This window comes from Muntiacus reevesi, chromosome 20 (genome assembly GCF_963930625.1).
Source record: "Muntiacus reevesi chromosome 20, mMunRee1.1, whole genome shotgun sequence".
Lineage (NCBI taxonomy): Eukaryota > Metazoa > Chordata > Mammalia > Artiodactyla > Cervidae > Muntiacus > Muntiacus reevesi.
The window spans coordinates 38,394,032-38,538,210 of NC_089268.1; the positions used below are offsets into that span (position 1 = coordinate 38,394,032).

Below are 144,179 nucleotides of genomic sequence, written 5' to 3' on the forward strand. Positions count from 1 at the left end.
CAACCCACTCCAGCATTCTTTGCCAGGAGAATCCCATGGACAGAGGAGCCTGGTGGGCTACAGTCCATAGGGTCAGACACGACTGAAGCGACTTAGCACGCATACACGCTGCCTCATTGTTCCTCAAGCATATGGCTGTGTGTGTGAGTGTGTGAGTAAAGGAGAGTGGTGATAGGCCTCCTATAAAATCTTCATGGGGACCAGGAGTGGTGGTTGGGGCATTTTTTTTTGCTCCTCAATAGAGGACAAGAGTTGAGAAACTCTGGCCTGACCATCTAAAATTCTGTGCAGCTTTTTGGTGATGAAACTCTTCCAGAAGGCCAGGGTGAGGCTGAGCCTTGGAGGGAAAGGTGTTAGGAGTGTCTGACAGGCCTTCAGTTGGATCTGAAGCTGAAGGTCACGTTGAGGACAGTTAGTTCTGCTCTAGAGGGACTGCCCCCCTGTTTGGTTGGTTTCTCCACCAACTAATCCTTGGCTGGGTGGCTCAGGGCCCGTTCCCAGGTAAACTGCTGATGCAAAGTACTGAGCTTGGGTACCTGGTGAAGCCTGGGGATTGACACCAACTCACTTTTTTTTTCCCCACCCATTTGATTTCAACACTGCTTTCCTGAAAGTCTTCTTCATCAGCAAGCATTACACCAGTTCCTGGAAAGAGCAAGACTTCTATGATTCTCAAAACCTCTGTATCAACTGAAAAAGTTTCCCAAGGACCAGTGATACACTTTTGAGGACAAAGAAGTGAAGGGGCCAGGTACCCCCTTTTAGAACCGGTGCTGGCAAAAAAAAGTGATCAGAAAGCACACAGTATCATAGTAGCATCGTTCCTCGTTTCTTACAGGAGTGAAAAGAATTTACAGTTCACGGGGGCGAGGGGACGGACATCCAAGGTCAGAAGCTAGCAGTCCTAGTGTCTGAGCTTCTGCGACACAAACCCAGGGTGTAGGAAACTACCCGTGCCCACAGGAATGTAAGGAGAGAGGGAGAGAAGGGGTGGGTGATGGGGCGCTGGCTGGGAGCATCGGGGTGTCCGGGGGTCCTCGGGTTTCCGGCCCCGGGCAGATGAACTCTTGGCCGCAGGGAAAGCGCAGGAAACCTTCACCCGAGCGGGAACCGGGAGGGCGGTGGTGCTGAGACTGCGGCGGAACCAAAACAGGGTGTGGCCAGGGTGCTCCCGAGAGCTCGGCGCCCGCCTGGGTGACCCGGGAGGAGGTCGTTTGGGGTGGCGGGGAGAGAGGACGCGGAGCTCGGGAGAAGGAAGAGCACTGGCTCCTCCCCGCCCCGGGGGCTGCGCGACGCCGGGCGCGGGGCAAGGCGGCGGCGCCCGTGGCGGCGCTCTCCCGCCCCGCGCGGCCCGGGCAGGGCGGGCCGGGCTCCGGTCCCCACTCAACCCTCCCTCCCTCCGCCTCCCGGGCCGTGGGGCGGCCGGGCCAATGAGCGGCGAGAGGAGGGGAGCGGGAAGCCGAGCGCGCTGGGCCGCGGCCCTCCTCCCGCGCCCGCAGCCGCAGCGCCAAACACCAAGTTTTGCGCCCCGAGACTTTGCGCCGCGTCTCGTCCTCCGGCTCGCAGCTCGCTCCCCGGGAGCCCGGCGGCCGCGCGCGGCCCTCGGGACGGCCGCCCGCGCGCACTCGGGCGGGAGGACGCCGAGCCGGGGGCCGGGGTTGGGGGCGGCTCCTCCCGAAGATGCAGGATGGCAGCGGAGCCGCGGTCCAGCCTGTCCTACCGCACGACGGGCTCCACCTGTCTGCACCCGCTCAGCGAGCTCCTGGGCATCCCGCTGGACCAGGTAACTGCGGGCGGGCCGCCAGGCCGCGGCTGGGGCGTAGCGCAGGCACCCTCCCCGGGCCGGAGCGGGAGGGACGCGGGGAGGGGATGTTATCTACCTCCGTCCCCACCCCCATGCAGATTTCCCTGCTTCAGACTAGACAGGTGGAGTTTTGTTTTGTTTGTTTGAGGTGATGTTTTTCTCCTGTAAGTATGGGGGTGGAGGGCAGCAGGTTCGAATAAACTTTTGTGTGTGTGTGTGTCTTGTTTGAAGTTTGGGGTTGCCTCCTTTCCGGTAAGTCTTCTGATAAATGAAATCGTGTTCCTTCCGTCGATGCACTCAAGTCTTCATTATTTTTAAGTTAGTTGAGCCTACTTAGAAAGTAAGCCTGAGTGATGTCTAAGCAGCAGCCTACCCTTTGGGGATGAGGGACCCGGATTTTTCGGGCAGCGAGGCTTGGAAAATCGGCTTGACAGTTTTTGTACCATGTGTGATCTCCATCCGCAAGGGAGGAGGGACTTTCCGAGGGCCCTGGTTTATTCAGTCCGTCCGTCCTCGAGGGTTCAGGCTCCCTAGTAGGACAGGTTATTGGGAGGAGAGAGAGGCTGCTGCAGGTGTTTGGACTGAGACTGAAAATGGCAACAGTCAGTCATTCCAGGTAAGAAATCTCCCTAAACGTTGAGGTTCTTAACCCATTTTTTTTTTTTTTTTTTTGGTCTCTCTAGATGCTACAGGCTAGATCTGCCCTGTGTTTAGTAGAGTCAGTGAATACACAGTTGACCCTTGAATAACACAAGTTTGAATTGCATGGATTCACTTATATGTGGATATTTTTCAATAGTAAGGACTACAGCGCTGTACCAGTACCGAAGCTGCTTAAATCTGCAGAGTCTAGGAACAGCGGATACAAGGGGCTGTCTGTAAATTACAGGCAGATGAACACCTGTGTGGCTGAAGGGTCAGCTGTATGTTATTTAAATGGAATTGGGTGAGGCGTCCTGGAAGAGGGCCCGCATACTCCTGTTTCACCCTGTTTTCTTCCTCTGCCTGTTCGCTAGTGAACTTTAAAAAAAAATTCTTTCCTTCACACAAGAGCGTACCTGCTGCACTTTCCACTCCTATTCCTTCAGCAATGAGGAAGTGAGAGCTGGATGTTTGCCTTACTCAGACACTTTTCTGAGCCACCCTTCCCTGGCCCCCTTTGAGGCTCTGATTCAGAACTCCACCTGGTCGGACAGTTGCCTTCTCATCAGTTGTGAAATCCCGAAGATCAAGAGAGGTTTTTTTCGGCTGCCAGTTCCTGTTCTTGTAGTGAGGATGCCAGGGGCCTGCAAAGGCAGCAATAATAGCAAATTCTCTAGCCCTGAAATGAAATCTTAACTCAGAGCCGAATTTCCTTTCCTGGGAGTTTGTTTGATACTTAACCCCTCTACCCTTCATCACAATTTATTTTAATTGCACTTTCCATTTGCAGTGATGCAGCACAACTAGAGAGAGGAGGAATCCAGGGAGAGTTTGTTTGGTTTTTTCTTTTTATAGAAAGAGATTGTTAATAGATCCTGGAGACTGATGGCTAAGAGGTACCTAGGATGGATGTTATTAAGTGCCCTATAACTACCTCCACCCTCATCCCCAGTGTCCTGGATTTCTGGCAAAGGAATCCTGGTTTTATTTTTTATTTTTTTGGAATCCTGGTTTTAATTTATAAGAAAGAACAAAAGACTGACAGGGGAGGGATTTGGGGGTACACTGAAGGAAATATGTGGGCTATAGACAAGGAAGGCGCACCTGTGATCTCTTAGATCTTAGGGAGCCCTACTGCCCTTCAGCTGGGTCCAATCACAGTGACTCTTGGTGGAAGATACACGTAAAGGGCAATACCCCAGCTGGCTTATTTAGGCCGAGGGGGAATCCCAAACCATCAACAATGTGGCTTGAGGCGAAACTGTGGCTTGAGGGTTTGGAAGCTTGATGTGTTTTTCTCCCTTACACTTTCAAGGGCCTTTTAGATGTTAGACTGACTTGTGGGTAGTTCCTGGTCTGCCAGAAAACTTCCTTTGTGACCGTCAGCTGGTATTCTACCAACCTGGAGCCTCAGGGTCCTCACATGTAACGTGGGAGATGGCAAAGGACCTTTGGGAGTCGAGACATTTTATGTAGATGTAAAATGCCGTATGGTCCTTGTATCAGACTGGGGCCTGGCAGGATACAATTCAACTCAATGACTTGTAAGGAAGAAACTTCCCTGAATTGCTTAAGAGTTGTGGGTGGCACTATAGGAACCAATAAAGGATATTCAGGTACCAAGACTGGGCGCTGAAGGGGAGAGGGGAGAAAGTCCTGTTGCCTGGATGCAGGGGCGAAGGAGAGAGAGAACTTGGCCCCTTTCGCTCCCCATTCCCTGACCTCTGCATCTCTTGCCGTGGCCCCTGGTGGGTGGCTGGCCTAGAGCGCCTGGGTGAAGTGGCCTGAGGGGCTTCTCCTGGGCCACAGAAGGGGGACGAGAAACGTGGAGCCAGCTCTGGAGGACAGTCCTAGGCTCAGAGCCCAGCCCTTGATATACATTTGCTCCTGGCCCATTAAAGAGTGCCTTCTTATTGGCCTGCAATTTGCCAAAAATGATAAAACATATCTCAAGTTGCCCAAGTAGTACCTCACATACCACTTAAAGACAATATCACTATTGTCTTTAATATCCTCTCCTTAATGTTTTGGATTTCACATGTGTGTTTGTAATTTCTGAATTGATTGCACTTGTGAGAATGTCTTTGGCTTCTAGGTCTCCCTGGGTCAAGTCGTTTATTATTTGCGAAACCTGAAATATCTGCTGAGCATTCTGCTATGTGAGTGAAGAACTCTGGTTTTCATCCAGTTCTTCCATTTATCTGTTCTGTTAGCCCCTCAGGGGAGCCTGTATGCACTGTGACTATACTCAGGAAAAGTCTCTGGTTTTAGTTTCCGGGGACTTTGACTAGCCTGGATTCCTCTGAAAGAGGTTAAATGCAAAGTCATCTTATTTAATTAGAGACTTGGAGCTCAGCAGTTCAGATCCAGAGTATAGGAAATGGAGGAAGTAGGGGCCTTCACAGGTGCCGCCCAGATGAGTTTGTTGAAAACTGTGTTTCTTGAATGAGTTCCTTTCTGTTGAGCAGATGTGGAGCTTGGGCAGGGAGTGGAGGATGACTGATTTGCTTTTCTGTTTAAATCATCTGTTCATGCCCTCTCCACTCTGTTTAGGTTGTGGGCTGTGGCATGATCCGTCTTTAAACTGTCCCAGGCTTCCTATGGACTAGGACTCAACTAGTCCTAAACGGACTCGGCTACCAGAATGCTGACATTCCTAACGTGTGTGTCACTTGATCATATCCGAGGAGCAGCGCAAGAGGAGGAATTCCTGGCTTTAAGAACTTTGCAGTTTGATGGTGGGGAACTCTTGAGTGCCAAGACTGTTTTTACCAACTGAAATCCCCCTAAATTTGTCTGTATTTGCATAAAGTATCAATTCAGTATTAAATTAGGATTCTTTGTCTGGATTTCAGTTTTTCCCCCTCATGTGGCATCAGCAGAAGAAAGGGGCAAAGGAAAAATAGATCAGGGGATAAGAAACTAGGAAGTGATTTCCGAGATTAAAGCAGTCAAGGCTTAGGCCTCTTCCTGTAGGCTTGTATTATAGTTTAAAAGGCTGGAGGAGTGAAGACCAGCTCTCAAGACCTGGCCTTCTCAACTCATGGTGATACTAGCCCTGGAGTTTGATGATCCCACCCATGCCTCTGGTGGTTCAGATGGAAAAGAATCTGCCTGCAGGGCCGGAGATCCGGGTTTGATCCCTGGGTTGGGAAGATCCCCTGGAGAAGGGAATGACTACCCACTCAGTTTTCTTGCCTGGGAATACCACGGACGGAGGAGCCTGGCGGGTTACAATCCATGGGGTCTCAAAGAGTCTGACATGACTGAAGCGACGAACACACAGCGGGGCCTCTGACTATCAAGTTTCTCTACCTACCGGGAGTTTTCAGTCACCTGGTTCCCTTGCCTGTTTATGGAAAGCCCAACCCTCAATTCTCATCTTATCTAAGCCTTGCCCTTGGTTAAAAGCTTAACTCACATTCCACAGTTATTATTAAATCAGTTAAATATTTATTTCACACTTGTAATGCCAGGGACTTGGTCAGGTCATAGAAATATAAGGATTAAAAAAAGAAATCAAGGTTTCTGTCCTAGAAGAGCTTATACACCTATAAAGGAGACAAAAGACCCACATAAATATTGATATACAAGTACTATGTCCTCATGAACCTGTGTTGGTGCCAATAGAGGTTTGCTGTTGTGCAACTGCTCAATCATGTCCAACTCTTTGCGGCCTCGTGAATTGCAGCACATCAGGCTTCTCTGTCCTTCACTATCTCCTGGAGTTTGCTCACATTCATCTCCATTGAGTCGGTATGCTATCTAACCATCTCATCCTCTGTCACCCCCTTCTCCTGCCTTCAATCTTTCCCAGCATCAGGGTCTTTTCCAGAGTCAGCTCTTTGCATTGGGTGGCCAGTTGGAGCTTCAGCTTCAGCATCAGTCCTTCCAATGAATATTCAGGGTTGATTTCCTTTAGGATTGAGGTTTACACGTAGTACCTTAGTGGAATGGAGATGGGAAAGCCACAGGACACCTTGGACTCCTGTAGAATTTACTGTTTACCTTTGCCACCATTTGTATTTGACACTTAGTAAATGTTACCTTATTTTGTTAGCTGTCCTACATTTATATGTTGAGTTTCAAACTAAAGTTTTCTTGAGGCAGGTTTTATCTTCCCTTGTATTCTAAGCAGGTGGTAAGTGTTCAACAAATGTTTTATCATTAGTAACAGTATCGGTTCAATCGGTTCAGTCGCTCAGTTGTGTCCGACTCTTTGCGACCCCATGAATTGCAGCACGCCAGGCCTCCCTGTCCATCATGCCAAGAGTAACAGTATAGGCCCATGCTAATGATGTACGTGATCAGATGTTGATATAGAGAATCTTGTTTTTTCAAGTGACAGTGGATGGGCCTCTGTGGGGAAGGGACCCGCCACTGAACATCCCTCCTGTTGGTGCTGCCTCCAGGCTGTACTCTTGGGTTTCTGACTTAAACTATCTGCTCTCCACTCTAGGGCTTTCCAGTTGATCCCAGCTCAGGATGCATTTGGCAGGCCAGAAAATGTTGGTCCTGCAGAGAGCCACTTCCATTTATTTCTTTGGCCTCGCTGATTCCTGCAAGGCCAGGTCACCTCTCCCCACTTAATTTCCCTTTCATTGTCCAAGAGTGACAGTCATTGACTTCCAGGAGGAAGCTCATTTGGTTAGACCACAGATAGCAAATCCTGAGTTTCTGCCCTATTCCAGGAATTCCTGGAACCAAGTGAGGCTGGGATGAATCAACCATGAATAAAATTGGGCCCTTCCTCAAAAAATTCACTGGTGATTGGGGCGGGGGACACAGAAGTCAACCGGTGTTGCTTCTCTGCAGTGCCTGGGCCAGCAGCATCGGCCTTGAAACTTGTTAGACATGTCCAGTCTCTCTGGCACCCCGTCCACCGCTCTGGGGGGCGGACCCAGCCAGAGGGTGATCTCATGAGCCCTCCTGGTGGTGCTGGGAGCAAGAAGTTTGAGAATCACTGCCGTATATAGATAATTGGGATACAGATGAGTTTAGTGCAGTGGGGGGTCAGGTGAGGTTTGGTTGTCAGAGGGCATCTCACGGGTGGGGAGGAACATGAACTGGGTCTTGGAAGGGCGAAGGAGTGTTTGCGTGGTGAGGTGGGTGGAAAGAACAGCGCATACAGAAGCGGGGAAGTGTGAAACTGTGCGCTTCACTTAAGGCAGTGACCCGCTGAAGTGGCCTCTGGGGCTGCGCTTGTGGCCTGTGGGACTGTAGGTTGGGGAGGCAGGCGGGGGTTACATCACAGAGAAGCTAGAAGGCTCTGGTGAGCTGTCTGCACGTCATCCTGCGGACCAGGGGGCGGCAAGCTTTTTCTGCAAAGGACAGGACAGCAAATATTTTCAGCTTTGCGGGCAGTCTTTGTTGCATCCACATCACTGTACCTTTGTGACTTCAGAGCAACTGTAGACAGTATGTAAATCATTGGGCCTGGCTTTATTTATGGACACTGGAATTTGAATTTTATGTCATTTACATGGGTTGTGGCATTCCCTTCTTTTTTTTTTTTTTTTTTTTTTTTTTTATTATTTTTGGCCGTGCTGGGTCTTCGTTCCTTCCTGTAGGCTTTTCTCTAGTTGGGGGGTACTCTTCGTCGTGGTGTGGGGTCTTCTCACTGCCGTGACTTCTCTTGTGGAGCCGGGCCCGAGGGCATTTGGGCTTCAGTAGTTGCAGCCCACAGGCTCAGTGGCTGTGGTTCTGGACTCCTGAGCACAGGTTCAGTAGTTGAATTGCACAGGCGTAGTTGTTCCCGCGTGATGTGGAATCTTCCCGGACCAGGGAATCAAACCTGTGTCCCCTGCATCGACAGGAGGATTCTTACCTACTGTGCCACAAGGGAAAGTCCAAAATTCTCTTCTTTTGATTTTTTTTTCCAACCCTTAAAAAAATATAGAAACACACAGTTAACATGCAGGCCACACAAAAACAGGCAGGGGTTGGATTTGGCCCGAGGGCTGGAGTTTGAGATCCATGTCCTAGGCTGATTTTCTCCAATCTGATGGATGGACACCAGAATCTACTGACATGTATGCTTCTGGGATTCGATTCAGGCCTAGTGAGTCCAAATACCTGTCTGAGTGAAGGGGCTGCCCAGGCGACTCTCCTGACAACAGAAGTTTAGAGGCACTGCTCACATCAAAGGGAAAATGTTGAAGGGTTTAATGTGAACGGATTTTCATCTTGTGAAGTGGGGTGGGAGGTCATGGCTAAAGGATGAAGGGATGGAAGTGAAGCCGGGGTTTTGAGGATGAGCAGATGTTTCGAGTGGTCTTTATGGGGGAGCAGAGAAGGAGCTGCCTGGGGTCAGTTGAATGGGTTGCCGGGTATAATCAACCCGCTGAAAGTAAAAAATGTCAGGATTTGTGCCAGTCTGTGATTTTTCTCTTTCTTCAGCGCCTTCTCAGAACAAAAGTGAAATAGACGGTTGGAAGGAAAAGTTGTTGAGATGTTAAGAAGTAAGGGTGTTGAGAGATGCTGACAAGTAGCTAGAGGTGGTGACAGTGAAAAGGGAAACAGGAGATTGAAGAGACTTTGAGGAGCAGGTGCTAGGGAAGTGAGAGAGCCAGGCGCTGGGTATTAAAATTGAAGATCCCTAGCAAAGCTTCCCCGGGTGAGGATGCAAGTGAGGGCGTGGACCTGGGAGAAGGGATGGAAGTCGATTCAGTTTAGCAAGCCCAGGAACTAGAGGGGTTTGAGGGATTGTCCTCTTAACACTGAAGCTACCCAGGTGACTGGGGATGTGAGATGTGGTGCCTAAGCTCTCCGGGAATGTGGAGGTTGGTGAATGCTGACAACTAGGAGGAACCAGAGAGGGCATGACCGGCTCTGCTATCAGGCTCTTGGCCAGCTGCTCTGCAGGGTGCATCCTATCCAATGTTAGGAGGAGCCAGACTTGGGTCTGCCGGGGAGGTACTTTCTGGCTGGAAGGATGGTGCCTCTCTTGAAGGGTGTTAGGAGGTCTCCTAACCCCTTTATAGAAGGAGGCAGCAGCTGAACCTGATGAGGGGAGCAGAACATGCCTGCTGTGTTCTTTTGGTGCCTGCCACCCCCGTTCCCTCCAACAGCCCCATCCTAGGGGCCTGGTTCATAATTGGTGCTAATTAAATACTTTAAAAATTGATGCTTTCAAATTGTGGTGCTGGAAAACACTCTTGAGAGTCCCTTGGAAAGCCAGGAGATCAAACCAGTCAATCCTAAGAAAAATCAACCCTGAATACTCATTGCATGGACTGATGCTGTAGCTCTAATACTTTGGCCACCTGATGCGAAGAGTCGACTCATCAGAAAAGACCCTGATGCTGAGAAAGATTGAAGGCAAAAGGAGAAGAGGGTGGCAGAGGATGAGATGCATGGATGGCATCACTGATTCAATGGACATGAACTTGGGCAAATCCAGGAGATAGTGAGGGACAGGGACAGGAAAGTCTGGTGTGTTGCAGTCCATGGGGTCATGAAGAGTCAGACATGACTTAGCGACCGAACAACAACAAAATGCTTCATTGAATACAAGACCAAACAAAATGCATTCAAATGCTTTCTAAAAAAAGTCCATTTTAGAGGTCTCTCTATTCAGGCTAATAAATAAAGACAGAGATGCTTCTTTCACATGATTGGCTGATTTTATACAGCACTTAGAGCTTTTAGTCCACAAGTGTATTACTAAATGACAGAGGATGGTGGGAAAAAAATGGTCCAGAGCAGCACTGGGGGAGTCTGGACAAGCTGTGACTTTCTTCTGTCTCTTCAGCCATATGGTGGTAAAATGGGAAAGCAGACACTGGGGGCAGACAGCTCTCCCACCAGGCTGAGAGCTGAGGGAGGGAGCTGGGAAGACTCTGAGGTTTCCGGAGCAGAGCAGAGGTCAAAAGTGGGAGGGAGGTCAGTGGTGGGAATGTGAATCATGGAAGCAGAGGAAGAAGTCCGTGGCTGCAAGCCTGCATGCCCGACAGGAGGCTGGGGATGAGAGGCAGGGGGCTCTGCAGGGCTGGGAGAGGTGCCCCTTGGGGGCCCAGGGGCCTGGTAAGGCCATGGCCAGCAACTGACCCTGAGCCTTGGGGTCTTTCCTAGAGCTGCTCACAAAGAGAGTGGAAAGATCCTTTGTGCTTCTGAAGAGACTGCTTTTGGGAGATGGAAGGCAGCTTTTAAAATAGCCAGAGGCTCAGCGGCAAAGAATCTGCCTGCAATGCGGGAACCGCAGGAGATGCAGGTTCAATCCCGGGGTGGAGAAGATCCCCTGGAGGAGGGCATGGCAACCCACTCCAGTGCTGTTGCCTGGAGAATCCCATGGTCGGAGGAGCCTACCGGGATACAGTCCATGGGGTTGCAAAGAGTTGGACATGACTGAGTCGACTTAGCATGGGCATAATGAAACAGATGTATGAGACTATATTATAAACCCCAAATTCCATATAATAAAGAGGACAGGGTGGGTGGCATTGGGCAGTGTCCCTTAGTCTAGCCCTGTGTGGGGGAAGGATGACAACTCCATCCTAAGGGACTCGGGTGGGTCCAGGGGGTGCTGGCTGGAATGGTCAGTGCTGGCTGGTGTCACAGTCTGGTGGCCGGATTTGACCACAGTTGAAGGGGGGTGTGGCTGTATGCTTTCTGGCATTTCAGGCAGAGGCCTGGTGGGTCCTGGAGCTTTTGCCTGCCTGTCATGCAACAAGACGTGTTTCTTCTCGACTTGGCCTCAGTTTACCTGTCTGCCCTAAAGACACCAGCAACTCCATATGCTGGATGCTTAAACAGGCTTACAGGTCTTCAGTGGGATTTCCCAGTGGCTCAGTGGAAAAGAATCCTCCTGCAATGCAGGAGACTCAGTTTCGATCCCGGGATCAGGAAGATCCCCTGGAGAGAGAAATGGCACCCCACTCCAGTATTCTTGCCTGGAGAATCCCATGGACAGAGGAGCCTGGCGGGCTACAGCCCATAGCATCTTAAAGAGACATGACTGAAGTGACTAAACACACATAGGACTTCAGTAACTTGCCTGCAGCCCTAGGGCTGGGTGAGGCCAGAGGCAGGACTTGAACCTGGGACTCTGCAGTCTTTGCTGTAGTCACTGCCTTGCATCCCAGCACGCTTCCTGGGTTCTGTATAGTCAGCGCAGCAGACAGTTCTTTCCTGTGGCTCAGATCCTCTGTGTCTTTTACAGCTTCCAGCTTCTGTTCACACTTTCCCCTCTCCCAGGCATCAGCCCTCATCCTGATCCTCATTTCCTGTTTCACCCCCTGCTGTGTGCTCTCTGTGACCCTGGCCTTGCTCTCCCCTCTTCCCTTATAGACTCCCCCTCCCCCAGGGCCAAATGGACCTCCTTTTATTTTCTTTGTTTCTTCACAGCACTCTCTTCATATCACATGTACCTCTTTTTTGGGGGAGAAGGATTGTGACAGTAATCCAAAGGGTTATGTTTATTGACTTTGTATATGCATATCTAAAGGAAACCAACCCTGGATGTTCATTTGGAGGACTGATGCTAAACTGAAACTCCAGTACTTTGGCCACCTGATGCTCAGAGCCAATTCATTGGAAAAGACCCTGATGCTGGTAAAGATTGAGGGCAGGAGAAGAAGGAGGCAACAGAGGATGAAATGGTTAGATGGCATCATCAACTCAATGGACATGAGTTTGAGCAAACTCTGGGAGATAGTGAAGAACAGAGAAGCCTGGAGTGCTGCAGTCCATGGGGTTGCAAAGAGTGGGACGTGACTGAACAACTGAACAACAATATATGTATCTACTTGTCTGCATGTTGGTTCTGTGTGTCTGTTTCTGTCTTTTTTAAATTGAAGATACATAGTTGATTTACAATATTGTATTAGTTTCAGCTGTACAACAAAGTGACTCAGTTATATATATTTTTCAGATTCTATTCCATTATAGGTTATTACAAGATACTAAATATGTTCCCTGTATTGTATAGTACATCTTTATTTCTTATCTATTTTATGTATAGTTGTTTGTATCTGTTAATCTCATACTCATAATTTATCCCTCCCCACCCTTTCCCCTTTGGTAACCATAAATGTTTTCTATGTCTGTGAGTCTGTTTCTATTTTTCGTACGTAAATTCATTGGTATTATTTTTTAGATTCCACATATAAATGATATTATGTAATATTTGTCTTTGACTTCGCTTAGTAGGATATACTGTAGGTCCATCCAAGTGGTTGCAAATAGCAATATTTCATTCTTTCTTTACCACATTTCTTTACCTCTTACCTTGTGTCTCAGATATTTATTGGTCTTTCTGCCCTGCCTCATTCTGAGAGGCTTCTTTCTATAGTTGCTTATTGAACACCGGGTACCAAATATTGGGCTGGAAGGGGGATACAGAGATGAACTAGGGTCTGTGCCTTCTAGCAGACAAACCTATAAGCAAGTGTAAACTCTAATAATGCAGTATGCTTAATGCTCCAGAAAATGTGTGCACCCAGGCCTCAGCACCCTGGGCCTCTTCTGGGGAACTGTGTGTGTGGGGAGTGTTCTTCCTGGGAGTTCCTGCTTTAGAAGGAGGAGAGAAAGCGCAGGGATGGGGCCTGGGGGGACAGGCAGGATATGCCAGGAAGAGGAAACTGAGCAAAGGTTCTGAGAAAAGATGAACTTTCTCTGTGGGCAGTGACTAAGGCTGAATTCACGTGGTTATCTTGGTATGCTTAGTAGTATGAACTAAAAACTAAATAAACTTGGTTCCATTGTAGTGGAATGGGTGGCTAAGTGATGAGAAACTTAGGGGCCAGTTCTTTTTACCACTGGGTTAGGCCCACCTATTTCTTATTTGGACCCTGCATTTCCGATTGAATAGGCCTAATTTCTGATCAAAAGTTATTTAACAGCCCAGTTGCTGATAGTGAAATGTGAATCTTGGATTGTTTAAGTATAAAATTCTCCAGTCCTCTTTTCATTGTGTGAAGTTGGAAGATCTGTTACTCGACATCATAAATGCAGATATTATCATCATCTTTTAGGAGGTCAGAATGTCTCATGTTTGTGTGGACAGTATGTAGAAATGCCTTTCCCAGTCTGAAGTCAAGTCACTTATACGAAAAGTACAGTATACCCCAGTACTCTGAGTATTTTTGAAGCATGGCCTCTGAATTACATTCATAAAGAAAAATTTCATGAAAAGATTATATCTAAGGAGATACAATCTGGAAATATCTTTTTGTGGCAGCAACTTATAAAAAAATTAAGAATTCAGTCTGTGTAATTTAATCGCAGTATTTGGTTGTGTGCATTTCAGAAGCTTTCAATTTTAAGTAAGTCAACCCTTTCGGTAAATAAGACAAAGGAAAAACTTGCTGCAGACTTATTAGTGACAATTTTTAGTAGTTTTGCCAGAAGCGCAGAAGGAGAGAGAATAGTCAGTGGGAAAAGTACCCTCACATAGTTTATACTGGTTAAAAATGGGCTTTATTAAAAGACCACTGTCCCTTAGGGCTCAGTTACGTGACCATGTGCCACAAGATGAACTCATTAACCCACTTGTAATGGGTTTTTAGTTGGCCAAAAAATATGTACTTGGTGAATCATTTACCAACTTCCTTATAATAGAAGGGCTCTGCTTAAAAATGTTGTCAGTGGTTAATCTTCTTTGAAGTGTGTTTTTGAAAGTCCACATGGCGTTAAAGCATCTCTAAGTGTTGAACTGGGATTTCTGGGGGGTGGGAAAGGGGGTTGATGCTGAGGGTTTCCCAACCATCCTATTATTAAAAATATTCCGTACTCCAGCTTACTTACCAAAACAACAACGCCAAGCTTGGGTTCTTGTCTCATTTGAAAAAAAAGAGCAGAGTTATACTGGAAAAGTTTTCTTCAGTTCTAAATTTGTATTTCAAACAAGCAATTAAAAAACCCTGTGGTTTGTCCCCCCTCGCTTTTGTCTCATTCCTCATTCTGTGCTTCTTATCTGAAACAGAGTCAGCAGAGGTATAGACAACATATAGTTGCTAAGGCCTAGAGGAAGTTGCTAAATTCAAAAGTCATCTTGTGAAATGTCACGAAGTGGTTTAAGTGTGTGTGTCATTGGGTTGAGATGTCTTTCCTCCAAAGACCTCCCCCACCCACCCCCACCCCTGCATTATTTGTTGCTCTGTCTTTGTGAAAATTTAATTTCACTTATTTTAAATATGTATCTGTTTTAATTAAACATGACTTGTGTTTGAATAGTTCATTTTTTGCGCTTTTACTTTGTGTAAACACAGATTTTAAGAAATGAGTTTTCTGACTAGGTAGCTTGTGTATTTAGTGTCAAAATCACAAGGCAGAAAATGGGGGTAGGATATAAGGTCAGTCCCAGTGGTGTCCCCCCCTTATCTCCCATCCCCCTAGTTTGAAACTGCTCAGATTCCCTCCCCACTGGCAGCCAGTGGCATCCTTTGAGAGATAGGCGAGACATCCATGTATGTACATGGAATCTTTTTTCTTTTCTGATAACAAATGAGAGTGTACGGTTCCTCCACTCTTCTCCTTTAAAAAAAAAACAAAACCAAAAACAGTGTCTCCCAGGAATTGATTCATATCTGTGTCTACAGAGCTCTTGCAATGCTGACTTCCTTTCTGCCTTTTCTGAGAGTTCTGTTTCTGTGCTTCCAGGAGTGACCTCATCCTTTAGCCAAAGCTGAAAAACGCTGCTGGGGGTGGTTGATGGAATTGGGGCGGGGTCCTCCACACGGGCACAATCCCCAGGAATATGGAGAGTGTGAGGACCACCTACAGTGGGACAGGCTGGGGGGCTGAGCACTCAGCTCCAGAGAGGGGTCAGAAGTTGGGATTTGCCTCCAGTTTCCGCTGGGAGGGAGCGAGATCCGCACTGGACTCAGGCTTGAGGACACTGAAGATCCTCTGCCCCTCGTGGTCCAGGGATTCAAGTGGCTCTGCCTCTCACAGACCTGGTGTCCATGGCCCGTCTCCAGAATTTCTGATCTGTCTGCCTGCCAGAAATGATACCCTTGAAGTCCAGTGCAGCTCTAAAATTCTGTGATTCTGAGATCTTCAATAGGGAAGGCTTGGTTTCAGATTGTAAAGAAAGTCGTCTTGAGGGTGAAGACCCCCCTTTCCTTTTCCTTTTCCGTGGATGTAACTCAAAGGATTGCACCTGTATATGTTCCTTTCTTATTTCTCTCAATGAGATGTGCACATTTCCACACGTGTTGGCTGAAGCGAATAGAACGTCAGGGCTCTGGAAGTGCTTTGCTTCCACCTCCTTGTTAGAGTCTGGTCAGAATGCCTTAGAAATTTGTGTGCTTTGCTCTGGAAATAAGAGTAATTTATTTGAAAAGAGCTTCTATTTCTTGTTCACATGTTTGAGGAGAGAAATGTTTATCTTACTAAACAATTAATTGTTCATGAAAATCACCTGATGAGGAGCCTGAGGATTCAAGATGAACCAAAAGTCCTTTGTATCTTTACTGAAAGTGACTTAGATGCATGCAATGATTTTAATAAATCTGACTTTAAAGTAAAAGTGAATCTAAACCACAAACACAGACTGGTGTAATTGTGTGTGAAAAAGCTTCTATTTCTTGTTTACTAGGGATGTTGAGCTGGTTTTCCTCCCTTCTCTATCCCAAAAGAAAATTGCCCATTCATCTCCAAACACTAAGTGTTAACTTGCCTGCAGATTACTGAGCCAAAAGGAAGCAAATCAAATTGGATTTGAAATTGTATTCAGAGGTCCACTTTCTCTACCCTTTGGAGAGAAGAAAAAAAATTTTTTATGTTTTTTTCCCTTAATGACTGGGGTCTGGGTGTGGAGTTTACAAAAAGGGTATAATGAAAGGCTGTTTTGTAATCTCAGCCTTACTGAATTATCATTTACCTCAGTATCATAGTGATCTTGACCTAGTTGCAAATCTTGAGTTACGTGTTTTATATTTCCATAGAGGTGTTTAGAGTGTCTTTATAGGTAGCTTTTCCAATACTTTGGCCACTCCATGCGAAGAGTTGACTCATTGGAAAAGACCCTGATGCTGGGAGCGACTGGGGGCAGGAGGAGAAGGGGACGACAGAGGATGAGATGGCTGGATGGCATCCCCAACTCGATGGGCATGAGTTTGAGTAAACTCCGGAGTTGGTGATGGACAGGGAGGCCTGGCGTGCTGCGATTCATGGGATCGCAAAGAGTTGGACACAACTGAGCAACTGAACTGAACTGAATTGATAGATACCTTTATCTGATGGCTAGTTTTGTTATCTTAATTTAAAAGAAGGCTGAAAGGAGGCTATAACCTAAAAGTAATCTTTTCATCAGAGTACAAGGTGGGGCCCAAGTTCACTGTCTTGAGCAATAGTGAATTATGACTGTGCACCTTAGCTATTTGAAAGTTTGAGAAACTCTGAAGGACGATAGTAAGCTGTCAAAGTGATTTAGAAATTGGCCACTTTTTTTTTTTTTTTTTTTTTTTCCCAATGTCTTTTTTTTTTATTTATTTTATTTATTTTTTTTTTTAAATATTATTTTATTAGTTGGAGGCCAATCACTTTACAACATTTCAGTGGGTTTTTTTTTTTTTTTTTAATGAGAACCGGAACACCGTCTGTGTATGCTTGGCACCCCCCAAGTGTTTATTAGAGTTACATGTATCAAGATTGGTCCTCTGTTGCAAAGTTTCTGGAGGATATGGTGCAGTTAGAAAGGAGCAGGAAAAACTGTTATGAGGACCACTGAATTGAAGGTTCCTAAATGAAAGAAAGTGAACTTGAGTAGAGTTGACTAAAGGCCAAAGCCGCAGACTGTGGAATGGTGATCAAGGAGGACTTAAAATGCTGGTTTGGTAACCTTAGGCGGGGTGTGCCACTGATGCACATTATTTCCTGAAGAAGACCTTGAACTTGATGGCCTCAGAGAACTCCTTTGTCGTGTCATTTTCTAGGTATCCTCTCTTTAGCTTGAGTGAAAATACTAAGGGTCTCACCAGTATTTCAAGAAGCAACTGGCATACCATCTAAGATTTGCTGTTTGCTTCATGAGAATAGATCACGTTCTATGGTAGTTAAAATCCCAAGTTTATTTTGGAATAATTAAAAATGTACAGAAAATTTGTAATGATAGTACAAAGAGTTTTTGTATATGCCTTCCCCAATTTTCCTCGTTTAGGTACCCTTGTCAGAAGTAAAACATCAACACTGATAACTGTTAAATGCATTCCAGACTTTTTGAATTCCACCAGGTTTTCAACTAATGCCCTCTTTCTAATCTGGGATTCTGTACCTTACAATTCACGCATTTCAGGTGTATTTTTTAGTATCTTCACAAGGCTGTGTGAGCATTTTACTAACCAGGATGAGTCTCAGGAGACAGAACAACTAATGTATGTTGTGTCCTGGGGCAGACAAAGAGCATTAGGCAAGTCTAAGGAAATCTGAATAAAGAACAGGCTTCAGTTAATACTAATGTATGGATATTGGTTCATTACCTGTGACCCATGAAACCTTTATATGTGAGATGCTAATAATAAAGGAAATAGGGTTAGGCCATATGAGAAATCTCTGTACTATCTTTGTGATTTTTCTTTAAATCTAAAGCTGTTCTGAAAAATAATTTTTACTTAAAACATAATGCTATTTAATTAAAAAATTTTTTTAATTAAAAAGTCTTTATTTTCGGTTATGCCAGGTCTTAGTGGGATCTTTAGTTTCAGCGTGTAGACTTCTTAGTTGGGGCATGCACGTGGGATTTAGTTCTGTGACCAGGGGTAGAACTCACACCTCCTGCATGAGGATAGTGGCGTCTTACCCACTCCACCACCAGGGAAGTCCCTGCCTTTTTGTTTTTAATCAAGGATCATTACTTGTGCCGTGTCTGTGGACACTGGAACCAGTGTGGTTTTAGAGTATTTTCTAGCCAGAAGAATGAAAAGGAAACACATGGTTACCCTGGTAAGTGTGTATTCTTTACATTCACTTTTGCTTTAAAGTCAGATTTATTAAAATCATCTCATGCATCTAAGTCACTTTCAGTAAAGACACAAAGAAATGTGGTTCATCCTGATCCTCCAGCTTCTCATCAGGTGATTTTCATGAACAAACAATTGTTTAGTAAGATAAGTATTTCTCTTCTTGTAACATAAAACAGCAGAACCCCCTTCCCCCCACCCCCCACCTCCACCTCCGAAGGAAACTCTCCAGGCATTAGCCTTTGCTCACAGGGGCTATTTCCTCATTAAGTTTTGACCTTGGAAGTTCTTTTCTGCATATCAGTTGTCCTTTCAGCAGGATCATTCTAAGTGTCTATTGCTTAAGCCAAAAGAATTCATGCAAAAAACTGTTCTCAAGTAATTATGGAGGGCAAACTGTAAAAAGCCAACCACATTTTAGCCCCAGGCTGTGTAATTGATGTTTGTGTTTCCTTTTTACTTCTGTCTTGTGAACTCACCTTGCTCAATTGTAGTAGACTTCTGGGTTTTAGGCTTAGAGCGTCTTTTGTAGATGTGTAACCTTTTGGGGCTTCCCAGGGGGCGCTAGTGGTAAAGAATCCACCTGCCACAGTAAGAGATGCGGCTTTGATCCCCTGGAGAAGAGACTGGCAAACCACTTAAGTACTCTTGCCTGGAAAATTCCATGGAGAGAGGAGCCTGGCAGTTGCAAAGAGTCGGACTTGACGGAGCACGGGACCTTGGCCAACCTATTTAAGCTTTCTGAGCTTGATCCCTTATTTGTAAAATGAGCTGTTATCGGCACATTAAGAGTGGTTTGAATTTCAAATGAGGCAGGTGATCCATGGGGAAGATTTTAGTAAACTGTTCATCAATTATGCCCATGTTGTTTGCTGTCACTTCCCCATCACCACTTCCATCACATTTTTGAAGCTCAGAGGGAACAATACACGCTCAGTGCTCATGTCACAGCACTGAGCTTAAGTGAGGTGGGTGTAGGTGGTGTTTGGAGGGGAAATTGAGTTTTCAGTTAGTATCTGGTGATGAGTAAGAAAAGATTCAATTTTGAGGATTCTAGGGGATGAAGAAATTTAGTACTTCAAGACAGAAAAGATGGGGCAGAAGAAGGCAGTGAGTAAAGATAAGGATGACAACTGGGGGGGAAAAAAGCAAACTTTTTTTTTTTTTGGACTGTAGTGAAATGGGAAGGGTGGATCCAAGCTGAAATACAAGTAAATTTAGTGTACCCAGGAAGTGAGAAAGAGCCTCTTATAGGAACCATTCTTTATCAGATAAACATTACCTCTTATCAATGAAAAGGCAGAGTTAGTTATGCGGGTATGTTCACAGCCAGCTGTGTGGCTGTACCTGTGGGATATTAGGAAAAATCACCTGTCTTTGAAACAGACACTGAAGCTCAGGTATTTACTTATTTATTAGCCACTTGGATATATGAGACAAGACTTCTGTCTCTTCCAAAGAAGAGGAAAATACAGCTTAATTCCTCAGGAGTTATGGGCCACATGTATGTTTATTCTGTCATATGGCAATAATTCTACTTTCAACTTCTGGTCTCTGTGCTAGTCTAGCTATGCATGCATGCTAAGTTGCTTCAGTCATGTCCGACTCTCTGTGACCCTATGGACTGCAGCCCGCCAGGCTTCTCTGTCCATGGAATTCTTAAGCTTTTTGCAATGATTGCTTCCTACTTACTGTGCTAAACATTCCGTATGAATTATCTAAGTCACACAACCACCCTATGTGGACTTGTTTTAGGTCCCATGGCTGGCCTACAGTAGAGCCAGGATTGGGACTCAGCAACTTTGGAGTCCAACCCTGGGTTCTTATCCACTCTTGTGTTTTATGCCTAAGGACATCAAATGCAGCCTCAAAGCAGGGCTGATTAGAGAATATTCAGGATAGAGTATTTGGTAAATCTGGGAATGAGTTAGAATACACAGCAAGTTTTGCAGCTGTCCTGTTTGACTTTGGCCACTTGATGCGAAGAACCGACTCATTGGAAAAGACCCTGGTGGCTGGGAAAGATTGAAGGTGGGAGGAGAAGGGGACAATAGAGAATGAGATGGTTGGATGGCATCACCAACGCGATGGACATGAGTTTGAGTAAGCTCCAGGAGTTGGTGATGGATAGGGAAGCTGGAGTGCTGTGGTCCATGGGTTGCAGAGTCGGACACGACTGAGCGACTGAACTGAACTGAACTCTTTGGCTTGTGGCCTGTGGTAAAATGACCCAGGGGATGTGTTACATTCTCCTGTCCATAGCAGGTGATGCTGTGGAGGGATGGATGGTCACAGCAGTTCACTCTGTGCTGGTTGAGTCACAAGCCCCTCAGGTGTTTAGTGCCATGTTAGCTTCTGATAGCAACATTGGAGGGACTTCCCTGGTGGTCCAGTGGTTAAGACTTTGCCTTCCAGTGCAGGGGATGAAGATTTGATCCTTGGTAGGAGGATGAGATGGCTGGATGGCATCACTGACTCGATGGACATGGGTTTGAGTAAACTCTGAGAGTTGGTGATGGACAGGGAGGCCTGGCGTGCTGCGATTCATGGGGTCGCAAAGAGTCGGACACGACTGAGTGACTGAGCTGAGCTGAACTGAACTGGGGAGCCAAGATCCCATGTGCCTTGTGGTCAAAAAGCAAAACATTAAACAGATGTACCAAATGCAATAGAGACTCATAAAAAAGAGACCTCGGAAAACAGGAAGAGCTGAAGGAAGGTGAGAGGCAAGGTAGGAGCCCCGGAACCTAGTTCCTGGGAAGAGGATTATTGAAGGAAGAGGAGGTGTTTAATTTAGAGAAGAAAAGCCTTAGATAGGACCCCATAGTCGTGTTCAGATATTTGATGAATGTAATTATGCTGTGTCCTCAGCAGAGTTGAACTCAAGGGATGGAAACTTTTGGGAAGCAGACTTCAATTTGTCACAGCGTTTCCTATTGATGAGATTTGTGTCGATAAAAGAATTGGTCATCATTGAAGCTCATGAGTCCCCCATCCCTGGCAGTTTTTAAGTATTCAAGCAGAGGCTGTGTGGTGATGATTCGCCTACCGTCAGGATCTACTCCCTCCCTTCCTGAAAGCCCTCCCTGCTTGCCCTGAGTTCTTTGTTTATCCAGCTGTCAGTTCACAGTGGTTCTAGTTTTAGTATCAGCTAAAAAATAAGCCAGTGGTTTAAGGCGCATCTTTTCTCAATGGACATTTAAAGATAGAAAGATCCCTAAATGATAAGTAATAGTGGAATAGTTAGATTGAATTATATAGTATACTCAAGCTATGAAATTAGATACACGTATTAAAGAAAATGAGGTCAGGTTGAAAGATAGTCGTCTATTGAGTGAAAAGAGCAAATTGCAGAAGGGTATGTGTATTATGATCTCATGTCCTAATTGAAAAATAAAAATGCCATCTCTTCCATCTATTCATCTGTCTGGTTTTGGAATGATAGTCACCAACATGTCGCTAGCCATCGCAGTGACCTCTGAAGATGTTCATGTCCCTGTGTGGGTGCCAAAGAAGAGGAGCAGGCGATCTGCATAGTCAGTGTCCCAAAGAAGACATACAGATGGCCAACAGATACACGACAAGATGTTCAACATCACTAATCACCGGGGAAATGCAAATCAAAACCACAATGAGATTCCACCTCACACCTGCCAGAATGGCTATTTCAAAAGGATAACAAGTACTGACAAGGATGTAGAGAAAAGGGAACCCTTAACGTGCTGTTGACGGGAATATAAACAGGTACAGCCACTGTGGGAAACAGTATGGAGATTCCTCAAAAAATTGAAAAAATACAACTGTCATGTAATTCAGCAACCCCTCTCCTGGATATTTACTCAAGAAAACAAAAACACTGATTAGAAAAAAAGATATATGTACCTTGATGTTCTTTGAAGCATTGTTTACAGTAGCCAACATAGAGAAGCAGTCTAAGGTGCCCACCAATAGATGAATGGATAAAGAAGATATGGTATATAAATCCAATAGAATATTTTTCAGCCATAAAAAGAATGAAATCTTGCTATTTCTGATGACATGGGTGGACCCAGAGGGTATTATGCTAAGTGAAATAAATCAGAGAAAGACAAATACTATTTGATGTCACTTATATGTGCAATCTAAAACAGAAGACAGAACAAGAGTTATAGATACAGAGAACAAACAGGTGGTTGCCAGTGGGGAGCGGGGAAAGTAATAGGTGAGGGAAATTAAGAAATACAAACTTCCAGTTCTAAAATGAGTGAGTACAGGTATAAAATGTACAGAGTGGGGAATATAGTCAATAGCTATGTCATATTGATGTATGGTGATGTATTGTAACTAGACTCATTGTGATCTTTTTGAAATGTATAGAAATATGGGATTATTATGGTGTAAATGAAACTTACATAGTGTTGTAGGTCAATTATGCTTCAAAAGCAAGCCACCAGTCTCATAGAAAAAGAGATCGGAATTGTTACCAGAGGGGGGGAGTGGGTGAAGCTAGTCAAAGGGAACACACTTGCAGTTGTAAGATAAATAAATACTAGGGATGAAATGTACACCATGCTAAATATAATCAACACTGCTGTATGTTATATATGGAAGTTGTTTACTGAGTAAATCCTAAGGGTTTAGGATTCATCACAAGGAAAAGAAATTTTTTTTCTGTTTATTTCATTATGTATCTCTAAGAGGTGATGGATAGTCACCAAACGTACTGTGATAACTGTTTCTTGATGTATGTCAGTCATATCATTATGCCGTACACCTGAAACTTACACAGTGCTATATGGCAATAACATCTCAGTAGACCTGGCAGGAGAAAAAATAAGGACTTAACATACCCCTCAGGAGCTGCCTGGGGTGCTGGGGGTCCTAAAGAGGAAGAATGCCTTTCTGGAGGAGAAAAATACTCTGTGTATTGTCTGTAGGTTTGTCTGAGCATTTACTCCTTTGGGGACTTGTTCTAAATTTTGCTCACTTGGGGATGTCGGGTCTCCCATGGTGATCAGACACCTTGCTATTTCTAAGGCTGAGCGTTTGTAGATGTGAATATCTGTGGTGGTGTTTCCTGTTCTTGGTCTGCCATATCTGTTTTCACAGAGACTCTGAGGCCTCTCTGAGCACCCTGGCGTCATTTTCTCTAGATACTCTTCCAGTTCACAGGGTTGCCTCTTACGCCTCACATGGGCAGATCTTGGAGATATTGGGGCTCCAATTCCAGACCACTGCAATAAAGCAAGTATTGCATTTTGATTTCCCAATGCATACAAAAGTTATGTTTACACTATATTGTAGTCCGTTAAATGTGCAATCGCATTGTGTCTAAAAAACCAATATGCACACCTTAATTAAAGAATGCCTTATTGCTAAAAATTGCCAACCATCATCTGACTACACAGGGTTGTCACAAACCTTCAATTCATAAAAAACATTACCTGTGAAGCACAGAGATGTGAGTTGTAACCAAGAGGTATGCCTGTATAGTGCTTCCATTTCACTCTTAAACTTAGGTAGAAATCCAGCGTGCCAAGTTTCTTCGTTTCTTCACCTGACTTACGGAAATTCTTTTTTATTTCTCTTCTGTTCTTTCGTATTAATTAATCCAGGAGCCTAACTCTCAGTGTCATGACTCTTTTTTATTCCTTCTCTCCTTTGCTGAAGATAGAGATTGTTGACCCCTTCTGGCTTTGCAAATTGTTTTGAATTTGTAAAATAAGAAGTTGGAACTGTTTTTGTAGGGGAAGTAGGAAGAAGAAAGTGAGCTTTGTAGAACCACAGTAAAAGTTTGCCCTGGAGAACACTCCCCATAAGTTGTGGGAGAGCCCTTTAGATGCTTGTACTAGATGTATCCATATATTTTGTTTTGGAAATTTCAGAATTACCCTAACAGTTATCTTTCCTGCTTCCTCATTTTACAGACAGGAAGGGCTAGGTTCCTCGAGATTACAGCAGTGTCCAAGGACACCCTAGGTAACTCATTGCAGAACTGGCTGTCAGACTCCAAACTCCATGCTCTTTCCTATATGACATGTTTACTGTTTTGCTCGTATCTTCAGAATTAGTAAAACATGACCGTGATGGAAAGACTAGATCCCTGGATTACATGGTTATTGCACATAGAGTTGCCATTGTGGCGCTTAGTGACTATATGTGTCTGACTCTTAACGACCCCACGGACTGTAGCCTCCAGGCTCCTCTGTCCATGGGATTCTCCAGGCACGAATACTGGAGTGGGTTGCCACTCCCTTCTCCACGGGATCTTCCTGATCCAGGGATGGAAGCCAGGTCTCCTACATTGCAGATGGATTCTTTACCACTTGAGCTACCGGGGAAGCCCAGAGTTGCCGTTGGTCGGTGTTTAAATATTCCAGGAATCTTGAGAAGCCTCTCGTATGTTCTGGGAAGGACTTTATATTCACATCTGAATGAGCAAGTTGTGATGTTCAAAGATGTCTTAGCAGAATAAACATAGGAAGTTATTTTTATCCTGAAGATGTTTAAGTTTGAAATAAATGTTTCCTACCAACTTGGTAAATAGTTTTATAACCATATTTACAGGCTGCAGGTTTTGCTTAAAACTGAATGGCTTATGCTCTGCTTTCCATTTGTTGGAGTGTGGAGCTTGTTTAATTACCTGGAACGTAGTTAATTGGGAATTACTCAAGGCACTATGGTTTTTCTCCCGACTTTCTGGTTAGTTTATTTACTTTTGTAAATAGATGCTTGCTTTCTCTTGTGGCTTTCTTAAGTCCCCTACTCAGAGTTTAAACTCCTTTACATTGTTTAAGGTGTACTTTGATAGAATATTCTAATTTGTGCTACTTCTTCAAAGATTTCACCAGGGCTCTACTTTAAAGTGATGATGTTTCAGGCTGACCTCACTGACCCTCCAGATTCAGATTCAGGAAACAACCAGGGAAGAACTTGCCCGGTAAACTTGCTTCCAAGAAGCAGGTGCTTATCCATTCCCCACAGGGTCACAGTATTCCTTCTCCTGTTTCTCCTTCTCTTACTCTGGACTGCAGGAAGGGTGGTGACACTCAGGACACATGGATTTGTATTTGCTTGGACCTGGAGAATGCAGGCAGCAGGAAGAGGTATGTTGGAAGCATCATTGGAGATGGAAGACTTACTGGTACAGCCACCATGGAAAACAGTGTGGCGATTCCTCAGAAAACTAAAAATAGAATTACTGTATAATTGACCAACCCCACTTCTCAGTATATTTACAAAGGAAATGGGATCACTGTTAAAGAAATATCTGCATCCACATCCTCCTGTTCAGCCCCTCCCCCCAACCCCCTCCACTAAGAAAAAGGAAGTCTTGCCATTTGTCATGAGTGGATGAACCTTGAGGTCATTATGCGAAGTGGGATGAGTCAGTCAAACAACTGTATGATCAGACAGACAAACACTGTATGATCTCACTTACGTGTGGAATCTAGAAGAGCTGGCTTCATGCTGAAATACCCCTGATCATATTGAAAAGTCTTGTTCTTATTGAAGACTGTTGTTCCCTCGGGCAGTGAGCCTGATGGGAGAGAGGAGATAGATTACCTACAGATGAAGACAGAGCTGAAGCTTTCAGCAAACTCCAGGCCTCACACCTTCCCACCCCACCGTTCTCCTTCCTCCCAATCATTTATGGATGTGAAACAGTACAAAGACAGGGAGTCAGAACTGGTGTTAACTCTCTGTGAGGACAAGTAGCCAACCCTCCCTGTTTTTTTCAGTTTTTATAAGTGAAAGTGAAAAAGTGAAAATTGCCCAGTCATGTCCGACTCTTTGCGACCCCGCGGACTATACAGCCCAAGGAATTCTCCAGGCCAGAATACGTGGGTAGCCTTTCCCTTCTCCAGTGGATCTTCCCAGCCCAGGAATCGAACCTGGGTCTCCAGCATTGCAGGCGAATTCTTTACCAACTGAGCCCAGTTTTTATATTGGCGCATAGTTGATTAACAGTGTTGTGTTAGTTTCAGGTATACAACAAACTGACTCAGTTATCCATGTATCTATTATTTTTAAATTCCTTTCCCATTTAGGTTATTACAGAATACTGGGTAGAGTTCCTTGTGCTATACAGTAGGTCCTTGTCCTTGTTGGTTATCTGTTTTAAATATAGCAGTGTGTACATGTTAATCCCAAACTCCCAGCCTATGCCTCCACCCTCTCCATCCCACCTCTTGGTAACCATAAGTTTATTCTCTAAGTCTGGAGTCTATTTCTGTTTTGTAAAAAAGTTCATTTGTATCATTTTTTTTTAAAGATTCTGCATATAAGTGACACCATATGATATTTGCCTTTTTTGCTGACTTCATTTAGTAGGATAATCCTTAGGTCCATCCATGTTGCAGCAAATGGCATTATTTCATTCTTTTTAAGGGCTGAGTAATAGTCCATTGTGTATATATATATATATACCACATCTTTATCCATTCATTTGTCGATGTACATTTAGGCTGCTTCCATATCTTGACTATTGTAAACAGCACTGCGATGAAATTGGGGTGCATGTATCCTTTTTGAACCCGATAGTCCGTTGTATATATATACCACATCTTTATCCATTCATTTGTCAGTGTACGTTTAGGCTGCTTCCCTATCTTGGCTATTGTAAATAGCACTATGGTGAAAATGGGGTGCATGTATGCTTTTTGAACTGTGTTTTTCTCTGGATATATGCCCAGGAGTGGAATTGTGGGCTCATTTGGCAGCTCCACTTTTAGTTTTTAAAGGAACCCCCGTATTCTTTTCTGTTATGTCTGTGCCGATTCATATTCCCATCAACAGTATAGAGGTGTTCCCTTTTCTCCACACCCTCTCCCGCATTTATTGTTTGTAGGTTTTTTAATGATGGCCATTCTGACTGGTGCAAGGTGATATCTTATTGTAGTTTTGTATTCTAGTATTCCTCTAATAATTAGCCATGTTGAGCATCTTTTCATGTGCCTCCTGGCCATCTGTCCTTCCTGCCTTTTAAGACTTTTCATCTGTTGAAATGATAATGGACCTGCCTCATAGTTTTGTTAAGGGAATGAAATGAAAAAATAGGGAAAATGCTAAGACTATGGAGAGTATAATTTTGATTATCCTGTGTTGGGCTCTGACCTAGGTGCTGGGCTTACAGAGATGAGTAAAACTTGTTCCTTGCCTACAGAGAACTCAAACATAACTAGAATATAGATTCACACACAAAGTGCCATTATGTTAAATATTAGATACCTATAGTGGTACAGGGGCTTTCTTAGTGTCTCAGACAGTAAAGAATCTGCCTGCAATATGGGAAACACAGGTTCGACCCCTGGGTTGAGAAGATCCCCTGGAAAAGGGAATGGCTACCCACGCCAGTGTTCTTGCCTGGAGAATTCCTTGGACAGAGGAGCCTGGCGGGCTACAGTCCATGGGGTCACAGAGTCAGACATGACTGAGCATACACACACAATATAACTGGTAAGCAGAACAGAAATACTGATATTGGGTAGTCATTCTCTTTATCTCCTTCATAGGAGACTTTCTCTGCAAATTCAGAATTGAATCAGAAATAAATGGATAAAAAAAAAAAAGGAGTCCATTGATGGACATCATGGTCATGGTGATTGAGCCAGACTGACCAGATAGGCCCAGTTGCATCATTTGTCTGTACCTGGATGGGCTGGTTCTAGTACCTCTTTACCTATCTGGTGCTCATGTAGTCAACTCTTTGTCTTTTTTCCTTTGTTTAATAAAATCCTGGCAGACTTCTCCTTACTGTAAACACATTGTCTAGATCACAATACCGTGGACTATAATGTAAGCTGCTCAGTCGTGTCCGACTCTTGGTGACCCCATGGACTATACAGTCCATGGAATTCTCCAGGTCAGGATACTTGAGTGGGTAGCCTTTTTCTTTCTCTAGGGAATCTTCCTAATCCAGGGATCGAACCCAGGTCTCCCGCATTGCAGACAGATTTTTTACCAGCTGAACCACAAGGGAAGCCAAGCTGTGGACTAGATTACGGTTTATTTTAGTTACATTCCATCCTGGAGGACAGGACCGCCTGGCAGGCCCCTTGAGTGAGAGAGTGACAGAGGGGTCCAGAGGAAGGGATTTCTCTCTGGCTGCAGTCATACCCTCGGCTCTTTGCAGAGGGATGGGAGATAAGGCCAGGGGGGTTTTCAGTGTCTGGAGAGTTCTGTGTGTCAACTTGATCTTTTTTGTAAATATAATACCAACTGTTTCCATTGTGTTATCTGAGTTTTTCTCCACCAGTGAAAAATTCTCCATCATTTCCCATAATAAATACTGAGGTGTGAGCGTTCCATTTTCACCCCCCTCCAGTGGGTGGTGAATCAGTTCAGACATGTGCATAGGTATCAGCTAGATAATGTCTTTGATAGTGAGAGAGCTCAAACAGAGCTGGGGACCATAAATGTGAGAGCTCTTGCAACCTGAACCGAGCTGATTTATCCTGATGATAGCTGTGTGTGTTGTTAATCCCGTCCTTACATTTGTGTAGGTGTGACAGTCTCTCATGGTCTGAGGCACTGTAAATGTATACACCTGTGCCCTTGAGTCATGCACTGTGTTGGAAGCACGCTCTTCACTTTGGATGGCCCCTCCTTCATCACCTGGTCCCCATGGAGACGTGAGCTCTCTCCTCTGGATGCCCGTGGGCTTCCTGTCTCCTGTGTGTGAGGACCGATGATGGCCATGTGCTTTAGGGGCTTCCTGGGTGGTGCTGGTGGTAAAGAATCCACCTACCAATGCAGGAGACATAAGAGACATGGATTCAATCCCTGGGTCATGAAGATTCCTCTGGAGAAGGAAATGGCAACCCACTCCAGTATTCTTGTCTGGGAAATCCCATGGACTGAGGAGCCTGGTGGGTTACAGTCCAGGGGGTCTCAGAGAGTCAGACCCGACTGAAGCAACTTAGCATGCTTGCACGCATATGTGCTTTTTGGTCTGATGTATTGATACTCGCTTTACCCCTTTCTCTAGAAGACGGGAACCAGAGCGCCTGTCCTATTTCTACCATGGCATCATGTGGCACAATGCCTGAACTCTGGGACTAGTTATTTAACTGAATACATTTAAGTGACGACTTTTCATCCAGTTTAGAGTTCAAGAGAGAAGAAAGTAAGATGGAGAGAAAAGGCCAGCAGCTGAAAATAGAGTAAAATGGGAGCAGGGATTTCCCTGGTGGTCCAGTGGGTTAAGACTCCATGTGCTTCCAGTGCAGGGGTTACGGGTTCCATCCCTGGTCAGGGAACTAGGGTCCCTGACCCACATGCCATGCAGTGTGGCCCCCCGCTAAAGAATGAAGTCGGAGCAGGAAGAAGGAAGACAGAGGGAACCTGATAATAAAGAGGTGAAAGGAAAGAAATGTTTAACAAAGAACGAGGTGACACAGGGCTGGGAACTTGTGCTTCCTCCTGCACTGAGCTGGTCCTGCCCCCTTTCAGTGGCTCTGACCACTCCTGAGTTGGGGCGGCGGGGTGCTTACCGCGGAGGGTCACCACAGCAGTGGCCAGAGTGTTACCCCCAATTCAAACCTCTCTGCTACAGCCACCAAATGGGAAACAGCCTCAACGGGTCAGTCCTTTGGCAGCTGTGAAGCAGACAAGATTAAATTATCTGGTTTCTATTTTCAGCCTGCTGTTAACACTGCCTAAAACTGATCACTTCAAGGCAATCATTTGCTACTATTTTTGTTTTCATTATATGTCTCCTTAGGCTCACTGCTTCTCAGTTGGTGCTAGTGGTATGCAGGAGACATAAGAGACGAGGGTTCGATCCCTGGGTTGGGAAGATTCCCTGAAGGAGGCCACAGCAACTCACTCTGGTATTCTTGCCTGGAGAATCCCACGACCAGTGGAGCCTGGTGGGCTGCAGTCCATGGGGTTGCCAAGAGTCGGACATGACTGAATCGACTTAGCAGGCACAAGCCCAGGCTCAGTTTGGGTGACATCAGACTGGTTTCTGATCATTTCAGTTTCTTTCATTCTTATATTTTAAGTTCTGTTGAAGTCTTCCTAAACATCCAGTTGGAAAACACAAGTTTACATAAGCCATGCCATTTGTTAAATAGAAGTTTCCATTAAACTCACTTGTCTGTGGATACATTGTATGTTTTTAAATTAGAAGATGAACAGTAACAAGTAATTCATATTTGTTGGATGGTAGAAAGAAGAGTCAGAGAAGGCAATGGCGCCCCACTCCAGTACTCTTGCCTGGAAAATCCCATGGACGGAGGAGCCTGGTAGGCTGCCGTCCATGGGGTCGCTAAGAGTCGGACACGACTGAGCGACTTCACTTTCACTTTTCACTTTCATGCATTGGAGAAGGAAATGGCAACCCACTCCAGTGTTCTTGCCTGGAGAATCCCAGGGACGGAGGAGCCTGGTGGGCTGCCATCTATGGGGTCGCACAGAGTCAGATACGACTGAAGCGACGCAGCAGCAGCAGCAGAAAGAAGAGTTGGTGTCCTATTTAAAGGCTAGAAATTTAAATAACATTTAGCATAGCTCAGGGTGGAACTTTGTGGGCAGATTCATCAAGTGCAGATGATTTTTGAGTTTAGTTAGCAAAATATCAGAGCAGCTGATTTTGTGTTGGGGGGAGCAGAATGTGGGGTGTAGGAGATCCAGGGCCACCGGTGGTTATTGGAACAAGCAAGGGGTTAGTTAGCTGCCCATGAGGCCTGAGAGTCCACACTGGGAGGCCCTGGAGAGGTGACCGGAAGGGGAAAAAGGTGGAAAACAGCAGGACATTTTCATGGGGAAAGACAGGAGAGTCAAGGAACATATGAAGATGGCCAGTAGTGAGAGCATGGAGGGATTGGAAGTGATTGGAAAAAGGAGTGAGGGGGAAATTAAAGCAGGTTCAGTGACTTTAAACTACATCAGAGTTTTATTGAAAGGAGTCTGAGAAGTGTCTTCTTTTTGAGCAGTGCCATGACTATCCAGATAAGGATCCACTCTTCAAGGAAGAACCAGTCTAGTAGTGGAGGTGGCATGAACACAGACTCAGGGGACCAGACAGGATGTGATGGGTGCAGTGTGCTGGCGTGAGGCAACTGCGGAGGCTCCAAAGGGAGGGAGAGAGATACAGTGCTTGGCTTCTCTGATTTGTTGAAGGAAGCTGTTGGTTTTCTCTCTCTTTTTTTTTTTTAATCCAACTCTTGGGGCTTTGCTGGCAGTCCAGTGGTTAGGAAGCTGTGCCCCAGGGGCCATGGGTTCAGCCCCTGGTTGGGGAGCTAGGATCCCACATGCTGTGCAGTGTGGCCAAGAAAAAAAAAAAAAGTAAAATCTAACTCTTAGCAAATCCCTGATAGAAACCAGGCACCCACTGTAGGTGTGAGCTACACTTTTAAGAAGACTGGCCGTTCGGTGGGATGACCTTGCTTCACTCATTGTCTTGCTGTCAGTACAATGAATTTATTTCCTGTGCTGTGGGTGTAGTCTGTACATGAAGTGGATCGGTTTACATGAAGTGGATCAGTTCATCATCACCTGTCAGATGTCAGTCAGCCTTAGGCTGAGTCAGTCACCTTATCCAACCAAAGCACAGAAAGCATTTATAAGTATTTTCAAGTTAGAAAGGATACTATGGATCATAAATACGATCTCCTGATTTTTCCAGTTGGAAAGCTTAGGACCTCAGGGGCTAAGGATTAATGTTCGTACATAGTCGTTGTCAGCCCACGATGAGCCTGTCTCAGACCTAGTCTGTGCCTGGTCCGAGATGAGGCAATGAGGATCTGCACTCTGACACCAGGTGTATTTGGCAGGGACATCACGTCTAGAACAGCAGCTACTACTTTTTAAACATTTCCCAGAATCCTGTGGTCCTTTTCTAACGTGTCCTTTTCCTGGCATGTTTTTGTGACCTAGTATTGCAACCATAGAATCTTCATAGTGTTAACAGTAGGTGGCCATGGCCGGCTCAGCTTTTGCGCTAAAGAAAAATGGTGTCCTGTGGGGGTGGCCTTAGAAGTCCATTCATTGAATACCCAATAATGACTGTGTGTACATTACCTACACGCTGGAGGGACTTTCCTGGTCATTCTGTGCCGGTGCCTCTTGCCTGCCTCCTCCTCTTCCCCTTAGAATTTGCATCCCTGGAAAACTGGTAACAGGAGGCAGGAGCTTCTGCCTTGTACCCTGGAATGGTCCGACTTCAATGTGTAACAAATAGAAAAACCACAATAGGAGACAGGAAGTTGCATCTTGGCTTAATAGGCTTTTGAGGTGAGTAACTTTTTTATGTTTACACCACTGAAAAATTATAGACTCTAGAGCAGCGGTCCCCAACTTTTTGGCACCAGGGACCAGCTTCATGGAAGATGATTTTTCCACAGACCGGAAGTAGGGGGTGGGTGGGAATGGTTTCTAGATGGTTCAAGCACTTTACATTTATTGTGCATAGAAAAAGCAAGAGAGTTCCAGAAAAGCATCTACTTCTTCTTCATTGACTATGCTAAAGCCTTTGACTTTGTGGATCACAATAAATTGTGGAAAATTCTGAAAGAGATGGGAATACCAGACTACCTTACTTGCCACCTAAGAAATCTGTATGCAGGTCAAAAAGCAACAATTAGAACCGTACATGGAACAACAGACTGGTTCCAAATTGAGAAAGGAGTATGTCAAGGCTGTATATTATCACCCTGTGTATTAACTTGTATGCAGAGTACATCATGTGAAATGCTGGGCTGTATGAAGCACAAGCTGGAATCAAGATTGCCAGGAGAAATATCAATAACCTGAAGTGACGGCATACAGAAACTTCAGAAAAGGAACTGAAGAGTCTCTTGATGAAGGTGAAAGAGGAGAGTGAAAAGGTTGGCTTAAAACTCAGCATTCAAAAAACTAAGATCATGGCATCTGATCCTGTCACTTCGCTTCATCGCAAATAAATGGGGAAACAATAGAAACAGTGAGGGCTTTTATTTTTGGGGGCTCCAAAATCACTGCAGATGGTGACTGCAGCCATGAAATTAAAAGATGCTCCTTGGAAGAAAAGCTATGACCAACTTAGACAGCATATTAAAATGCAGAGATATCACTTTGCTGACAAAGGTCTGTCTAGTCAAAGCTTTGGTTTTTCCAATAGTCATGTACGGATATAAGAGTTAGACCATAAAAAAAGCTGAGCAACGAAGAATTGATGCTTTTGAACTGTGGTGCTGGAGAGGACTCTTGAGAGTCCCTTGGACTGCAAGGAGATCCAACCAGTCCATCCTAAAGGAGATCAGTCCTGGGTGTTCATTGGAAGGACTGATGCTGAAGCTGAAACTCTAGTACTTTGGCCACCGATGTGAAGAACTGACTCATTGCAAAAGACCCTGATGCTGGGAAAGATTGAAGGCAGGAGGAGAAGGGGACGACAGAGGATGAGCTGCTTGGATGGCATCACTGCCTGGATGGACGTGAGTTTGAGCAAGCTCCGGGAGTTGGTGAAGCCTGGCGTGCTGCCGTCCATGGGGTCGCAGAGTCGGACAGGATTGAATTGAACTGACTGATACTTACTGTGCACTTTGTTTCTATTACATCAGCTCCACCTCAGATCTTCCGGCATTGGATCCAGGAGACTGGGAACCCCTCCCCTAGAGGATGAATGGATTACATGCGAAACCCAAAGGACTTTCCCCTCCACGCTGAGAGAAAGTAGCTTTAATGCTCAGCAGCACCTTTAGAATCTTTTAGACAACTGCACGATGTGAGTCTTGTGAGTGACACCTGATGCCCGCTAATCTGCCCTGTTGCCTTTGAACCTGCTGCCAGGGACTTAAGAAGCTGGCATCAGAGTGACGGGAAGGAGGGAAGCAAGGCGGTAGAGGTGGCGACAGGTAGGCTGGAGCTTTGGGCAGAGGGGAACAAAGTGAGAAGATAAGCAGAAAGTTTTAGAGAAAGCTGACATTTTAGGATGATGTCTCAGAAACATTTGCCAAGTTTCATGAGAAATTCCAATGTTGTGCTTTGCTGTATTGCCCATATCAACATATCTTGGGTTTTTTAATAGACATTCTTGTCATTATAATGTCCCCAAGGCAGGTCTGAACCCTTCTGTTTGCTGCTTAATAAGCTCATGGAGCAAGAGAAAAGGTAACTGCCTGAAGATCACAGGCCAACTCACTGGCAAAAGGTGACTAAGCACCAGCCTATTGTTAGCTGTCGAAATACCAACAGCTGGGGTCTTTATTAGTATTTTCATCCGGGTAGTGACTAAGGACAGGTCATTCCTGATGACAGGCTAGACTGTCAAAATTTTCAGTGTTTCTAATATGTATGAAAACTGAAAGTTCGTCACACAGTCATGTCCGACTCTGTGTAATCCCGTGGGCTGTATAGCCTGCCAGGTTCCTCTGTCCGTGGAAGTCTCCAGGCAAGAGTACTGGAGCGGGCTGCCATTTCCTTCTGCAGGGGGTTTTCCCAACCCAGGGGTCAAACGTGGGTCTCCTGCGTTGCAGGCAGATTCTTTACCAACTGAGCTACTAGCAGATAGCTTTATGAACTATCCGATTCTATGCATTTTTTATAGTTAATAATTACGAGGTTATAGAACTTCAGTGTCCAGTGGTAAAGGCTTTGCCTTCCAGGGCAGAGGGTGCAGGTTCCATCCCTGGTTGGGGTGCTAAGACCCCACATGCTTGGGGCTCAAAACCAAAATGTAAAACAGAGACAATATTATAACAAATTCCATAAAGACTAAAAACGGTCCACATCCCCCCAAAAAAATCTTAAAAAAATTTATAACACTAGACCTTTTATCATATTTGAAATGGAATAAATATTGATGGTAAATGCCAGTATCTCTTCTGCATCTTACTTTGGGACTGCTTAAAGCTTAAACTTATATAAAAAAAAAGCTTTTAACCACACCACTGCATTGTATTAATCCTAAAACAAACAAAATATAAAATGCACACACCCCCATAGTCAAGCTTCAAATAGCTCTTTGCCAGCAGCACTTATGAGGCTGTTGTTGCAATTACAGGGATCATTTTCAACAGGTAACTTTTTTTTTAATTGAATTTCAAGAAAAGATTAATTTATCTTAAGAACCTAAACTTAAAATTCTCTGTTTAAGAGAAAGCAGTATCTCTGCTACAGATAATTTCTCTCCTACGGCCTTTCTGGCTGTGTTATTTTTGTTAATTAAAAGCCTGTTTTTGTGGACTCTTAAAGGGGACCAGCTTTTAGGGGAGGGACAGGTTTTTGGATACGTCTCTATTTCCACTCCTGGCCTGCAGACATCTTTACCCTGCATCCTGAACTTACCAAGGTGTGGCTTTGCTGGGAACTCTCTTTCTTGACTGTCTTATTAAATGATACATCCAGGATGAATTAAGTTGCCGCTTGTGGATGTCACTGCCCTTCTTCTGGCATATCCCCGTCATGTCAGACATGAAATAGAAATCAAAGGAATTTAAAAGGAGTAACTAACTTTTTGCTTTGAAAATTCCTCTTCATCACTGGCTTGTTGTTGTTGTCCAGTTGCTAAGTTGGGTCCAGCTCTTTTGTGACCCCGTGGACTGTCGTCCACCAGGCTCCTCTGCCTATGAGATCCTCCAGGCAAGAGTACTGGAGTGGGTTGCCATTTCCTCCTCCAGGGGACCGTCCCAGACCAGGGCTGGAACCCACTTCTCCTGCATTGTCAGGCACGTTCTTTGCCACCGAACTACCTGGAAAGCCCTCCATCATTGGCTGCTTGGTATTATTTTTATTCAGCATGGATCCTATGACTGGAACGGTTTTCAAGTACTCTTGATTTCCTCAAGATACTCGCAAGAAGCATCTCTTTCTTCTTGAGCCCGAGTCACCCCCAGTGTTGCATACAGCAGGGCGCTGGTGCTGTGAGTGGCGCCAGGAGCGGCCACCTGGAGGTGACGGGTGAGGCCGTGCGGCACACCCTTTATAGATGGGTGGCTTGGGTTCCTGGACTCCTGATGCTTTTTTCCCCATTTCTCTCTCAGATGTCTTAATTCTCCTCTTTCAAGCGTACTAAAGAGCACGAACCATATTCTGAGGCTCAGCTTTAATCTTAAGAACAAGTGTGTCCTTACCGCCTGGAAGAGGTGGTCCACTGACATCTGTGTACAGTGTGTGTGCGCACGTGCTCTGCTGCTGGTGCTCACTCGTGTCCGCTCTTTGTGACCCCACGGACTGTAGCCCACCGGGCTCCTCTGTCCATGGGATTTCCCACGTGAGAAGACTGGAGTGGGTTGCCATTTCCTGCTCCAGAGGATCGTCCCTACCCAGGGACCAAACCCAGGTCTGTTAAGTCTGCCGCATTGGCAGGTGGATTCTTCACCACTGTGCCACCTGGAAGTGTGTGTGTATGTGTGTATACATCTATAGAAATGACGTATATAAGAAATACATATGTGTGTGTATATATGTGTGTGTGTATATGCGTATATATATATGTATTTAAATATATGTAGATATGTGTGCATATATATCTGTATCTTTCTTGGACCATGATGGGTCTGGAGGGCACCATACGTATTTCAACTTGTATCATCACAGATTTGTTTAGTTAGCGTGCTATCATTTCTAAGATTCCTTCAAACCCTTTTGCTTTTTGTAAAACATGCAAATCTCTGCAGAAGTCCTGACAGATATTATTAATCCCATTTTTCATTTGAGTAAGAGAGTGGCCCCAGGTTATTGGGACCAACCAGGTAGCCTGTGGAGCTTGGCCCACAGGATGGAGAGAAAGCTGCTCCCCACTCCCCCCAACTCAGTTCAGTTCAGTCGCTCAGTCGTGTTTGACTCTTTGCATCCCCATGGACTGCAGCATGCCAGGCCTCCCTGTCCATCACCAACTCCTGGAGCTTGCTCAAACTCACGTCCATTGAGTCTGTGATGCCATCCAACCATCTCATCCTCTGTCACCCCCTTCACTTCCTGCCTTCAGTCTTTCCCAGCATCAGGGTCTTTTCCAGTGAGTCAGTTCTTCACATCAGGTGGCCAAAGTATTGGAGTTTCAGCTTCAGCATGCCCACTTTCTCCCCACTTGGTCTGGTGTATATCAATGTGTAGGACAGGTTCCTTGGGCATTGAGAAGAGGTGGGTGGAATGTGATAATATCAGGGTAGATTGGCCTTTGATTTTCAACTCGAGAGAAAAAACAAATCAAGCAGTCTTCTAATTAGCAAAGCCTGGATTTAATTTTCCTTTTACTCACATAGCTGTGGTCTACTGTAAAGCCAAGAAGAGACACTAGAGTCGTTGTTTAGAACCACCAGTTGTGGGCGCCACTGACTGATACCCTTTGCGGCCATCTTAGTGTTCCTTTTCTTTTATGGGCCTTTTCTCATTTATTCATTTGTTCTACAGAGATTAAATACTTACCACGTGCTAGGGACTGTGCTAGGTACCAGGGATCCAAAGAGTAATAAGTCATTAAGTTTCTGCCCATGAAACCCTCACATTCTACTGGGAAAGTAGACTTTATCTAGCATTTGAATTGTTTATTCTGCTAAATCTAGGACCTCATCTGAGTTTTAGAACCGTTTTGTAAGACAGCGGTCCCCAACCTTTTTTGGCACCAGGAACCCATTTCATGGAAGACAAGTTTTCCATGGATGGGGATGGTGGTTTCGAGATGATTCAAGTTCATTACATTTATTGTGCACTTTATTTCTGTTGTATTTCTTACTGCATCAGCTACACCTCAGGTCATCAGGCATTAGATCCCAGAGGCTGGGGGCCCGTGTTGTAAGAAGCAGCAGTTAAACCATGTTCTTTCTGTCGTTTATTTATTTCCCTACCCCAACATTCTTGTCTTTTCCTTTCTCTGTGTTTTAAATCCTCTGTCCCTAAATATTTACTGGCATTGCCTAGTTCTTCATCTAATACTCAGATTTAAAGATTTGCCCAGTTTCTGACCTGTCTCTTCCTAAGTCAAACACAATTTTTAGTCTCCTTTGTGTCCTCCTACTTAGAAACAGCCAAATGTATTTTGACTCTATTTCAGGTATTTTCCAAAATGAGTCATTAATCATTTTTGATTAAATGTTTCCACTCAATTGTGTCTTTTAAAAACCAGTTTTACTCTCTATGATTATTTTATGGAATTTAAAGATTCAGATCCTCGATTAACTTTCAGAAGACATTTTTCTTGTATGGGAACAGAGATCTAGAAAAGACCAGCCTCTACTACTCAGAGACCACAAAATTCCAATTTTGGGTGACATGGAGAACTTACTTTTTCTTCATAGAGTCCATCTTGGAAACCAAAGCATATTTATGCGTTTCTACACTTTTAGCCTTTTTTTTCCATATGTTTTTGTGCATCCTATCATATTGAAATGTTTATTAAGTGTATTATTATAGATGTGCATCACGATTTTATACATATACACACACATATTTTTCATTTATGTGTTTGCAGGACTTTGCACTATAGTTCTCCTGGGAACTTACTTTTCTTGGAACAAGGAATCGAGGCATTTGCTAACTACAGATTTGGAAAGGCAAAAGAGCCAATTTCACCTCCTTTTTGGTTTTAAGAGCACGAGTTGAGAAAGCAAGGCAGCAGATCCTCCTTTGATTCTGCAGGTATAGTGTCAGGAAATTGAGGCATCCCTAGGAATCAATTTTTCATAGCAGTTTATACCACAGCATCTTATATTACCTTCTTTTTTGTTTTCCTTCTGTAAGAATGTAAAAGAATTCCCTGCTGTCAGCAGTGCTCCTGGGGATTGTGTTGATGGAGTTAGTTGTTGTTCAGTCACTGAGTCATGTCCAACTCTTAACAACCCCATGGACTGCAGCATGCCAGGCTTCCCTGTCCTTTACTTTCTCCCGGAGTGTGCTCAAACTTATGTCCGTTGAATTGGTGATGCCATCCAACCATCTCACCCTCTGTCATCCCCTTCTCCTGCCTTCAATCTTTCCCAGCATCAGGGCTTTTCCAGTGAGTCAGCTCTTCCCATCAGGTGGCCAAAGTATTGGAGTTTCAGCTTCAACATCAGTCCTTCCAATGAATATTCAGAGTTGATTTCCTTTAGGATTGACTGGTTTAATCTCCTTGCTGTCCAAGGGTCTCTCAAGAGTCTTCTCCAGCACCACAGTTTTAAAGTATCAGTTCTTCGATGCTCAGCCTTCTTTATGGTCCAGCTCTCACATCTGTACATGACTATTGGAAAAACCATCGCTTTGACTAGATGGGCCTTTGTCAGCAAAGTAATGTTTCTGCTTTTTAATATGCTGTTTAGGTTGATCATAGCTTTTCTTCCAAGGAGCAAGCATCTTTTAATTTCATGGTTGCAGTCACCATCTGCAGTGATTTTGGAGCCCAAGAAAATAAAGTCTATTACTGTTTCCATTGTTTCCCCATCCATTTGTCATGAAGTGATGGGATTGGATGCCTTGAACTTTGTGGGGTTTTTTTTTTTTTTTTTTGAGTTTTAAGCCAACTTTTTCACTCTCCTCTTTCACTTTCATTAAGAGGCCCTTTAGTTCCTCTTCACTTTCTGCCATAAGGGTGGTGTCATCTGCATATCTGAGGTTTTTGATATTTCTTCCAGCAATCTTGATTCCAGTTTGAGCTTTGTCCAGCCCAGCATTTAGCATGATGCACTCTGCATGTAAGTTAAACAAGCAAGGTGACAACATACAGCCTTGACGTACTCCTTTCCCAATTTGGAACCATTCCTTTGTTCCATGTCTGGTTCTAACTGTTGTTTCTTGACCTGCATACAGGTTTCTCAAGAGGCAGGTAAGATGGTCTGATATTCCCGTCTCTTTAAGAATTTTCCACAGTTGGTTATTGATGGGGTTAACTGTAATGTTTTCTGTTGAAGTTGAGAGGAAGGATTAGATTGGACAGAGATGATCAGGTTTGTTTTGTATTAACTACATATAAATAGCTGAATAAGAAATAACATTGGTCATTTAAAAGTGACACCTGTTACTCAAAAGATACTTCTGGCAAAGTCACCCATGGCCCCAAAACAGTTGATTCTTGTATATCAGCCTTTTAGCAAACTGTTTCTGAATACCTGGTAGAAGCCTGGAACTGTGTTCTTTACAGAATAAAGAGGGAGCATGATCTCCAGATTCTTTTATTACTTGTTTTCTGCTTTCCTTTTCCTTTATCTGTCTTTTCTTATCCCCTTAACATGCTGGCTAACCTCCTGAGCCTACCATTCGTTCATTCATTCATTCATTCCAATATTGTGAACCCAATATAGAGCAGGCACCGTGGATGCATTGAATATTCATTGGAAGGACTGATGCTGAAGCTAAAGCTGCAATACTTTGGTCACCTGATGCGAAGAGCTGACTCATTGGAAAAGATCCTGATGCTGGGAAAGATTGAAGGCAGGAGGAGAAGGGGACGGCAGAGGTTGAGATGGTTGGATTGCATCAGTGACTCAATGGACATAAGTTTGAGCAAGCTGGGAGACAGTGAAGGTCAGGGAAGCCTGGCATGCTGCAGTCTGTGGGGTCACAAAGAGTTGGACATGACTGAACGACTGAATAACAACAAAATGGATCCTTTGATCAAAAGTAAAGACACGAAACTTTGCCTTCTTGAAGCTGTTTACCCAGGTAATAAGGTCAACACAGTTCAAGAAGTGCCGTGACTACAGAAGCTTAGGATACTATGGGAATGTCAAAAGAGAAGCCCTCCTGGAGGAAGTGACTTCTAAGCCATGATTAAAAGGTTGGAGGAAGAGGGGGGAAGGAAGTGGGCATGGTCCGAGGCAGTAGATGAGTTCAGTGGCTGTTGAAATTGTCCAGGTGAAATGAAGGGTGACCTAAATTAAGGTAGAAGTAGTGAGGGAAGCAGATGGCTTTAAGAGACTGAGGTAGAATGAACAGAGTCAGGAGGTTGATTCAATTTATGGGATTTAAGGGCGAAGGACACGTTCTCTGGTTTCTGGCCTAACCAGCTGGGTGGTTGACGGGCCCACCCTAAGAGAGGAGGCTGAGGTGAAGGGGAAAGTGATAAGCTCTTATGGACCTCATGAAATTGAGGTGTCTGTGGTTTATCCAAGTGAGGATTCCAGTAGGCACCAGGGTGTATGCCTGGGGATTCAGGAGGGACATCTGGGCTGAAGAAAAGAGATCTGGAAGTTGTCCGCTGGTCATCAGAGGCATGGGAGTACAAGAGATCCTGTGATGTATATCTCGGCCTGGGAAGCGAAGCTGGCCTGGGATGGCCCCCCAGAGGGCACCGTCTCAGGCGGAGCGGCAGGAGAGCAGCTCTCCAGGGTGAAGACCACCACGGAATGTCAGGGAGTCAAGCAGAAAGAGAAGAGAATAATGCTCTGCGTCAAATGTTGCTGACCGCTCATGGCAGCTCCTGGGTCCCATTTGCCGGCTTTGGCCGACGAGATGGTTGGTGACTTGGTCACATCAGTTATTTTAGAGAAGGTGATTTACCTAATAGAAATTGTAGATAGCTGAGGACTTCGTGGCCAGGCAGAGTCACAGGTATTCCCATTTCCGTGTTCCCTGGTTGTATAGTGACCACTAGGGCTTGGATCTCTCCACTCTTGGAATTGTGACATTTATATTATATCCCACCTGTCCCCACAAGAGCTCTATTTTATGAAAGCTAAATGGTGCTATGTTTTATTTTCAACTGGAAGTGAAAATTAATTCTGTTTTGAGACATTTGAGAATTTCATAACTGTGTGAGATAATTGGTCACACCCTAGGGAAGTTGCATAAGAAAATATAGCTCCGAGTTCTGCATTTTCATTTTCTCTAAAGATCTTACTCACAGTAATGTCTTAAATAGTAAATAGTATTATGGGTGATGGGAAAGCGGATCTACCTGTAGAGGGCACTTTCTTTGGCATGGTGAAGGGTTTACAGCCCACCACAAAAGAAATTGTTTAAGTCAGGCTTTTTGTTCAGGGGGCAGCAATAGGTTATTTGGGATAGAGGTGACTTGGGAGTCTGTTTTCCTCTCTCTCGTTAAATACACCTTATTTAACCTCTCCATTTTACCCACTGGGAAACCACTGACGATATTTGTACTTACTGCCTCCCTAGTGACATGAAGCAGCCAAACACAGTGTGTGGATGTGTGTGTGTGTGTGGGTAGTTACTTTTTTTTTTTTAAAATAAAATGACAGTGTAGGGTCACAGTATAATTGATTCATGCTCCATGCTGATTGGATTCATATTTCTTGATTGATTGTACTATTTTAAATGTGTAATGTCTCAGAATTTTAAATAATGAGATGTTTTAAAAATGTTAGGATAGTGAATGTGGCCTCTTTAAAGCACCATCGTCAACCCAATTGAATCTCATTCGGGTGAAGATGGGCTAATTTCATTTTACATCTAGGACAGGTGCCAAATGTGCCTACAGGCTTCCCTGGTAGCTCCGTGGGTAAAGAATCTGCCTGCAGTGCCGGAGACCTATGTTTGATTGCTGGATCCAGAAGATCTTCTGGAGAAGGAAATGGCAACGCACTCCAGTATTCTTGCCTGGAAAATCCCATGGATGGAGGACCCTGGCGTTTTGCAGTCCATGGGGTCGCAAAGTCGGGCACAACTGAACGACTAACACACTTGCCAACTGTGTAGGAACTTATTATGCATTTGGTAGGCCATCAGCGTGCTAAGTCACTTCAGTCGTGTCTGCCTCTGCGATCCTATCGACCATAGCCCGCCAGGCTCCTCTGTCCATGGGATTCTCCAGGCAAGAATATGGGAGTGGGTTACCATGCCCTTTTTCAGGGGATCTTCCCAACCCAGGGATCCAACCTGCCTCTTACATCTCCTGCACTGGCAGGAGGATTCTTTACCACTAGCACCACCTGGGAAGTCCTCAGAGGTGGAGTGGGGAGTGGTCATCATTTATATGTTTTTTTACTGAAGGATGTGCAGAGAAATTGATCAACTCTAATGAATATATTTGTGCTTTTCCCCTTGTTGCTGTATTGCGTAGACAGCCTGATGGAAAATAAAAGAGGTGCCATTTAGCACACACTCAGTATTTCATGCCGGAAAGACACCATGCTAATCACTTTACAAGTGTTAAGTCATTAAATCTATGACTCAATTAATATTAATATTAAGTATTAATTCTCTGAGGGTAGCTCTATTATTATCCCCATTTTACAGAAGAATTGGGGGTAGAGGTTAGATCACTAGCCAAAGTTGTACAGCTATGGGGTGAGTTAGGGTGGGATTCAAGTCTCAGCAGTCTGGCTCCAGAGCCTGTGGTCTTAACTCTTTACACCACTAGCTTTCATTACAGTCTGCTGCATTGTCTACAGATCTGCAGTTTGTTGAATCCACGGACAGAAACTGAGAATAAGGAGGACTGGCAGTACTTGGCTATTTTCTATAAGAGACTTGAGCATCCACAGATTTTGGTATCTGTTTGGGTCCTAGAACCAATCCCCACAGATTCCAAGGGACACTGTCTTATTGATCAAATCTGAATGCTTTAACTCATCTGCATGACGCTCTTTTTACAGTAATGAAAATGAGTCTTGTGGCTAATAAATTCATTGGCCAAAGGCCAATAATAAATGAAAAGATGCTCAACCAGTAGTCAGGAAAATGCAAATTGAAATGAATATACCACTAGTTCTTTACCTGATTGGAAAAACTGAACAGATTCATAGCATCCAAGTGTGAGGGATAAGGACATATACTCATATGTAACTGGTGGGGAGGGTGGAAGTAAAAAATTGCTTCGAATTTTTATTTAAAATTTTAAATAAATATTTCTTTTGACTGAACTCCTAGGGATTTATCTTGTAGACATAAAATCACCAGTACATAAGGATGCATGAACAAGGATTTTTTTTTTTTTATCATGCTATCTGTAATGACCCTAAACTGGAAACCACTTGGCAGCTGGAAAATGCTGGCAAAAATTATGCTGCATACCTAATATTGGAGTTTGGGGAAACTAAGCAACAGTTCCTCCCCTAGCTAGCATGCATGCATGCGCATGCTCAGTTGTTCAGTCATGTCTGATTCTTTGCGACTCTGTGCACCATAGCCCTCCAGGCTCCTCTGTCTATGGGGTTCTTCAGGCATGAATACTGGAGTGGATTGTGTTTCCTCCTCCAGAGGATCTTCCCAACCAGAGATCCAACCTGAATCTCTTGCATTGCCTGCATTGCAGGCAGATTTTTTTTTTTTTAAACTACTGAGCCACCTGGGAAGCCCTCTCCTTCTAGTTATGGAACCAGTTAGGAAATAAGACCCAAGGGACAGAGGGAGATCAAAATATTGTCTTTATTAGCGATAAAGCTGACTGTGTTTCTTATTTGAATTCTTATCTTGAATGAGATGGACTTATGCCCTCAACTACTGGTAGTGAAGGACTGATGCTGAAGTTGAAACTCCAATACTTTGGCCACCTCATACAAAGAGCTGACTCATTGGAAAAGACTGATGCTGGGAGGGATTGGGGGCAGGAGGAGAAGGGGACGATAGAGGATGAGATGGCTGGATGGCATCACCGACTCGATGGACATGAGTTTAAGTAAACTCCGGGAGTTGGTGATGGACAGGGAGGCCTGGTGTGCTGCAATTCATGGGGTGGCAAAGAGTTGGACATGACTGAGCGACTGAACTGAACTGGTAGTGATGCGGGAAGGACAGCAGGGGAGGGAGCACAGATCAGAGAATGTCCTTGTCTAAGTGCAGACTGGCCATCAAAGACCGCAGTCCCCAAGTGAGTCCGGCATGCCCAGTGTCTCCTCTCAGATTCACCAGTTGGGCTAGTCGTTTCCTTCCTCCCTGGAGAGGAGGAAGTGCGGACTCACAGTGGAGAGAAGGTGGAAATGCTCCTTTTATATTTTCCCTCCTAGGGAAGGGAGTGGAGATTATTCTTCCTTATGGAAATCTACGAAGTGGGGAGTGTTCCCTCTCCTCCAACACAATGTTTTGGAATATCATGCAGTGTTAAACAGTATGACTTAGCTCAGTGTGAGCAGACCTGGGAAGATGTCTGTCATATTTTAGGTGAAAAATTGAGCTATAGGTGATTTTTATACCATGATTATATTAAAAGGAGAAACCACGTATATGGGTATGTTTTTGTAAATATAGAAAAAAGTATTTAAACATGTATTGTAGTTGCTAAGAAGAATGGTGTGTGGAAGGTTTTGGCGATGGGGAAACTGCTTTTTCCTTGCATTTCTCGGTATTGTTCAGTTGTTCAAATGAGCGTGTATTAATTTTATAAGAAAATGTCTAGTTGAGAGTTGCTATGAGATACATATGGGTTTCCCTGGTAGCTCAGATGGTAAAGAATCTGCCTGCAGTGCAGGAGACCCTGGTTAGATCCCTGGGTCAGGGAGGTCCTCTGGAGAAGGGAATGACTACCCACTCCAGTATTCTTGCCTGGAGAATTCCATGTACAGAGGAGCCTGGCAGGGATCAGTCCATGGGGTCACAAAGGAGTCAGACATGACTGAGCGACTAACACTTCATACTTCACTTCATGATATATATATATATATATACATATTTTCAGATTGTTTTTCCATTATAGATTATTACAGGATATTGAATATTGTTCCCTGTGTTATACAATAACTACAGGATAGACCTTGAAATTTTTCATTACAAGAAAAAAGAAGTTGTAACTGTATGGTGATGGATATCAACTAGACTTACTCTGTTGATCATTTTACAATATATGCAAATACTGAGTCATTATGTTGTACACCTGTAAGGGAGTCTTAGTGGCTTAGCTGATAAAGAGCCCGCCTGCCAATGCAGGAGACGCAAGAGATGCAGGTTCGATCCCTGGGTCAGGAAGATCCCCTGCAGAAGGAAATGGCAGTCTGCTTCAGTATTCTTGCCTAGAGAAGCCCATGGACAGAGGAGCCTGGTGGGCTGAAGCCCATGGGGTCACAAAGAGTTGGACACGACTGAGCTACTGACATACATTGTACACCTGAAACTAATAAAATGTTATATGTTAATTGTATCTCAATTAAAAATATCATAAAGTTGTCTGCAAAGATTGCGTTGTGTGTTCAGTGGTGTTGCCTTCAGCAGCTGGTGTCCCTTCTTCCCTTTGGCAGTTCAGGGGTCTTCAGTGAGACCTTATTTCTAGATGGGCCTAGCGGATCCCCTGCACCTTGCTTTATTTCCCCCCCACACCCAAGTGTGCATGTGCGTGATCAGTCTCTTCATTCGTGTCCGACTCTTTGTGATCCTGTGGACTGTAGCCCCCCAGGCTCCTCTGTCCATGGGATTCTCCAGGCAGGAATACTGGAGTGGGTTGCCATGCCCTCCTCCAGGGCATATTCCTGACCCAGAGATCAAGCCTGCGTCTCCTGCATCTTTTGTGTTGCAAGCGGATTCTGTACCACCAAGCCACCAGGGAAGCCCCGGCACCCAAGGCTGGTGGGGAATTTCAGGAGGGTGCGCTGGACTGGAGTCAGGGCGGTCTGTTGCTTGGTGACGGTGAACCTGGCTGAGTGATTGGCCATCTCTGGGCTCTGCTTTTCTTATCTGAAAAATGAGATGTTGGAATTACATGAGAAAATTGAACTAAATGAATCATTCTGGGGGGCTGAGCAAATGGACTCTGAACCCTGTATCCCCAAGTTTAAATTCCCATATTGCCACTTACTAGGTGTGTGATACTTAGGAGACTTTTGTAACCTCTCTGTGACTTACAGGCAGAAGGATTAGAGCAGTGCTAGAATATATGGGGTTGGTCAAAAGTTCATCTGGGTTTTTCTGTAAGATGTGATGGAAAAAACCGAATGAAGCTTTTGGCCATCCCAATAGTTAGCACTCTAAATACTGATAGTGTTAGTCACTCAGTCAGGTCCAACTCTTTGTGATCCCATGGACTTCTCTGGAATTCTCCAGGCCAGAATACCAGAGTGGGTTGCCTTTCCCTTCTCTAGGGGATCTTCCCGACCCTGAGATTGAACCCAGGTCTCCTGCACTGCAGGTGGATTCTCTACCGTCTGAGCCACCAGCAAAAACTACTCTAAATACTAGCTATTATTAACAGACTAACAATGAAATTAATTCTAATGGGGAAATGGTATCTCCAGGGAGGTGGGTGCCAGCATGCTTACGGACAAGGTTTTCCAGGATTCCTCAAATATTCCTCCTGAATTCTATCCAGTCTTCCCTGTCTACTTGACCAGTGATTATAAGGATATGGTTTATGGGGTGGGAGGCAAGCTAGAGGGATATCCTTAAAAGATACTACCCACCTATATTAAGGTTTTTCTTTGCCATGGCCGAAGAGACGGCTTAAGTATTTTCCCCCTTTTGTATACACTGGAGTCAGTTTCTAAAGGGTTTTCATTGTAAATTATAATAAATACCTGGTATCATATTTACAGAACAAGGTCAGCCATGAGTCTTCCTGTATCATTTAAACTCTAAACAAGTATATAGGATTCTGTTCTGAAAAGGTGTTTAGTTGCTGAGTTGTGTCCGACTCTTCTGCGACCCTATGGACTGTATCCTGTTCAGCTCATCTGTCGATGGGATTTCCCGGGCAACTATACTGGAGTGGGTGGCCATTTCTTTCTCCAGAGGATCTTCCTGGATCAGGGATCGAACCTGCATCTCCTGCATTGCAGGTGGATTCTTTACTGCTGAACCATCAGGGAGGATTATGTCGTTCCAGAAGGACTGGATGACTTACTCTGAACTAGTGGAAAGAGGCTTGTTAAGTGAGTATAAAAAGTCAGAGAAGGGGACTTCCCTGATGGTCCAGTGGTTAAGACTTTGCCTTCCGATCCAGAGGGTGTGGGTTTAATCCCTGGTTGGAGAGCTGAGATCCCACATGCCTTAGGGCCAAAAAACCAAAACATAAAACAGAAGCAATATTGTAACAAATTCAATAAAAAACGTTAAAAATAGTCCATATTAAAAAAAAGAAAAAAAAGAAAATTAAAAAAAATTTTTTTTAAAGCTCAGAGAGAAAGTTTGCACAATTTGAAGAGTTGGAAATGACTTCGAGCAGCTTAATTAAAGCCTCCCCCTGGACAAGCCTGAGGCCTTGGGAGACAACCACAGGCGATCACTAAGCATCTCGCTTTAATTCCTGGAGCTGCCCTGCAGCTGAGTGTTTGGGGGCCATTTACTTTACATCTTAGTTTCCTCAATAGTCTTTGAGGGTTGTTGGGAAGATTCAATGAGAAGATAGATGTGAAGTGGTAAAGAATCTCCTTGCCGATGCAGGAGATGAGGGTTCAAACCCAAATCAGGAAGATCCCCTGGAGGAGGAACTGGTAACCTGCTCCAGTGGTCTTGCCTGGGAAATTCCAGGGACAGAGGAGCCTGGCAGGCTACAGTCCTTGGGGTTGCAAAAGAGTCAGAGGCCACTGAGTGACTGAGCACAATCATTTAGAAAAGCAGCCAGTGTTTGTGTTGCTCAGTCCACATGCACGCTCACTCAGTGCTGACTGTTTTACTTACACGTGTGTGTTTGAAACAAAAGGCTGAGGGATCGTGAACTTTCTTGACAAGTGTAAACCCTTTGTAGGCTAATGAGCTTTTGACCTAGGTAGGAGCAGGGAGGCCAGGGCCCTGCTGGGAAGCCTCTCAGTAGCTGTTTGCAGTGGGCTGAGAGGCACCTCCAGGCAAGCAAGGGGCCCCAGCTTATGCTGAGCCTCACGGCATCCCTCACAGATTGGTTTGGGTGTTGCCAGCTTCCCACCTGCAGGCTCCAGGAAAATGAGGTCTGTTTCATCCCTTGTCTTTGAGTCGAGGCTTCTTTACTGGGAAGTGTTACAGGCCAAATTATGTTCCTGCAAAACCCAGTTCTGAAGTCCTAACTCTTAGATGGTTGGATGGCATCACTGACTCAATGGAGGTGAGTTTGAGCAAACTCCGGGAGGTGGTGAAGGACAGGGAAGTCTGGCGTGTTGCAGTCTGTGGGGTTGCAAAGATTCAGACACGACTGAGTGACTGAACAACAAAAAACCTCCTCCGGTATCTTAGAACGTGACTGTATTTGGAGATAGTATCTTTCAAGAGGTCACTGAGTGAAATATGAGGTCTTTCTTTTGGGTCCTAATCCAACAACGATGTCCTTATAAAAAGGAGGAAATTTGGGGAGACCCTCTGGGAGGGAGATGTTGGCCGTCTGCAAGCCAAGGAGAGAGGCCTCAGGAGAAACCAACCCTGCTGCCATCTTGAACTCGGGGCCTCCAGAATTGTGAGGCAACAAAGTTCTGTTGTTGAAGCCCTCCTGTTTGTGATACTTTGACATGGCAGCCCGACCAAACTAATACAGGCAGCTACTAAATTCTCCCCTGAGTGATAGTGTTTCTGGGCAGACTATTTGAAGGTGAAGGAAGTGATACAATATCTTCAGTGGGGACTCAGGCCAGGTTTTAAACTCTGGCTCTGTTGCTCACTGCCTTTGTGAATTCAGCCTTTGTTTTTTCTTTTCTTCCTGTGTAAAGTGGGAGTAAGCTACTTCATAAAGTTGTGAAGCTGAAAGGACTTCATCTATATAAAGTTTATCACTGTGCCTGACACTTGGTAAGCACTCAAAAAAATAAGTGTTGATTGTTACAATGAGATGGAATATCAGTTAGGAGTTTGGTTATAAATTTGCACGTTGATTATCACTTTTAAGTACTGTTTGCTTACCTACAAGCTTGAAAAATGGCTTATCACAAATTTGAAGGCATTTCTTGCTGACCTCCCAAGGAGCTTGGAATTAAAGTATGACAAGGATGTCTTTGAAAGTGCAAAGTAGCTAAAGAGTATGGTACAGCCACTTTTTGTTTTGTGGTACAGAAAGGAATTGCATTTTTTTGTTCTCTTCCCCAGCCACATTCATTTGTAGGAGGCAATGCAAAAGAGCACTGTTTGTGAAAGAGGGACGGCTTGCCTTTAAATAAGGAATTGTTTAATTAGGTTGGTTTGTCTTGGGGCATATAAGGCAGCGCTGCTGAGAAAAACATTCCAGGCCTGAACAGCTGCCTTTGTCTCATTGGTGAGCCGCCGGTAAATCACTGTGGTAGGGAAATAATTTTGGATTGTTAATATTTGCTGTTTGTTAAAAATAGCCAGCTTGCATCTCTTCATTAGGAGGCAGGCAATGTTTTGCGCTCCTGGCAAAGTTTGGATTTTTTTTTTTTTGGAACGTAAATCCCCAAGAAATGCCTTTCAAGCAGCACGTGAGAACAGAAAGATCGAAAACTTCCATTGGAAGATTGCAGCTCACTGTGACTGGGCTTCCCTGTGGCTCAGATGGTAAAGAATCCACCTGCAATGCAGGAGACCCTGGTTCCATCCCTGGGGTGGGAAGATCCCCTGGAGGAAGACATGCAACTCACTCCAGTATTCTTGCCTGGAGAATCCCCATGGACAGAGGAGCCTGGTGGGCTACAGTCCATGGAGTTGCAAAGAGTCAGACATGACTGAGCGACTAAGCACTGAGTGATGGGCCTTTGGTGAAATAAGTCAGACCCTTGGGCATGTATTTTTGGTTTGTTTTTTTGTTTGTTTTTCTTTTTAATGGGAGGATAATTGCTTTACAATATTGTGTTAGTTTCTGCCATACATGAATCAGCCATAGATGTACATATGTCCCCTCCTTGTTGGAACTCCCTCCCACCTCCCTGGGCACATGTTTTATTTCCTTGCCGTGACTTTGAAATCTTGCGAAAGTGGTGGAAATTGAGCTCTTGCTGAATCCGAGTTGTGTTTGATCAAAACAGCTGTGTTATACCGTTTCCTTCTGCAGAAGGGCCTGGGCAATCCTTTCATTGTGAAGGGCGTGTTGTTGGACACAATGAATGGAAATGCAGCTTGCTTTCCTGCTCTAGAGGGAGGGCATCAGTAGAAAAATAAAAACTTGGCACATCTTCCTTTTAAATATGAAAGTGTGAAAGTGTTAGTTGCTTGGTCGTGTCTGACTGTTTGCTACCCCATGGACTGTAGCCCGCCAGGCTCCTCTGTCCATGGGATTTCCCAGGCAAGAATACTGGAGTGGGTTGCCATCCCCTTCTCCAGGGGATCTTCCTGACCCAGGGATCAAACCTGTGTCTCCTGCATTGCAGGCAGATTCTTTTGTGTCTGAAACCACCAGGGAAGAGTTTATTAAAAGTAAAACTACCTATTTTCATCTTCTTTGCCCATCTACATGGTTAACTCCTGACATTTTGCTGCCTGTAAAAAGTACATTTTTCTTTAACATGAAGCTTTTTTCAAGTTAACACCTGTTTATGCCTAATTCCTCCCTAAACTTGATTTATATAGTAAATGTTAATAAATGTAGCCCTGAGGATAGAGTAAGTAGAATTAAATAAGAATTGTTAGGAGTTTCTTAAATGCCCTGATTGTGTGTGGTGCGTATGTATGAGAAATTCCATATGGAAACTGCAATTATAAATAGGAAAAAAATTTACAAAGAATTTGCCAAGATTCCTGCCATCCTGATAAAAGAGCCATATTCAATTTTACATGTCTTTGCCTTTTCACATGCTACTATTTCTTAAAATATAGTTGTACATATCTATATAGTTTTATCTTCTGCTTTTTATTAGTTATACAAATGTTTTTCATTTTATTATAGGTGCTTTGTAAGGCCCATTTTTAATAGTTATACTGAACAGGTTTACCATTAATTACTGTCCCTCTATTATCCTGTATGTAGGTAGATTTTGCTTCACTTTATCTTGTAAGTAATATCTTGACTTTTGTTCGGCATTAAGCTTTTTATCATTCCAATGAATAAATTTCCAGGAATTGGTCAAAAGTGTTACTCGTAGTCAATACTATCTACCATATTCCTTTTGAAAGGATTATAGTGCCAGGTGCATCCTTTTTTTCACGTGTTAACCAATGTCTTTACTAATTGTTGAACTTTTAATTTGCTTCTTTTTGCCTTTAGAAATAATATTGAGGGTTTTTTTTGTGTATGTGTATTAAAAATTTGGTGCATATTTCTAATAGGAAATGTGGTTTTAAAATTTACAGTCAGACAGACTGGCTAGGAGGGGAGTTTGGGGGAGAATGGATACATGTTTATGATGTATAGTTGAGTCCCTTTGCTATTTACCTGAAATTATCAAAACATTGTTAATCATCTATATTCCATTATAAAGCAAAATATATATAAAAAAGATTTACAGCCACAGGCAGATAATGCAAAAAAAAAGAACTTTAAACATTTTTCCCTATTAAACTTAATTTAGTTTTCAAGCTGAATTGCCAGTTTTAGGCAGCTCACCTCCTGTTTAAGGCTGTGAAGGTTTGCCTCCCTCTGCACCTGGGAATCGGAGAAGGCAATGACACCCCACTCCAGTACTCCTGCTTGGAAAATCCCATGGACGGAGGAACCTGGTAGGCTCCAGTCCATGGAGTCGCTAGAAGTCAGACACGACTGAGCGACTTCACTTTCACTTTTCACTTTCATGCATTGGAGAAGGAAATGGCAACCCACTCCAGTGTTCTTGCCTGGAGAATCCCAGGGATGGCGGAGTCTGGTGGGCTGCTGTCTATGGGGTCACACAGAGTCGGACACGACTGAAGCGACTTAGCAGCAGCACCAGCACCTGGGAATGAGTTGCAGACTTTTGTGTTCTTGGCAGGCATCGGGTCCCTGTGCCATAGGGACTTTGCTGGCCTCTCCATCTTTGGGTTCCTCTAGAGTGCTTCTCTATACAGTTGGCCATCTCCCCCAGCTGCATTCTGAGAAGCCAGGCAACCATCTCATCTACTGTGATACCTGCATCCTTCCTCTAGACTTTTCTAGGCATCCCATCCACTTAATGGTCTGAGCATCTTTCCTTTTACCCTTTTGTCCCGGTGGCTAAGTGCTGGTCCTGTGCTAAGTCACTTCAGTCTTGTCCAGCTCTTTGGGACCCTGTGGACTGTAGCCCACCAGGCTCCTCTGCCCATGGGATTCTTCAGGCGAGAATACTGGAGTGGGTTGACATGCCCTCCTCCATGGGATCTTCTTGACCCAGGGATTGAACCCGCAGCTCCTGCATTACAGGCAGATTCTTTACTGCTGAGCCACTGGGGAAGCCCCAAGTGCTAGCTCTACCCCATGGAATCTCTCCTTCAGTCTGCTGGCCAAACACTTTTATCAACTTTTGTGCCGAAAAATAGCTCTCATATCATTAAAAGCTTTTCTCTCCTCTGGGATTATGGTGAAACTCCATGCTTTAAATTCTTCACTTTTGCTCTTGAGCTATAAAGATAAGCTTTCAGAATTAAAAAGGAAAAAGAAAAACTTTCCTATGTTTCTGGAGACTGCTTTGACTTTCAGATTTATCTCTGCTTTAGGTTTAGAAAACTCTACTCAGGAACTGGAAAACCCAGGGATTGCCTCTCTCACCCTAGGCTGCATGGCCTGTCCCTGGGGAAGAAAGGAATGTGGAGGACTTGGGCAGCTGCTTGAATGATGGGTGGGAAAGGAAATCAGTCCAAGGGCAACAGTGAGGAGACTGGGGAAGCCAGTTCTTAACAACACAGCAGTTAAGTGCTGTGACTTAACTGGTGACTGCGTGTTAAATTTATCGAACGCACAGTTTGTGTGTTGTCGTTGTTGTTCAGTAGCTAAGGTGTGTCCAACTCTTTGTGATGCCATGGACTGCAGGGCGCCAGGCTTCCCTGTCCTTCACTGTCTCCTGGAGTTTGCTCAAACTCATGTCTATTGAGTCAGTAATGCCATCCAACCATCTCATTCTCTGTTGCCTCATTCTGCTCCTGTGTTAATTTAGTGGATATAGAATAATATTAAGAGCAAGTACTTGTCAGTGCCAAGATCATTTGAGTGATCTTCTAAATTAACTTCTTTAGTCCATAAAGGAACTTGAGAAGGACTACTACTATTTTTTTTTTTTTTTTTGTCCATACCACATGGCATGAGGGTTCTTAGTTCCCTGACCAGGGATTGAACCCTGCATTAGGAGGTTGGAGTTTTAACCACTGGACCAATGGGGAAGTCCCTAGTGCTGCTGTTATTACCTCCACCACATGCACTAGGAGCCAAGGTGAAATGAGCTTTGTAACTCTTCAACCTGTAAGTGGTGAAGCCAGGTCTTGCAGCCCAGGAGACTGTTGTTGAGTCTCTTAAGTCATGTTTGACACTTGTGACCCCATGGACTGTAGCCCACAAGCCCACCAGGCTCCTTTGTCCGTGGAATTCTCCAGGCAAGAATACTGGAGTGGGTTGCCATCTCCTACTCTAGGAGATCTTCCCAACCCAAGGATCAAACTCGTGTCTCCATTGGCAGGCGGATTCTTTACCACTGAGCCATCGGGGAAGGAAGCCCTGGTTCTATTTCTGGTCAGGGACCGGGAGGTGACAAGTACTTAATTTGATTATAATTGAAGGGGAATCCTTTTCTCTTGTATTTGTGACAATTTTGGCTTTCTTCTTTCAGGAGTTTGATCATTTCATAAAAGGTGGTTCTTTTCCTATTTAGGAAGGCATCATCCCTTTACTGTTTTGGATTGTTCCTATATTAATATGTATTTCACCACTAACTTAGCTGTTTCTCTGATGAGGATAAAGAAACCTTCATTTCAACTACTTGGAATCACTAGGGTTTAAAATTTGTATTATCTCAGGTCAGTGACTTGTCTTCCAGAGTTGTGTTATTTTTTAAAATATTTTTTAATTTATTTGGCTGTGACGGATCTTGGTTGCGACACACGGGGTCTTCATTGTGGGATGTGGGGTCTAGCTCCCTGACCAGGGGTTGAACCCAGACCCTTTGTACTGGGAGCACAGCGTTTTAGCCACTGGATCACCAGGGAAGTCCCAAAACTGTATCATTTTAAAAACATATTTATTATGAAAAAGGTTAAACATAAAGGTGAATGTGGAGATAACAGTAGAGCAAACTTTTCATGTGCCTAACACGCCGCCTCAATGGTTTTAAACTCATGGCCAGCCTTGTTTCATCGATACCAGGGGTTCTTCACCTTGGCGCTATTGACATTTTAGACTGGAAGAGTCTTTGGATGGGAGGCTGTCCTGTGCCTTGTAGGATATTTAGCAGGATTCCTGGCCTCCACCTACTATGCCAGTAGCACTGCACCCCTCCCCGCTTTCTGGTTATGACAACAGGAAGTGTCCCCTGGGGACACACCATCCTGAGTCGGGGCCACTGACTTATACTCACTCCACTCTCCCTCCCTTTGAGATTATTTGGGAGTAGATCCCATAGATTAAGTCAAACCCCTTTGTGGATTTATTTCTAAAATGTAACATACATATATGTAAAATATAATGTCCAGTTTTGTTAACCCTTCAGAGAGGAGAGGAGCAAAGATCCAATAATGTTTGTATATGAGTTGTTGTCAGGTAGCTACTCTTGGCTGCAGAGATGGTCATAGTTCCTACAAGCTATCAGTATTGATATAAACTCGGAAACGCAAAGAAATGGGCATCATGCTCCAGCCTGTGTATATTTTTAAAGCTGTAGTAAAGTATACATGATACAAGGTTTCCCGTTTTAAAGCATGTAGTACGATTTAGCGGCAGTAAGTACACTCACTCTGTCATGCAACTATTACCAAATCATCCATCTCCAGAACTCTCTTCATCTTGTAAAACTGAAACTCCATACCCATTCGGTAATAATCCTCTTCTCTCCACCCCTCAGTCCCTGGCAAGCACCACTCTGCTTTCAGTCTTGATAAATTTTATTTTTCTAAGTACTTCATATGAAGTGAACTGAAAGTCGCTCAGTCATGTCCAACTCTTTGTGACCCCATGGACTACACAGTCCATGGCATTCTCCATGCCAGAATACTGGAGTGGGTAGCCTTTCCCTTCTCCAGGGCATCTTCCCAACCCAGGGATCAAATCCAGGTCTCACGCATTGCGGGTGGATTCTTTACCCGCTGATCTATGAGGGAAGCCTGGTACCTTATATAAGTGGAATCAGATATTTGTCCTTCTGTGTCAGGATTATTTCACTTGGGATAATATCTTTAGGGTTCATCTGTGTTGTAGCATGTGTCAGAATTTCCCCCATTTTAAGGTTGAACAATATTCCATTGTATGTATCTATACCACTTTTTGCTTATCCATTCATCTGTTGATAAACATTTGGGTTGTTTCTGTCTTTTGACTGTTGTGAATAATGCTGCTCTAAACCTAGTGGGCAGGTATCTCTTCAGGACCCTGCTTTCAGTTCTTTTGGGTATACACCCAAAAGTGGAATTGCTGTATTATAATTTTTTGAAGAACCACCGTACTGTTTTCCTTAGCAGCTGTACCATTTTCGATTCCCACCAGCAGTGTACAAGGGTTCTAATTTCTCGAAATCCTTGCCAATGCTCATTATTTTGTTTTTAAAATAATCACCATCCTAATGGGTGTGAAGTGGTATCTAATTGTGGTTCAGCATGTACCTTTTAGGATGTTAGATTACTAGATTACCTAGTAATTAGTACTAGATTACCTAGTAACTAGATTACTAGATTACCTCCAGTAATTGAAAAGCAATTCTGCTAGAACCTTCCTGCTAGAACTAAGTGCTGCCGTTGTGTGTTTTCAATTTCGCCTTAGAATAGTTTGCTCTGGAACCCTCAGCTCGCCATCTGAGGGTTGGCTAAGACTCACCGCTGGGAAGAAGGTGGAGGGGTGGGTTGTGTTTGTGTCCAGGGGGGAAACTTTTAATCCATAGTGAAGTGTTGCATTTGGGCACCGACAGTTCAGGGAAAAGATTCTGGTTAGATGTGGAATCAGAATCCATTAGGGATGGAAGACCACTTCAAAAGGAACTGAAACCCAGAGCATGAAAGTTTCCTCTTCTTTACTTGGGGGTAGTGACAATGTGTTGCTCACTGTCCCCAGTATCCTATGTATGGAGTCAGTCAGTAAATGTTTGTGAAATTAACCCATGAATTACCTAAGTCCAGCCAGTTGATCTTTCAGTGGCAGAACGAGGGCCTTCTGTTGGTTACACATGATATTATGGTGACTATTATAAAAAATAGCAGATTGCTCCCATGGCCAAGTGAGTCGTCTTTTTCTCTTTTTCAATCCCTAGGGTAACAAAGTCAGATGTGATTTTCCCAAAGTGAGGCCCGCTGTTCCTTGACGATAGGTTTAGAGGGGTCTTGAAGACAACCAGCCCAGCTCAGGAGACTTGGGGTTGGCTGACTGATGGATGCAGGCTTTGATCACTCTTAAATCTCTTTCACTTCCTCCTTGCCCATAACTTGCACAGTCCAACCTCCCTCTCCTGTGTTTTTCATTCTGGAAAAGTCCAGCTCGTAATGGGTGCCTCTGTAGGACTCTATTCTAAACCAAGTTGTATCCATCCTGCCTGCATAGAAGAATCACCTGAATGCTTTGAAAAGTCCTGTTGCCAGGCCAGTTACATCAGAATGCTTGAGGGTAGGGCCTAGGCAATGGTATTTTTAAATGTTCCTAACATTCCTCAATTTTCATTTATTTCCTGATTGTCCATCTGAATCGCATCCCTCCTTAACCGTGAACTTCTCATTTACTTTGCGTGTAAAGGGCACACAGTGTTAATGTCATTTTACTTATGGATTATCTGTGTTCTGTTGCCAGGTAGACTATAAGCTCCTGCAGGCAGAGATCTTGCCTTCTTTCTCCTCGAGCCCAGTGGCTCTCCAGCTTGAGTGTGCAGCACAGGCTCTCGGGGGTTGTGATAGATGCAGATTGCTGGGCCCACCCTGGACATAGCTAATAGGCCAGGGGTGGGGCCCGAGAGTGTGTGCTTCTAACACAGGTGAGGCTGCTGGGCTGAAGCCATACTTGTGAGAGCTGCTGTTCTAGCCTCTGAGTGTGAGTGAAAGTCACTCAGTTGTGTCCAACTCTCTGTGACCCCATGGACTATACGGTCCGTGGAATTCTCTGGGCCAGAATACTGGAGTGGGTAGCCTTTCTGAGTCACTCCTCATGGCCAGGGATGCTCAGGATTACTGGCCAGCCAGAAAGAATGGAGCAGATTTCTCCTTGTTTGCGCTTCTGAGTCACTACGTTCCACTGTGGGCTGGTCCCTGGACTGAGAGAGGGAAGGAACGTGTGATTGATCACCTACAGATGATTGTAACTTTGACTTTCTAGTTGCTAGTTCCTTTACATTCAGAACCTTGCTGAGACAGTTATTTTTCTATTTGTGTGTGCATGAGATTTTTATCTTTAAAGATTTTTTTTTATGTGGACCGTTTTTTAAAGTCTTTATTGAATTTGTTATAATATTGCTTCTGTTTTATGTTTTGGGTTTTTGGCCCTGAGGCATGTGGGATCTTCGCTCTCTGACCAGGGAGCAAACCCGCACCCCCTGCATTGGAAGGTGAAATCTTAACACTGGGCTGCCCGGAAGTCCCTATATGTGAGATGCTGGCTGTACATTTAGTCTGTAGAGAGATACGACCAGATCACACAAGAGAGGATCAAACTTCACCTCATCTCTGCCTTTCAAGGTAGAGAGTGAGGGTGGGACGGTAGTGGGAACGTGTTTTTGGAAAGACTTGCGGAAAGCGATCTCCAAATAGAGGGGAAAATCAGCACAGTCAATTCTTCAAAATAAAATTTCCTATGAATTATAAGGAGCATTCTTGTTTTCTTTTATTACCAAAATAGTTAAGCTGGAGTAGAGCTGATGTCGCTTACCTCCAGCCCTGCCATGGAGCAAAGTAACGCTGATGAATTTCACTAACAGTCACAGCTTTTTTGTACCATGAAAAACTGTCAAGGCTGAAGTTGAGGATTTATTCAGATACTATATCCTTGATCCCTTCTAAAAGCAAACTGATACTACAGTTTTCATTCTGAATACTCTGAAAAGGCTAAATTACTTTTCTAGGGTTAACTTAATGGTTAAACCTTTCAATATATTTTGTGTTAAGTCCCTTGCTCTTTCCTAAGGGTATCAGTTCAGTTTAGTTTAGTTGCTCAGTTGTGTCCTACTCTTTGCGACCCCATGGACCACAGCACGCCAGGCCTCCCTGTCCATCACCAACTCCCGGAGTTTACTCAAACTCCTGTCCATTGAGTCGGTGATGCCATCCAACCATCTCATCCTCTGTCATCCCCTTCTCCTCCTGCCTTCAGTCTTTCCCAGCATCAGGGTCTTTTCCAATGAATCATTTCTTCGCATCAGGTGGCCAAAGTATTGGAGTTTCAGCATCAGTCCTTCCAATGAATATTCAGAACTGATCTCCTTTAGGATGGACTGGTTGGATCTCCTTGCAGTCCAAGGGATTCTTAAGAGTCTTCTTCAGTACCACAGTTCAAAAGCATCAATTCTTCAACACTCAGCTTTCTTCCTAGTCCAACTCTCACATCCATACATGACTATTGGAAAAACCATAGCTTTGACTGGACGGACCTTTGTTGGCGAAGTAATGTCTCTGCTTTTTAATATGCTGTCTAGGTTGGTCATAACTTTCCTCCAAGGAGTAAGCGTCTTTTAATTTCATGGCTGCAGTCATCATCTGCAGTGATTTTGGAGTCCCCAAAAATAAAGTCTGTCACTGTTTCCACTGTTTCCCCATCTATTTGCCATGAAGTGATGGGACTGGGTGCCACGATCTTAGTTTTCTGAATGTTGAGCTTTAAGCCAACTTTTTCACTCTCCTCTTTCATTTTCATCAAGAGGCTCTTTAGTTCTTCTTCACTTTCTGCCATAAGGGTGGTGTCATCTGCATATCTGAGGTTATTGATATTTTTCCTGGCAATCTTGATTGCAGCTTGTGCTTCATCCAGCCCAGCGTTTCTCATGATGTACTCTGCATACCTAAGGATATCAGGAAATTATAAATATTTTATAGTTTCTTTCAGGTAAAATATTTTTGAGAGATCATTGAGATTTTTCTAAGGAAATATAGTACCTATTTTGCATAACTAGATAGTTTTGATATTAAAAGTTTAATGCAGGGCTGTCTGTTTTTCTGAGGGTCTTTGGGGTACCCCCCTTGGATTTGGGCAATGCTCTTATTTGTTGTTAATTTAAAATGAGAAAAATTAGAGTCAAAAAACAGCTGATGAGGGACTTCTCTGGTTAAGACTTCACTCCCTGCAGCGGGTTGCAGGTTCGATCCCTGGTTGGGGAGCTAAGATCCCACATACCTCAGGGCCAAAAAACCAAAACTTAAAGCAGAAGCAATATTATCATAAGTTCAATAAAGACTTTTAAAAAATGGCCCACATTAAAAAAATCTTTAAAAAAGCCCCCCCCGCAAACCAGCTGATGATTATTTTGGAGAAGCATTTGATTTCTTACGTATCAGTGAGGGAAAGGGCTTCCCTTGATAGTTCAATTGGTAAAGAATCTGCCTGCAATGCAGGAGACCCTGGTTCAATTCCTGGGTCAGGAAGATCAGCTGAAGAAAGGATAGGCTCCCCACTCCAGTATTCTTGGGCTTCCCTTATGGCTCAACTGGTAAAGAATCTGCCTGCAATGTGGGAGACCTGGGTTCGATCCCTGGGTTGGGAAGATCCCCTGGGGAAGGGAAAGGCTACCCACTCCAATATTCTGGCCTGGAGAATTCCATGGCCTGTGTAGTCCACGGGGTTGCAAAGAGTTGCACGCAACTGAGCGACTTTCACTTCACTTCACAGTGAGGGAAGCCTCAAGGATTTGATTCATCTGCCTCTCAAAAAGAATATGTTCTTTATCTTAGGATAATGCTAAGGGCTGGGGGTAAGGGAAGACGCTCAGCAAAGTGACCTCACAGTCAACTAAGGCTCTTTCCGGTAAAAAAAAATCTCCAATTTGTCGGTGGGAAGGCAACTTTGCCTCATCTCAAAGATTGGAGAAGAAACTTTATCACTTCTTCTACCAGATGAGGGTATGGTTATCTTTTAACCTCCTCCAAATGAATGCTCTACTGATCAGAACATCCATGTTTGAGAAGTATCTTGATGTAGAATCTGAAAGAAGGAGGGAAAGAAGATTCACACACAGGCCAGACAGTAAAGGTTCTGATTCTCATTCCCCCTTATAGGTGAATTTTGTGGCCTGCCAGCTCTTTGCGTTGTTTGCTGCTTTCTGGTTCCGCCTCTACTTGAGTCCTGGTAAAACCAGTCCTGATGTCCGGCATGCGTTTGCCACCATTTTTGGCATCTATTTTGTCATCTTTTGTTTTGGCTGGTGAGTATGAACCTCCTACATTCTAAATGTTTATCATTTGAGTGTTTTTGTGGAGATACTCTTGGCATTTTCCAGACACTAAGGAAGAAAAAAATATGACATTTACTCTTATTGTAAAATAATGGGGATATTGCAGGAATCTCCAGAAACTGAAACCAATAGATTGACTCTAATAGAAGTTAATTCAGTGAGTTTTTCTTAAAATTGGACTTCTGCTGATCTCACCCAGGGTCATGTAAATGGAATGCTCTAAAGTTAAATTTTCCCAGCAAGGAACTTTTCCTAAGTGTTATTGCTATTGGTGTTTTTCTTGTGTCACTGCTAGAGATGCTGGCATTAATCCTGCACTTAGAGTAGAAGAATAGTTTTAGGGCCCGTCTACGGGAATGTGTCTTTCTTTAGCAGGGAAAGCATTTTCTCTACTAGGTAAGCTGGGCAGTTTCCCTGGGAGGGACGCTTCTTAGGAAAGAAGTTCTAGGAATGAACATTTCTAGAAGTCCAGCTTGAGGGAATTTGTTCAGAGTAGTAGCTTATGGCTCCCCTTCCTCCAATGAAAATTTGAGAAAGGATGATGAGTATTTTGAATCACCCCCTGGTCAAAGTGATGGTGTCTGGGGCAGCTCAGTTTTGGTCTTGATACTTTAAAGTTAGAAAGAACTCTCTTCTCTGCAGTTGGAGGTCTTTGTCATGACTTCCTAGTGTCTTATCAAGGTATCTTACTTGCATAGAATGAAAATACTTGATTTATTTTCTCTTAAATAAACATGAGTTGACTGATCACTTGCTTTTTGGTGGGAGTGGAGGTGGAGACTGCCAAGAGATATGATAATATGAAATACATTCGGTGTCCTCCCTTTCTCCCCACGATATCCTGCAGGTATTCTGTGCATCTTTTTGTGCTGGTGTTAATGTGTTATGGAATCATGGTCACTGCGAGCGTATCCAATATTCACAGGTAAGACCCTGAGGATGAACAACCCAAGGTGAGGTTTTTCATGATCTTTAAAATCTGTTTCCAGGATGAAGGGATGCCTTCTCCATTAGCCACATGTGGTATATCCTAAGTTCTCTGGGGTATCGGAAGGGAGGGATGGAAAACCTTAAATGCTGGGGGTCTTCGGAGATGATGCAAACTGTGATGCAAACTGGGACTCAGGGGAAAGAGAGTTTATCAGAATTAGGCAGCCTCATTTGTCATGGCACCAACCTGGAAAGTGGTCACAGTATGGAATACTACTCAGCCATGAAAAGGAATGAATGATTGCTACACACAATGCCATGGATGAATCTCAACATCAATATTCTGGATGAAGGAGATCTCATGAATTCTGTTCTCAAAAAAGCAAACTAATTTGTAGTGACAGAAATCAGATTGGGGTAACTGGCAGTGAGATGGCTCAGGGAGGAGATGTGAAAGGGATCACAAAAGGTGTGAAGCAGCCTGGGGAGGGGGGTGATGAATATGTCTGTTATCTTGAACTTGGCTCTGATTTTCTGAGTGTGACATGTGCCAAAACTTTGGATACTTTAAATATGCCCAAAGAAGTGTTAAAAAAGGAGGAAATATTCTTTACTATATTTTGACTTCAAAGTGAAGAAGTAATTTAATTTTACCTTGAAGGCTGCATGCTTGGAAAATCCAGGAAAATACCTGAAGTGGCCGTCTTGCACTGTCTCTGATTCCTGTGGTTTTTCTGAAACCTCAGAATTAATTCACCCTCTCAGTAACACTGGAATGTGAGCTCTGTGAAAACAAAGACTTTTCTCTCTACTTCTGTAGCCTCAGAGCCTAGAACAATACCTGGCACCAGTAAAGACTCAGTAAATATTTATGGAATGAATGACTGAATATACTTGAAAAGACATTCACCCTTCGTTGGCTTCCTTTTTGGTGACTTCTCTGGGAAAGCAGACGCCTTATTTCAACCTCGGAAAACTCTTTGATTAAGGCTATTAGCACAATAGTTTTCTTTCTTAAAAGCATTGGAATTTAATTTTTTAGTGTATCGTCTTGTAATTACTTCCAATAAATTTCTGGTTTGCAAGGGAAAATATTTTTGCCTGCTTTTAACTTGGATAGTCATTGAACTTCGTATTCAAATGAACTTGGGAAATTTGAATTCTAGTCATCTCTCTGCTAAGTGTCTTCCTTAAAGGAGATAGAGTCATTCCTTCAGAAGGGAAATAGGAAATCTGTATTTCTATAATTTGTTGAGAATGGATTTGGGAAATGCTTCATGTTGTGACAAAATGCTTTTTTTTTCAGTGGGAGGTTAAAATGTGTGGCTTTTCGTCCACTCGACACTGGAAGCTATTAAATGATGAGTAAAAATGTCGCATCTCTAAAGCAGGTTTCCAGCTACCTTACAAACTGTAATTTGTCAGCTCTCCCTGCATCTGTGTGACGCTGGTGAGGTGGGGTCCACCTTTCAGAGGGTCCAGCTGTATTTCCAGGCTTGCTGTCTCCAGCCAGAAGTGGGATCCTCCAGCCTTGGTAGGGAGATCCCTTCACAGGCAGGCTCCGGCTGTTTCTTCACGATTGCATTGTGGTAGCAGAGGGCCGTGTCATAAGACTGGAAAGAAAAAAATGCCAGAACAAGTTCTTCTCCTCCTTCTGTGCTTGTGTGGTTGCCAGTACTGCCGAAGGCAGGAGTGGTTCACATTTCCCCGTGGAGAGAAGTTGTTTCCTCTTGCTGCTGGGAAAGAACAGTAGGCAGGAGTCAGGAAACCTGGCTGTTTCCAGCGGCATGAGGTTGGAAAAGCCAGGTGGCTTCTCTGCGTGTCGGGCTTCCCGCCTATGCAATGTGGGGTTTGTCGTGGGGTTTGTTGTTTAGTTGCTGAGTCTTGTCTGATTCTTTGCGACCTCATGGACTGTAGCCCACCAGGCTCCTCTGTCCATGGAATTTCCCAGGCAAGAACACTGGAGTGGGTTCCATTTCCTACTCCAGGGGATTTTCCCGATCCAGGAATTGAACCCACATCTCCTGCATTGGCAGGAGGATTCTTTACCACTGAGCCACCAGGGGATGGTTTGAGCTTAAGTTTGCTTCAAGATTGCTGGGTTCTTTGTGAATTGTTTTCCTCTGCCTTCCCCTGAGTTATGAGTTGTGTTCTATGCACAGCTGGGAATAGGCAGGGAAAGACTGGTACTTGCTGCCGTGTGGACCTAACCCACTGCAGAGCTGCCTGTTATTCAGGATTTATCTAGAGAGTTCGTGGAGTACTGATTCTGTTTCCTTCCCAGGCCACTCTGTTGGGCAAAAATCACGGGTGTTCACTTACCTTATATGAACCCACTGAAACAGAATACAGTACCTCTTGGATGGAAGGCCTCGAGTGGGAACTTGGCGATGCAGTTACCAACTTTTGAGGCGAAGCTCTCTTAAATATGTTTCATTATTTTGATACATAAACTCTTATTGAGTATATAAATATACAACTACATTTACTATTTCCTATCATTATGGCAAATATATTCTTTCTAGGACAACTCTATAGGATACAGATTTTTTTTTTTCCCTGAGATGAAAAATGATGAAAGTTCAGAGAGGTGAATGGGTATACGTGCTCGGTCATTCAGTCGTGTCTGGCTCCTTGGTTAGCCCTCCAGGCTCCTCTGTCCATGAAATTTCCCAGGCAAGAATACTGGAGTTGGTTCCATTTCCTACTCCAGGGTATCTTTCCAATCCAGGGATCAAACCCGCATGGCTTGTGTCTCCTGCGTTGGCAGGCGGATTCTTTCCACCTGGAAAGCCTCAGGTGTACAAATGTCTCTGCAGTTCAGTGAGTTTTCACAAAGTGAATACGCCCCTGCAACTGCCACGAAGGTCAGTGAGGATTGTGTTACCACCATTTATGTTCCAATCTCTACCACACCCTTCCTTCCTAAAATAATGACTAGCCTGACTTCTCACACCTGCAGGTGAGTTTGGCCAGTGCTTGGATTTGAACTCATGTTGGTCTGTGCCCAGAATACATGGTCTGTCTGCTGCTCCTGGATTCAGACTTCTCGGGGGAAATGAATGTATTGCTCTATTGTTTAGGGACTCAGTACTTGGCCCCACCCTTGGTAGGTGGGTTGTATTATAATAATTGAATTGAACTTGGTTTTCTCTCTGAGTGAGGGGTCCTGGGAAGGCATGGGTGTAGCTCCTTTTGATTTGAAAGGATTCTGGAAAAGTCTCTCGAAGCTTCTTTGTGCTACTGCCTTGACCCCTGTGAACTGGCTTGGGAAGGGGAATAGATACTGGAGGAGGGAAAAGGTTTAACTCCATTCTAGTGCTTCAGCTCATAAGGGAGTTTTTTCTTAAACATTTGCTTTCTGCACCATCTTCTTGGTCTGGAAAGGGTTACGGTTGAACCCAAGGGAGGGAAAAATCATTTCTGCGTGGTAACATCTTTGCTTGCAAATAATGAGGAGAGCTAAAGTCGTGGAATGCTTTACTGTATCTGGCTTAGCATCCTGCTTTCCCTTGCTACCAAATGAATGTTTATTATCCCTTCTTTACTATTCCTGAGGTTGATCCAGGCTTCATGAGTTATTTTAATGTGAATTTGTGAATTAAAACATCATTCGGTATCAAAATATACATCTTCCCAGTTTTATTACATTTGCTTGAAAATCATCCTTGTGAATTTATGTCTCTTTTTGATGGGCTCCTGAACCGTTCAGTTCAGTTCTGTTCAGTCGCTCAGTCGTGCCTGACTCTTCGTGACCCCATGGACTGCAGCACGCCAGGCTTCCCTGTCCATCACCAACTTCCGGAGCTTGCTCAGACTTATGTCCAGTGAGTCGATGATGCCATCCAACCATCTCATCCTCTGTCATCCCCTTCTCCTCCTGCCTTCAATCTTTCCCAGCATCAGGGTCTTTTCCAGTGAGTCAGTTCTTCGCATCAGGTGGCCAAAGTATTGGAGTTTCAGCTTCAACATCAGTCCTTCCAATGAATATTCAGGACTGATTTCCTTTAGGATGGACTGGTTGGATCTCTTTGCAGTCCAAGGGACTCTCAAGAGTCTTCTTCAACACCACAGTTCAAAAGCATCAATTCTTCTGCACTCAGCTTTCTTTATGGTCCAGCTCTCACATCCATGCATGACTACGGCAAAAACCATAGCTTTGACTGTATGGATCTTCATCAGCAAAGTAATGTCTCTGCTTTTTAATATGCTGTCTAGATTGGTCATAACTTTTCTTCCAAGGTGTTTAATGTTCTCAGTTTAGTTCATTTCAACTAATAGTTAACTGAACCACTCGGTGGCTGAGAGTTTGGGTGCTCAAGGTCACAATGAATTGGGGAAACAGATACAGACGTGTAATTTTAATGTCATGATGATATATGTTAGCATGTGGCACTGGAGAAACACAGGCAGTTGAGCCGTGAATTGTGTTAGGAGTTGGGGTGGGGTGGATGGAGTAAGACTATGCTAGGTGACATTAGAGCTCAGCCATATCAGATAATTTGTGTCCAGACAGACCATAGGAGGCAGCAAAGAGTTGCAGGCAGAGGAAGGAGAAAGAAATCTGGCCTGAAAATTCAGGATTTAATTGTGGGAAGGGAGCAGTCTGGTGTGGTTTAGCACATGGTGGACATGGAACATGATCCAGAAAGTTCGGAACTGCTAAGGTAGAGCTTAGCATGTGAAGCACCTTGAATGCTGTATTCAGGAGTTTTGATGTGATTAGACAGTAGGGAGTAGGGATGGGGTGGATGAGCGAGACTTTTTTTTTTCTTAAACGGCTCTATTTATTTATCTATGGCTGCGCTGGGTCTTTGTTGCTGTGCCCGGGCTTTCTCTCGTTGCAGACAGAGAGGGCTACTCTCTAGTCGTGGTACATCTGGCTTCTCTTGCTGTGGAGCATGTGTTCTAGGGCACGTGGGCTTCAGTAGTTGTGGTGCTTGGGGTTGGTTGTCCTGTGGCATGTGGGATCTTCCCGAATCAGGGATAGACCCCTGCGACTTTTAAGTCAAGAAACATTCATTTATTGTGTGTTCATTCAACACTGGCAACAGTAGCAGCTAGTGGTGAATGAAACACACATGATCATCCCTACTTTCATGGGACTTTCAGGCTTGTAAGGGAGACGGTGGTTAATCAGATTATCACATATCTTTATATGTTCAAGTTGATTAATGTTTTTAATGGCATGCATGTGTGTGTGTGTGTGTGTGTGTACCTTGCTGGTTTATGCTATAGGACGATCCTCTGAAGGAGGCCGGGGAGTGAACAGGAGAAAGTGGAAATTGGAGCCTCGGGCATCAGCAAGGGAGGGAGGGTCCTGAGCAGAGCACTGGGACGGCTGAGACCTAAGGAGTAGCGGGGAGGAAGGTTCGCTGAGCAAGAGCCTGGGAAGAACCAGAGAGCTGGGAAGGAAATGAGGAGCATGGAAGCCAAGGGAACAAAGTGTTTCAGGAAGGGAGTGGTTGGCAATAGGACGATTTGTATTTTAGGAAGATCACTGTGTAAACAGGATGGTTTGGGAAGAGGAGGATCTGAGTGCAGGACCTTATAGGTCCGAGGTTCGCAGCGCTGGCTGCACGTTGGAGCTGACACCTGCCAGATGCACCCTTATCAATGAAATCAGAATATCCGGGGGTGGGGCCAGTTACTCCCCAGGTGATTCTGTCATGCTGCCGGAGTTGAGAACGGCTGCAGTGGCCCAGATGAGAAAAGATGAAGGGCTGAGAGCCGTGGGTGTGCAAGTGAGGAGCAGAGATGCGCTGGGGAGGGAGGTGGGCCGGATAGGACTTTGTGGCTAATCGCATGTGGGGGTGAGGGAGAGAAGGAAGAGAAAGTGGACTGAGTGCATGCACAGTGATCTGATCCTCGGTGTTTTTGGTTGCAGATACTCCTTTTTTGTAGCGATGGGCTACCTTACAATCTGCCACATCAGTCGAATCTACATCTTCCACTACGGAATTCTCACTACAGATTTTTCTGGGTGAGTATCTTCATTTGCATTGCGGTGGTTGGATGGCTGACTTTGACTCAGTCCCTTGGAGGTCTGTAAAGATCAAGAACACGGGTACGAATCATCAGTGACTTGGTTAAATCATTTGGTAAGACTGTGCTCATGAGGTTGAGGTTGGAGATTTGATTGCTCCATAGGATGGTGAGCTCTGCCATTGTTGTGAGGCAGGGGTCGCCAACCACATACCGTAGGCTCTGTCTGGTTACAGACAGAGGCTCCACTTGTTTCTGTAGTTATACTGGAACATGCCCAGACACTTACTCATGTATTTGTTATCTGCGGCTGGTTTTCACACTATGGTGGTAGCGCTGAGTAGTTATGACAGAAACCATATGACCTTACAGAAGCCAAAATATTTCCTGTCTTGCTCTGTACAGAAAAGTCTGCCAACCCCTATTCTAAGGTCCCAAACACAGGGTTGGTGTTTTATCTCTTACTAGTTAATAACACAAAATTCTTCCATAGTAGCTGATAAACATTGGGTTGGCCCAAAAGTTCGTTCGGATTTTTCCATGTGATGTTGTGGAAAAAGCCAGATGAACTTTTTGGCCAATCCAACAGCTGCTACATGAGCCCCATTGGGTGCCCCCAGCTGCTCTGGCCTTCTCCCCAGACCCTCTCCCCAGCTCCCCCAGACTTCCGGCAACCAGAAGGGTAACGTCTGGCAGAGCAGGGGTCTCCATACTTCCTGTAAAGTTTTGTCTGTCACCGTGGCCTTCACCCGGGGGGCCACCCCTCTCCTAGTGGGTCACCTACTGACGCTGACGGTGAATCAGTGAAAAATTTGTGCTCTGCTGATGCCCTTTCAGGAACAGCTTTTTGTGAATCTTGAGGAACAGGCACTACAGCAGAGACACTCGTCCTCACACGTCTTGTATTATCCACGTCACTTCCATAGGAGTTCAGTTCTCTTCTATGCAGGCAGTCTGAGGTCAGGGAGAGCCTGGGTTCTCCCCTCAGGTTGACCTGCCTTTCATGGGCTGAGTTGGTAGAGAGTAATCAATGAAATAAGGGCTACAGCTTACCACTCATTTGTAGGAACTTCCCAAGTTGTGCAGCCAAACTCTTCCACTGTCATGAGGCTTCAGGAGGCGAAGTGTCGCTTGGAACACAAAAACGGTTGTGTTGAAATTTCCACAACCCTCGTTTGGCCTCAGACTGGCTTTCTGGACAAGGTTCCTCTTACCCTCAGCCCTCTGGGTTTTGCCTGTTTCTCTTTGAGTTGCGTCCTTTCTTTCTTTCTTTCCTTCCAGATTGTGGACCACTATTTTTCAGTTTTCCTGAAACAAGTTCACAAACTGCTTTTTTTTTTTTAAATGATGTGTATGGCTAACAAAATATGGAAAATATGCGAGCAACAAAGATTAGCAAAGTTGTAGCATTAAAAGTAATATCAAAATTGTGGTCATAACTCTCCTTAGAGTTTAATCAACAAACTTCAGTTTTTTTGGTTTAACCCCAGAACTGTGTCTCCCGTTCCCCACACTTAGAACTCCTGGCACATCATAGTGAAAGTAAAGTCGCTCAGTCGTGTCCAACTCTTTACAACCCCATGGACTGCAGCCTACCAGGTTCCTCCGTTCGTGGGATTTTCCAGGCAAGAATACTGGAGTGGGTTGCTATTTCCTTCCCCAGGAGAGCTTCCTGACCCAGAGATTGAACCCGGGTCTTCCCATGTTGTAGGCAGACACTTTACTGCCTGAACCACCATGGAAGAACAGCCGGCACGTCATAGGTGCTCATTAAATGGATGAGTTAAATACTCTCGTATTTGAGAACGCCAAAAGGGTGTGGGGCAGGATTATAAAAATGAAAATCCTGCATTGCGATTGCTTTGAAAGCATCTTTGCTTCCCGTTACCTTCTCAATCTGTGTTAGAGAAAACCACTCCGGAGATAGTGGATGGAGATTGAATAAGAGCATAGCCATCGCTGATCAGATCCACACTCCAGGGAAGCGCTTGGGTCCTGCCTTGGAAGATACCTTCATTCATCATTCAGCAGACCTGACTGAGAGCCTGTAGATGGCAGGCACAATTACGGGAGACAGAGGTGGGGAGAGACTGAGGAAGAATGAATGTGCAGTGACCCATTTCAGGTTTGCATATAGGAAGGTTGCATGCGAGCGTGTCATCACGTACTGGTTTGATGAGTGTTCCCCTAATTCATGTCCACTTGGAGCCTCGGAATATGTTCTTATTTAGAAACAGGACCTTTGCAGGTGTACCTAGCTAATGTGAGGGCGTGCTAGATTAGGATGGGCACTACATTCACATGGTGGGTGTCCTTATAAGAAATCCACGAGAGAGAGGCAGAGACGCACAGAGGGAGGGGTGGCCACGTGAAGACGGAGGCAGAGAGAAGAGTGATGCGGCCACAAGCCAAGGGACTCTGGGGGTTGCCGTCCGCCCCGAGGAGCTAGGGAGAAGCAGGGAACATTCTCCCTCAGAGCTTTCAGAAAAACCCAACTCTGCCAGCACCTTGCTTTTGGCCTTTCTGACCTCCAGAACTGTCAGACAGTAAGGTTTTTTTGGTTTGAAGGCACCCATTGTGTTATGGCGGCTCTAGGAGATGAATATCCATTGCTCTGATTTCATATATATCTGCTGACCGCGGTCCCCGGCTCCTGGTCACACAGGTCACATTGCCTGCCCCTGCACATCCCTCCCTGCCCTCGTGACATCTCCTCCAGTGGTTTTGTCCATAAAACTCGAACGATTGTTACGTCATTTTTAGTATAATTGCAATTGTGGAAAGTTACCAAAAGGGAAGGATAGAGGGCAAGTTATGGGAAGACAGTCATGTGTTTTTGAAACGGGGTGGATCTGGGGTTTGACAGCAGCGGAGGACAGGAGTTCCTGTCCACTCCACCGTCAGCGGCGTAGGCGACATCGTGCTACATTTCCTTACGTGGTGTTTGTCCTCTGGCATTTTTGGGTCTGCTTGTTTTAAGAAATCTCTGACTTTACATATAAAAGTGCAGACTGTTTCAACGAGAAAGGGCACTTCTCTTCGGGAAAGGAGACAACGAAAATGTGTCTGCTCCTGTACATTGAAAGTGATTTAGATCTCTAATTGGCAAGTGACCATACTATGTTCAGTTCTTGGAAGGTATGTATCTTTTTTTTTTTTTTTTAATTATAGGGCATTCTTAGGCAGCAGCATTATTTTTCCCCTGTCACCATAAATGCACAGTGCCTCACTGATATAAATCCATCTTCTTGGGTAATGTCAGAAACATAAATGGAGAGGTAGAAACTGGAAATTGACAAGATGTTTTACATCACAAATGGTCAATAAGAGAGATTCTTTCCCAGTGTCTGTTCTCATTGTGTTGGTTGCTCAGTCATGTCCAACTCTTTGTGACCTCATGGACAGTAGCCCACCAGCCTCCTCTGTCCATGGAATTTTCCAGGCAAGAATATAGGAGTGGGTTGCCATTTGCTTCTCCAGGGGATCTTCCCAACCCAGAGATCAAACCCGCATCAGATTCTTTACCGTCTGAGCCACCCGGGAAGCCCCAGTGGGAAACAGTCCTCATTATGAACATAAAAGCAACCAGCAGTTCTCTTTCAGAATGGAATTTGTTTATGTTGGTCTAAGAATCTTATTTAGGATTTTGTTGAAGAATCAAGCAGTGATTTGAAATTACACTTGGTGTTTTAAGGCAGCAGCCTGATGTGATAGCTTTTCTCTTCTGAGCATGCATGCCTACCTATGTGCTTAACACTGATGCTTAGAGCAAGAGCACAGACAGGAGTTGACAAGAAATGGATTATGTTAGGGTTGTTACAGTGATGTATGTGTGTGAGTTACTCAGTTGTGTCTGACTTTTTGCAACCCCACGGATCCTGCCAGTCTCCTCTGTCCATGGAATTCTCCAGGCAAGAATACTGGAGTAGATTGCCATTCCCTTCTCCAACAATGATGTATATATATATGTTTCTAATTTGGGGGAGCACATAAACTTGTACTTCAGATTATTCTGGGGCTTGAAATGTTATCATTCTGAAAGTAATCAAAACTGGTGTGAATGGTGAGGGTAACACACAAGATTCACTTTTATTAGTGGTGCTGATTTCACTTGTATCAGTACATAGAGGCCAGTGGCTCTGTGTTTTCTCTGTGAATGCAGGTTATTAAAAATATGGGAAGACTTAACTGTTCTCCCCGGGGAAGCTCAACAATTGCTTGTAATAAAGCTGATACTTGATTCCTTTTAAGTCTGTGATAGTGAACTGGTTGTTTTTTGCTCACAGAAGGGTGCAAATCGAGTTTTCTTCTGAGGGAAACAGCACGAGGGAACCTTAATCCTTTTGCAGACAGGGCCAGATTCAGGCAGATGATTGCTCTGTCATCAGGATGGCAGTTTGAGTTGCTCATGCTTTTTTGAAAACATCATGAAATGAGAACTTTTATACGCCGCTAGTGGGACTGTAAATTGGTACAACTGTTCTGGAAGGCAACTTAGCCACAGATTTTAAGCAAGAAGGTTTTTAAAATTTATATCCTATTGTACATTCCTAGGAACTGAATTACCTGAAGGAAATAAAATTTACTCATAGGTGTGTTCAACTATTGTCAATAATAGTTCAAAATTGGAAACATCCTAAATGGTCCGAAAGAGGTGAATGGTTAAATTATGATACTAAATGGGAATTCCTTAGTTGTCCAGTGGTTCAGACTCCACACTGTCACTGCTAAGGTCATAGGTTCAATCCCTGGTGGGGAAACTAAGACCCCACAAGCCACATGGTGTAGCCAAGAAAGTTAAAGAAATAAATTCTGGTACTAATATGCATCCATTAAAATGATGTCTTCAAAGAATATCTAATAACACTGGAAATGCTTACAATATAATGGAAAATCAGTTCAGTTCAGTTGCTCAGTCGTGTCCGACTCTTTGAGACCCCATGAATCACAGCACGCTAGGCCTCCCTGTCCATCACCAACTCCCAGAGCTTACTCAAACTCATGTCCATCGAGTCGGTGATGCCACCCAGCCATCTCATCCTCTGTCGTCCCCTTCTCCTCCTGCCCCCAATCCCTCCCAGCATCAGGGTCTTTTCCAGTGAGTCAACTCTTCGCATGAAGTGGTCAAAGTATTGGATCAAAACCACACACACAAAAATACATGTATTGAGATTCCATTTTCATGAATGTGAACATGGTGGGGGGAAAGAGTGGAGGGAAATAAATGCAAGACAGTGATTCTGTCTAGGGTTGGGGAGTGGTCTTTATTGGTGATTTCAATAATAGTTTTTAAAACTTATATATAATAAGTTTTAAATGTCATTTAAATATAATACAATTGAATGCATACTGTGCATGCTTATCATGGTGAACTGCGGCCTGCACCAGTGGAACAATAGCCATTTGTGTTCGCAGTTATCCTGTTGGGCATTCTAGAAATACCACTCACTCACACCCCTTGGGGTAGTAGAGCTCATTTGCCTTGTTGTTTCATGGGAGATGTTTTCCTCTGTTGGTTTGTTATAATCCCGATCACTGCACTGAGCAGCCCAGTATCTGCAAGTAGGTGGGGGTCTGTGTCTTGGATTATATTACTTTTTGATTGAAATGCAACATGGATGGTATTATGGTATTTGAATTTTATCCTCAGTCAGTAACTCTGAAGTCTCAGGAAGCTGTGCTGTCTGAGTTTGGCATCTGATCTACTCATTGGTTTAAATAAATTGACGAATGAAAAAGTGTTCAGAATGGACATCCTCTGAGCAGGAGCATATGGCACTGCTCCTTACACCCACAGGAAAGTAAGAATGTAGGAGGAGTCTAACTCCATTTCCTTACCTATAGGTTGGCAGTGTGTGTTTTATAAGCCCATGATTCCATGTGTGAGTTGTTTCTTAAGTTGCTAGAACTTTCTTCAGATATTTCAAACAGAAACACTATATTATTGAAAGTATAGTCTGGGTGATGAGTAACAATATTTGACCCATGGCTTCTTTCTTTTGCCCCCCAGAAGGGAGATTTTTTTCATCAAGAATGATAACAATATGATTCTTACATAGACCTAAAGGGACAGATTTCATATGGAATAACTGTTACTCATTTACATTGATCCAGATGTTTACTATTATGCATTTTGTTAGTCTGGGTTCTGTGAGAAGTGGATGCCAAGGTGGGAACAGAAGTATGAGATGTGCTGGGTGAAATACCTGTGAGGGAAAACGTGGAGGCAACTAAACGGGGAGGCTCTTCCATCTGGGAGAGCCGTCAGATGGAAATGCCCGTCTGGCCCCTGAGACGGAGAGGAAAGGAGGGGGCTGAGGTCTTGGACTGCAGTGCAGTTCTAGTAATATTTCAGCGAGTTCAGTGGTAAGTCCTCGAGCTCGAATCCCCAGCTGAGGAGCACCATACCTGGCCTTGGAGGGTCCTGCTGGGTACCCAGCTGTGCTCAGTCATTGTCTGGACACAGCCTCAGGAGGTGTGGGCTCAGCACCAGCAAGGCGGTGGAACCAGAGGATGCAGCTGGAGCCAGTCAATTACACATCCCCAGCAGCCAATCAGAGAGCTGCTTTCTCACGCCCATTGTTTCTGTGAATAGATACTAAATGCTTTGCTGAACATGTGTCTCATTGTGGGATACATCAAATCTAACCCCAAGTAAAGGAAAACAAATGTTACATTTCTTTAAAAGTTTTTTTAAATTTTATATTAGAGAGTGGTTGATGAGTAACAGTTGTTAGTTTCAGGCATACAGCAAAGTGATTCAAAGATAAATATGTATCCTTTTTTCAAATTCTTTTCCCATTTAGGTTATTACAAAATAGTGTTCCCTGTGCGATACAGTAGGTCCTTGTTGGTTTCTATTTTAATTATAGCATTGTGTACCTGTCCATTCCAAACTCCCAATCTATCCTCCCCACCCCACACCTCATTTTTCCCCACTGGTAACCATATGCATTTTCTAAGCCTGTGAATCTGTTTCTGTTTTGTAAATAAGTTCATTTGTGTGAATTTTTTAAGATTCTACATATAAGTGATATGATATTTGTGTTTCTCTGACTTAATTCACTTAGTTTGATCATGTCCATGTTCTTCCATGTTGTTGCAAATGGCATAATTTCATTTTTTTTTTTTTTTTGCCTTTTTTTAAAATTTATTTTTCAGTGGGTTTTGTCATACATTGATGTGAATCAGCCATAGAGTTACACGAATTCCCCATCCCGGTTTCCCATCCCACCTCCCTCTCCACCCGATTTCTCTGGGTCTTCCCAGCCCAACAGGCCCGAGCACTTGACTCATGCTTCCCACCTGGGCTGGTGGTCTGTTTCACCACAGACAATATACATGCTGTTCTTTCGAAACATCCCACCCTCCCCTTCTCCCACAGAGTTCAAAAGTCTGTTCTGTACTTCTGCGTCTCTTCTGCCCTGCATATAGGGCCATCGTTACCATCTTTCTAAATTCCGTATATATGTGTTAGTATACTGTAATGTTCTTTATCTTTCTGGCTTACTTCACTCTGTATAATGGGCTCCAGTTTCATCCATCTCATTAGAACTGATTCAAATGAATTCTTTTTAACGGCTGAGTAATATTCCATGGTGTATATGTACCACAGCTTCCTTATCCATTCGTCTGCTGATGGGCATCTAGGTTGCTTCCATGTCCTGGCTAATATAAACAGTGCTGCGATGAACATTGGGGTGCACGTGTCTCTTTCAGATCTGGGTTCCTCAGTGTGTATGCCCAGAAGTGGGATTGCTGGGTCATATGGCAGTTCTATTTCCAGTTTTTTAAGAAATCTCCACACTGTTTTCCATAGTGGCTGTACTAGTTTGCATTCCCACCAACAGTGTAAGAGGGTTCCCTTTTCTCCACACCCTCTCCAGCATTTATTGCTTGTAGACTTTTGGAGAGCAGCCATCCTGACTGGTGTGTAATGGTACCTCATTGTGGTTTTGATTTGCATTTCTCTGATAATGAGTGATGTGGAGCATCTTTTCATGTGTTTGTTAGCCATCTGTATGTCTTCTTTGGAGAAATGTCTGTTTAGTTCTTTGGCCCATTTTTTGATTGGGTCATTTATTTTTCTGGAATTGAGCTTCAGGAGTTGCTTGTATATTTTTGAGATTAATCCTTTGTCTGTTTCCTCATTTGCTATTATTTTCTCCCAATCAGAGGGCTGTCTTTTCACCTTACTTATAGTTTCCTTTGTTGTGCAAAAGCTTTTAAGTTTCATTAGGTCCCATTTGTTTATTTTTGCTTTTATTTCCAATATTCTGGGAGGTGGGTCATAGAAGATCTTGCTGTGATTTATGTCAGAGAGTGTTTTGCCTATGTTCTCCTCTAGGAGTTTTATAGTTTCTGGTCTTACATTTAGATCTTTAATCCATTTTGAGTTTATTTTTGTGTATGGTGTTAGAAAGTGTTCTAGTTTCATTCTTTTACAAGTGGTTGACCAGTTTTCCCAGCACCACTTGTTAAAGAGATTGTCTTTTTTCCATTGTATATCCTTGCTTCCTTTGTCAAAGATAAGGTGTCCATAGGTTAATGGATTTATCTCTGGGCTTTCTGTTCTGTTCCATTGATCTATATTTCTGTCTTTGTGCCAGTACCATACTGTCTTGATGACTGTGGCTTTGTAGTAGAGTCTGAAGTCAGGCAGGTTGATTCCTCCAGTTCCATTCTTCTTTCTCAAGATTACTTTGGCTATTCGAGGTTTTTTGTATTTCCATACAAATTGTGAAATTATTTGTTCTAGTTCTGTGAAAAATACCGTTGGTAGCTTGATAGGGATTGCATTGAATCTATAGATTGCTTTGGGTAGAATAGCCATTTTGACAATATTGATTCTTCCAGTCCATGAACACGGTATGTTTCTCCATCTGTTTGTGTCCTCTTTGATTTCTTTCATCAATGTTTTATAGTTTTCTGTGTATAGGTCTTTTGTTTCTTTAGGTAGATATACTCCTAATTATTTTATTCTTTTTGTTGCAATGGTGAATGGTATTGTTTCCTTAATTTCTCTTTCTGTTTTTTCATTGTTAGTGTATAGGAATGCAAGGGATTTCTGTGTGTTAATTTTATATCCTGCAATTTTACTATATTCATTGATTAGCTCTAGTAATTTTCTGGAAGAGTCTTTAGGGTTTTCTATGTAGAGGATCATGTCATCTGCAAACAGCGAGAGTTTCACTTCTTCTTTTCCTATCTGGATTCCTTTTACGTCTTTTTCTGCTCTGATTGCTGTGGCCAAAACTTCCAACACTATGTTGAATAGTAGTGGTGAGAGTGGGCATCCTTGTCTTGTTCCTGATTTCAGAGGAAATGCTTTCAATTTTTCACCATTGAGGGTGATGCTTGCTGTGGGTTTGTCATATATAGCTTTTATTATGTTGAGGTATGTTCCTTCTATTCCAGCTTTCTGGAGAGTTTTAATCATAAATGAGTGTTGAATTTTGTCAAAGGCTTTCTCTGCATCTATTGAGATAATCATATGGTTTTTATCTTCCAATTTGTTAATGTGGTGTATTACGTTGATCGATTTGCGGATATTAAAGAATCCTTGCATTCCTGGGATAAAGCCCACTTGGTCATGGTGTATGATTTTTTTAATATGTTGTTGGATTCTGTTTGCTAAAATTTTGTTAAGGATTTTTGCATCTATGTTCATCAGTGATATTGGCCTGTAGTTTTCTTTTTTTGTGGCATCTTTGTCTGGTTTTGGAATTAGGGTGATGGTGGCCTCATAGAATGAGTTTGGAAGTTTACCTTCATCTGCAATTTTCTGGAAGAGTCTGAGTAAGACAGGTGTTAGCTCTTCTCTGAATTTTTGGTAGAATTCAGCTGTGAAGCCATCTGGTCCTGGGCTTTTGTTTCCTGGAAGATTTTTGATTACAGTTTCGATTTCCTTGCTTGTGATGGTTCTGTTAAGATCTTCTATTTCTTCCTGGTTCAGTTTTGGAAAGTTATACTTTTCTAAGAATTTGTCCATTTCATCCAAGTTGTCCATTTTATTGGCATAGAGCTGCTGGTAGTAGTCTCTTATGATCCTTTGGATTTCAGTGTTGTCTGTTGTGATCTCACCCTTTTCATTTCTTATTTTGTTAACAAGTATGAAAGAGGAAATTAATAGTAACACAATAATAGTGGGAGACTTTAATACCCCACTCACAACTATGGATAGATCAACTAAACAGAAAATCAATAAGGAAACACAAACCTTAAATGATACAATGGACCAGCTAGACCTAGTTGATATCTATAGGACATTTCACCCCAGAACAATCAACTTCACCTTTTTCTCAAGTGCACACGGAACCTTCTCCAGAATAGATCACATCCTAGGCCATAAATCTGGTCTTGGAAAATTCAAAAAAATTGAAATCATTCCAGTCATCTTTTCTGACCACAGTGCAGTAAGATTAGATCTCAATTACAGGAAAAAAATTGTTAAAAATTCAAACATATGGAGGCTAAATAACACGCTTCTGAATAACCAACAAATCATAGAAGAAATAAAAAAAGAAATAAAAATATGTATAGAAACGAATGAAAATGAAAACACAACAACCCAAAACCTATGGGACACTGTAAAAGCCGTGCTAAGGGGAAGGTTCATAGCATTACAGGCTTACATCAAGAAACAAGAAAAAAGCCAAATAAATAACCTAACTCTACACCTAAAGCAATTAGAGAAGGAAGAAATGAAGAACCCCAGGGTTAGCAAAAGGAAAGAAATCTTAAAAATTAGGGCAGAAATAAATGCAAAAGAAACTAAGGAGACCATAGCAAAAATCAACAAAGCTAAAAGCTGGTTTTTTGAAAAAATAAACAAAATTGACAAACCATTAGCAAGACTCATTAAGAAACAAAGAGAGAAGAACCAAATTAATTTCATTCTTTTTAATGGCTGAGTAATATTCCATTGTATATATGTACCATATGTTCTTTATCCTTCCATCTGTCTTATGTAGAGAGAGAAGGGCAAGCTAATTCTGTGACACATTTTCTTTATGGATATATCAATATTATAGGTCCTTTAAAAATGAAGTTATAAACTAAATGTAGAAACTCGGTTTGCAAATTGTATGGTCATCAGAGTGTGTGTCTCAGAATACAAAAAAAATTGTGCTGGGCCTGGTGGCTCAGAGGGTAAAGCATCTGCCTCCATTGAGGGAGACCCAGGGTCGGGAAGACCTGGGTCGGGAAGATCCCCTGGAGAAGGAAATGGTAACCCACTCCAGTATTCTTGCCTGGAGAATCCCATGGACAGAGGAGCCTGGTAGGCTACAGTCCACGGGGTCGCAGAGTCGGACACGACTGAGCGACTTCACTCACTTCACTTGTGTAAAGAAGGCTGGGAGCTTAGGTCCTATTCCCGATTCCTCAGACTTACAGTCTCACAGGACAAAAAGGCTTTGGGGAAAAAAAGGACATATTTGGCAACTACTTGGAATGTGATGCTTAGAGTGAGTCCCTTTCAAGATAAATGGCCCTTGGCATCTGTTATACATTCTGGGTTAGACGTCTGGTAGAATATCAAGAAGATGAACTGTGAGGTTATATTGGTCTATAAGGCCAAATTGCTCTTATAGAAAGTTTTGATGTAGTCCTTACTCTTAGGACCCAAACCTCCATGTTCTGGAAGCAGTTATTTTTTTTTTCCCCACTATATAACAGTGTGATCAAAATCAGTGTCAGCTGTGAGCTGTCTTGCTGCCCTAGAGTGACCACTCTGGGGGCCCCTGTCCACCACTCCCATTTCGCCCCAGTGCCCGGAGAGCAAGCGGCTCCTCCCTCCCGCAGGCAGACCACTCACTTCCTCTGCTCTTCATCTTTCACAGTTTGAGGACCCTTGTTTCAAATGTTGGCGGTGGGGCTTTTGCAAATAAGATGTAAAGTTGGGTGTAGGTGTTAAGATTTCAAAGGGCCTTTATTGACATACTCTTTAAAATAGTGTATTTTCTTAGTTTATACTGGTAGTTTAAAATATTACATGCTTACTTTTCTAAAGAGATGGAAAATGGAAATGGGAACCAGAGGAGTTAAAGAAGAAAATGACCTCACAGAGAGGGGGCTGAGTACAGCGGACGTCAGCTTTGGTCTAAGGATGCTGTGTCCAGTCGCATCCTCCCACACCTGGGCCCGGCCTGAGCTCGGGGCCCGGAGGCTGTGCTGCATCTCACGGATGCAGTCATAGGACACTGACCAAACCTCAGCTTTGTATGTAAATGAGCCCTCAGAACGTGTGGGTTAGAGATGGCAAGTTCAGTAAGAAGCCGTGAGGATGGAGATCAGAAAACCAGGCTAAACTTACAAGGTTTAGCGGAAGGTACGGTAGTTGGGCAGTGAGATTTTATCTTGTCTTATGGGGCAAGAATAGAGCTATTAAAGGTACTGAGCTAGGCCAGATGATTAGAAAAACCAAACTGCAGCTTTATTGAGATATAATTCACGTGCCATACAATTCACCCATTTAAAGGACACAATTCAGCAGGCTTTAGCATATACACAGAGTGAATTTAGAGTGTAATCATTTACAGTAGTTAATTTTACATTTTCATCACCCTCCTACCCAAAGAAACTTATGTGCATTAACTATCACTGCTCATTTCCTCCCTTTCCCCAGTCCTAGGCAACCAGAGGCCTATTTCATTTCCTATGGATTTGCCTGTTCTAGGCATTTTATATAAATAGAATCATATAATATGTGGCCATTGAGGTCTGGCTTCTTTCACTTAGCATAATGGTTTCACCGTCTATCCATGCTGTAGCATGTAGCAATGCTTCATTGTTTTTATTAAATTATTGAATGTTCTGTTGGATGGACACGTGTGCGTGTGTGTGTGTGTGTGTGACTGTGTGCTGTGCACAGCCATGTCCAACTCTTTGTGACCCCACGGACTGTAGCCCGCCAGGTTCCTCTGTCTAGCGAATTTTACAGGCAAGAATACTGGAGTGGGTTGCTATTTCCTCCTCCAGGGGATTTTCCTGGCCCAGGGATCAAACCCACATCTCCTGCATTACAGGCAGATTCTTCACTGCTGAGCCTACCAGGGAAACCCTGGATGGACATATCCCATTTTATTTGTCCATCAGTTGATGAGAAAGAAAAATATGTCTACACATAGACTTGTACATACATGTTCAGAACAACACTATTCAAACAGCCTGAAAGGAGTAATCCAAACACCCATCAACTAATGAATGGGTAAATAAAATGTATTTATATAACATTTGGGTTATTTGGGTTGTTGCTTTTGGGCTCTTTTGAATAATGTTGCTCTAAACGTGTATGTACAAGTTTATGTGTAGACACATCATGGGTATATACCTAGGAGTGGAATTGCTTGGTCATATGGTAATTCTATGTCTAACCTTTTGAGAAAGTGGCAGACTGCTTTTCAAGCAGCTGCACCATCAAATATTCCCACCAGTAACGTATGGGGGTTCCAGTTCTCCGCCTTGTGGCCAAAACAACCTGTCTTTTTGATTCTGGTCATCCTAGTGCTTACCAAGTGGTGTCTCGTGGTTTTGATTTGCGTTTCTCTGATGGTTGATGACAATGGAACATCTTTCCATGTGCTTATTCAATACCACTTGTATATCTTTTCTTTAAGATCAATGTCCATTCAGAGGCTTTGGCCATTTAAACTGGTTATTTTTGTCTTTTTATTTTTAATTTGGAAGAGTTCTTTGTGTAGTCTAGTACAGGTTCTTTAGCAGGTATATGATTTTCGCATATGTTTGTATATTCTGTGAAATGTCTTTTCACTTTTTTTGATGGTGTGTGTCCTTTGAAGCACAAAAAATTCAAGTTTTAATGACATCCATTTAATCTGTTTTCTTTCTCTTTTGTGACTTGTGCTTTTGGTGTTATATCTACAAGGCTGTTGCCACATTGAAGGTCATGAAGATTTATGCCTGTGTTTTCTTGTAAGAGTTTTGTAGTTTTAGCTCTTACATTTAGACCTTTGAACCATTTTTAGTTACTTTCAGTATGCTTTTTATGTGGCTGTCTAGTTGTCCCATCACTATTGTTGACAGACTATTCTTGCCTCCACTGAACTATCTTGGCACCCTTGTTGATATGGGTGTCACTTCTTAAGATTTTTTTTTTTCCCTCAAATTAAGATTGTTGCTATTTTAGGTCACTAAATGCTTTATTTACAGGAAGCTACATTTTACAGATGTATTTTTTTTTTCTTTACTATGTGTGCATGGAAAAATTGCCTTTAAATAGAACAAACCATGTTGGACCACATTAGGATGAAGAAGCCAAAAAATATACCTATCCAGGTGGAACCAGGGCACCGGATCGGGTGTTTCCCAGTCTAGTGCTGCTTACACTTAAACATGCATTTGAATTCCATGGCGATCTCGTTAAAATTCAGGTTCTCATTTTCTGGTCAGGGTTGGAGCATGAGCTTCAGCATTTCAGACAAGCTCCAGGAGATGCTGGCAGTGTTGGTCCTGGAACTTAGCTTCGAGTGAAAATGCAAGAGAGACTTTTCAGGGTGATCTTGCTGTTCACTTGTTCTCTGTACTTATTTAAGGTGATTTGGAAGGGGAAAAAATGTTTTGAATTCCATGTTTTTTGTATCTTACTTAATAACCTTCAAGATGAGAAACTACCAGGACCAGAGATGGAATAAACATTTTCTCCCGCGGCGATGTGGCCAGTCTTCATTATTTTCTATCTTCCTTTTAGGCCTCTGATGATTGTTACTCAGAAGATCACAACCTTGGCATTCCAAGTTCATGACGGTAAGAACAGCAGCCCTCCTTTTGGGTCTAAAAGTGAGCTTGACCTTCAGAGTTCTTCTTTTCCACTGTATACACAGCCTAAAGTTTAGACAGGGGCTGGCAGATCTTGTTATATGTTGTGAAAAAAAAATTTTTTTTTGGTAACTCAGATTAAATAATCGTAGCTTTTTACTTTCCCAGCCATGACCTACCACTCCACTGCTCAATCTGTAGCCTTTGCTGAAACGTTTGCATTGAGAACAGTGGGTTTTCAGTTTAGCTTTATGATGTTTTAAACTTCAGTTAATTTTGTGGTACTCTCTGCCGTTGATTTCCAAATCTGTCAAGAAGAAATGGCATCCTTTTTCCTTTGGGTTCATCTCTGAGAAGCTCAGAAGGTTACAAAAGATGAAACGGCATTGGCTAGTTAAGTTACCTTTTTTTTTTTGACTTGGAGAATTATCTAATGAGATGGGCCCAAACCTATAAAAAGCTGGCAAGAGAAAGAATCTTCTGTCTAAAAACTGAACATTTTCTTCACTTGGGTCTTTCTTGATAATGGCCAGAAAGTATGATTATTTCCAATGTTAATACTGGGTTCCAGGAAAGGAGGGTGGTGCTTCCAGCCAGGAGGAAGGTTTCAATATGGGCTTAAGAGATGCAGGTGCGATTAGTAAGGATGTCTTCTTTGGGTTTGTAGGGCTCTAACAAATGCTTTCCGATTGTTGAAACTTCTTTATGTGTTGACAGATTGGGAAGATTTAGTCCCTACTAGTGAGTCTTCCTGTGTTTCCTTAAAGCTTGAGAACTGATTTAATTTCATTTTGACCCTGTTTATTCCCAGTTCATACTTGGTGATTAGTCATTCACTAGAGAACTGAGCAATTTTATTCTGAGGATGGAGTCTTTCTACACTGACCAGCTATGCGGGTTTGCTCAGAACCCAGGGGTTTCCCAGGACAGGAAATATTTAGTGCCCAAATTGGCAAAGTCCTGGGCAAAATGGAGTGAGTTGGTCAATATTTTTGTACCTGAAAACCATTTGATTGTAGTTATAGACTCATAGTAGCGCCATAAGTCAATAAGCTAAAATCAATTTAATTCCTGAGATTGCTGGAGTAGGTAGCCTATCCCTTCTCCAGCAGATCCCGACCCAGGAATCGAACCTGGATCCCCTGCGTTGCAGGCGGATTCTTTATCAACTGAACTATCAGGGAAGCTCTCCTTAGATTGCCAGAGTTGGACTATTTGATGAGATTTTAGAAAAAAGTGAGTGTGATTTTGTTTAATCAACATTCCTTCTTGTTTTTGTTTTTAAAACATAGGCTTTTTGCCTGAATTCACTTTTTAAAGTGTTCTCAGTTTACCCTGTTTTTTGTTTTTAGAATATCCCTTACATGCAGCAAAATGTTTATTTGCCTTTTTTTCTTTCTTGTGTGTGGGAGGAACAAGTAAATTCCAGAAACACTCTGCCTTCTCTTAGGCATGTTTTTGAGTTGTGTTGGTGGTTGTTGACCATAATCTGTCTTAGCTAAATATACAGTTTTAAAGCTGAATTCTTTTGCTTTTAAGATGACAGTTTGGTTTCCTTGGCTGTAAGTTAACATACGTATTTTCTAGGAGGCACAAGAGTGATTTCGTTGGGTGCTCTGGCATGGGTGCGTTTTAAAAGAAGAAAAACCTCCTGATAATTCTTTGGTGTTTTCCCTGCATTCAGGGCTACATTTCCTGTTTTTTTTCCTTTGCAAGAGGAAAGTCCCCCATTCGTTTCCCACTCCATTCCATCCTCAGTGTCTACCAGGCATCCATACGACCATAATCTGGTTGGCGTTTAGCAAGCGCAGGCAGCAAAGGGAGGCTGTGGCTCACGTAGCAATGAAAACCTTAGCGTGGTAAGGAGCATGTGCAGCGTAGATCCCTGTTCACACTGGCGAATTAAATAAGGGTAACCTCCAAATCCTCCCCTCTCCCTAAGAACCTATAAAAACTTTCCTCCTCACTCATGTACTTATAGGCAGCCCAACGCATATATATGGAATTTAGAAAGATGGTAACGATAACCCTATATACGAGACAGCAAAAGAGATACAGATGTATAGAACAGACTTTTGGACTGTGGGAGAAGGCGAGGGTAGGATGATTTAAGAGAATAGCATTGAAACATGTATATTATCATTTGTGAAACAGATCGCCAGTCCAGGTTGGATGCATGAGACAGGGTGCTCGGGGCTGGTGCACTGGGATGACCCTGAGGGATGGGATGGGGAGGGAGGAGGGAGGGGGGTTCAGGATGGGGAGCACATGTACACCCATGCTGATTCATGTCAATATGTGGCAAAACCATTACAATATTGTGAAGTAGTTAGCTTCTAATTAAATAAATTTTTTAAAAAAAGGAAAACAAAGACTTATTATGACTGATGAAATAAAAATGAATCATTTCTTTCAGATGAGTTTTTATCAGCCTCTTTTAGGATGTAGTGATCTACTTCACTCAAAACCTCTTATTTCTAAATCTTTCTTTTCATAGGATTAGGTCGAAGGGCGGCAGATCTTTCCAGCGAGCAACATCGACTTGCTGTAAAGTAAGTTTGATGATATAGTCTTGAGCCCTTTGGGCATCAGTATTCAGAGCTCTTCCTTGTTTAAATGGATGTAATAGTGTTTATGGAATGAAGCTACTGTTGATGGACAATCAATAGACTGGGTTGTCTACCAATCTTTGGCTTTTATAAATGGTAAACCACGATAACCTTGTTCATAGGTCATTTTAAAATGGATTTGGGTGTAGTTGTGGGATAGGTTTCCTCGATTAAAGGGTCAGTGGCTCTGTAATTTTCTTAGTTTCCCAGGATTCTCCTTCACTGCGGTTGTTCTGTTTATCCCAGGATTATTTTTATTGGGCATGTATCTAGAGTTGGGGGGTGTCCTCAAGAAACAGTCACTTATCTGTGCCCATCAGTATGATTATGCTGGCATGAAAAAAGATAGGATATAGGGTTGGAGAGAGAGATATGGGCTGGGCAAGTGGAGGAAGGAGGAAGCTAAAGTTTGAAGGTGGATTTTGGCCAGTGTTGATGTGAAGTAGAGAGGGGGTGGGTGTCAGAGAGGAAGGGAGGCCGTGTAAAGAGGAGAATAGCACTGATAAAGCAGTTGAAATGGCACGTGGGGGAGGGTGGTGGCAGCCACGGCGGAGAGTTCCTACCAGAGAGTTCAGTTCACTCGCTCAGTCGTGTCCGACTCTTTGCGACCCCATCGACTGCAGCACGCCAGGCTTCCGTGTCCATCACCAACTCCTGGAGCTTGCTCAAACTCATGTCCATCGAGTCGGTGATGCCATCCAACCGTCTCATCCTCTATCATCCCCTTCTCCTCCTGCCTTCAATCTTTCCCAGTATCAGGGTCTTTTCCAGTGAGTCAGGTCTTCACATCAGGTGGCCAAAGTTTTGGAGTTTCAGCTTCAGCATCAGTCCTTCCAATGAACACCAGAATGCCAGACCGTAGCAGGAGATAACTGGGATGTATGAGAGAGGGTCCCAGCTACATTTCTTTGTTAAGGAATCGGGACTTGGAAGTGATGGAAAAAGAACCACCGCAAGAGTCTCATGAACTAACTTCTTTGCTAAGCATCATAGAGGGGTAAACGCTAGAGGGCATAATCCCCGTGACTGGGAACCATGGCCCGTGAGGCATCCTTTCCCCACAACTCTGTCGCTAGAAGAACATGCCCTTTGGTACTTATTTTTGGTTTCCAACATTACGATTTTTAATGAAACCCTACTCAGACAGTACCACAGCACTTCACTTATTTTTGGCTGCGAGACATATGGGATGTTAGTTCCCGGACCAGGGATCAGACACGCGCCCCCTGCATTGGAAGTGCGGTGTCTTAACCACTTGACCACCAAGGGGATCTGAGCCTGCCCTTTAAAATGCCATTAACACACTAGACACAGCTGGTCTCTGCGCAGTGTTTTCCTGCCACTAGCCTTGTCTGCTGGCCAGGACGTCATGCCTGGAGGCCAAAGCAGACAGGAGACTGCTGCCGCAGTAGTTTTGTGTGGCCTCTTCACGTGGAAACCAGTTCCACCCATCATTTGTTTTGTATTTATTTTGGCAGTTGGGAGGGAGTTTTCCCATCTCACACCATCTCGACCAAGTCACACTAGGCCGGGCTCCCACCCCGCCTGGTGTTTATTACCTTCGTTTTCTCGGGTGGACAGGGACAGACAGCCGGGTTTGCCCAGAAAGAATGTTTGTTCCCCAGCCTCAAGGCGGCCCTTGTCCCGGCCTGGCCCTCCGCGTGTAGAGCTGCAGTTGGCCAGCAGAGGGCGCCATGCAGCGCTGTGCCGTCTCTGAGCCACTCACCTCCTTAAACTTCCTTTCAACTCCATTTCTCTCTTAGGTGGGTTTTTAAAGAAACAGAACAAAGAAAGAGCGTGTAGCATTTAACTAGCTACAGAGACAACACCTGTCTTTACAAAGGGCATATTTGCAGATATGAAAGAAAAGTCAAAGACTGAAGACTCTTCAACTTTTCCCTTTATTTTCGCAGAGCAAAACCCTCCTTTTTGGAATACCTGAGCTACCTTCTCAACTTCATGAGTATCATAGCGGGCCCTTGTAACAACTTCAAGGATTATATAGCCTTCATTGAGGGCAGACACACACACATGAAGTTGCTGGAAGTCAACTGGAAGGAAAAAGGCTTCCACAGTCTGCCAGAACCTTCTCCCACTGTAAGTTTTTTTTTAGTGCCAAGTATTTATCCAGAGGTCTAGAAAATAGAGCTTTGCTGCCAGGGCTGACAGTCACTTTTAATTGTTCTAATTAAAAAGCCAAACAGTTTACCAGAAAGCTTGGCCCATAACTTTTCCCCCCTGTTTAAAATATCAACATTGGTATTTATTTGCAGGAGTTCTCCCTGTTGGAGCAACAGGAGTTTATTTCCCAGAGAAGCTCATTGGCTGGAAATATTACAGCAATTAACCTACTTGCCAACCAGCCAGTATTTACTGCCTATGATGTACCTACAATGGTGCTAGTTAACACCTTCAAATGTGTCTTTATGAATAGAAATTCATAGACAGCCAAAGGATACTATGTCATAAACGGTGAAGGGGGAAAGAGTGGGAACCAAAATAAATGTGCTTTTTATTGCAGAGTCTTACTATGGCAAGGGAAACCAGCTTTATACCAGCATACCTTATAGTCAGTAAGTTTCATCTTCTTGACTTGTAGACAGTTGAAGGTGTTTCTTAGAAATAATGTTTTAATTTGAAGTGTATTAATCTCAAATTAGTCAACATGAGGATAACTCATTGAACTTTGCAAATCTGCTGAACGTATCCAGACTAGATATCCTATATTTAAGGAAAATTTGCAATTAATGGAAGGAATGAGAAAGGGAGAGATTGAGGATAATTTAAATATTTATAAAATGCCAGTCAGGCAACATTAAGTATTTGAAAATTTAAATGACTGATGAAACATATGTTTTCTGAGAGTTTTGACACAGTCAGGTCCTCTGCAGTTTATGGTGAATCAGAGACCTTTAGGGACAGAATCTAGGAGGGAGGTCACTGGCTGAGCATCATCCGAGTAACCACAGGTGCTTATATGCAGGGTCTGTCGGAGGAGATCTGTGTCACATTATTTGGAAAATAATATTATCAGAGAGTCTTCAGGTCACCCTCCAAGGAGACTTGGATTTTTGGGCACAGAGAACATGAAGCTCTGAACTTGCATTTTGGCCAAAGACACATGGATGTGAGGGGCTGGCGTGCGCTGGTGGTGAACAGTTAGTTAAGCGAGTTAGTTAGTTAGTTAATTAGTAACCAACAGTTAGTTAGTTATTGCGAGATGCCGGGAATCCGGCGCTGTTCTCAGGCCCTAGTAAACATTCCTGCGCTGAAACCCCAAGCCCCCCTGTGAGGCAGGCGCAGTTACAAATAAAAGTAGTCTCTTTTATAAAGTTGGGGACTATAATTCTTTGGGTGTTAGCTGACGTCTCCTGGATGTCAGGGCATCTGGGCAAAATGACTCCATCCAGGGGAATTGAAAACCTCAGTACATCTCAACCCCAGAGCAGACTGCATGGAGACCATCCGGAAAGGGTTTGTAAGGCTACCTACCCACGTCCTAGCTCAGACATGTAACCACGTGCCCAGAGTCCTTCCTAACTAAGCCTCTGTGGTCCTTGCTGGTGACTCAGACCCGTTTCCTTGGCTCTGCCAGCTGCAGGACCAGCAGGCCAGTGGTTCTTTCTTTCTGATGGAAGATTGCCACCAATCTTCCATCTGATGGAAGATTGTAATGTTACTGATTTTGCATATGTTTGGGGGCTTCCCTAATGGCTCAGACGGTAAAGAATCTGCCTGCAACACAGGAGACCCGGGGTCGATCCCTGGCTCAGAAAGATCCCCTGGAGAAGGAAATTGCAACCCACTCCAGTATTCTTGCCTGGAGAACCCCATGGACAGAGGAGCCTGGTGGGCCTGCAAAGAGTCGGACCCAACTGAGCAAGTGGCCACTCACTTGGGTGATAGAACCACCTGACCTTTGAGGGTAGAATGTGCTGGTAAGAGTTTTCTTTTTTTTAGATCCATCCCTTCCTGGGGTGTCAGAGGCGTGTCCTGCATCTAAATATAGCATGTATGCCCATCATCTGAAACTGTGCCCTGAGGAAGAATGCCCTTCACCTAGAGACTATTACCGCAGAAGCCACGGAGCTGCTTTATTCTTAGCATGCCTTTGCTGAAATTGTTTTCCACGCACCAGTGTCTCCTGAACAGTTATTCATTCTTCTCCCCCGTTTCCAGGGAGCCGTGATGCACAAGCTGTGCGTGACCTTGGTCTCTCTCCTTTTGTTTCTGACGCTGACGAAGACCTTCCCTGTCACCTCCCTGGCTGACGACTGGTTTGTTCATGAAGCAAACTTTCTGACCCGACTCTGCTATTTATACGTTGTCATGCAAGCCTCCAAGCCCAAGTATTACTTTGCCTGGACATTAGGTGAGTTTGCTGGAGGGCGCTGAATACTTGAGGAAAAAGTGCTACTCTTTGGAGGGTTTGGCCAGAGTAACATTTGGATCACTTAATCCAAAAAAGAAAAAGTCTGGTGTGTAATGGAAGGCAGTTGAGCCAGGAATCCTGACTCTGTACCTTCCAGGGTAACCCTCCTCTCAATTATCTGTGATAAGGAGAAAAGAAGTCCTGGCTATTGTTTAAACCCAGTGCCATTAACAGATGTCAAACCTTGGAAGCTGCTGCGCCTGCCCATCAAACTTGGCTATTTAGGGCAATGGAAAGTTAGGGGAAAATTCCAAAATGATCTGGCTTTCTTGTAATTTTTCTGGGTTGTCTGTAATACAGGATACACGCCGAATTTTACCCGTAAGTGTGGTCATTTAGGTTGAACTTTTTAAGAAATGATTGGTTAACCTTTATGCCTTAGAAAGAAGCTGATTTCAAGTGATTTTTTTTTTTTTTAAGGTAGAAAGTTCCACTTAAATGGGTATTATCACACTTTTCTTTTTCCCCTGTGAGGTAACTTTAGTCAATATTAAGGATTTATATCTTGCCTTTTTAAACAGTTTTACACCAGAAAAGTTTAAACCTTTGCTAAGGTGAGCAATAAACCTTCTATTTACATACCAAGAATGGTAAAGTATTTTGATAAAGCATGGTAACCATAGGGAATATCTATTTCACATTCGGAAGACTTTCAGGAAGGGAAGTTTAACACCCTAGCTGCAAGTGATGTGGGGCCTGATGTCAGGAGCGCTGACTTGGTTTATGAAGTCAAGTAGATTATCAAACTCTGTCCGTAGTAGTTAGACCATATTCCATAAGGCTGCAGCCCTTCACTGAATTCTCTCATTTCATACTGTTAAGTTTTTAGCACCTGAATCAAGTTTGTAACTACTGATTTATTCATTTATCATTTTTTATTGTGGTAAAATATACGTAATGTAAAATTTGCCATTTTAACCACCTCTAGTGTGTAAAGTAATGGCATTAAGTTTGCTCACAATAATGCAATCATCACCACCATCCATCTCCAGAACTTTCTCCATCACCTGAAATAGAAGCTCTGTCCTTTCAACAAAGCAGTAATCCCCCATTCCTCTTTCTTCCCTGCTCCTGGTCCAAATGATTTTTTAAAGGTCAGAGTGTTCAGAGACAAGTGCAGTCCAGTGCAGAATATATGTCACCCTTGACCAGAGAGAGACGTAAGAGCTTTTCCAAAATTTGCTGTGTGGGAAAGTTTGTTCCCGGTCCCATTCAGTTGAATGCAAGGAGTTTTTGTTGAGTACCAGACTGTGTGCTATGAGGAACTCAAAGGTAGGACATCTCAGCCCTCAAGGTCATTGCATTCCGTGGGGCCACAGACACGTATACCCACCAGGCAATACACCCCCAGAGCTGTGCCAGGATGACAGAGGAGATGATGTGTACAGACTGGTCCTTGGGCAAGGCCCCCAGAGTCTCCTTGTATCTGATTGCCTTTCCTGCAGATGCTTTATTACTGAAGAGTCCTTTCCGTAGTAGGTAGGCATGATGCCTCCTATGGATGGAGCTCTCCTGGGAACACTGGGCATGTTTTTGTATGTGAAGTAGACTTTTCACCTTGCTCCAGCCTGGAGAGGGTGTGTGATAGAATCTCTCACTCCTGTCCTAACTTCTGCTTCTTCGCTTTTCTTCCCCGCTTCTTCCGTTCCTGCTCCCATATTCTGTACCCCAGGGCTTATGGGCTGGCTTCTGGACTAAACCGGCTCCTGATTTAAGGAGGAAAGAAAGGCCATTCCGTGGCCTCGTAGGGCAAGTCTAACACGAGGTGGGTTGTGCTGGCGGGAATCTGGGTGGGGAGGCGGCTACAGGGGTGTCCAGCCTCTGTCCTTTGTGGAGTGACCCCAGATTCTTAGAGAAGAGAAATAACCCTTCCCACGGCTTGCTCTCGCTGTGGATTTACCTCTTTGTCTTTTCTTCCCCGCCACCCTTTCTTCAATGTTTTTGGTAGCTTCAATAGAAACGCTTCCTTAATTTGCATGGCCTGGTCTGAAATTAACCTTTGTATTATTTATGAGTAAAGATGCAATGAATAGTGTAACAGGGAATATTTAAACTGCTTAACCGAATAATTGTTTTATCCAGCTCCTTCAAACACTATTTCCATATAATTGATGTACTAATTATACACAATTATAAATTTAATCCTTAAAGCTGGCCTTTTGATGAATCTCAGCTGACTTGCACTGTGTACGTCTAGATGTAGTTACCGTTTCTATCGAAAGAATAGAGCTATTTTCTTTGGACTTAGGATCTGAGGCTAGTGTTTTTTCTCCTACTAATGAGTACTAATTAGTGAGGCTCAATTATAGCCCAGGCTGTGTTCTAAAGATCAAAGATGCCCAAATAGGGGTGTCCAGCGAATTTATCTTCCGTTATATGTTAGGGCCATGTAGAATGCAAGTGAAGCCAGTTTTGGATTGGTGAACTTAGACATTCTAACTGCTCTAAGGCAAGAACAGTCTTGGATAAAAGTGGCAGGATGCACTAAGGTGAGCAGGGACTTCCAACCACGTCTAAATGCGGCAGTTCTGAGAGTCACCTCTTCTGGTTCTTACATTTATCTTTCAGATGGCTCCTAGCCAATATCATGCTGGTGGAATCAGAATTTTACCACCTGAGTGATCTTTTCTTTTTCTTTTTTTAATGTGGACCGTTTTTATAGTTTTTATTGAATTTGTTACAGTATTGCATCGGTTTTATGTTTTGGTTTTTTGACCCGAAGGCATGTGGGATCTTGGCTCCCCACCCAGGGAATCGAACCTGCATTGGAAGGCGAAGTTGTAACCACTGGACCCCCAGGGAAGTCCTGCACACCTGGCGGGACTGAGTGATCTTAATGTTAACATCACTCAGCTTTAGCCGCCTTACTAACAAGATGGGGGTGGCAGTAATGATGATGATGATGGTGGTGGCAGCTAGCCATTCTTGAATGTTGACTTGGGCCAGGCCCTGTATTATGCACTCTACATATATTCAATTTGGTTTAATCCTTTCAACATCCCTTTAAAATAGGTACAGCGTGGTACAGTGGTAAAATAGGTTCAATGTGGTAAAATGTTATGACATCCACTCAAGAGAACAGTTTCCAGGAAGTTAGACAGCTCTCCCAAGGCTGTGAATTGACCCCGCTCCCAAGTGGAGAAAGGAACCCAAGACACCACTGTTCCCACAACGATGGTAGTGTGAACCACCATCTTCACACCATTGTGAGCATTAAATGAGAAATGTCTGTGGAATGCTTTTCAGAATCCTGGGGAAATATTTAAGGACCAAAAAAAAGTTGTTCTTCTGTGTGTGTGAGATCTGAGGCTGGAGCCGGGACAGGGCATGCCTGGATTGCTGTGCTGGTCCCAGCGCCGGCAGCCCAGCCCTCAGGAGCACCTTCTCCCCTGGTTTGGTTTAATTCTGTGCTTCGCTGTTTCTGCCCACACAGTGTAAATTCGTGGTCTCTTAGCTGCTGCACCCTGGCTGTGTCCTCCTCCATTTCCACCGAATTTCCCTCCAGTTGGCATGGGAGGAAGACATTTCAGGACTCCTTTCTTTCCTTCCTTCTCTGAAAGAAACCAGATATTTTACAGTAAAGCTAAGTGTAAGATAAGCAGTTTTAAGTCATCAATGATGCCGAAAGGAAAGCAGAGCAACTTCGAGGGGGTGGTTTTTCTTCCCAGTGGCCCTTCAGAAGTCCAACATGAGTTGAACCTGAACTCCCCTAGAAACGGAATGACCAGAGCTATGGGAAGGGTTTCTCTGACATCTCCCCCAGATCTCAGGCTCTACAACTTCATTAGTTTGATTTTTTATGTTTATAGCAGCTTTATTCATAACTGTCAAAAGTTGGAAGCAGGCATCAAGTAAGTACATTTGCTGCTTTTTTATTTGTTCTCTGTAGATTGCTTTATTAAGTTAAACAAGCTTTCTTTGCAAAGGTTTAGGGGTTTTGATGAGGGGATGTTGTTTGTTTTTCATTAGGAAAAGATGAATTCTATGGAATGTCATCTCTGTATCTGTTAATATGACCATATTTTTCCTTTTAATCTGTTAAAAAGCTCATTTGATTATTTTTAAGGAAATATTCTAACAGAGTAAACTTGAAAGAAAATATCTTGGCCATCATAATACAAGTGTGTTGATTTCATCAGGTCTCTCGTTGAGTGTAAAAAATATCATTAAGGAACTGATTAGAAATGAAATACAGCAGGGGAACGGTTTCACAGAGTTCAGTGAAGTGAAGTAAAAGTGGACACAGGAGCTTTTAGACTGACTTTGTGGGTAGGGTGGCTTTGGTCATTGCATCCATGTGTGGCCTCTTTGGCGGGCTTTCCAGGTGGAGCTCGTGGTAAAGAACCCGCCTACCAATGCAGAAGACATAAGAGATGTAAGTTTGATCCCTGAGTGAGGAAGATCCCCTGGAGAAGGGCATGACAACCCACTCCAGTATTCTTGCCTGGAGAATCCCACGGACAGAGGAGCCTGGCGGGCTACAGTCCGTGGGGTAGCAGAGAGTCGTACACGGACTGAAGTGACTTAGCATATATGCATGTGGCCTTTATGGCAGCTGCCTCCAGATTCACAGCTCTGGTACTGTTCTTTGTCATAAGTTCTAAATTGTTCTAACTGTATCTTGGCCATCCCAACTGATGTCCCTACTGATGTGTCATGCTTAACATGTCCAGCATGAGCTTCAGTTTCTCTTTCGGAGCTGATTCTCTTCCAGATGTGATGCTATCGATAGCCTGTCTCCTGCCGTCTTTAATGACAGCTCTTGGATGGAGTTCCCTCTCTTCTGAGCTTATATGTAAATAATGCCACCTTTTCCCCTTTCCCCCCTTGTATCTAGTTGGCCTCTAAATCTTGCTATTTCTTTGTTTTGTTTCTTCATCTCTCTTTTTCTCATTCTGCACATTCTGTGAGCATCTTCCTTCTTACTTAGCAGGTGCTCACGAAATGCTAGAGAATGAATAGAAATGAATGAATAAAAGTTGACGTCACCCAAGAGCCAAAACTCTGACTTTTAGTAGTACCAGGAGATCCTGTAAATTTATTTTGGTTTCTTACTCAAGGAAACTGCTGCCATCTCTCTTCCTCTTAAAGCTAGACAGACATTTAGTTATCTTTGAAAGCAGCAATGTGACTTTTGTCCCACATCCTAATGTGTTGTTTTAAAAACCATAGCTGATGCAGTGAATAATGCAGCTGGCTTTGGGTTCAGCGGAGTGGATAAGAATGGAAATTTCTCTTGGGATCTGCTTTCTAACCTAAACATCTGGAAAATTGAGGTGAGTGTATCGTGCTTTTGAATGACGGTGTGCTGTGAGTGTGACAAACATGGGAGGTCCTCGTTAGTGTCCAGGAAAAAGCCACTATCAGGGAATGCTGGCTCCAGCAGTCTCTGAAACATTCTGTATCTCAGAACTCTTTTCCTTATATATATATATATATATATATATTTTTTTTTTTTTTTTTTTTTTAAGGTACCTACTTTCTTGCATTATTGGTTCTAGTAATAATGACACATGGAAAGCCTGCCAAAGAGCCAGGAAAATCTTTTTGTTGTATCAACTAGAAAGTACATTTTCATGTCCTTTTCTCTTGGTGACATTCTCCTTTCCTCAAAGATACAGACTGGCTGTTGTATTGCCAGTGTACTCTGTGGTTCCTTTGGAAGCATTTATAATGCATCTGCTTTTAAGAATTGCAACAGTGCACAGCTTTTAGGCCTCTAGAATTAGAGTGGTGTTTTCTCTTTCGCTGGCTTTGTTCTTGGACCACAGTTCTCGGTATTATCATTTCCATCTCTAGAGGTGATCTCTGTGGGGCCCCATCCTTCTTGATATCCTCAGCGTTGTCATCCCTCAGCGCTGAAGGGAATGCCAAGCCTCTGGCTGTTTTCCTCCTTGTGGCCGGAGGGCATGATTCTCAACACACAGAAGTGCTGGTTCTCCAGCCAAGAGACCCACGGTTGCTGTTGGCTGTGCCACTGGAGAGTCTAGGCAGAAAGAGGATGTCCGTGTGGGGCAGGACGCCCGGGAGGTGGAGATTGACCCCCCGCCAGCCACATTCTGTGGGAAGAAGGCCACAGGGAGGCCTGGGGGACCACCTCCACCTTCTTGATACCTGGGGCTTCTCTTCATTTCAATGGACCCAATCCAGCCTCCAGAACAACCTCTCTCTTTTGTTTTTCTATATAGATGATGTCAGAGAGCAACGTGTTATGACTTTCCTCCCCTTTCCCACTAAAATTCTCCTCAACCTCAAAATCCTCAGACCGCAGCTGGCTGCTTTGGCGTGCTGAGGGTAAATGGCCTTCAGGGTGGGTCCCCTGGACCTCCGGCTGCCCACCAACCCCTCCACTGCGGCCCTGAGGCCAGAGCCCTCTCACTGTGCGCATGTGTTCTGGGGGATGCTGAGTCATGTATTTATTATGATAGAACACCAGGAGGAGACAGTTTGTATTTCCGGTGAAGCTGATATACAGCCAGGAGCTAAGTAGGACCACCAAGGAAGTCTGATTGAATTTAGGCACTTTTGGATCTGTGTGGATAGCATTTTATTAGCCATGGAAGATGGCTAAATGGATAAATAAAACTCCTTAGGGCAGCGGACCTCACCAGGGATCAGTTTCGTGGAAGACACTTTTTTCCTGGACCAGGGGCAGGGAATGGTTTTAGGGTGATTCAAGCTCATTACATCTATTGTGCGCCTCATATCTATTGTTATTACATCAGCTCCACCTCAGATCATCCGGCATTAGATCCTGGAGGTTGGAGACCCCTGCCTTAGGGTTTTGAAACTAAAAGCTCGTCGTAGAGAAATCTGTCCGTCCATCCTTGATGCATTCTCCCTCTTGCTCCATTCCTTCTAAACATATTACATTAGGCCAACGTGTGGCCTAAAATTTTCTTATGGTTGAAACAGAAAATAGTGACATCTACATTTTCCAACTTGATTAGGAATTCTAGTTCTTAAATGTTTGCTACATGCTTTCCACACCCAGCCTTTATTAATGTTTTTTTTTTTTGGAATTAGGAAACCCAATTTATGACTTATTTCGGAATCTTTCTGCATGGTTGACCTACCTGCGTCATGCCGGCGGGGTGATATTTTCTTGTTTTCTTTTCTGTATTGTGACTCCTTCATGCGTGAAATCTCCTTACTATTCTAGATACAATTGGAAGCATTTGAACCTGTGTAGCTGCTTGCAGAATAACTGCACCAGACTGACCTAGTTTACAGCTGGCCCCAGAGTGAAACGATGACAATTGAATTCAAGGTGTCTCCGGAAGGGCCCTAAATTCACAGGATGAAGCTTTTCCTGTGGCAAATCCCATTTTGGAGGGTTTAGTTTTAAAATTCAGATGACTTGGGTTTTGTGTTTAACCAGAATGGAAGGAAAACCCACAAAACATTCTTTTGGTCGTCCTATAATTTGAAAATAGATTTTGAGAGAAATTGAGACTCTGCGAGCCAAGTTTTAGTTGCAAAGGAAATCTTGTGAAGCCCATAAAGCCTGACTGTGTACACTGGAGCAGCTGAGCTGCCCCCGAGTCAGTCACCGTGGAAATAGCACCCCTAGCCTGCCGCCAGGGAAATTCTGGGGAGGACTTTCCGTTTCTGGGGATATTTAAAGCTAATGATAGGTGTTATTTTCTCCTTTCTAGACTGCCACAAGTTTCAAAATGTACGTAGAAAACTGGAATATTCAGACAGCTACTTGGCTAAAGCGGTAAGCAAAACAAAAATGACCTTGTTACTCATGGCACTGGGATATGTTTAGATGGGCAGCATTAGATGAACAGCCGTAGTCTGCCGGGTCGTGTCAGCTGGCACTTTTGTTTGGTATTAACATCTATGCTGTGTCAACGAAAAAGCAGGAATAATTTGAGAAGGTCACAATGTCTATTTATTTCACTGTACTAAATACTTGCTAATGCCATTCCTGTGTACCAGGTACTCATTTAATCCTCATAGCAATTCCATGAAGCGTTGGTACTTATTATCTCCATTTTACAGATGAGGAAAGTGAGGCACAGAGAGCTTGTGTAACTTGCCCAAAGTCACACAGCTAAGGAGTAATAAGTATGAGTCCAGAACATCTCCAGAGCCAGGCTCTTAACCGCTGTGATGTGCGGCTGCTTACCTAGAGGAGAGTCCATTGCTCAGATGTCAAGGAGGGGCAGTGTCAGCATCACGTCACGGAGGACTGCTGTTTATTTTATCTGTAGCATTGAAAACTTTATGGTACCCACCCCACATGTTGATGCTTTTTAACTTTGTATTTTTGGTATTTCTCTGTCCTTTTGTTTTTCCACCCATTCCAAAATTAGAAATATTACTGCTTATGGAACTAATGACATGCTATCCTCGAAGCAACAGACACTAGCTCATGAATATTCCTGTTACATGAGTGCAGAGAGAGTATAAAAATATTAAACTGTCAGTTCTACTGTTTTCGATAAGTAGCATTTTTCATCTTGTTAAAACATTGGGGTCAAAGAAAAGACAGTATATAACAGTTCTACCAGAGTAAACTCATGCAATTAATCTGAACATGCACATTTTGAAAATTTGCCCTTAAGGTACTGCTATTAATTTTGTGAATCATTTTAGCATAAACCTCTATTTCTGTGTATTGAATGACCCCAATGTATTGAGAATCCTATAGTCTCCGCTAGGAGCTTGTTCTCCATAAACATTTTTTATGTGAACATATATAAAAAATAAAATATTTTTTAAAAAATCATTTTAGAAAACGGAATATTTCATTCATAGATGAAGATACAGAGAAGTAAGAAATAAGAAATATCACACGTGGAATTCCATCCTTGTTTCTTTCCTCAAATGCATTTCCTCTCTTCCCATAAAGAGACAGCCGTGATCCTTTGGTTTTAACTCGGTTACTTTTGACTGTTGGGATTTATTTTTCATCTGGGCTGTCTCATTTAGGAAGCCATGAAGTTGCTCCCCAGGGTACCACTGTCAATCTCTAGACTGGATTTGGGAGGAAGTCCCCTGTCACTTCGTTTTAATAAACTACCAAGAAGTTGGAGCTCTCCAGGGTATTTCCTGGCAGTTCCTGGACTCTCATAACGCCCTCCCTCTTGAAGGCAAATTCATGGATTGGAATCCAATGGACACTGAGAACTGCAGAGGTCCTGTAACGGACGTGTTGATTTTGTGCTGGAGTCATGGCCAAGAGAGATGAGAAGGCTGCAATATTTTGTTGTTGTTGTTTAAGGTGGCATTGGGGCCAGTGTGGAAAGGAAATTATTTCCACTAAATGAGGTCCCTTATCTGGTTCTAAATGTTTTTAAAGCCAATGGCACTTTTCCAGTCTGGAAGATCCCCTAGAGAAGGAAATGACAACCCACTCCAGTATTCTTTCCTGGGAAATCCCGTGGATAAAGGAGCTTGGCGGGCTACAGTCCTTGGGGTTACAAGAGAGTCAGACATGACTCTTGGTGTTTAAGAAAACTAGAGTTCAAGGCTGCTTGGACTACACTGCAAGTCCCTGGCGAGGGTTAGGCAGGCATGCCATCAATGGATCATCAAGTGATTGCTGCATGCTTGGATCCAACAAGATGCAGGTGTCGGTGAGGATTCCTGACATGTCTGACCTGTGGCTCATTGCACCTCCTGTCTCCAGGGTGTGCTACGAGCGGGTCCCCTGGTACCCCACAGTGCTGACCTTCATCCTGTCCGCGTTATGGCACGGTGTCTACCCTGGGTACTACTTCACCTTCTTAACTGGAATCCTTGTCACTCTAGCAGCCAGAACGGTAAGCTTCCTTCGGTTATGGGGTGTCCTCCTTAGTAATCAGATGCCTGTGTGTGTGTTGTCTTTTCGGTCCCAGCAGGTTGGGGACCATGGTGGGAGTGATGTTTTGAGAAATCAGCAGAAGTCTTCCCATTAGAGAAATATTTCAGCATATAGGAACTTATGGTCATAAAATGGTTAGCTGTTTTATTTTCATATTACTTACAGGGAGTGTTTGCAAAACAAAAGGACTCTTAGGAACAATGTTTAGTACCTTAAGAGATGAAAATATTTTTAATCATTAAAGGCTACTAATTACAGGTGACTAACATTATTCATAGAGGAGAAGGAAATGGCAGCCCATTCCAGTGTTCTTGCCTAGAGAATCCCGTGGACAGAGGAGCCTGGTGGGCTGCTGTCCATAGGGTCACATAGAGTCGGACACGACTGAAGCGACTTAGCATGCATGCATGGCATCATTATTCATTCATGGAGATTCCATAAAACTTCGTTTTGCTTATACTAGACATAATGTCTCTGTTCATAATCCTACACCTAAAAATAATTTGATCTCTGAGGAACTGTAAAAAATGCAGCCACAGGAACTGTTCTCTTAAAGATTTCTCTAACCTCTCGTGTTTAATCCAATTAAATTAGGTTTGTGTAAAGTCCTTTGTGAATTTTATAAATTTAGTTCTCTAGGTTTTAGGAGTAACCTTCAGTTTATCCTAGACTGTTCCTATGATTTGCTGACTGCAGAGCAAAAGTAATGACAGAATTAAAAAAAAAACAAACATGACTGTCCTCAAAAATGAGGTGAACATGTACAAAAGTAATTACAAGTCTGTGTATTCTGTCAGATACAGAGCTTTAAATTTTGTTTCATTTCAGTGCTTGATACCGATTCAGGTGCCAAGAGCTTTCATTGAGATTTGTTGAGCTGGTATTTTAGATGTGGGTTTAGGAGCCCTAACAAAGCTATTCACTGATTCTTTTATTTTTTAAAAATATGTTTATTGAGTGCCTCGTACATGCCAAGTGCTGTGATGGGTACTGGAGGAAAAAATGGAGAACAGAAGGGATATGGTCCCTCTTCCTGGTCTGCTGCTGAGTATAGAGACAGAACATCTATTATAAACGGGAAACAGCTCATATAAACGCATCACATCTTCCTGTTTATTCAGTGGAGAAAGTGGGTAGAGTAGGATTTCTTTCCCATTTCTTTTAGCTACTGACTCACTGTTGAATCCATCTGTTCGATTAATATTTCAGGAGCCCTTTTATATGTTAGTAGAAGCTGGGCTACTGCAGTGAACAAGAGTTCTTCACCCCTGGAGTTTTTATTAGGTTGGCCAAAAAGTTCACTCGTGTTTCTCCTTAAGCACTTGTAGAAAAATTTGTATGAAACTTTTTAGCTGAACCAATAATTTATTTATATAAATGTTTGTTGTGTGAACATAGGTAATTGATTATTCTGATTAGCACAGTTTAAAGTTTCATAGCAACCCAGTTCAGTATTGTTGCCTGGGAAATCCCATGGACAGAGGGGCCTGGCTGGGCTACAGTCCATGGGGGTCACAAAACAGTCAGACATGACTTAGTGACTACACAAGAACAATAAAAGTATATGTTGTACATATTTGTGCAGTGAAAGCAAGCAGTTTCTTTTTTCCCATTCATATACCAACTTGGGTCATATAACTAAAAACAGATGGAAAGACAAAGGCTAGAATTTTGTTAATACATTCAGAGCATTATTTCTTAAAATGTCTTTCGTTCAGTTGATCTTAATTGGTATAAAAGCATTGATTTATTGGGTTGGGCCAAACATTTGTTCAAGTTTTTCTGTAACATCTTTTGGAAAAGCCCAAATAAACTTTTGGGCCAACCCAGTATGTAAAGCCTCTTGGATGACCTTGGAACGTTTTCCACAAGTGAGTCAGATAAGTGATGGAGAGAGGGTTGATAGAACAGTGTTTCCACTTTTCCCCCCTGAAGGGAGAATGAACTCAAACAGTCATGAAGTGTCTCAGGCCTAGGAAGTTACTTAATGAAATCTCTTACATGCTTCTCAGTACTGCCCATGGATGGACCTCCAGCCTCTGTCTAGAGGACCTTAGAGCCAAGGAAGGGTCCTTCCCCTCCTGGGCAGCCCTGGGATGCCTTTCCTGCTTTGGGGCTGACCTGCCTTTAAACCAGCCATTGTTTCAACTCTGTCTTTGGTTCTGGCATCTGGAAATCGGGTGTCTTTCTGGAACCAACTCTGTGTCCAAAGACCTACAAATCCTTGGACACCCAGCATTTTTCATCTCAAAGAGTTTTGTTTCCTTGTCTGTAAAATGGGCATAATGATGCTTACCTGATAGATTTGTTGGGAGAATCAGAGATGATACCCATAAAGAATTTTCACAGGCTTGGCACCCCATACGCACTCAATAAATGGCAGATCTCATTATGACATTATTATATTATCACCGTTATTCAAAGGAAGTAAGAAAGACACAGTGCAGAGACTTTTCTACAAGGATATACATCACAAAATTGTTTACAAAGTTTCCCATAATTAAAACTGTGTCAGATTAGTATTTACTGACATAGAAAAAAGTTCATGCTATGTTGCTAAGTGAAAAAAACAGGCTAACCGTCTAGTGATGCCATTGGAAATGTAAGTATGAATATGTATGACTAGAAAGGAGACTTGAAAGGGTTTTTCAACAATGCTTTTTCTCTGGGAGATGTTTAAAAAAAAAATCTGACTCTGCTTAGTTGTTCTTTAAACATTTTTCCACAGTGAATGGATGTGTACTTTTTAAAAATAACAAGAAAAACTATAATGGTATTTTTGGTTGAAAATAGAACTCAGATGGCTTGGTAGTTTTTATCTCCTGTGTTCCTGAGGTGAACTACCTACATGCATGGAATAAAAGTTTTTATTTTTTGCACCCCGCCCCCCACGACTTCCTTGGCGAGCAGGTGAGGAAAAACTACAGACATTACTTCCTTTCTTCAAAAGCCCTCAAGGTTGCTTATGACACAGTCACCTGGGCTGCCACTCAGCTGGCCGTCTCTTACACGGTGGCCCCCTTCGTTATGCTGGCCGTGGAACCCACCATCAGCTTGTACAAGTAAGTTTCCCTTGTTCCCGACTGCTCTGTAGAAAACTCGTCTGGTAACCTCTGCGTTTGACTTAGGAGGTGGTAAACTGAATCTGCCAGTACTGACAGTTTCCATGTACGGTCTCGAGGGGAAAATGTCTAGAGAAGGCTTTAGGAGGAAGGATGCCAACACATAGTAACGCAGATGGAGCAGAGTGGCCCTTGAGCCATTCCTAATATAAGTAAGGGATGCTCATGGTAGTGAATCCCTACGGGATGTGTCTGGATTACAAGCTCAGAGGGTGAGTTCACTGCCCTTACCTCTTTTTTCCAGGGGTTAGGCTCTTTTGGGGGCCTTGGGGCACCCCAGGAGGGACAGAACGCTGGCAGGAGCTGGATTCACCCCACAGACGAGGCCTTTAGGGAAAGGGTGTCAGCCCCTTGTATTCAAACACCAGCCCTCCAGCTGAATCGCAAACCTCTTCTTGATTACTTTTATTGTTTCACTCCTGTGTTGAATTAGTCATATTTCTCTACTCTCAGAGAAATGGTTGTGTGACCTCTGGCAAGTTATTAACCTCTTTTACCTCTGTTTTCTCAACTGTAAAATGTAGGTAAGAATAGAATGCATCTCAAAACCCCTTTGTCAGGATTGCATGAGGCAGACCTACAAAGAACCCAGCCCAGGGTCGGAAGCTGTAGGCTGTGCTCGGTAAATACTGACTTGTATTGTTTACTGATTTGCAGGGACTTCTGTAGATTAAGTTTGGGCCATAGCTACAGTCAGAAAAGTGGCTTGGAAATAGACATGCACACGTGCCTTACTGTACATCAGAGACTGGATACACTGGTTAGGAATAATCAAAGATACTCACTGCTCGGTATAGGTATCAGAGTCTAGAGGTAGGATTCTTTTTTTTTTTTTTCCTTTTCAGGTTGAAGTCTGTTTCTATAATTCCAGTTAGGTCATAGGAGTTATGTCCAGATAACATGGAAGTTGAACTGGTTTATATACAGCTTTTTCTAGACAAGGGATGCCAGATTAGTGGAAAAAAAATTATAATCTTCAGCCAAAAAACCCCTCAGTTCAGCTGCTACAGAGGTAGAAGCCATGAGCTGTCCCGCCTGCACGAGGCTCCCTCTTCCCAGAGGTACCTGCCCCCCGAGCCTGCACCATCTTGGTTCTACCGCCTATGTCCCCTCCCTCCGAGCAGCCCTACATGCTCACAGCTCCATTTTCCTTTCCCAGTGCCCTCCAGCCAGCCTTTGCCCTTTATTATCTTGTACATTTTAACACTCTCTGAAGCAGCCTTTAAGTCCAGCTGAGCTATGCTCCTGGGCTGTCCAGTTTGGGGCTTAGGTGCTAATTGTCTTTGTTAGTGATCTGGTTACAAAAAGTCTCATAGGTTTTGAGGTGTCTGCTTGTAACTTGTAGCCCTTGGTCCTTTTTCCCCTTTTCTTTGGAGAGAGGAAAGAGGAGAGAGCTGCTCCTGAGGAGATGACCTTTTATAAAGAAGTGGAACCGTGAAATAAACAAGGAGTTATGTTAAACAGTTTTGTTTTTTTTTTTAAAACAGGCGTTGAGACACATTGATTTGCATTCCTAAATCAGTTGGCTGAGGGTTCCCCCAGTGTTTGGAAAATCTAAGTCACTATGCAGATAAAGAAACAGGAACTGGAGAGGCGGAACATACCCACCCCAGCCCTGGTATTTTAAGCACATGATGTTGCTAGATGCAATATTTTTCTTCCAGGAATGTGTGTGTCATATTATAGCAGAAGTGCCTGTATTTAACTCAATATCATTTAATCGATCCCTGGGTTGGAAAGATGCTCTGGAGAAGGGCAACTCACTTCAGTATTCTTGCCTGGAGAACCCCATGGACAGAAGAGCCTGGCAGGCTGTAGGCCATAGGGTTGCACAGCACGGCATGCCAGGCACCGCTCTAGAAGCTGGGACTGGGATGATGAGCAAAAGATAGAGCTCATTCCTTCTTCCGTGGAGGGGATAACTTGATCACTTCTAAGTGATAGGAAATAATTGACAGATTTATAAATACCCATGAAGATCAGACCCTCGAATGAATGTTACAAAGATTTTGTACCATGTACATGGTGCATGTAACAGGAATCCGACTCTTGAGAGAAGGCAGCGTTGAGCTTTCTTTCCCGGAGGCTGCACCGTGGGAGTGTGAAGCAGGTATAGACTGTGGGAGGTGCTGAGGGGGCGGCTGGAGCACTGGGGGTTGAGCTGCAAACCCTGAGAGCAGCACAGATAGGCGCCATTGGAATAGGAAGAAGCCCTGAGCAAAACATGAGCGTGGGGCGACTGTAGAACCAATCCAAGGTCGAGCAGTGAGCTGAGGAGAGAGAATGGTAGGTGTCACTGTCCCTGTTTATTATTTATGGCCATGGAGGCTCAGAGAGGGTGAGTAACTTAACAGATGTCACACAGCAAAACCCAAGTTTCACTTGCAAAGTTTTTTTGTGTTGTTTTTTTTTTTTAAAACAGCAAGAGCAGGAGTGCAGTCACTAAAAATTTCTGTAGGACAAATACTTGGGAAGAATGTTATCACTTGGGAGTCACACACCAGTGGTGATTTGTTTGTGATCACATGCATTTAACCACCTAAGTATGCTAAATTCTGCATTTAGGCAGGAGCTTTAGGGAAAGCAAGCATTATCAGTCCAGATCACTCTCAGGAGGTTTCCATTTCTTTTTAAAAACAACCTAATTTACTTAAAAGGCACACAGACCTCTGTTTAGAGTGAAATTGACATTTGTGTCACTTTCGTCAGTTTCAAGTAATTCAGCCTAAGTGGTGCGTTGTTTTCCTCTCTGCTTATGTATACCATTTCAATCCCTACCTAGGTCGGCTCTCTCCAGGAGAAGCTTCTACAGAGATGGAAGTGCCATCCACTAGGTTGGCCGTCAGCACGTGTGGCCACTGAGCTTTTGAAATGTGTCTCGTGTGACTGAGGAAGTTTTCAACTTAATCTAATTTTAATTAATTTGAATTTTAACAGCTGCATGGCTGTTGCCAATGGCTATTATAGATTGCCTCTCAAAAGTGTTTTTAAAACAATTCTTTTTCAGAAACTCTTAGGAGACTCTCTGAATCTGGCAGAAGAAATTAATGGAGCTGGGTCTGGCCAGATCTGTTCCTCTCTAGTGGGTAATTTCAGTAACTGGAGATGATTGGCAGCCGTATGCAAATCCACTTCTCAGGGTACCCTTCCCTGATTGACATTTAAGTGTCAGACGGGCTTTGTTTTTTTGTCTTGTCACTTTTCAATCTGTAGTGACGAAAATTCCTGCTTTAAATTTCTTGGTCTACTTTTTTCTCTTGTGGCTGGGAGACCCAGTGAACATCTGAATGTTTTATGAAAGAATTTGTTTCCAAAAACGTGGCAGAGTAGAAGGATTTGAGCTCACTTCCTCTCAGGAAATCACAAAACTCACACCTAAGTGCCGAACAGCCATCGACCAAAAAGCCTGGAGCCTCCCCCAAATGATATTTTATATTCAAAGAGAAAGAAGAAGCCACACGAGACGGCAGGAGGGGTGCTTTCACCGCACAGTCAAATCCTATGTCCACCGGGTGGGCAGCCCATGGACTGGAAAAGAATGACATCACAGCGGTTCTCTCACAAGATCGGGTCCTGAGCCCCACATCACGCTCCCCAGCATGAAGGTCCAGCCCTGAGAGGAGGGACCCCAGAGCATCTATCTGGCCTTGGAGGTCAGCGGGGCTTGCGTAGAGGCCTGGGGGAGACAGGTCCACTCTTGTGGGCACAGACTAGGTTTTGTACACACTGGGAGCCAGCCCAGAGTAGTCAGCTGCATAGGAGCTGGGGCTGGACCTGTGGGTCCCGGAGGATCTCCTGTGGCCCACGGGGCCTGTGGAGGGGTAAGGACGGTGGTGGCAGCCCTTTTTGCATCAAGACCCGGCTCTAACCAACAGCCTACAGCTCCAGTGCTGGAAGGCCTCAGACGGAACAGTCCGCAGGAAGGCAGCCACACTGAGGTCACCTGGTCCTTGTGTTAGCCTCTCAGGAGCCCGCCAAGGTTAGAGTTGCTCTGTCCATGGGATTCTCCAGGCAACAATACTGGCGTGGGGGGCCATTCCCTTGTCCAGGGGATCTTCATGACCCAGGGATGTAACCCCCGTCTCCTGAACTGCAGGCAGATTCTTTACCGTCTGAGCCACCAGGGAAGTCTCAGCCACACAGCCACCTCTAAAGACACCCCTTGACACCATCCTGACCAATGCCAGACGACCTTACCTGCCTCCTGAGAAACCTGTATGCAAATCAAGAAGCAACAGTTAGAACCAGACGTGGAACAACAGACTGGTTCCCAACTGGGAAAGGAGCGTGCCAAGGCTATATTGTCACCCTGCTTATTTAACATATCAGGGACATCATGTGAAATACCAGGCTGGATGAACCACAAGCTGGAATCTAGATTGCTGGGAGAAATATCAATAACCTCAGATATGCAGATGATACCACACTTATGGCAGAAAGCGAGGAGGAACTAAACAGCCTCTTGATGAAAGTGAAAGAGGAGACTGAAAAAGCTGGCTTAAAACTCAACATTCAAAAAACTAAGATCATGGCATCTGGTCCCATCACTTCATGGCAAATAGATGGGGAAACAGTGGAAACAGTGACAGACTTTATTGTCTTTGGCTCCAAAATCACTGAAGCCATGAAATTAAGACATTCGCTCCTTGGAAGAAAAGCTATGACTAATCTAGACAGCATATTAAAAAGCAGAGACATCACTTTGCTAACAAAGGTCCACATAGTCAAAGCTATGGTTTTTCCAGTAGTCATGTATGGGTGTGAGAGTTGGACTATGAAGAAAGCTGAGCACTGAAGAACTGATGCTTTTAAACTGTGGTGCTAGAGAAGACTCGAGAGTCCCTTAGATTGCAAGGATATCCAGCCAGTCCATCCTAAAGGAAATCAGTCCTGAATATTCATCGAAAGGACTGATGTTGAAACTGAAGCTCCAGTACTTTGACCACCTGATGTGAAGAATTGACTCATTGGGAAAGACCCTGGTGCTGGGAAAGACTGAAGGCAGGAGGAGAAGGGGATGCCAGAGGATGCCATCCAGTGATGAGTTGGATGGCATCCCTGACCTGATGGACATGAGTTTGAGCAAGCTCTGGGAGTTGGTGATGGACATGGAAGCCTGGCGTGCTGCCATCCACGGGGTCACAAAGAGTCGCACACAACTGAACTGAACTGACAAGATCCTGACCACCTGAATGACAAGACCCAGCTCCTGGTGGGCAGGCGCCAGTTCCAACCACAAGGAAACCTGCACAAACCTCAGGACCAATGGTCAGCCACTAGAGGGCAGACATGTGAAGCAAGAGAAGCTGTGATCCTCAGGCCTAAAGCAAAAGACGACAAATGAAATTCAAAGTTAGTAGAAGGAAAGAAATAGGTCAGAGCAGAAATAGAGAATGAATAATGGAAAAAATCAAACTAAAAGCTTTTTAAGAATGTAAACAAGATTGATAAATGTTAGCCAGACTCATCAAGAATAAAAGGGAGAGAACTCAAATCAATAAAATCAGGAATGAAAAAGAAGTTAAACTGACACCGCAGAAATATAAAGGATCTTAAAAGACTATTACAAACAACTGTATGCCAATAAAATGGACAACCTAGAAGAAATGGCTAAATTCTTAGAAAGGTACAACCTTCCAAGACTGAACCAGGAAGAAACAGAACAGACCTGTTCAAATTCAGGTGCTGAAGTTGAAACTGATTAAAAATCTTCCAACAAATAAAAGTTCGGGACCAGATGACTTCACAGGCAAACTCTTATCAAACATTTAGAGAGGAGTTAACACCAATCCTTCTGAAACTCTTCCAAAAAATTGCAGAGGAAGGAACCCTAATGTGTATTGCAGCACTGTTTACAATAGCCAAGATACGGAAGCAACCTAAACGTCCATCAACAGATGAATGGATAAAGAAGATGTGGTGTGTATATATATATATGTATATTATATATACAGTGGGTCCCCTGGAGGAGGGCATGGCAGCCCACTCCAGTGTTCTTGCCTGGAGAATCCCCATGGACAGAGGAGCCTGGTGGACTATAGTCCACGGGGTTGCAGAGAGTCAGACATGACGAGCGACTAAGTACATTACTCAGCCATAAAGAGGGTGGAATAATGCCATTTCCAGCGACATGGATAGACCTAGAGATTGTCATGCTAGCTGAAATAAGCCAGACTAAGGCAAATACCATATCACCCACATGTGGAATCTGATTTTTAAAAAATTATACAAATGAACTCATGGAGTTACTATGAAGTCGAAACAGACTTACAGATACTGAAAACACACTTATTACCAGAGGGGAAATGTGGGGGTGTGGAGGATAAATCAGGGGCTTGGGGTTAATATACACACACTACTATATATAAGATAGGTAACCAATAAGGACCGGCTGTGTGGCACAAGGAACTCTACGCAATATTCTCTGACAAGCTATATAAGGACAGAATAAGAATGAATATATGTATCACTGAATCACTTTTTCACACATTTGAAACTAACACATTGTAAATCAACTATAATCCAATAAAAGAAGAAAAAGAATGAAGTTGTCTTCGTTCAGGCGTCTATGACTAAATTCTATAGGCTGGGTGACTTAAACAAGAGACTTTTTTTTTTTCCTCTGCAGTGGTGGAAGTTGGGAAGGTCAAGATCAAGGTTCCAGCAGATTTGTTTTCCAATGAGAGCTCTTTCAGGCTTGCAGAAGTCTGCCTTCTTGCTGTGTCCTCACATAGCAGAGAGAGACTGATGGAGACGGGGACAGCGAGAAAGATGGGTTGAGGGACAGTGAGAAGGACAGAGAGACAGCTCACACTCTGATTTCCCGTTATTTTCTAATAAACGCACTAATACTGTCATGGGGACCCCACCCTCATGGCCTCTTCTAAACCAAATCACTCCCTAAGGCTACTTCTTCCAATACCATCACATTGGAAGTCAGGGTTTCACCGTATGTATTCGAGGAGGACAGAAATATTTAGAGCAGAACACTTCTCTGAAACTATTTTCAAAAGAAAAGCAAAATCTCCTAAGTTGTCTTTAACTAGATAACGCTTACTAAATTCAGTGTATAAGAATGTTAGAATCTGTGTAGGAGTTTTTGTAGATAGCAAACTCCTTGAGAGTAGAACTATGCCCTATTCATCTGTATATCTGGATACCTACTTGAGTGCTAGAACACGATATAAATGTTAACTGAGTTCTTCCAAAATAAAAAAAGATGAAGCGTTCTTTAACACTGGAGAGAAGTATGGAGTGTCAGAATAGGTTACTAAACCTTCCTGGGAGGTTAAAAAGAAAATTTTAACCCCTTGACTTCCAGAATATTTGATTGTAATCTAACATAACTGCTCCAGGGTAGATTTGACCACATGTAAATGATTCAGGCAAAAGGCAAAAACAAAGTCTGTTTTAGGAGAGCAGCTTTGGAAGCTGGAATTCCCTCTGCCTTGGATGTGCCTATAAGAACCCCAGTCTATACTTGCAGAGCCAGTGTGCTTCCCTGTTGAACTGTTTTTCACGCTCAATAATGTCCTGGTTTAAATACTAAATCAGATGACCACTCACCTGTGGCTGTTCACCCCTCTGCTGGCTAAATTGCTACTACTTTGTCTGTACTGGTCTTTTCCATTCCCAAAAGAAGGGGTGTAGTCTTTGTCTTTTTGTAGATCCCAGTTTAATCCTTCCTACATTCTAGGTGGGCTTCCTAGGTGGCTCAGTGGTAAAGAATCCCCTGTGATGTAGGAGATGTGGGTTCGATTCCTGGGTCGGGAAGATCCCTGGAGGAGGAAATGGCAACCCACTCCAGTATTCTTGCCTGAAAAACTCCATGGACAGAGGAGCCTGGTGGGACTCCATGGGGTCACAAGGATGACTGAGCAGCAGCGTGCACACACACAGTACATACTTATTGAAAGAAGAAAAGGTATGCTTGCTTCTGCTGGAGCTCTTGACTATTCTGTAGACCTGACCTTATGATCATAGAAGCTGGGGGATGAGATGTAAATGCCCCTTAACATTATTTTCTTCTCCTCTTCAAAAAGCTTTGGAGTTTTTCCAAAGGAATGTATAGCAATCATATAAAAGCTGTTCCTAATTACATCATTCATTGATGTGTACAGATTTACTGAACATATATACTGTGCCCAGTACCACACTTAGGCTGTAAGTCCACAAACCTCAAAAGCAAAATGTGTTCTAGTTTGGATGAAAATTATTGAGTTATGGGGTAGGCTTTTGAAATCTGGACTCTTGGGGCTCATAATGTCTACAAGAACCCCTGACACTTAGTGGAGCACATTGGCTAAAGTGTCAGTTGCTTTTGTGTTTGGGGAACATAGGGTAGGGCTTGAATTTGAATTCCATGCATCCTTATACTTTTAATATGGTGAGTTTCTAGCTGTGGGGTTAATGCTCTAGATCTGCTTATAACATCAGTGGGATAGTACCATGTGTCTGTCTGCGGATGGGCTGGTTGGTTTGCTCTGCCCAGCTCTGAGGTTTTGGTCCATCCTTGGCCCACTCATCCACTATAGGGAGTTATCTATGGAGTAGATCAAGGCAAGCCCGAGGGCGGTCAGGTCTGCCGGTGCCAAAGGATGATGTAATTGCTTCATGTGACATTTCCCTTGTATATCCTCATTTGAAATACAGTGTGTATGTTTCTTCCTAGGTCTATGTACTTTTACTTACACATCATCAGTCTCCTGATCATTCTATTCCTGCCAATCAAACAACAAGCTCATAATCAAAGGCTGCCTCAGACTCTGAACTCTGTTAATAAGAAAAAAATGGATTGATACCTCCACCAAAAAAAAAAAAATGCTGAACACTTAAGACTGCAAATCATTGGACAAAGACTCCAGAGTTCTCCAGTGACTTAGAGGCGATGTTTACATGCATTTTTTTTCTTGTTTTTGTTTTTTATGTGCAGGGAGTATTTTTGTAAGCCTTTTTGTACCATTAAATCAGCCATGCCCGGTTGATTTAATATTTTGTAGGACATTTGAGTGGCATGGAGGTATGTGGAGAAAGTGCCAGAACTTGCAGAGATAGTGCATTCTGGGCATCTGGGTTTTTGTTTCTCTGGCATGATCTCCAGCCCCTGAAATCTGAATATTGGGAACCTGAGTGTCTGCTCCTGAAGTGAGAAGGGGAAGCTGAGATGAGTTGTCTTCCAGAATACACCCAAGATGGCTGTGCCTTGGGAAGCCCCCAGTCCTTTGACTGGTGACATCACTGTTCTCAAACACGTTAACTACACTCAGAAGACTTCCGGGGAGGGACCGTGTGAAGGGAGGTCTGCAGAATACTGAAAACTCGATGAGCCAAGATCACCAACCGTGAACGGACACCTGTTGGACTTGAAGTCAGGCATGTGCCCTGAAGGCGGCTGTGTCCCCCCGTGCCCCGCCCTCCCCGAGGGATGTAACCCTTCTTTCCTCTGCAATGAGCCAAGAGTGAAAATCAGAAAGTCTCCTGTCCAGGTACAAAGAGGTCTCAGAGGGGTTACTGTACCCCATTGCACCAGTACATGCCTTCCACTTGCCCACACGTGGTCCTGAGAAAACACCCAAATTTCACACTATGAAGGCAGGAGGATACCTTTTTATAATTTTTTTTAAAAATAAAGTTACATTGAAGTTTGGGAAGAAGAGGCAGACATTTCTCTTCTCTTCCCTCACATCTTGGGAGTGTTCATGATCAGGGCCATGGTGTTCACTTGGGCTGGTTTCCATTTTTCAGTTTCATAGTTGATTAAATTTGACATTATTTGAGTTGAATCATCCTGCCTGAAAGCAGAAATTGAAAAACGGTTTTCTTTTCTTTGTCATGAATGTGCTGTGTCTCCCTTGGGAAACTTCTATGGGGTGATATTCTGTGTGGGAAAAGGAAATGTGGTATTAAATGCTACGGAAAATAACAATAATGACAATAAAACATGCTATCATGTTGTATTTTTAATCAAAAACCTTGGGAGGAGAGGATTTGCTCAAATAAGAGGGTAAAAAGTTAGTTTCTTACTAAATGAATACTGTGTTTCTATATAAAGGAAATATTTCTGAAAAGCATTGCTTATTGTGTCAGTAGCATCTTGCCATTCTGAAGCACGTGTGTGCATTTTGTGTGTCTGTGTCCACAAATGTGTACAAACTTAAAGGTCTTACTTGCTTAAAATTTGAGCATGGTGTGCCCAATCTATACTTTATGTCAGGTGCTTGGATGGTTTTGGTTTTTGGTTGGATTTCTGATCTTCATCCCCCTAAGTGCAGATAGGATTAACTTCCTTTTACAGATGAGGAAAGAGAGTCAGGAAGATGGTTGCTAACAGCCCCTTAAGTCACAGACTTCGTGGTTGAGCTAAGATTGGAATTCACGGTGGTCCCAGGAAGGCTGCTGGCCATGGGATCTTCCCATGCTGGTGCTTCTCTTTGGACAATGAAATGTGAAATGATGTTCTTGTCCCTTAAAGAGTCAGGGTGGCCCTGTGCTGCTCAGAACCTAAGCTCTAGTCCTGACGCGTGAGACAGGGAAGTTAAGAAGTAGCACATTTGGGCCAGGGTAGGAGGCTCGCCCCAATTTAACCAGGTAACCTTCTGGGACTTCCCTGGTGGCTCAGATGGTAAAGAATCCGCCTGCAATGCAGGAGACCCGGGTTTGGTCCCTGGATCAGGAAGATCCCCTTGGCAAAGGGAATGGCTACCCACCCCAGTGTTCTTGCCTGGAGAATCCCATGGAGAGAAGCCTGGTGGGCTACAGTGGGGTCGCAAAGAGTCGGACACGACTGAGTGACTAACACTTCTTTCAATCTCCTAGCAACCCTTAGTGTCCTGAAAGGAATCTTAGTGGATGCAGGGGAAAAAGGTAGGTGCCTAACATCTGTCAGAGTCTGCCTCCAGCAGGAATATTTTGAGGTACAAGACCAAAATGCATAATCTTGTACACTAGCAAAAAATGGTGTTTATCACCATTGGCATGGAGTGTGTGGAATAATCCATCTTACAATGAGATCCTTGAACTTGCAACATGATTTATGTCTGGGTTTCACTGTATTTTAAGTGTCTTCATTTCTGAGAGAAAAACTTCGGTGGCGAGAGGAGAGTTTATCATCGCTCTGCTTTGCAGGGACTCTGCCAACCCCCGAGTCCTGGGCAAGTGGGGACCACTGGTCCCCTAAGTGATCACCAGAATCAACTATTCATTATGGAATAAAGTCAAGCCTATGGAATCTGGGCTTACAGATTGCCTGTGTCAGACAGTGCTAGATCCTGGGACACATTTTTTATACTACGAGGCTTTACCCAGTAATAAAGGGATAACACATTGAAGAGCGATTCGTACCTTTCTCCCCCTGAGAACATTTACCCATAGAAAAAAATTTCAATTTAGGACCCATATTTAGATAGAAGATGGGGTCTATTTCTATTGCCGTAGATTTCCTAGTTTTTAGGTATGACCTAAATCAAATCCTTTGTGATTATACAAATGGAAATGACAAATAGATTCAAGGGATTAGATCTGATCCAGTGCCTGAAAAACTATGGATAGAGGTTCGTAACATTGTACAGGAGGCGGTGACCATAACCATCTTCAAGAAAAAGAAATGCAACAAGGCAAAATGTTGTCTGAGGAGGCCTTACAAATAGCTGTGAAAAGAAGAGAAGTGAAAGGCAAAGGAGAGATAAGAAAGCCTTCTTAAATGAACAATGCAAACAAACAGAAGAAAACAACAGAACTGGAAAGACCAGAGAGCTCTTCAAGAAAATTAGAGATACCAAGGAAACATTTCATGCAAAGATGGGCACAATAAAGAACAGAAATGGTATGGACCTAACACAAGCAGAAGATGTTAAGAAGAGGTGGGAAGAATACACAGAAGAACTACACAAAAAGATCTTCATGACCCAGATAACTACAATGATGTGATCACTCACCTAGAGCCAGGACATTCTGGAGTGTGAAGTCAAGTGGACCTTAGGAAGCATCACTATGAACAAAGTTAGTGGAGGTGATGGAATTCCAGCTGAGTTATTTCAAATCCTAAAACACGATTCTGTTCAAGTGCTGCACTCAATATGCCAGCAAATTTGGAAAACTCAGCAGTGGCCACAGGACTAGAGAAGGTCATTTTTCATTCCAATCCCAAAGAAGGGCAACGCCAAAGAATGCTGAAGCTACCACACGGTCGTGCTCATTTCACACGCTCGTAAAGTAATGCTCAAAATCCTTCAAGGTAGGCTTCAACAGTACATGCACAGAGGACTTCCACATGTACACATTGAATTTAGAAAAGACAAGAACCAGGGATCAAATTGCCAACATCTGTTGGATCATAGGCAAAGCGAGAGAATACTAGAAAAACAGTTACTTCTGCTTTGTTTACGATGCGAAGGCTTATGCAAAAGCCTTGGCTGTATGGATCACAACAGACTGGAAAATTCTTAAACAGATGGGAATTCCAGACCACCTTACCTGCCTTCTGAGGAACCTGTATGCAGGTCAAGAAGCAAGTTAGAAGCAGACATAGAACAACAGACTGGTTCCAAATTGGGAAAGGAGAATGTCAAGGCTGTTATATTGTCACCCTGCTTTTTTAACTTATATGCAGAGCACATCATGTGAAATGCCAGGCTGGATGAATTCAGTCTGGAGGCAAGATTGCCAGGAGAAATATCAGTAACCTCAGGTATGCAGATGACACCACCTTTATGCCAAAAATCGAAGAGGAACTAAAGAAGCTCTTAATGAAAGTGGAAAAGGAGAGTGAAAACTGGCTTAAAACTCAACATTCTTCTCCTTAAGGGCCAGTCACCCTCTCATTTACCCTCTAACAAATTTCTTTTTCTTGCCCGAAAGAAAAAATTCAACATTCATAAAATGAAGATCATGACATCTGGTCCCATCACTTCATGGCAAATGGATGGGGAAGCAATAGAAACAGTGAGAGACTTTCTTTTTTGGGGCTCCAAAATCACTGCAGATGGTAACTGCAGCCATGAAATTAAAAGACGCTTGCTCCTTGGATGAAAAGGTAGGACAAACCTAAGCAGTGTATTAAAAAGCAGAGACACCACTTTTGCCAACAAAGGTTCATACAGTCAAAGCTATGTTTTTTCCATTAGTCATGTATGGATGTGAGAGTTGGACCATAAAGAAAACTGAGCACCGAAGAATTGATGCCTTTAAACTGTAGTGCTGGAGAAGACTCTTGAGAGTCCCTTGGACTGCAAGGATATCCAACCAGTCAATCCTAGAGGAAATCAAGTCTGAATATTCATTGGAAGGACCAATGGTGAAGCTCCAACACTTTGGCCACCTGACGCAAAGAACCGACTCATTAGAAAAAACCCTGATGCTGGGGAAGATTGAGGGCAGGAGGAGAAGGGGGTTACAGAGGATGAGATAGTTGGATAGCATCACTGACTCAATGAACATGAGTTTGAACAAAATCCAGGAGGTAGTGAAAGACAAGGAAGCCTGGTGTGCTGCAGTCCTTGGGATCACAGAAAGTCAGGCATGATGGAGTAAGTTAACAAAGAGTTTTGAGTTACCCTAAATGTATTATACATTTAATAAATATGTGTTAAGTTGATGAGCTTTAGGTTTAAAAGAAATATATTTTAGGGTTTGTTTTTTTTTTAAAGGCCAGGTCTAGTCATCAGTGAAATGAGAATGAAAACCACAGTGAGATAATCAACCTCATGCTAGTCAGATGACTGTCATCAAAAAGAACAAATAACAAATGTTGGTAAGAATGTGAAGATAAGGGAACCCTCATATACTGTTGGTAGGAACGTAAATTGGAGAAGCTTCTGTGGAAAACAGTATGAAGATTCCTCTAAAGACTAAAAATAAAACTACCATATGATCTAATAATTCCACTCCTGGATATATATTCAAAAAAACCCCAAAATGCTAATTCATAAAGAAACATGCAATCCTTTGTTCCTAGCAACCTTACTTATAATTGCTAAGGTATGGTAGCAAACTGAGTGTCCATTATCAGATGAATGGATAGAGAAGATACAGTGTACACACACATACATATAGAATATGCATACACACAATGGAATACCACTCAGCCATAAAAAAGAATGAAAAATTTTGCCATTTGTAGTACTGTGGAGGGACTTGGCATCATGTGAAGTGAAATAAGTCAGAGAAAGATAAATACTGAATGATATCCCTTATATGTGGAACCTAAAAAATACAACAAGCTACTGAATAAAACAGAAAAGCAGCAGACTCACAGAGAACAGACTAGTGATTACCAGTGAGGAGAGGGAAGGGAGAGTCAACACAAGAATAGGGTGGAAAAGGGGTTATTATGGGATTATATGAAGTCATGTGTGTGAAACTTTTGAAAATTATAAAACTTTAGAGACTCTTTCAGTTAAAAACAAATTTTTAAGGTTACCGTACAGAAAATAAACATTAGTCAGTAGTTGCAAAGACTCAATATTTCAGCCTGAGATTTTGACAGGCTAAGAGAGAAAGAGGCAGAAATTGGGAGAAGAAAAGAGGAATTGGTGGGTGGTCCCAGAACAGGTGTGGATGTGCCCCCTGGACTGTGCAGGCTGAGGCAGAGGGCCCTTCTCCACGCTGGCCACACATTACAACCACAATAGTTTATAAAAAGTGATCGATGCCCAGCTTTATGAGAGACTGTATCTTATTTCTCTTCTTGTCTTCAGACCTTGGCATAGTGCCTGGCATGTAATGAAGATTCAGTAAGTGTTTGTTGAATGAAGGAAGGATTGAATGCATTAGTGTAATGCATCATTGGGTTTGACAGTTTTGATGGAGTCACTTTTGTGCTGGGAAACATCTTTTATACTTTTCAGAATTAGTTTTTGAAATAAGGGCATGTGTTTTCAGGGAATTCTGAAAGCACATTATGTGAAATAATCACTCAGGTAGGCAGTATACATAGTCTGAACCCACCATTACCACCCCCCACCATCCATTAACTAATGCGCTTGCTTATTTATCAAATGTCAGGTCTGGCCACATAAAGGATGCAGGTAAAAGACCTGAAGACCCATTCTCTGCCCTCGAAGAGCTCACAGTGGGACCAGAAAGACAAGATCCAGAGCGTGTGCTGCAGGTTGGAGGGACCCCAGCATTCTGAAAGGCACCGTGACTGGTGCTGTGTCCTTGTTTTCCTGCAAGTTCGGAGCCACCTCATCTCTTGGAGCCTGAAGGTTACCCAGGAGAGCAACATCCCCACTCAGCAGCCTCTTGTCTGGGTGAAGTGAAGCCTGCCCTCGTTCTGAAACTGGATGCTGCCTTTGCAACAAACCAGTACCAGTTATTGCAGGGACGGCCCAAAGGAGCAGACTGTGCATTCCCAGTTGCCCATAGAGGTAGTGGGGGGGCTAATCCAGCCCCCAACCCCAAAAGATCTTTAGTGAAAGTTCCAGGCTCAGTGAGTGAGGTGATGAGGCCCGGGAGGAAGGGTGTTTGCTGAGAGAAGGCTCAGCCCACCTGAGCTTTGCCTAATCCCTAAACTTATCTTAGGCTAGGAGCTCCGGGAATGATTGCAAGCTGCCACCCCTGCCACCCCCTCAGGCTCCTGGAGAGGAGCTACTGCTGACCCCATCACTTGCTCTGCGGGCATGCATGAGCTACCCCTGCCTCCGAGAACCCCAGGACAGGGGGCCAGTTGCCTCATCTGCATACCCCCTATTCAAAGGGAAGATGACCAGCATATGCCAAGAAAAGAGGAGGCAAGCATCCCCACTAAAAACAGCCCTTGCACCAAATATATGAAACCCTCACAAGCTACATAGGGGCGTTCCTACATATAAATAGCTTTCTAAGACCACAGTAGATAATTGTTTCTCCTAAACTCACACAGTAAGAGAAATATAAGCAAAATGAAGAAACAGAAGAGCCACTCCCAGCTGAAAGACCAAGAGAATTCCCCTGAAAGAACAATGAAACAGACCTCTTCAGACTAATAGACACCTATTTTGAAAAGGAGATAATGAAGATATTGACGGAGTTAAGACGACTGACAGAAATGCAGAGGAACTGTAACATGAAACTGGACACTATAAAGAGGAACCAAGGAAAATCAGAAAATTAATTTGCCAAGATGAAAGCTGAACTAAAGGCCATGAATAGCAGGATGATGAATGCAGAAGAATAAAAAGTGACCTGGAAGATAAAATATTGGAAGTCACCCATTCAGGATGATAGACAGAAAGCCAAATGAAAAAAAAAGAAAGAAAGAAAGCAAAATTATGTAAATCAACTTATTTACAAAACGGACTTAGAGAACAAATTATGGTTACCAGACAGGAAGGTGAAGGAAAGGGAGATACTGGGAGTTTGAGATTGACACGTATACACTGCAACATTTAAAATAGATAAGTATGGACCTACTGTATAGCACAGGGAACTCTGCTCAATATTCTGTAATACCCTAAATGGGAGAAGAATCTGAAAAATAATAAGATACTTGTGTGTATAATTGAATCACTTTGCTATACACCTGAAAGTAACACAACATTGTTAAGCAATGATGCTCCAATATAAAATAAAATTTTTTTTGAAAATGCAAGCAATATAAGACACCTATGGGATAAAGTGTGCCCAACTATACATAAGAGGCATTCCAGTACGTGAAGAAAGAGAAAAGGGTATTGAGAATATATCTGAAAAATTATGGCTGAAAACTTCTCAAACCTAAAGAAGAAAACATATCCAGATACAAGAAGTACAGAGGGTCCCAGACAAGGTAAGCCCAAACAGACCTACACCAAGACATATTATAATAAAAATGGCAAATGTTAAAGGGAGGATGCTGAAGGCAGAAAAGAAAAACAAAGAGTTAATTACAAGGGAACTCCCACATAAGGCTGTCAGCCTTTTTCTCTACAGAAACAGTTGCAGGCCAGAAAGGGAGTGGCAAGATATATTCAAAGCCCCAAAAGGGAAAAATCTACAGCCTAGGATACTCTACCTAGCAAGATTATAATTTAGAATAGAAGGAGAGAATTTCTCGGATAAGCAAGAAATAAAAGAATATAGCAATAGTTCAGTTCAGTCGATCAGTTGTGTCTGACTCTTTGTGACCCCATGGACTGCAGCACGCCAGGCCTCCCTGTCCATCACCAACTCCCAGAGCCTACTCAAACTCATGTCCATTGAGTCAGTGATGCCATCCAGCCATCCTATCCTCTGTCATCCCCTTCTCTCACCTTTAATATTTCCCAGCATCATGGTTTTTTCCAATGAATCAGTTCTTTCCATCAGGTGGCCAAAGTATTGGAGTTTCAGCTTCAGCATCAGTCCTTCCAATGAATATTCAGGACTGATTTCCTTTAGGATGGACTGGTGGGATCTCCTTGCAGTCCAAGGGACTCTCAAGAGTCTTCTCCAGCATCACAGTTCAAAAGCATCAATTCTTCGTTGCTGAGCTTTCTTCATAGTCCAACTCTCACATCCATACATGACTACTGGAAAAACCATAGCTTTGACTAGACAGACCCTTGTTGGCAAAGTAATGTCTCTGTTTTTTAATATGCTGGTTAGGTTGGTAATAGTTTTTCTTCCAAGGAGCAAGTGTCTTTTCATGGCTGCAGTCACAATTTGCAGTGATTTTGGAGCCCCCCCAAATAAAGTCTCTCACTGTTTCCATTGTTTCCCCATCTATTTGCCATGAAGTGATGGGACAGCAATACTAAAACTATCCTAAAAGAAATATTGAAAGTGTTTCTCTAAATAGAAAAGAAGTAAGCATCTATTAGGAAGAGAACATCACAATTGGAAAGCAAGTCCCCTGAATAACCAGAGTGTGCTACGTTGCTGCATTAGTACATGACTCCTTACAGCCCTACGGACTGTAGCCCACCAGGCTCCTCCGTCCATGCAGTTCTCCAGACAAGAATACTGAAGGGGGTTGCCTTGCCCTCCCCTCCAGGGGATCTTCCCAGCCAGGGGTCAAACCCGCATCTCTCACATCTCGTGCATTGGCAGGTGGGTTCTTTACCACGAGTGTCATCTGGGAAGCCCAAATAAGCCAGTACACAGATTTTAAAAACAGTTATGTGAAAGTGATGATAACCACAATGAACAGCAAAAAGATGAATGTGAAGATGTAAAATAGGACATCAAAATCATAAAGTCTAGGAGAGAGTAAGAAAACGTAGATTTTTTTTTTTCATTTCCTAGAACTGTTTGAGCCTATGTGACTACCAAGTAGATACAGAAAGGGGTTCGCATGCCTGAAAAGCAAAGTAACCGCAAATCAAAAACATAAAATAGATTCAGAAAATAACCAAAAAGAAGAGAACGTAAGTATAATACAAAAGAAAATCATCAAGCCACAAAAGGAAAAATAAAGGGACAAAAAATAAATATAAAATCAAGGGGAAAACAAGGTTTAAAACTGCAATAAATACATATCTATCAATAGTTACCTTATATGTCGATGGACTAAATGGTCCAATCAAAAGACATGAGTGGCAGATTGGATAAAAAAGAAACAGCCAACAAGAGACTCACTTTAGGGCAAAGGGTGCACATAGATTGAAAGCGAGGGGATGGAAAAAGATATTTCATGCAAACGGAAATGACAAGAAAACAGGGGTTGCGATACTTAAACAAAACAGATCCTAAAGATAAAGAAGGACACTATAGAGTGATGAAAGGATCAATACAAGAGGATTTTACACTTATCAACACATATGTACCCAATTTGGGGGAACTCAATTACATAAAACAAATACTAACAGACATAAAGGGAGAAATTGACAGGACTACTGTAATAGTAGGAGATTTTTACACCCCAGTCACAGCAATGGGCAGATCTTCTAGACTGAAAATCAGTAGTGTAACAGAGATCCCAAATAGTACAATAGAACAGTTAGACTTAAATGATATATTCAGGACATTACATCAAAAAACAACAACAACAACAACCCCCAGAATACATATTCAAGTGCACATGGAACATTCTCTAGGATTGACCACATATTAGGGCAGAAAACAAGTCTCAACAAATTTAAAATTATATAAATTATCTCAAGCATCTTTGCTAACAATGACATGAAACTAAAAATTAACCACAGGAAAAGAAATGAGAAAAAAGTGATTACATGGAGACTAATAATATATGTCACTAAAATATCAGTGGTCAGTGATGAAATCGAAGAGGAAATTTAAAAATACCTTGAGATAAGTGACAATGAAAACACAACCATACAAAATTTATGAGTTGCAGTAAAAGCAATTCTTAGAGGGAAGTTCACAGTGATATAGGCCTTCCTCAAAAAACAAAAAAAATCTCAAGCAACATAACCTACCATCTAAAAGAATTAGAGAATGAACAAACAAAACCTAAAGTCAGCAGAAAGAAGGAAATAGATCAGAGAGGAAATAAATAGAGATTTAAAAAGCAATATAAAAAATTTTAAAAATCAATAAATCCAAGAGCTAGTTCTTTGAAATGGTAAATAAGATTGACAAACCTCTCACTACCTTTGCTGAGAAGAAATGAGAACCCAAATAAACAAAATAAGAAATGAAAAGAGGATATAAACAACCAATATCACAGATACACAAAAAGCCGTAAGGGAATGCTATGAACAAGTATTTAACAATAATATGCCAACAAATTTGACAGCCTAGAAGAAATGGATAAGTTTCTAGAAACCTACAACCCACCAAAACTGAATCAAGAAGAAATAGATAATTTGAACAGACCAATCACGAAGTGAAATAGAATCTGTAATTTTAAAACTCCATACAAACAAAAGTCTGGGACCAGATGGCTTCACATATGAAGTCTACCAAACACACAAAAAAGAACCTATACTGAACCTTCTCAATCCTTCCAAAAAACTGAAGAGGGTAAACTCCCAAAGTCACCCTATGAAGCCACCATCACCCTGATACCAATACCAGACAAAGAGAACCAAAAGAGAAAATTTCAGGCAGATATCTTTGATGAATATAGATTGAAAAATTCTCAAAATATTATCAAACTGAATCCAGTAACACATAAAAAAGATCATACACCACGATCAAGTGGAATTCAGCCCAAGTTCACAAGGTTGCTTCAACATACACAGATCAGTCAATGTGCTACAACATAGACAAAAGAAAAGATAAAACCTACATGATCATCTCAATAGATGCATAAAAAGCACTTGACAAAATTCAGCATCCATTAATGATAAAACTCTTACCAACGTGGGAACAGATGGAACATATCTCAACATAATAAAAGCTACTTATGACAAATGCACAGCCAATACAATATTCAACAGTGAAAAGTTGAAAGTCTTCCCACTAGTCCTAGACACAGCTATCAGGAAAAAGAAACTAAAGATTCAAATTGGAAGAGAAGTGGTAAAATTGTCATTATTTGCAGGTGATATGATACAATATAGAGAAAACCCTAAAGACGCCACATAAAAACTACTAGAACGGAAATGAATTCAGCAAGGTAGCAGGATACAAGATTAACATATGGAAATCAGTTGCATTTCTTTAACAATGAAATATCAGAGAATGTTTTTTAAAAAAAAAAAAAAAACCTTTTTAAAATCACACCCCCAAAAGTAAAATACTTAGGAATAAACCTGACAAAGAAGGTGAAATACGTACAGGCTGAAAACTATAAAACATTAATAAAGGAAACTGAAAATGATTCAAAAAAATGAAAAGCTGTCTCGTGCTCTCGGATTAGAAGAGTTAGTATTGTTAAAATGACCACACTACCCAAGCAATCTGCAGAGTTAATGTGAGCCCTATCAAGTTAACCATGCCATGTTTTACAGAACTAGAACAAATAATCCTAAAATTTACATGAAGCCATAAAAGACACAGACTTGCTACAGCACTTCTGAAGAAAAAGAATAAAGTAGGAAGCATAACCTCCCAGACTTCAGAAACTACAAAGCCACAGTGACCAAAACAGCGTAGTATTGATGCAAAACAGAGACACTGAATAGAAACAGTATTTTCTATTTTTCTCTATAAGAGAACGGAATAGAAAGCCCAGAACTAAACCCACATGCCCACAGTCAATCTTCAACAAAGAAGGCAAGACTATATGATGGGAAAAGACAATCTCTTCATCTAGTAGTGTTGGGAAAGTTGAACAGCCACATGTAAATCAGTGACATTTGAACATTCTCACCAGATACAAAAATAAACTCAAAATGGCTGAAAGACTTAAACATAAGACATGACACCATAAAATTTCTGGAAGATATCATAGGCAAGACATTTTCTCACACAAATCATATGATGTTTCCTTAGGTCAGTCTCCAAAGGCAATAGGAGACAAAAATAAACAAATGAGATCTAACCAAACTTATGAGCTTTTGCACAGCAAAGCAAACCATGAGCAAAACAAAAGACAACCTACAGAATGTGACAAAATATTTGCAAATGATGGGACTGACAAAGGTTTAATTTCCCAATATACACACAGTTCATACAATTCAACAACAGCAACAAAATAACCATTAAGAAAAGGGTTCAGAAGACCTATACAGACATTTATCCAAAGAAATACATATGGCCAGTAGGCATGTGAAAAGATGCTCAGCATCGCTAATAATTAGAGAAATGCAAGCAAAACTACTATGAAGTGCCACTTCATACCAGTCAAAGTGGCCGTCATTAAAAACCCTACAGGGATCCCCCTGATGGTCCAGTGGTTAAGACTCCATGCTCCCAATGCAGGGGGCACTGGTTTGATCCCTGGTTAGGGAACTAAGACCCCACATACCATATGGTGCAGTCAAAAATAAATGTAACTCCCACCCCTAAATCAAAAAACTACAAATAGTAAATCCTGGAGAAGATGTGGAGAAAAGGGAACCTCCTACCCTGTTGCTGGGAATTTTAGTTGGTACAGCCACTATGGAAAACAGTATGGAGGCCCATCAGAAAACTAAAAACAGAGCTACCATATGATCCAGCGATCCCACTTCGGAGCATATATCCAGACGAACCTCTAATTCAAAAACATAACGTGCATCCTATATGCACAGCAGCATAATTCACAATAACCAAGACATGGAAACAACTTAAACGTCCATTGATAGAGGAATGGGTAAAGAAGATGTGGTATGGATATACAACGGAATACCACTCACCCATAAAAAAGAAGGAAATAATGGCATCTGCAGCAACATGCATGCAACTAGAGATTATCATACGAACTGAAGTAAGTCAGAAAGAGAAAGACAAATACCGTATCATATCACTTACATGTGGAATCTACAGTATGACAAATGAAGCTATCTACACAACAGAAACAGACTCATAAACAGAGGACAGATTTATGGTTGCTACAGGAGAGGGGGTTGCGCAGGGGTGGAGTGGGAGGCTAGGATTAGCAGCTGTAAGCTGTAACATACAGAATGGATAAACAAGGTCCTACTGAATAGCACAGAGAACTATATTCAATATCCTTTGATAAACCATAACAGGAAACAATATCAGACAAGAATGTTTAAATATGTAAAAATCAATGTGCTGTACAGAAATTAAGATGACATTATAAATCAAATTCATTACTTAATACAGCCTGGAAACTTGCCATCAATATCCTCAGTAGATGTGGAAGCCAGGGCTCAGAGACTAGGTAACTTGCGCCAGGTCACCCAGCTTGTTCAAGTGCGTGAGCTGGGGCTTGGATCCTGGTCCAGGTAACTCTGAAGTCATCTTGCTTCCTTGTGAACTTGTGAACAAGCCCTTTAACAAGAAACTGTATTGCTAGAAGTGACTCTACAAGTCACCTGGTCCAGTGGCTTCTGAATGCAGGTGGGCTGGCCCTGTCTCTTGGAGATCCTGCTAAAGAGGCAGGATGGTAAGGATGGATCTGCTGTTGACAGAAAAACACCGACTGCCACCGTCTAAGGGAGCAGCAGAAATTCTATCAATGGAGGCTAAAGGGAACCTTGCTCTGCTCTCAGGCTCTATGGTTTAGAAAAGTGAGAGTCACCCAGTCCTGTCCGACTCTTTGTGACCCCGTGGACTATACAGTCCATGGAATTCTCCAGGCCAGAATATTGGAGTGGATAGCCTTTCTCTTCTCCAGGAGATCTTCCCAACCCAGGGATGGAATCCAGGTCTCCCGCATTGCAGACAGATTCTTTACCAGCTGAGCCACAAGGGAAGCCGCTGTGGGTTAGAAGGGAAGGAGTAAACTGGTAGGGTGGGAATCACACCAAATCACTGGTCAAGAGAAGGCACACTGAGGGACTTCCCTGGTGGTCCAGTGGCTAAGACTCGTGCTTCCAGTGCCGGGGGCCCAAGTTCGATCCTTGGTCGGGCAACTAGATCCCACGTGCCGCACAATATTGAAGACTGAAGATCCCACGTCCTGCAGCTAAGATCTGGCACAACTATATACTGATTGCACGACTCTAGGCAAGCTGCTTAACCTCTCTGGGCTTCAGGTTACTCATCTATCAAATTGGAATAGTAACTGGGTCTCCTTACTAGGTTATCATGCTTTTGAATTGTGTTGGAGAAGACTCTTGAAAGTCCCTTGGACTGCAAGGAGATCAAACCAGTCAATCCTAAGAGAAATCAACCCTGAATACTCATTGGAAGGACTGATGCTGAAGCTCCAATACTTTGGCCATCTGATGCAAATAGCCGACTCATTAAAAAATACCCTGTTGCTGGGAAAGATTGAGGGCAGGAGGAGAAGGGGGCAAGAAGATATGAGATGGCTCGATGGCATCACCAACTCAATGGACTTGAGTTTGTGTAAACTCTAGGATGTAGTGAAGGTCTGGGAAGTCTGGTGTGCTTCAATCCATAGGGTCTCATGGAGTCAGATACAACTTAGCAACTGAACAACAACTAGGTTATCATGAAATAAAATAAGAGAATATATAATAATGCTCTGAATAGTGGCTAGTGTTTAGTAAGTACTTAGTAAAAATTAGTGACTAGTATAAGTGACATGTTTATTAAAGTAATTCATGGATTTAAAAAATAATTTGCAATATTATAATAAACAGACTCTACCCTGAAAAAAAAATGATCTGGCACAGCCAAATAAATATTAAAGAGAGAGAGGAGGCACTTTGAAGCTTCTGTCTGTGCTAGTGCTGCTATAAGACCTTTTGTTTAACATGATATTCAGCACACTTTTGAAATATGCAAAGGTTGGCCTAGACCTTTGGGACCTGATGTATGTTGTGGGAAAAAAACTACTTTGATGGAGAAATGAACAGGACTTTGGGGGGATCAGCCGTCCCCACTTGGGAGCAGAAGAATGAGGCAGCAAACGTTTGGGACCCGAGAAGAGGAATTCCCAGAGGGTCAACTGATCAGGGTGACGTTTAAGAACAGGAAGGGGCAGAATTTCTGGGCTGTTCTGGAAGGTTCGTCTCTTACTGCCATAGCTAGGGACACTTTCCAGTTTAAAGAAAGGGGTAATCCCACGTGTTTCACTTGGGGCTGGTGTTCGGAGGAGAGAAGAGGACAGATTGAGAGAGAAAATGTAATAGACACTAGAGCAAGAAAAGCCCAGAAGTGACCTAAGTCCATGAGGACCCCCTAAATTACTGGCCAACAGTGGGGCAGGGGTGCTTCCCGTTATCCTTGTACTTAGAAATTCAAGTTTCTTATAAGAGATCCTCAGGGATATGCAGGGAATAGACGCCTTAACAGACACTTGGCGACTAACAGACTCCAGGAGGAGCCCCCAGATCTTTTGGTTCAGTTGGTTTGGAGGTATGCTCAGGAAACAGTACTCCTGGGTTGGGAGTTACTGGTTTATTATGACTATTACATCCGAGGTAACTCCCAGGGAGTTTCATGACCTGCCCGAGCATCGGGAGGCTCTTCTGCAGCAGATTTGAGGGTAGAAACAAATTCTCTTGTTCCAGCAGAGCTTGAAAGTCCCACAAGTACGCACTTCCTCCCTCCTAACAGACACCCAGCTCTGCGCACTGCATGGACAAACGGGGCTTAGAGGAGCTATCTTAGTTTTCTACGACCATTCCTCTGATGAGCACGTGCCCCTGTAAGGCCTAACATGATACAGGTGAGCACTGGTCCTGCTTCTGCAGACCTGGACATCTGCATCTTCTGGGTACCAGGTGGCCCTCCGCATGCCGTGGCCTAGGGTCAGCTTCTGAGCCACCTCACAGCCTTCCCAGAACTGCTGACCCAACCAATGGAGGTGGATGGGAAGCACTTTTCTAGACAGTACAGCATTTATTTTTTCTATGCTTTTCTAGATCCACATAGCCCAACGGATCAAATGGCCTCTTTTATTCCCAAAGCAAATTCATCGGGAGTAAGCACTTCTGACATTCAAATATACACAGTCTAAGCAGTTGCCAGCTATAATCATCCATTCATTGCAGGCCTCCTTTCTGTCCATTGTCTCGTGTTGCACAGGCAAAACGACCTTTCAGCATTTCCAGCTGCAGTCCCGGGGGGCAACTGTCTGTGGGTGCACTGGCCCAGAAAAACCCCAGAAGCTGGGGCGACTTCCCTGCCGGCTCACCAGCCTCCCTCTCCCTCCCATCCTTCTCCAGGCTGCTCCCCGGAGAAACTTCGTGGATGGATCATCAGGCCCGTTCTCTGCAGAAAACTGTCTGTCATCTCCTACTGTGGACACAGAAAATCCACCTCTTCCCCAGTGACCTGATCCGTATCTTGTACTGTCACCGCCTGAGGACCTGCCCTTTTTGAGTGGACACTTCCCAAAGCAAAAAATGACAGGCCTTTCCAGCCGAAAAAACAGATGCTGGTGACTGCTTTCACTGGTTGTCACCCTCCGTGGGCCTCTGGATTCTTCTCAGGGACACTCAATGATACTTCGTGTCCCGAGTGACCTGGTTTCCTTTGTCTGTTCCCCAACCTGACTGCCCGCTGCCTGACAACTCCGTGTTGTGTTTATGTCTTCCTACCTAGCAAGGCGCTAACTCACAGGGTCTGGAGTCAATGGTTCATTGAACTAATGAGGGAAGGAATAGATTCCACTCCCTGGGACAGGATTGATTCCCTGGGGTGAGAGGACCGCCTGGGGAGGTGGGCTGGGCTTGGGGCTCTGGCCCCTGCATTTAGAGACCAGCCCTAGAAACGGCCCTTGGAGATGGGGTTGGATCCCTGGATTGGGAAGATCCCCTGGAGAAGGGAATGGCAACCCACTCCAGTATTCCTCCCTGGAGAATTCCATGGACAGAAGAGCCTGGCGGGCTACAGTCCATGGGGTGGCAAAGAGTCAGACGTGACTAATGACTACTTTTCACTTTCCTATAAACAGCACTAGTCACAACCAAAGGCAACAAGTTTCCTTGTCTTGGAGCGCCCAGGCTTCCCCTTGAATAGGGTGCCGGACCAAGCTTTTCTGGCCTCTGGGGTGCCCGTGGGGGGTAAGGTCACCATGGCTGCAACCAAGCCCCTGGGGGCTGTCCACTCACTGGGCTCCATGTTGCTGGGATCTTCATCTTTTACAATTTGAGCGGTTAGTGCTTTTGTTTTCTGCGCAACCAAGTCTTCATGTATCCATCCCTTGCTGATGGGCTTCGCCTTCAGTTGCTTGGGCCGCCATCAGAGTCCCACCGTCTCGGCGGCTTAAACAGAGAGTGTGTGTCTCATAGTCTGGAGGCCAGAAGTTTGAGATTAGGGTGTTGGCAGAGCGAACCTCCTGCGGTCTCCCACCCTTCCTGGCAGACAGCCGTCTTCTCCCTCATCGTCACAGGGATCTCTCTCTGTGTGTGTCTGTTCTGTTGCTGTTGTTCAGTCGCTCAGTTGTGCCTGACTCTTTGCAACCCCATGGACTGCAGCACGCCAGGCCTCCCTGTCCATCACCAACTGCCGGAGTTTGCTCAAACTCACGCCCATTGAGTCGGTGATGCCATCCAACCATCTCATCCTCTGTCACCCCCTTCTCCTCCTGCCCCCAATCTTCCCCAGCATCAGGGTCTTTTCCAATGAGTTGGCTCATTGCAATCAGGTGGCCAAAGTATTAGAGCTTCAACTTCAGCATCGGTCTGTGTTCTAATCTCCTCTTAAGGACAACAATCATATTGGATTAGAGTCCAGCCATAACAACTTCAACTTAACTATTAATACCTCTTTAAGGACCCTATTTCCAAATACACTAAGTTACATTCTGAGGTACTGGGGTTAGAACTTAAGAATTTGGGGAGGCCATGATTCAGCCCATCACAGACCTTCAGGCTCTTCTCAGTGTTTCCATGGGAATAAACCAAGCTGGGGTGACCATCCTTTTGTACACGGGGGTGATAAGGTAGATGAAGGGAAATGGAATTGCAAGAACAAACGGACTCATAGCTTGCCTATATGTTATTGGTCTCCAAATAGTTACAGGAATTTCCCCCTCACCCTGCAGTCCATCCCAAAGGAGATCAGTCCTGAGTGTTCATTGGAAGGACTGATGTTGAAGCTGAAACTCCAACACTTTGGCCACCTGATGTGAAGAGCTGACTCCCTGGAAAAGACCCTGATGCTGGGAAAGATTGAGGGCAGGAGGAGAAGGGGACAACAGAGGATGAGATGGTTGGATGGCATCACCAACTCAATGGACATGGGTTTGGGTGGACTCCGGGAGTTGCTGATGGACAGGGAGGCCTGGCGTGCTGCGGTCCATGGAGCCACAAAAGGTCGGACATGACTGAGCGACTGAACTGAACTGCAGGGTCTGGCAGTTCTTTGTCCACGTTCTCATCAGACTTGGTGTCACCAGATTTTTGTTTTGTGGCAATCTGATCATTGTGAAAAAAATATTCTCCCTCCTAGGTCTGTCCTCAGCACTCCTGTTCCAGTCCCTGGAGGTAGCCACTATTATCTTCTGTACGCAGCCCTTCAGAGTAATTCAATGCCCCCACATCTGACTTTTCAGAAATATCTGGACATATCTCACATATCTCCATGTTATTAAAGACACTTCTTAAAAGTTGTTTTTAATGGCTGCATACTCTTCTGTGGGTGAATATGTCATAGTTTTGAAAAACAGCCTAATTGTTGGCCATTGGTTGTTGCTTTGTTAAAAATATTCCTCCCAGAATTTTTAAAATTCATAAAAAAAATAAAGCAGCCATAAATCCCAGTACCTGTTGACATTTTATTACATTCCTATTTTCTTCTGTAGTTATAAAATGCTTTTCTTCTTATTCTTCTTATAGGCATTGATTTGTACTAAAGCCTAAGATGTCTTATGGAGCTTGGAATTCTGGATATTATTTAACTTTACAATGTAAGCATGTCCACAGGCTGCTAAGTCCTCCATGCCTCCTTCCTCTGCTCCAGTAAACACTTTGAGGAATGAAAACCAGTGAGGCCATAATGGGGGTGGCCTTGAACCTGGCTCATAAGCTAGTTAATTTTCTAAAAGGTAAATTAACTACTAACTGAACTCTCAATTATCATTAGCCTGAAATTACTCTGACTTATCCCACAACCCATCAGCCCACGGAGGCTGAGGCCAACTTCTCCGAGACTTTTAACCCTCTGCCTGCCAAATGACCCCACCGACCTCCTCAGTAACTAGGATGTGTTTGTGGAGGAAATATGGGCCTTTAAAGCAAAACAGCTTTCTTGTTCTAGAAAGTGGAACCCTCTTCTGAACACGACCAAGCAGAAAGGGTTTTTGTTTTTTTGGTTTTTTTTTAATGGCATTGAGTTCATGCCTTTCAGGGTGGCCAGACATGAAGTGCCATTAGTGGAGATTTGGAGTTTAGTCACTAAGTCGTGTCCAACTCTTTTGCGACCCCATGGACTGTAGCCCGCCAGGCTCCTCTGTCCACGGGATTTTCCAGGCAAGAATACTGGAGTGGGTTGCCATTCCTGTCTCCAGGGGATCTTCCCAACCCAGGGATCTAACCTGTGTCTCCTGCCTTAGCAGGCAGATTCTTTACTGCTGAGCCACCAGGGACGCCCCCATTAGTGAAGATTATTCATCTCCATTTCAGTTTTAAGAGACAGAGAGATTAGAAGAAAGAGTCTCAGTAGTGAGCACTAATAAAGTACACAAACTTTGAAACATGCTGGGACCATCTGCAAGCACTTTGTGCATCAATAAATCTCACATGATTAATAAAGTATTTGAAATAAACGGAAGGTTTGTCGATGCTCATTATAGCTGAAGTGGAAATTGTGAGCCTGGTTAACATATCTGTGGTCTTTTTAAAACTTGTAAAAACTTGAAATTATGATTTGCTAACTGGATTCTAATTATATGGGGGGAAAAAACCCCCAGTGAACACAGGACAACTCTGATTTGAATTATGAGTGTGCTGTATGAATAAATGACAACATAAACTCACTAGTCACTGGAACTTCAGTCCCAGGAAGGGAAAGTATGGGGAATATTTCAAGAAGGAAGCACAATTTAAAACCCCAAGGTGCCATCTTTTGGATGTTGCTAAATCACTGTTTCCGTGAGTCCAAAGGACTGAGGCTGGTAGAATTACAAAAAAGTGCTCATGAGAGCCTTGCAGCTGAGCAGATGAAGGGCTTGGTGCAGGGACCCCAGACCTGCAGCAGCCTGGGAACCTCCTGAGAGGGTGAAACTTCTTGGTTAAAGATTCCCAGCACTAGCCCATTCAGTCTCAGGCCTCAATTAACATCTACATTTTTGCAGACTCTTTCATGGCAGATTTAAGAGAAAACAGGAAGCAGTCAAAAGATACTTGAAATGACGGAGCTTCTTTCGATTTTGAGAGATAAATCATCTGTGTCCAAAAGATCAAAAATTCTTGAATGTGGATGGTTTTTCTGAAGTGGGGTAAAGTAGTGACATCTTGTGGACAGTTAAGGTAATTGCAAGCAACTCAGCTTTAAAAATTCAAGCAATGGTTCATGTATGCTTCAGTTCTTTAAGGTTCATTCATACATTCTTTCACTCACTGTGTGAATACATAGCAATTTCCGCTTTAACCTCTGATGTTCCTTTTAAACAGTAAATGACAATCTCAGAGTAAAGGTCAGATTTTTAATGACTCTTTCAGTAGGGTCAAATACTACCCTGACTTCTGCTTATCTTAAACAAAAACAAGAGGACGTATGGACTCAAAGAAGCTTAGATATTGTGGGTAAATGGCTCTAAGACATGTTTCTGATTTTTATTTGCTGTGTGAACGTGGAAGGAGTGGGCCAACTCAGGACTTTTCTTCTTATGTAGAGCACCAATCAGATTGTGGAGATTAAACATGAGTTCAGTAATAATGTGAATTATTAAGCTGGCTGATTTCTGAAATGATGGTAAAGTGGAAATAAGTCATTGGGACATAGGGCTATCTAAGCTCTTCGGCTGTCAATTTTCTCATCTGTACAAGATGAGTGTTAAACGAACTGATCAGGAAGATTGCTTCTGACGGTTTACAATTTTATATTTTCCTTTACACCCTAATGAGTCCCTATTTTGAGGATACAAGCTCTCCAGCCTGTGGTTGTGCTGGTCTGACCTAACTTATTTTTGGCCTATAACTTGGGAGTATTTTGTTTCCTGGATAATAAGTTCTAGGTGGCCAGTCTCGAAAGGAAAATATTAAGAGAAGCATTTTATGTATTCTTTCATCATTGATATTCCAGTATTATAATGAGGGCAGTTAGGCAAGTTTCTTAAATTAGAAAGAAACAGGTAAATATTTTGGCAAGCATTTAAATCTCCTCTGTGTCCGTTAGACCTGTTCACACAGGTAAGTCAGTGGCACCTGCCCCTTCTGGCCCAAGATTACTAGGACGAGCAATGCAGCAGATGGATCTTTCCTTCTAGATCTCCCTTCCCACCTCATTCGTTTCTCAACAATCCAAGGCCCTTGGATAAAATTCCCAAATCAAGTTTATGCCTCACTGTCAGAGGGAAAAATATCAGGAAACAACATCTTTTGGGAAAATCTGTTCTTTCCTTCCCCCACCTGTTTCCCACTTTTTCTTTCTTGCAATTAGTTTTCTAAACATTACCAGAATACTTTCAGTTACTCATGAGAAGAGACAACAATTCCATTTTACTTCATGTATTATTTGTAATTGACAGTTCATAAAAACCTATTCCCATACATTCTCTCCTTTGCTTCTCAAACCAAGAATGCGAGGTTACTGGAACGAGTTGTTACGATCCATTTTTAAGTTAGGAACCTGAGATCTGAAAAAACTGAGTGACCTTCCTGTGGGCAAACATGCAGGGAGTGATGGGGTTGACACTGGAACCCTGGGCTGTCCTCCTGGGCTTAGGTCTGGAGTCACCCAACTGTGTCGCTTCATTTCACAAGTTGTCTCAGAAACTCTTCTTGTGCTATTATTAGCTTGAATTAACTGTTGCTAGAATCTGTTTTTGAAACCTTGTAAATTTCCAAATGAGGATGATCCCTTTAGAAAGGCAGAAAGGCCACAGATGGCCTTGGGATGTGTCTTCCCAGAAGCAGATCTTCCTTGAGCCAGGGATGTCACGTTGAGCAACAGTAGTTTGGGAAGTGATACCAGGAAGGATTTGGAATGGGGAAGTGAGACAGGGTAGGCACGGAATCTAGTATCGGGGGCACTAATTAGTGGATGAGCCCCGTGGGCAGCTGGAGCTCAGTCTGCCGGGGACCCTGGAGACAGTGGAAAACACACCCCAAGAACAGGAGACTGAAGTACTGATGGACTCACTCTCATCTGTCATTGGGACCAGGTCCTGCAAACTGGCCAGGCAAGCTCGGCAGGGAGAGCGGGCCTCCAGCAGAGATGCAGGGGGATTGCAACAAGCAGCAGTCCTGCTCCCAGGACAGGTGAGTGCTGAGAGCACATGGGTGGGCCTCGGCCACGCCCCTGTCAGTTACACGGGCTCTTCCTGTATCTGGTGTTCGGGCTGTGAGTCGCATGTCTACCACCGTGCAGTGTGGTAAGGGAAACACAAGATGCATGTAAAGATCTAGAATCTTTACCTATCACAACAGACTAATTTAAAACACAGGCTTGAAACAACTAACACTGGAAGATACTTATTAGCAAGTGTCAAAATGAGTAAGATGGAGATTGAATACTGTAAGAATTCAGAGAAAGGAGAGATTGGAAAATCCTGCTGAAAAATAACTCCAAGGGCTTGGATTTGGGTAGGAGAGTGAGACTGAAGGTGTGATGAAAGGAAAAACACAGGCAGGCATGCACCTATTTCTCCTCTGTCCCCTAGATAACGGGAAGTGGAAAGCCTTTCACCCCATGTTTATTAAAAGACTATGTGGATATAGCTTAAAAGAAAAGAAATCATTTAGAGACTTGTGATGCGATGTAAATAAAAGTAGATCCAATATTTTTAAAATAAGTGATAAAATACAGGCTTATGCATACAGCTACAAAGGCACCACTGCTACAACAGATGAGGGGAATGCAGTGAAAACCATGCCCCAAGTCTGTAGCTTTAAATGAAAAGAGCAAGATCTGAAAATAAATGACCTAAGAATTCATCTCAACAAGTCAGAATAAAAAAAGCTTAAAGAGCAGCAACACCACCCCCACCACCAAAAAAAAAGAAGTAGGAAGAAGGAAACAGAAAGAGAAAAAAAAGTGATGAAACAGAAAACAGTCAAAAAAAGATCAGGGCTTCCCTGGTTTTTAAGTGGTAAAGAATTCACCCGCCAATGTAGGAGACATGAGTTTGATCCCTGGTCCATGAAGATCCCACGTGCCACGGGGCAACTAAGCCCATGGGCCACCACTACTGCGACTGGGCTCTGGAGCCTGAGAGCTGCAACTCCGGAGCCTACGTGCTGCAGCTACTGAAGCCTGAATGTTCTAGAGCCCGTGCTCTGCGGCAAGAGAAACCAGCGCAGTGAGAAGCCCGCGCACCTCAACTAGAGAGCAGCCCCCACTCACCCAACTAGAGAAAAGCCCACACAGCAAGAAAGACCCAGCACAACCGAAAACAAGTACACAAATAAAAAATGTTCAAATGTCCCCATTATTTAAAAAAGGTCAATAAAGCCAAAAGTGGGTTCTGGGAAAGGACTGATACCAATTCATAAACTCTACCATAGACTGATTAAAAGAAAACAGGCAGAAAACTCAACTAATATCAGGAATCAAAAAGGAAACAATACTATAGATCCTGCTGTAAGACTATGTGAACAATACAAGCTTTAAACTTATCTAGTAAAGTTAGGTAAGTTAGGTAAGATTGACACATTCCTTACTGTTAGTGGTGACTTCCCTCAATACATTATTAGTGGTGACTCACTAAACTGGATCCAAGAAGAAACAGAAATATCAGAACAATGCTGTAACTATTTGTCCAACTCTTTGAGACCCCATGGACTATAGCAGTCCATGGAATTCTCCAGGCCAGAATAATGGAGTGGGTAGCCTATCCCTTCTCCAGGGGATCTTCCCAACCCAGGGATCAAACCCAGGTCTCCCACATTGCAGGTGAATTCTTTACAAGCTGAGCCACAAGGAAAGCCTATATAATTAACAAGTTTCCCATAAAGAAAATTTATGCTCAGAATTCTCACTGCTGAATTTTACCAAACATTTAAAAAGGAGTTAGTGGTAAACTTTAAAAACTCTTGAGATTAGGAAATGACAAAAAAGTAATTTCCAATGCCTAAACAATCTTGATTCCAAAACATAACAAACATTATAGGAAAAACTATAGTTGAATCCACTCAAAAATCCTTAATGAAATATTAATAGAGTGCATCGAACAATATATAAAAAGATAATAAATCTTGCTCATATTGTTGTATTTAAAAATGTTGATTTGGTCCAGTATTCAATAACTAATCAGCGTGATTAACTTGCTTACAGAATAAAGGAGAAAAAAATTACTGATCATTTTAACAGATGCATAAAAAGCCACTGGAAACATTCCATATCTACTCATGACTTTAAAAAGCCACACAAGTACAAAGGATCGTTAGAGACTGCTATGAAAAGTGTACGCCAACAAACTGGACAATCTGGAAGAAATGGATACATTTCTAGAAACATACAGCCTACCAAGACTCAATCAGGAAGAAACAGAAAATCTGAACAAACTGATTACTGATTAAATCTCCTTACTAGTAATCAAAACCTTTCAACAAATAAAATTCTAGGTCCTGATGGCTTCACTGGTGAAATCTACCAAATACTTAAAGAAGAATTAATACCAATCCTTCTCAAACTCTTCCAGAAAATGGAAAAGGAGGGGACACTCCCAAATATATTTTGTAAGATCAGCATTATCCTGATACCAAAACCAGAAGGGAGGCCGACAAGGAAAATTACAGGCTAATATCCCTGATGAACATGGGTGCAAAAATCCTCAAAAAGTATTAGCAAACCTAATTCAATAATACGTTAAAAGAATTAGACATCGTGATCAAATGGAATTTATCCCAGGGCTTCAAGGCAGGTTCAGCATCTGTAAATTAGTCAATGTTAACACAATGAAGGATAAAAGTCATGATCATCTCAGCAGGTGCAGAAAAAACATTTGATAAAATTTAACAAGCATTTATGATAAAAATTCCCAACAGAGTTATAGAGGGAATGCACCTCCACATGATAAAGGCCATGTATGACAATCTCACAGCTTATATTGTACTTAATGGTACAAAACTGAAAGCTTTCTTCTAATATCAGGAATAAGACAAAGATGCCCACTCTCCCCACTTTTATTAAAGTTCATATTAGAAGTTCTAGTCAGAGCAATTAGGCAAGGAAAATAAATAAAATCATCCAAATTAGAAAGGCAGAAGTGAAACTGTCACTATTTGCATAAAACATGATATTATACATAAAAAACCCTAAAGACACCACCAAAAAAGCTCTTAGAACTAAAAAACAAATTCAATAAAGTTGAAGGATACAAAATCAATGTACAAAAAAGCTATGTTTCTATACACTAATAATGAACTATCAGATGAGGAAATTAAAAAAACACTCCCATTTACAACTGCATCAAAAAGGAGAAAATATAAGAATACATTTAACCAAGGAGGTAAAAGACCTGTACACTGAAAATTCTAAGATATTAATGAAAGAAACTGAAGAAGACACAAATAAATGGAAAGATATTCCATACTTAAAGATTGAAAAGTTTAACACTGTTAAAATGTCTATACTACCCAAAGCAATATTCAGATTCAATGCAAATTCCAATGGCATTTTTATGGAATTACAAAAGACCCCCAAGAGCCAAAGCAATCTTGAGAAAAAAGAACAAAGCTGGAGGCATCACATTTCATCATACTCATCAAAACAGTATGCTATTGTCATATAAACAAACACACATATCAAATGAAGCAGAATAGAGAGACCCTCAAGTAAACCTATGCATATATGGTCAAGAAATTTATAACAAAGAACCCAACAATATGCAATGGGGGAAGAATTGTCTCTCCAATAAATGGTGTTAGGAAAAGTAGACTGTCACATGTAAAAAGAATGAAATGGAATGAATGATGATGAATGAAAAGAATCTCATACTTCACACAGAAATTAACTCAAAATGCATTAAAGATATGAATATAAGGTCTGAAACCATAAACTTCTAGAAGTAATTTTGAGGGTTAGCTCCTTGACATTGGCCTTGGTAAGGGTCTTTTAGAGTTGACACCAAAAATAAAGACAACAAAAGCAAAAATAAACAAGTAGGATAATGTTAAACCAAAAGCTTCTGCATAGCAAAGGAAATCATCAATCAAACAAAAAGGCAACCCACGGAATGGGAGAAAATATTTGCAAATCATATATCTGATAAAGGGTTAATATCCAAATATATAAAGAACAAGTTAACAGCATCAAAGTAAGCAATGTGAGTTACAAAATGGCAAAAGAATTAGACTTTTTTTTCAAAGAAGACATACAAATTGCTAACAGGTATGTAAAAATATACTCAACATTACTAATCACCAGGGAAATGGAAATCAAGAAAGACAGTAATGAGATATCACTTCTACCTGTTTGAATGTCACTTAAAAAAAAAACAACACAGGAGATTGCAAGTGTTGGCAAAAATGTCAAGAGAAGAGAATCCTTGTGCACTCTCGGTAGAAGTGCAAGTTGGCTCAGCCACTGTGGAAAACAGTATGGAGGTTTCTAAAAATCTTAAAAGTAGAGCTACCATCAGTTCAACCTCTCAGTCATGTCCGACTCTTTGTGACCCCATGAACTACAGCATGCCGGGCCTCCCTGTCCATCACCAACTCCTGGAGTTTACCCAAACTCATGTCCATTGAGTCGGTGATGCCATCCAACCATCTCATCCTCTGTCGTCCCCTTCTCCTCCTGCCTTCAGTCTTTCTCAGCATCACGGTCTTTTCAAATGGGTCAGCTCTTCGCATCAGGTGGCCAAAGTATTGGAGTTTCAGCTTCAACATCGGTCCTTCCAAAGAACACTCAGGACTGATCTCCTTGTAGTCCAAGGGACTCTCAAGAGTCTTCTTTGACACCACAGTTCAAAAGCATCAATTCTTTGGCACTCAGCTTTCTTTATGGTCCAACTCTCACATCCATATATGACTATCCAAACCTTTGTTGGCTAAGTAATATCTCTGCTTTTTAATATGCTGTCTAGGTTGATCGTAACTTTCCTTCCAAGGAGTAAGCAGTCTTTTAATTTTATGCCTGCAGTGATCTTTTAATTTCATCTGCAGTGATTTTGGAGCTGAAAAAAATAAAGTCAGCCACTGTTTCCCCATCTATTTGCCATGAAGAGATGGGACCGGATGCCATGATCTTAGTTTTCTGAATGTTGAGCTTTAAGCCAACTTTTTCACTCTCTTTCACTTTCATCAAGAGGCTCTTTAGTTCTTCTTCACTTTCTGCCATAAGGGTGGTGTCATCTGCATATTGATATTTCTCCATATCAATAGGTTATTGATATTTCTCCCAGCAATCTTGATTCCAGCTTGTGCTTCTTCCAGCCCAGCGTTTCTCATGATGTACTCTGCATATAAGTTAAATAAGCAGGGTGACAATATACAGCCTTGACGTACTCCTTTTCCTATTTGGAACCAGTCTGTTGCTCCATGTCCAGAGCTACCATATAATCCAGCAATTCCACTTTTGGGTATATAATTAAAGGAAACGAAATCACTATTCCAAAGAGATATCGGCACTTCCTCATTCACTGAAGCATTATTTCTAATAGTCAATACATGGAAACAACCTAAATGTTATTGACAGACGAATGGACAGAGAAAATGTATGTGTATATATACATATGTATATATATACACACGTATCATGGAGTATTATTCTGTCAAAAAATAAAAGTAAATCTTTCTATTTGTGACCAGATGAATGGACCTTGAGGGCACTATGCTAAGTAGTGAAATAAGTCAGGCAGAGAAAAACAAATATCATATGAGCTTGCTTATATGCAGATTCGAAAAAAAAAAACCACAAAAAAACCCACCACAAACTTATAGAAACAAAGAACAGATTGGTGGTTGCCAGAGGTGGGAGGTGAGGGGTGAGCAAATGGGTGAAGGATAGTCAAAAGACAGAGACTCCTTAAGTGAGATAAGTTCTGGGTATGCAGAGTACAACATAGTGACTAGTTATTAACATTGCTTTGTATATTTGAAAGTTGCTAAGAGAGTGAATCTTACAAGTTCTCATCACAAGAAAAATAGCTATAAATATGTAAGGTGATGGATATTTACTAGACTTGTGATAATCATTTGACAATGAACACATCAGATAATTTTATACATCTTAAATAAGGTGCTTTGTGTAAATTATTAAAACTAGAATAAAAGAATTATATCTGTCCAGTTTTCAACCCCTTCAAAAAAAAGTCTTGAGAAATTAGAAAGGAACTAATAAACTTATTAAAAAAACCTATAGTATTTGTCATACTTAATAACAAAAGGTTAAAGGCTTTCCTCTTGAAATTGGAGAAAATGTGTACAGGAGTTCCTATTCAATAAAGCAATAAAAAGAAAATATGTAAGGGTTGAAAGAAGTAAATCTTTTATTAAATGCAGATGCTATACTTTTATAAACAGAAAATCTTTAGAAAATACATACAGATAAATTTTAGGATCGATAAAGAAGGTTAGCAAAGTCATGTCATACACGGTCTATATACAAAAGTATTTCTATGATAACAGAAGAGCAAAAGCAAATGAAAGACACAAAAGAAAAGGAAATAGCTAGACACAAATAAATACATATTATAGAATCCCATTTTGTAAATAGTTCAAAAAGCAAAAATGCCCCAAGTATATTATTAGAAGTCATGGTAATTACTTTTAGGAAGGATGCAGGGACACTACCCATCCTTATAGAGAGCTGGCAACACTATTTCTTGCTCTACATGGTAGTCACACAGATGTTCACTTCGTGATATAATTGAGCTGTACCTTTGTTATTTTCACTTCATATATGTTAAAAGTTAAAAATCCAGATGAGTCAGTTTAATAAGCAATGGTATCTATAAATATATGTATTATAATTTTGGTTTCAGAAACAGTAAATGGTTTGAATGTAACTGGAAGAAAACAAACCAGAATTAATTTATAATCACAGGATTCCACCATCATATCGTGTCAAAAAAAAAAAAACCCCAACACAACAACAACAACCAGAACACAGTAACGCAAGAATGTATAAACCTAATGTGGACACAGACGTAGACAGTGCCAGGGGTGGCATCATCAAGATGGTGACATAGGTCTTTCCCGACTTTGCTTCCCATCACAAGAACAACAACTATTTACAGACAAGACACCACAGAGAAAATTCTAGAATGTGGGAGTGAGTTTGAAATACCCCTGCAACATAGAGACCAGAACAGGCTTCGTGAGGAGGTAAGAGGAATGATGACCAGCTAAACACAGTGCCCTCCTCCAGGCCGTTGCAGCATGAGGATGGGAGGTCTTCCCTGAGCCTGTTTCCTCTCCTGGAAAGAGACACACTGGGGTGGCACGTAGCACCGAGGGTTGCTCTGTAGGAGCCCCTACTCTGGCTTTGCCCTATAGGGACTGCAAGGGTCTCTGCTGGGCTTCCAACAACATCACTCAGATCCTGGCAAGCCGTGTTCCCACCTGCAGAGCCCAGGGGTGGCCCCAACCAGTGCGTTTGCTTGTCTGTAGAACCAAGTCAGGAGCGGAGTCTGACCAGGGAACTCGGTGGGTTCCAACCCTATCTGATTTCAGTGTTCAATGAGGAGATTTGCTGGCCCTAGACATGGTCTGCCCCCGCTCAGGCAGAATTGCTGAGTCACAGCTAAACCCATTGTAGAGTGAGCATGGCTTCAGGCCCCTGTTGACCAGAAAGACTATCTGGGAAAACTTGGCAACTGCCAGAAGCCGGTCCTCCAATCCTGCCTAGGCAGGAGAGCTAAGTCCTAGCCTCGTCTGCTACAAAACTCGGCTCCCAGCCCCACGTGACATGAGGGCTGCAGAGAAGCCCTGATGAGGCATAAACCAGCAATGCGTGAGCAGAGATGAGGGCAGGCAGAGCTGATCCCCCACAAAGCAAAGCCAGTACCAAGCACGGAGGCTTCATCTGCTACAGCCAGATGGAGCTTCGTTGGTGGCTCATGGTAAAGAATCCATCTGTAACACAGGGGACCGAGGTTCAGTCCCTGGGTTGGGAAGATCCCACGGAGAAGGGAATGGCTACCCACTCCAGGCTTCCAGCCTGGAGAATACCTCAAGCTTATATTGTTAATACTAATTTTGGGGCTTCCCTGGTGGCCCAGATGGTTAAAAAAAAATCTGCCTGCAAGGCAGGAGACCTGGGTTTAATCTCTGGATCAGGAAGATCCCCTGGAGAAGGGAATGGCAACCCACTCCAGCATTCTTGCCTGGAGAATCCCATAGACAGAGGGGTTGCACAAGAGTCAGACACAACTGAGCGATGAACACTTTCACGCTACACCCAGGTCGGGGAGTTAATTCACAGCCCCACCTACTGTGGAGTATGGTGCCCAGTGCTATGTGATGGGAAGGGCTCCATGAAAATGCCCGGAAGCCACTACATGACCCAGCAACGCTTGAGCTGAGAGACACGTAGACAGAGGTGCCCCCAGAGCCAAGCCAGCGGCCCTGTTCAGCCAACAAACTTGGGGGGAGGGTCAGCTTGGGTCAAGAGCACAAAGAGCCTGAGTAGCTTTGGAGCTACTTTTCTTGTTGCGCTCAGACAGGGAGACTGATTCATAGCCCCATCTATTGCTGAATACGAGCTTCAGCCCACCTGGCCAGGGAAGTCTGCCCGGGGCACACGGGTGGCTGAAGCCCACCCAGCAGCTGTGTTTACAGCAGAGGACAGGCAGAGCAGCTTGTGGCCTTTCCCTGTCTGCAGAGCGGAACCAGGGACCTCACCTGACCGGGATGCTCGGTGTGTGCTCCTGTAGGGTTCTGGGGCTCATCCTCCCACCCCACCAGGACGGGAAAGCGAATTCATTGTCCCACCTGCTGCTGATTATAGCACCCAGTTCTGGCCACCCCGTGAGCCAGATGAGAGAAGTCAGGCAGCTGCTAAGGCCATCCAACAGCCTTACTCTGGCCAGGAACCAAGCCACAAGTTCTCTACAGCTGTTCATAGCAAGTGGCACCTTCCATCCCTGATCTCAGAGCTTGAACAGTTTCCTCACAAAAATAGGCCCTAACGGCAGGCCCCCTGTGCCCAAGGATGTTAGCCAGAAGACATGTCTAGAAACTCAAACTGAGCTGACTGGTGAAGAACTATCTCTATCAAAGCAAACCTTCAGAGCCTGAAGGAAGAGATCACTTAAGTGTGCAGATACCATGTAAGGAACAAAACAGCATGAAACATCAGATAAATATAACACCACCAAGGTACCTAATAAACATCCAATAACTGACTCTAAAGATGTGCAGATCTATGAACTGCCAGAAAAAGAATTCAGAATAATCCTTTTAAAGAGGTTTAGTGAACTATAAGAACACACACAGAAGAAATTAGGAAAACAATGCATGAACAAAACAAGAAGTTCAACAACAACAACAAAATAGAATCTATAAGAACAAAGAAATCCTGGAGTTAAAAGTACAATCATGGAACTGAAGAATTCAATAGGAAGCTTCAAAGCAGACTTGGCCGTGTATTAATAGAAGAAAGAATCTGAAATTACTCAGAGGAGCAAAAACTAAACAGAAAGAAAAAGTGAAGAAAGCTTACAGTACTTACGGGAGAAGATTAAAAGAAATG

General features: G+C 43.2%; 1 protein-coding gene across 1 annotated transcript; it reads left to right on the top strand.

The window, feature by feature from the left end:
- The first annotated feature begins 1,313 nt into the window (after positions 1-1,313).
- Positions 1,314-113,137, top strand: MBOAT1 (membrane bound O-acyltransferase domain containing 1). The gene is made up of 13 exons (XM_065912214.1): positions 1,314-1,783; positions 61,219-61,364; positions 62,242-62,319; positions 68,212-68,307; positions 83,020-83,075; positions 85,585-85,639; positions 87,610-87,793; positions 89,876-90,068; positions 95,301-95,404; positions 97,787-97,851; positions 99,772-99,904; positions 102,856-103,007; positions 111,739-113,137. The coding sequence occupies exons 1-13, from the start codon at positions 1,688-1,690 to the stop codon at positions 111,863-111,865; spliced, it is 1,485 nt and encodes a 494-aa protein (XP_065768286.1). The 5' UTR covers positions 1,314-1,687; the 3' UTR covers positions 111,866-113,137.
- Positions 113,138-144,179: the final 31,042 nt, after the last annotated feature.

What these genes read in the sequence shown, in the direction of transcription:
- MBOAT1 (XM_065912214.1), top strand. Translation starts at nt 1,688, where the DNA reads ATGGCAGCGGAGCCGCGGTCCAGCCTGTCCTACCGCACGACGGGCTCC. An exon ending in GGCATTCCAAGTTCATGACG is followed by an intron (nt 83,076 to 85,584) that starts GTAAGAACAGCA and finishes TTCTTTTCATAG; the next exon opens with GATTAGGTCGAAGGGCGGCA. An exon ending in TGCCAGAACCTTCTCCCACT is followed by an intron (nt 87,794 to 89,875) that starts GTAAGTTTTTTT and finishes CCCCGTTTCCAG; the next exon opens with GGAGCCGTGATGCACAAGCT.